General features: G+C 45.5%; 1 long non-coding RNA gene and 1 pseudogene across 2 annotated transcripts; both read right to left on the bottom strand.

Annotated features, from left to right (window-relative positions):
- Nucleotides 1-48674: 48674 nt before the first annotated feature.
- On the bottom strand, nt 48675-102183 carry LOC146817810 (uncharacterized). Of its 2 annotated transcripts, XR_014963023.1 has the most exons (3): nt 101729-102183; nt 52023-52135; nt 48675-48934 (listed from the first exon to the last, which is right to left on the bottom strand). It is a non-coding gene; the product is annotated as an uncharacterized LOC146817810 (long non-coding RNA). The 2 variants fall into 2 exon arrangements; XR_014963022.1 differs by lacking the exon at nt 101729-102183 and having other exon boundaries at nt 52023-52464.
- Nucleotides 102184-109047: 6864 nt separating this feature from the next.
- Nucleotides 109048-109202, bottom strand: LOC146817809 (5.8S ribosomal RNA; annotated as a pseudogene).
- Nucleotides 109203-144179: the final 34977 nt, after the last annotated feature.

Genomic DNA, 144179 nt, shown 5'->3' with positions numbered 1-144179 from the left:
TTGTTAGTATAAATGCCATTAGTTTTTCAAAATATAGTTTGTAATTTTGAGTGTCCTATTAATTTATTTATTTAAAAATTTAATTAGCTATTTAAAGTGTTGTAGCGGGCTGTTGAATTTGAAGGAGAATAGGTTGGGAAGTGAATTAAAATGTAATGGTAATTAGTTTTTAATTGTAAATTATTGTTTACTTGATTTTTAATTAATTTAATTGTTTATTTGTTATATTATATTTTGTAATTTAGTTCAATTTGCATTTATATATTAATTTTACTCCCAGTATTTCGTTTTAGTTGCTCATTGTTGGGATTGTAGGGATTTGGTTGAGACATAACAAAAAATGTAACAATTGAAATTTAATGGTAATTAATTGTTTAATGTAAATTATTGTACATTTGATTTTTAATTGATTTTTAGTTATGTTACTTATTCAATTATTGCAGTATTTTGTTTCAGTGTGTTAATTATATTTTACATTTTTATTTTATTCTTAGAAATAGTAAGGTATATTTTAGTAGCAGGTTGTTTTGTTTGTAGTGGAATAGGATGAGTAGTTCATTAAAATAAAATTAATTTCTATTTAATATTTAATGTTAACTTATTTTAATCTAAATTGAATATTTAATTTTTAAAATATTTGTGTCACTCCTATATACTTTGTTACTTTTTAGATTACTTTGCTGTCAATATCTTTGACCTGTTCCCGATGGAACAGCATAAGACTCATACCAGGACGAGCAGATTCCTGGGTAGAGAAGGCTGCTGTGGCCTATGCCTGGAGCCTCTTCCTTAATGACCAGGCCCGAGGCCTTTGTGCAGAGTTCACATAGATTCCAATGTGGTCTTATCTGAGCTCCATACCCCGTAGGCCCAGGAGGAGTGCTATACTCCTTCCCAGCCTGGCAGCATCCTATCCTGGGTAAGGATGGTGGCTCTGACTGGTGCTTGAAGCCCTGACCCTCAGGACTAGGCCTCAAGCATCTGTATGGGTTTCATGGAGATCCCACTGGGACACCAGGCCACAGAAAGCCACAGGGGCTTTGTCAACCTCTCACTGGGGCTTTCTTGAGCTGCTCTGCTGGCACAACATGAGTATTTTCCCCACTCTAGTGACACCCTTCCCTGGGTTCGGAGGCTGGTGCTGGCTAGTGCCTGGAGCGCTGGCCCCGATGGTTAGGCCCTAGGTAACTGTGTGGGTTTCATGATAGATCCCATTGTGTCCTTGTCAATGCTCAACACACTGGAGTGGTGGGAGATTCTTCCCAAGCCTGGCAGCGCTCTGCCCTGTCCAAGGAAATTGGCTCTGCCCAGGTCTGGAACCCTGGCCCAGAGAAACACGCCCCAAGCCTCTACACAGGTTTCGCTAAAATCTCAAGGGATGTTCTTTGAGATGGTCACCCCAGAGCAGCAGTTGCCTGGAGCCCATGGCTCTTGAGGACTCAGGGGAACCAGGCATCTAGTTAAGCTTCACAGACTTCTCATTGGTTCTATTCTCAGGCTTCTATGAGCTGGTTTGCCTGGCTTTGCACAAGACTCCCCCTGGGTTGGAAAGGTGTCTCTGATTGTGGTGCCTGTAGTGTGGGCTCAGGAAACAAGGCCCGACATCCATCTGGTTTCATCGTCCACTGACTTGGTCTTCTTTGAGCTGGTCTGCCTGCAACAGTACAAGTGTCCTCCCTGGTCTTGCGGCACCTCGGGTAGGGAAGGTGGCTCTGATCTATACCTGAAGCACTAGCTTTGAAGACCAGACCCCGAAAAATCGGTGTGCGCTTCACAGATGCCCCATTGTGGACTTGTTTGAGCTTTACATGCCAGAGGAGGACAATACTTCTCCCTCTTCTGGCAGCGCTCTACCCTGCGTAGGTAAGGTAACTCAGGGGAGTGCCTGAAGCTCCGATGTGAAGGATCCAGCATCTACGCGGACTTCATTGTGGTCTCACTGGAGCTTCTTTTATCTTGTTGGTCCATTGTAACCAGTGTCTGTAGCCTGGTGACCAGGCCCCAGGAATATGTATGGACATTGCAGCACTCTCACTGGGGCTTGCTTGAACTGATCAACCCATAGTAGCACACTACTCAGGTAGGGAAGATGGCTTTTGATAGACAAAGTCGGACTATCATGGGAGGGGCAGCTCATACCACCCATGTGAGCTTCTCTGAACTCTCACGGGGGCTTGTTCTATCAATCTGCTAGCTTTCCCCACCTGTGGCTGTCAGCCTTGATGGTCAGCATTTGGGAAGCATTCTTATTTAGAGGTGTTCAATCATAATTCCACAGATGGTAGCTTCACCCCGTGGACTCCTATGCCAAGCACATAAACCAAATGTCTTTGACTCCTCTCATTTTGAGAAAGATTATTATTGCAACAACACATCAACAGTAAGGTAAAACTGACTTGCTTAGAGTGACCTAAGCCCAGCTCACATTTAGAATTAGTGGTGAACAATCTGAAAAGTGGTTATTCTGCTTCACAATAATAGGAAAAGCCAACATCAAAGTATCAAAAAGCGAAGTTGGTATGAACACTTGGCCAGCACAAGCCTGTTATGTTATACCCTTTTCTGACACCTCCTGCTTGAAACTGAAATGTCATAAGGACCAAGAGGCCTTCTTTTCATGGTCGTTATTAATAATGAAAATTGAGATACAGGAGCTTTAGCCCTTATGAACTGTGTAGGGTGTATGTCCCCTCTCAGCTCCCCTTAGGACACCAGAATTATCGTTTGACATTTGTACAGTCCCAGTTATGCCCCCACATGCAACTATCCCTAGAGTGGGCCATGCCCAGTGGGCATTGAGTGCCAAGAGCCAGAAGTGAGAACTACTTAAGGCTCATCCTCGTCTAAAGAAGTCAGTGAAAAATGATGAGTAGTATACTTTACGAGCCTCTCACTTTTCCTAAACCCCACATTCCTTTTCACAGTGTCAAACTACATACAGTCAAGATCAACAGTCTATCTTTCTCCTCTCATTCTGCCAAGCCCATTCCCTTGGCTGTGGTTTCACTGGATAGCTGGCAGGAACATGGAAATCTCCTTCATCGATTCACTAGCGTTACTAAATAATAATCGGTTTGTGCCCCAGGTGAACAGGTACAAAGGTGAGTCTCCTGAAGAAATGGCAATTTTATATTATGTCTGTTAAGATAAAAGATTACTTGCTTCCCATTTCTGTGTTTGTTCAGACCTTGGATATTCCAGGATATGCATGCCAAACCTAGCTCAGGGGTGTCCCTAGAGCAGTGAAGCACGTGGGACTTTACAGGCAAACGCTATGGGAGTGCCTGGACTGTGCGGAGTGAAGATGTAAAATAGTGGTATTGTAGCAATAAAACAATACATAAACAGTAAAACAATAACCCTACCCCACTCCCACACCTTTAATACCAAAGACAGGTGCATCCCCATCAAACAAATACAGAACAAAAGAGCAAACATTAGGAATACACCTCAAGGGAAGTGACAACGCAGTGGCGAGAATGCCCAATGTAAGTCCTCAGAAAAAGCCCATTGATGAAAGCAGACCGCAGTCATATATGAACGTCACAAAATGTAGTAAACAAGAAATATACGGGGACAGTTGGAAATTTACAGCGGAGTGATTGACCCGAGTTGGGTGAGTTCCGGAGAAATGGCGGTTCAGGTTAGTGAAAGTGGGCTATCAGTCCTGTGGGTCTTGTAGAGTAGCAGACACAGTGGCAAGGGGCGTTCGGTCCAGAGTAGCATGCCTCAACAAGTGATAACTCCCAGCCTGTTGTTTACAGAATTAGGCCACCTCTGCAGGACTGTTAAAGATGTAATGTCAACCACTGGTCTCAAGTCAAAGATGTGGTGGATACAACATGTTGTACTAAAGTCCTTACTCATGAAGGGTGTTTTTAACATTTGTGAATTAGTGTCTAGCCACCAGTACAGCAAGGGTAAAGTCAGGGAACAAGGACAAAGTGGATCCCTGAAAGTGAAGCGGCCCACACTCTCAGGCCAGGTGGACAGCCATGTCCGTATCCCTAAAGTTGAGGTGCTGTGCTATTATCTAGCGTAGTGAGGCTCCTAAGGGAGCTCGCTGGAGTCTATAAAGTCAATGAGTTCGGTGAGCAACTTCTCTACAAAAATGTCTGGGCAACCCATATTGGTTGTCTCAGCTACCCCATGGCATGTAAATTGTTCCACCGGGATCTGGCTTCAAGATCTTTATTCTTCGCCATTGTGACTTTGAGCAAATGCTCCACGTTTTCCAGGCATCACACAATGCTGGAGGCACGATCCTCTATGTCTGAGATTCAGTGCTCTGCCCATGCAGTCGATTGGTGTGACAGTCTAGGCACTGTCCCATATGATGCAGATGGCTGCTGAGGGAGTCAAATCGAGTGTCAATAGCCTGAAACCCTGTGCACAACTTTGCTATTATAGCAGATGTGCCATCAGAGGGTATAGCAGCAGGATCAGTATGGTAAGGATCCTCCGTATTTCATAGGGAGTGTTGATGGCGTAGGCCTCTCTCTGGGTCAAATGTCAGCTTCTTTTGTTTCCGTGTCACCCCATTATTTGCAGTAGTTTGCAGTGGTCATAATGGTGAAGAGTTGTAACGTTGGCACTGGGTGGTGCAGTGAGGTAGCTATACCTCAGATAGGATGAAAGTATACCAGAGCGCAAAGAGATGGGCATGTATTGGAACAGGAGGCCAAGCCACGCAAGTTAGCAAGTAGTAGTCTCAGAGGTTACCTCCCTGCAGATGAAGCTGTCAGAATTGTGTGCCGCTGAGAGGTTAGTATTGCAGCCATCCACTGTTCAGGCAGAGTAGAGGGGAAAGAAGCGGCATATGCTGGTGTCAGGCCACAAATCAGGGTGTAGGAAAGCAAGTAAGGCTGTCTCAGCGTGGGTGGTAAAGGGTGCTGAGTGGAGCATGTGGTCGCCAGGCATGAGGCGGTAGACAAGAGGCAGCAGGCCAGTGTAACTCAGAGGCATATGAGTGGAGACCGCCCCAGTAAACCACCTCATGCTGTAGAGGTGTGGCCCTCGTTTCCTCCCAAATTTGCACTCAAGTGCGACAGTGGCCCGTGCCCAAGGCCAGATCACAGCAGTGGGGGGTAGCCAGAGGGAGGCCAGAATGGAGTGGTGACTAGGCCCACAAGGCCTACAAGTTGAGGAGGGTGCTGACTGTCCAATAAAGCACTACTAAATTGAGGAGAGAGGCCCCTGAGAGGGGATCGAAGGCAATAACCCAGCCGCTATACGTGGGCACTCACTGGCAGGAGCTCACATAGATAATTTTTGATGCATGGCAGGGCAGGATGGTGCAGCATGCCTCAGCAGTAGTTCTCCATCAGCCAAGACAAGATTGCTGTATATGGCCCGACATGGACTCACTAGTATTGGCAGAAAGGCAGCCCAAGGCACTGGAGCACCATGCCTGACAGGTCCACATCACGATCCTGCACTCAGGGTCTCCTGCGGCCCATGTTGCCATTGGACCTCCGAGGGCTGTGTCAAGCATAGTGCTGATGTGAAGGGCCCTCAGAGGTCCAAAAGTGAATCTCCACATGGGGAGGCTTCCCCCATGTAGCTGTAGTAGCGATGGAGCACATAAACGTCAGATAGCAGCAGAATCGCTGTGGAAGGGCAATATTCCCAAGAGCTTCAATGCCATGTGGCCATCTCGGCCGCTGGCTTGGGCACACCCCCAACAAGCATTGATTTTGACATCATCCTAAATATGCACTAATATACACTATTAAGAAAATAATTAACTTAGGCTTTTTAAAAACTAATATCAATTTCCTAATACCTATTTTAGCATGCAGAGAGTGTCTTCACTTTTCAAACTGATATATGATGTTTCTAAAGTTATTATCTAATCTACCATAATATGAACACACTGGGCCCGATTCACAGAACTAACTTAAGACAAAATCCTAAACTTACTACCATTTTGGTATTCACAGAAGGCACTTACTCATTTTGGTATTCACAGAAGGCACTTACTCATTTCGGTATTCACAGAAGTTAGGACTCCTAACTTTAGGACTCCTAAATGTCTTCTGTGAATACCGAAAGTCTTAAAATTAGGATTTTTCTCAATTTAGTAGTCCTAAGTCTAAACTTAGGACTACTAAATTGAGAAAAATCCTAATTTTAAGACTTTCGGTATTCACAGAAGGCATTTAGGAGTCCTAAAGTTAGGAGTCCTAACTATACTACTACTAAACTGAGAAAAATCCTAATTTTAAGGCTTTTGGTATTCACAGAAGGCATTTAGGAGTCCTAAAGTTAGGAGTCCTAAATTTAGGACTACTAAATTGAGAAAAATCCTAATTTTAAGACTTTCGGTATTCACAGAAGGCATTTAGGAGTCCTAAAGTTAGGAGTCCTAACTCTACTACTACTAAACTGAGAAAAATCCTAATTTTAAGACTTTCGGTATTCACAGAATGCATTTAGGAGTCCTAAAGTTAGGACTCCTAACTTCTGTGAATACCGAAATGAGTAAGTGCCTTCTGTGAATACCAAAATGAGTAAGTGCCTTCTGTGAATACCAAAATGGTAGTAAGTTTAGGATTTTGTCTTAAGTTAGTTCTGTGAATCGGGCCCAACATGTTTCCACTCATTATGTGTTTCAGTCAAACCATAAAGTTCAAATGTTACTTTTCTGATTATATTCTAATATTCATTCTTTAAAATGTTGTTACGTTTTCTAAACATAGTATTCTATCAACATTAATTGAACTCTGCTAGTCAGTTAATTATCCATGAACACTTGGAACATTTTTCAAGTGTTCATCAGTGTTCTGAAGCAGAAATTTTTTGGAAAACAAAATGACCTATGAAGATATCTGTTAAGTCAACATTATTACATTGTGGCCCCATGCCCCGACAAACAACAATGAAGTCATTAAATTCAACAGTGGAACACTTAGAGTGTGATTTAATTTCCCTTTAACTTCACTATAGTAATTAACTTTGCTTATTGGAGGAGATTTTATGGGTTTTTATATTGGATTGACATATCAAATATTAGTTCTTTCATATTTCACTAACACTTCATCCAATTTTCTCAGTTCACCTTGACTATTCTATAAACAAGGTTCTCCTTATGCTAGCCATTGACATTGTTTTGTTGTATCTATGAGAAGCTCCAGACACTTATTGTCAATGTAAATTCTTTATTCCTTTGTAATGACACATGTTCCTGATGCATGTGCAGTAGTCTCACATACATCTTTTCAATAACGAAAAGTAGTGAATAACTGAACTTTCTCCCTTGATCCGTCTCTCTTATATTCATGGTATTTGCTGTCAACATAAGTGCTGCAATGTGTTTATTTTCCTTAAATTTAATGTGCTTGGTTTGGATTCTCTATGAGTTTTATGTCATCTTCCCATACAGGAAGATTATTCAATTTTCAAATTCATCTTTCCTTCAGTTATGTTATGCCAATATTTGCATAAAAGTAATTCAGGAACACCTGTTCAGCCTTGTCCTGTTTTCATAATATGGGCAATTTTATCAGTAAGTGCAACTTCTGCTTACATGATTAAGTGAGCAATATGCAAGTCTGGAGCCTCTCTTACGTACAATAGGTTGTTCACTTTGTTTATTCCGATTGTTGTACAGAGGTTTGGTATTGCATAACCACCCTTAGATCTTATTGAATCCAACAGTCAATTGCATGTATAGGTTGATAGGTACAAATAACTCGGATATTTCTTTACTGTTTAGTCGAATTCCACTAGAGTTTTTGTCTCTCTACCTAACCTTTCTAATTTGTATGGTAGCTTGGGAATCAAGTATTGACAGAGTATTTAAGTCTATTGGGTGAAGTAGAGTGGTAGATTGTTTAACTTTACAGGTATTTTTTGTTAGTAACTACTTTACTTTGTTGTTTTTTGTGTGACTCAAGTGAGGATCTAAGTTCAATTCTAGGTATCTTTCTCTGTCGACTATGTGCATATTTTTGATATTTTACTTACCAAATTGCGATGATTGTCAGTTGTTAAATAGTTTTGTATATTTGGAAAGGCTAATAAAAGATCCATGTATCTATTTGAAATTTAGTTTTAGGCATGTTACGTTCAGAATGTTTAAAATGATCTTCAAATTATTGTTTTGTACCTTCCCACATGCTGCTGAGCACAGCTATGTAGTCTGCATAGGCCACAGCAATGGTTTTTCCTATAAGTCTCTAAAACCTAAATGAAAAAGACCTTGCCATTTTTAAGGTCACATGAACAGGGTCCATGGCAACCATAAATATTAGTGCGAATAGTGAGTTACCTTATTTAACCCCAGATTTCATTGTTATTTCTGGTAGTCTCTTATTGTTTTGTCTCTTGAAATACATTGTTGAATTTATATACAGGTCTTTTATTAGGTATCAAATACATGACAGGATTCTTTGCCTTTTGTGATTCAGCAAAATGTGGTAAAGACTGAGCAAATGCTATTGATGTGTTTATGAACACCACCACAAGAGTGTTCAGTTCTTTGATGTCACCTTTATGCATTTTGATTAAGTGTCAAATTCTTGAGACACACTCTCCCTTTCACGAAGTCTTCTGGATTGTGTTCATATTAAAGAAACATGACCCTTCAGCTCAAAAGTTTTCTTTAACAGCTCCATGAATTCCATACTTATTGCAGTTTATATCCAGTTATTTATGTTGTTAAGTTCATACATGGGTGAATTTTTAGTATTAGTATAGATCACTTTATTTTAATATATCAACTCATCTCAATTCCTACTATACAGATAAGAGTTTAGGCAACAGTGTGTCTTTTTTATATACATTGTACAAGTCTTTCATGCCAACATTGTCAGGGCTACCCTCTTTGCTTAACTGGACACTCTTAAAATCTGTTATTTCAAGACCAGTAACTTCTTTACACAGATATTCATGATCCGATTCTTCTGCAGTTTGAGCAATTGAGAAAGTTTTGGATCTTTCTTCTTTTTTTCACAAGGTTACCTTTGTAGTACCCATAAATATTATCAGCAAAGACCTAGGATATGGCTTCCTCTGCCCCATCTGTGATTATTCTGGCTAATTTTGTTAGCACTGCCGTGCATTTTTCTTTGGCATGTTGCTTTGATCTGATGCATTTTGATTTTCTTCTTTAACTGTGGTTGTAGACTTATTAACTCTTTCATTGGTGGTTTCTATTTGAGTATTGTTATATGGCCTTAAAATAATGTTGCTGTTAATTTTTGTGATATGTAGCACAATTCTTTTCCATTATGTCTATGTACTCTTCACTTTGTCTGAGATTTTTGGAGTATTTTTGTAACTCTCTCAGTAAGTCTTCCCAGTAACAAAGTCTAGGAATTTAGGCACACTTTTTCTTTTTCATAAAGTCTCTACACCTTTATTTCACCTATCATTTCAGTTTCATAATGAGAGTCATTTTCTTCTTCAGTAGATCTTTGGTACACATTGGAATTAAGTTTTCTCTCAGATCTCGTCCTTTTTCTTCAATTATTTGAAAATACATGTAATTAAGCGAAATGCAAGTCGGTCACTTTGTTAAATATTTTAGAGCCATATGCACCCTTACTTCAATTTTCTGTCATGAGGGTGCATTTAAATAAAATAAACACAAACAACAGCTGCTAGCATTCTGTTGTTCCTATGTATTTGTGGTACATGTTTATCTTGAATTTACCAGGATTTGTGTGTAATTCTGCAAAGTGGCAACGAGTAATTTTGGGAATTTCCAGTAACAAGCACAAACCAAGATTCCCAAAACGACTTGAATTACATCTGCGTAATTTGAATTTTGCTCAGGCCTAGCTTCTAAAATGGCACACAATTAGCAAATTTATATTTCTTTTGTTTTCATATAGCTTTACGAGTTCTATCAGCAGTGTTATTTCTTCTTAAAATGTTTTTTTCTCAGCAAGAGCCAAGAGTCTAGCATTCTTCTCTAGGATAAACATACGTAGCATTTTAAGAAACTCCAGGTTTTGTAGCAAATCTCCAGTCAAGGAAAATACACAGTAACTGTAGTTCTTGCTTCATCTTTCTGCCTTTGCTTTTGCACAGAGACATGCAATGTGGAATTCACACTACTTGTCACACTTTGAGTAATGTGTTTTCATGCAGAATTCTCAGTTTATTTGAGAGATGCTTATTAAGATCTACAAAAGTTCCAATTATGTCTTGCTTAGATTGCAATTTTATTTTTAATTGGGCTATTTACAGTAAAGCGATCCTTTTGACAAACGTAACCTTCATTTTTGTTTGAATCTTTTTATTGAGTTTTACAAATTTAATTTCCAGATAGTACAAAGTACACGACATTTATGTTTCAAGTGGTGATATCGTGAAGTCACAAAAATATTAAGCTTGATGTTCAACAAATTCGTAATACAAACTGTAAATTGAAGAACAAGTCTGCACCATTGCATGTTATGAGAGAGAAAAAAAGAAGCAGTGTTACAGAACAACAACCAATAAAATAACAGGAAGGAGGTGGGGGAGAGCATTTAGGGTGAAGTGCCTGATATGTCTTAAGGAGCGTGGATGATCAATGAGTTCTCAGTGTACCCAGGAGGCAGAGTCTCCCAGGTGAGTCAGCTATTGTCAACAGAGCTACCCGGAAGACAGCTGCAATGACCTCCAAGCATTCTGCAGGGGGATATTTCTACAAACATCTCGTATCACTCCTATGGAGGGCAGTGCCCTCTGCCCGAACCCAGGCTTGCATGGAACATTCCCAGGCAGTGACTGCAGGAGGAGTTGGTGACTTCCATCAATGGGTGATCAACCATTCAGCTAGGAGGATCCCCAAATCAATAAAGTGGGTAGTGGCTTTGTATTTCTTATCCCTATGGCACAGGTCAAGGCAGCACATCTCCCATGTGTGTGGTGTGGGTTGACCTGCACTGTTTGACAAGTATGTAGTCAAGCCTGGCCAATAACTGTGAAGGGACTGGCAATTCCAGAGCATATGAATAAGATCAGCATCAGCCAGGGCGCAGCGCGGACAAACAGCGTCTGTATGATCATAATAGCAGTTTATTTTGACAGGGGAGAGATAAGCTTTGTGAAGTATATAGAATTGGAAGAGGCGAAAGTGGACATTGTGTGGAATGAGAGACGAATATTCCAGTATGGCCGTCCACTCCTTGTCAGTATAAGGGTGGCCCAAATCCGTCCCCCAATGTTGGCGCAAAGGGGTAAGAGTCAGCAACGCAAGTGTGCACAAAGATTCACCCCCCATCCCCCATAACATGAAGATACTTAAGTGTGAGATGCATTGGGCATTCCTGGTGCATGTCACCCCAGTGCCCACCAAGCGCCCCAAGGAGAGAATTGTAATGCAAAAAGTGGCCAATAGAGACCGTCCTTCTCGATCAGAGACTCAAAGGGGATGAGAAACCATCCTGACAGAGGTCTCCCACAGTGTGTAGGCCCGCCTCATGCCAAGGAGCAAGTTCTGCAGAAGAAGTGACTCGACCATCCGGAGGAGTGCCCAGAAGCGATATATCTGGAGTGTACAGCTGAGTTTCCTTAGTGAGAAAGAGGCACTGTTTACAGCACCAATGCGCCACGCCCAGCACAATGGGACAAGGCAACTGTACCATAGAGCAGGGTGGGAAAAGTGTAATATGCAATGTGAGCTTTAATACGGAGAGATCATGGCAGTGTCAGCAGTCTGAAGGCCCGCCATCCACTGGGCAACCAATTGAAGTTGGGAGGTGATACACATTGGGTTACTAGTTGTCAGAGGTATGCACCCTGTCCAAGTAGGGACCACAGTCCTAGACAGGGTAAGTCAGATACACACCCTAAATTACCCTGTACTCAACCTCTGGTAGCTCGGCACAGAACAATCAGGCTTAACTTAAGAGGCAATGTGTAAAGTATTTGTGCAACACTTAATACAGTAAAACAGTGAAAACACCACACAAAAAGAACACACATATAAAAATAGAGCTAAATTTAATGAACAAAACAAGATAAAATGACAAAAATCTCATAAGTAGAACCAGAGTTGTGGATTTTTATAGAATATCTCGAAATATAGTGCTTAGAACCTAAAACACCAACCTGGGACATCTGGGCGCACTTGACCGTGATACATCCAAAAGTTCAGGCTGACAGGGATGGAGCACGGGTTGGATACAGGGACCCCCCTTGGCCCACTGCAAACAGTACCTTTGGATGGAAGATGCATCGTCGTCGAAGACCCACTACGAGGAACAAGGGAAGCGATGCACCATCGTCGATCTGGCAAGATGTAGGCAACACGTTGATTCCAATCAGTGGAGTTGGAGATGCATTGTTACCGAACTGTGCAGCCGGTGATGTGATGTCTTTATCCTCAGCAGCGAGACTGTAGCAGGGTTGTTGGAAGTCTTTGATGGCCCTGAGACTTCAGAACAGGAGGCAAGCCAGCAAGCCCTTGGATTCACTTTCGCTCTGGGGATGTAGAGATGGAAGCTCCAGTCCTTCTCACTCCCAGACAAGGAGGGCAGCAGAGCAGACACAGCAAAGCAGGAGTCCAGCAAAGTCAATCAGAGTCCAGCAGAGTGACAGTCCTTTCAGCAGCACAGCAGTCCAGAAGTGTACTGAGTTGGTGGTGACAGGGACCCAGGCTGTGCCTTTGAAGTGGGGGAGACTTCAGAGTGAGGCCTTTGGAGTGCACTAGGTCCCTGCCCTTCCTGCCAGACTCCAGAATCACTACAGCTCTTTGTGTGGGGACAGGCACAGACCTATTCAGTTGCAAGTGTCAGATCCTCCCTCCCATCCTGCCCAGGTGCAAGTGTCAGATCCTCCCTCCCATCCTGCCCAGGATGGCCCATCAGCCTGGTGATGGCCCATCAGGATGTGAATGGCCCTATCGGGCACAACTAAGCTCGCTTTGAGTGTGACTGTCTAGAGAGAAAGCATGAAGCCCAGCTGTCACCCATCCCAGATGTGTATTCGGAGACAGGAGGAGGCACAGAATGGTTAAAAAAAGAAAATGCCAACTTTCTAAATGTATAAAGAAACAAGAGACCTTGCTACCAATTTTGATACTGCTATTTATTTCAGCAGACTAAGGGTCCATACATCTAGTCTTTGGGATTGGCTTAATCATTTCACCATGATTTACACGTTTAGAAAACACTGTTTTGAAACATTCAAGTCTTATCTGAGACATTCAAAGGTACACAACTCAATAAAGAATGGAAGTGCAAATATACATTAAACAAACACTTGTGATTGTGAAAAAAGGAGAACAGTGAAACATAAATTCAATCTCCGGCAAAGTTGAGGGATTTTTATCAGGGCTGAAACACGTGTAATCTGTCATTAATAAAAGGGAGCTGATTCAGCAACATAAATCCCTTCTCTTTACTTTAATGTTGCCTATTTAAGTGATTTAATTGTACCTGAGGGCAGGAAAGCGATCTTCCTAACTGTGCGTTGCTTTTTCTTCAATGAGCCATTTGGAGTTAAGAATCAGACCTTAAAAAATGGACATCATTTTACGTGGTTAAAAATGTTAGCCCAGACTTGAGGCATTTGAGTGTGATGGATTTTAAAAGAATCGCTTACTTGTTTCGGGACTGCAAGTTAAGCAAGAAGTGAGTGAGCCTGCTTGTTCGGCTTGGGACTTAATGAAGCGTGAACTGCCGCCGACAACTTTCATGTTTATTTAGAAAGCTCATATCTGTGGGAGAAAAGGAGCCACAATGTTTCACGGCCCGTTCTATATGCTGAACAAGCACGTGTGGTTAAAGAGCAGCAAAGTGGGCCATGTAATGTTGTCACGGTCGCTGGTGACTCACGACCTCGTCAGGTGAGGTGACCAAATTATTGGGGCCCAGGCACTTAAATAAAGACAGGAGCCAGGTGGTCCGTTGTGTGGCTTGCGCTGTCGTATGCCTAACTAACTTCAAGTACGCGCGCCAAGCTTTAATAACTTAAGGGTCACATGACCCGACGGAGCGTGCCCGTTACGTCACGGGCCCGACACCACATTCCTCCCCAACAAACATCAAAACAACAATCAGTTCACAGTTATATTGCTCAGCCATCCATGGATAGTCTCTGACAGTCACTGGCATATCTTGAATAACTTTTATCAAATAAAATGGAACATTCTTACATGAAATAATCTCGCAGCTTGCAAGTGGGTTCAGGATTCCTGCGAAGTCAATACTGGGAGTCACCACGCCCCTCTGGGTCCCTCTCTTCTGCCTCCAACTGCAGATCACCTCGACTCTCCATGGGACTGCAGCGCTCTCCAGCTGCCGCACCTTCTCCGGATCTCTTTTCTGACGTTGGTGATGGGTCATGGACCTCATCCGGTCCCAACACTGTGGATGTCCCTGAACTCCGGTCCGCATCCACTTCCACCAGTCTCGGGGACCCTGGTGGGTCTTCCGGCATGTTGACTGGGTTCACCGGCGATGCCTGCTGGAATCTCTTGAAATACGACGCATTTCTTGTCACCATTTCTCTTCCTCTTCTCGCGATGACTCGGGTGCCCTTCACATTCACGATAGTCCATGGATTCTTCTCATAGGGTACCCTGAATTTACCATTGGTTACTCTGTTTCTGAGCAACACGAGATCACCCCTCACAAACCGCACTGGTTGAGCCCTCCGTTTTTGGCTGACCTGAGCATGTGCCTTTAGGCGTTGCGCCTCCACTTGAGCATTATCAGTCACTGCGGGATACCACTGCGGGTGATGGGGAATGGAGTCAGTGATTACTCGTCCCATGAGTAGATGTGCCGGGGCCACACCAGTGGTGGTGTGGGGTGTCTGGCGATAGCTGCGTAGGAAGGTGAAGATTGCTAACTCCACGGATTGTTGTTTTCCATGCACAAAACGTATCACTTTGTTCAACGTTCGCACGTCTGCTTCTCCATTAGCCTGTGGCCACATCGGTGTGATCCTCCGGTGTCGGATACCCAATGCAGCGAGATACGCAGCCAACTCCTACTCTTGGAAGGGGGGTCCGTTGTCGGTCTTCAACTCCTGGATAAGACCATGAGTCGCCATTATTTTCTCCAATTTTGGGATGACTTCAGCAGCATTTGGGGAAGTTATGATTTCGACCTCCGGGTACTTGGAGTGATCATCGATGGCTACAAACATGTGCCTCCCATCTGGAAGGCTGCCAAAGTCCAGACTGACACTCAACCAAGTTTTCTGTGGTTTAGGTCCGTAATGATCGGGGCTGGACGAGGAGCTTCCCTGGTTACTTGGCACCACTGGCAGGAGCGAACAGTGGCCTCCACAAGTTCATCCATGAAATGGAACCATACTTTGGTCCGTAGCCGTGACTTGGTCTTGACCATTCCTTGGTGTCCTATGTGGGCTAGTTGAATGACTCTGGCCGTCAGGGCTGATGGTATTACTAGTCGGTGTCCCTGCAGTAGACATCCAGTGGAGTCCTCTGTGAGCTCCTCTCTGATGTGGTATAAGCTGTCCATAATGCGCTGGGCTTCCACTCTTCTTTCGCCCGATGCCAGTTGCCATGTCTCAAGGCCATCTTCGCACGTTGTAGGCAGTCATCTTTGTTTGTCTTGTCTCGTAGATCTTCCATGGACAGGGAGATCGGGCATGACCGTGCTGTAACACACCTGACGTACTCCTCGGTATCAGCAGCCCTCCTTTTCCTGGTCGGTGGCCGGCCTGGGATGTCGTGACAGGTAGTCCGCCGGGTTTTTGGATCCTGGCTGGTACTCCACTCGGCAGTTGTAGTTTTGCAACTGCAGCATCCACTTTTCGATTCGAGGTGGTGGTTTGGTGGATGTCCCAGAGAAGAGAGCCACTAGGGGTTTGTGGTCGGTCACCACAACAAATGGCTTGCCATAAACATAGAGGCAAAAGTGACGGCACCCCCAGTATATCGCAATGGCCTCCTTCTCTATTTGGGAGTACCGCTGTTCACTGTCTGTGAGAGACGGCCTGGCGAAAGCTACTGGAACCCAGTCCTCTTCCGTGTGCCGCCGTTGTAATAAGATGGCTCCCAAAACTGTCGGACCAGAATCTACTGAGATTTGTGTCATCTTCCTGGGATCGAAGTACGCTAGGGTGGTCTCCTCCGAAAGAGCGTTCTTATTGTCCCTAAAAGCTGTAGCGTGGTTGGTGTCCAATTTCCAGGGGACGGAATTCTTTGTGAGTTCCCTCAGTGGTTGAGTGAGCGTCGTGAGATCTCGAATGAACCGCCCACAGTAGTTCACCATTCCGAGGAAGCTGCTGACCTTCGTGATGTTGGTGGGAGCGGCTGCATCCTTGATGTCTCAGACCTTGTCGGGATCAGGATTGACCCCTTCAGCAGAGAAGGTGTAGCCAAAGAACTGTATCTTTCCTTTGAGAAAGTACCTGAGTCAGACGGGCATTGTATTCTGAGATCGTCTTGGCGTGGACCATAATGTCGTCGCTGATGTTTATGACCCCGGGTATGTCCATGATCAACATATGAATCACATTTTGGAAGACTTCCGCCGAACTTGACACCCCGAAGCTTAGGCGTGTGTACCTTCGGAGAACCACATGAGTGGAGAAGGTTGTTATGTTATGGGAAGCTCCGTCCAGTACAAGCTGATGGTATCCAGATCCCAGGTCGAGTTTTGAGAACCAGCACGCTACCGCCATCTCTCCAATCAGATCGTCTATGGTGGGCGTGATGTGATGCTCTCTTTTAATAGCAGCATTCGGTAGCTGCATGTCCACACAGATTCTGACTGCTCCCGGTTGTTTAGGCTTTCTGTTAACAACAATTGGGGAGACCCACTGGGTGGGCCCGGACACCTTTTCAATAATGCCTGCCGCCTCTAGCTTCTTTAACTCTTCTTCCACTAGGGGGCATAGGTGAAAGGCCACACGCCGGTGGCGCTGGGCTACAGGCTGCACTGTAGGATCAATGTGGAGGTGTACTTTCTTTCCTTTGAACTTCCCAATCCCTTCAAATGTAGTTGCAAATTCCTCCAAGATGTGTTGGACGGATTCCTGATGTACGCCCAAGGCGAATGTCACTACTCCAAGGTCTTCTGCAGCTCGGCCACCTGGTAGCATGCCTTGACCATCCTCCGTGACGTATACATTGGTGGTGATGGAGCAGGCTCCGTGGGAGATGGGTGTCTTGAATCGGCCTCTGACCTTCAAAGGTGTGTCTTGGCTGTATGTAAACACCATGATCGTGGTGGGGTGTAGCATCGGGGCAGGATCCATGGTTTCATATAGGGCGGCGGCCATGATGTTTATCGTGGTGCCAGCGTCCACCACACCCATGACCTCATACGGGCCCACCTGGATGTGACATTGTGGCAGTTGTCGAGCTTTGCGAGTGGTAGTCACAATCATGTGCACTTTGTGTACAACCCTTTCTTCTTCATCATCGTCATCCATGTCACTAGGTTCTCCACCACCTTCTGCTACCATGTTGACCATCTGTCAGGGCTTTCTGTACTTTTACGACCTGCAGACTTTCTCAAAGTGATTAAACCGTCCACATCCGGATCATCGTTTGCCTTTTGCTGGGCATTCTGCCGCTTTGTGATGTGGTCCACCGCAGTATCTGCAGTGTTTCGCCTGTCCTGGAGACGCAGGTCCTGTTTCCTTCTTGGTCCACCGCGGCACTGGCTTCGTCGTCACGGTGTTCATGGGTTCCGTCTTGACCGGTGACTGTAGGGCTGCCTCCATGTGGGCCGCTCGTGCCTTTGACAGTTCCTTTGAGCGGCCAAGGGTCAATATGTCGGTTAGCGGTTTCCCGGACCCCTCTAGGATCCGTTCACGGAGCTTCGCTGATGCACAGCCTTGGATTATTTGCCCCCATATTTCTTCTGTTTCGTCTCAGAATCTGCACGTGGACGCCACATTTTTGAGCCTTGCGTGAAAGGTGTCAAGCGATTCTTCAGGTAGTTGGCGCGCCTGTCGAAATATGAACCATTCATAGTCCTGATTAGCCATGGGTTCAAAGTATCTGTTAAGGGCATTGATTAGTGTGTGGTGAGTCCTGGACGTAGCCTCAGCGAGGGTCTTCGTTATGTTATGAATGTCCTTACCCCCCAGGGGCAGTAGCATGGCTCTCTTTGGTCCTTGTGGACCTTGGTGGCCTCAAAGAATAACAGCAACTGTTCTACCCAGTCTTTCCACTTTGGCGCTAGTGCTGAAGGGGATCCCTCCACTATAAATGGCTCTATAGGTGGAATCGTGGACATGATTGCACACTTCCGTTCTGAGTTACCGTGACTTTTATGCTGCTGCGCAGCTTTACGGCTCCTCCGGATGTAGGTGTCACACACACTGTCTTCTCACAACTGCAAGACCTTCGGGGGGCCTGACCACAGGCCTGTGCACTGCTCTCCCTCTCACTGGCTGTCCACCCCCTTGATAATTGTGGGACCCAGTTAATATGAATGAGCCTTCCTTCACCAACGCCCCTCTAAAATGTGTCCAGTTGTATTTATGTTCCTTCACTTCTCGTTTTTTTTTTTGTACTGGAACGGGCCGCGCCACTTTCAGCAGGGCCACTGCAACAGGGCCAATCCTGTTGATGGAGCTGCCGATCGCAGCAATGTGTATTCACACCCGGTAGCGCTGAGAGCAGGAGCCCGGTGGTGCGGGAAATGCGCGCGCAACCGCCGATGTGGCCGAGCGCTGCTAAGATGCCTCGCACGTGGCAGGAGGTGCAGTGATCGGTGGATACGGCCAAGCGCCGATAAGGCAGGACCCACGTGGCAGGGTTTACAGGCAGCAGCGGAGCAGCGGCTCACCTCTATGTGCGCGGAGCGACGCACAGCACTCCCGCAGATGCTTCACACTGGGCACGAGCACCGTAGGGACAGCGAGACACCGTCGCGGCCGCCACTTGGTGCGGGGATGGGGCACGCCCACCCTCGTCGCCAGCTGTAATGTTGTCACGGTCGCTGGTGACTCGCGACCTCGTCAGGTGCGGTGACCAAATTATTGGGGCCCAGGCACTTAAATAAAGACAGGAGCCAGGTGGTCCGTTGCGTGGCTTGCGCTGTCGTACGCCTAACTAACTTCACGTACACGTGCCACGCTTTATTGACTTAAGGGTCACATGACCCGACGGAGCGTGCCCATTACATCATGGGTACGACACCACAGGCCAAAGCAACTTACTTTGTGTCGTGTTTGTTCGTGTTTAAAGCTGATCGCGGTTGCAGAGTTGAAAGGCTGTAACAAAGGAAACAGACGATCAGTTGTCTGTCTTAACGGTTGTGAGAACAGGAATAATCAGAGCTTGTTCGGACACTCACGTAGTTACTCCTCTGTGGTGGGCTCACGCTGACTTCTCATCCTTCTAGTCTGGTTTCCTGGTTGGTTGCACTTTTTTATTTGAGAAAACAGGATTTGTGTCGTTTGGTTGGTTAGGTGGTTTATGGGAAATGTAAATTTCACATTTCTTGATGTGAAGCTTGGTTCGATTCATTGGTGACACTTTGTAATTTACGATGGCTTCTCTTCATGCTTGTCTTTTACCATCTATTTTGAGATTATTCACAGAAGTGCTAGTTGGTTGCTTGGTTTAATTCTGACATTTCGTTAAAACCATTCTGAATACAGTTGAATTTTAAGATTAAGTAAGCCCCTTTTTACATCAATACATTTTCTACATTGCCACCATGCGGCGGTTGTTTTAATCCTGATAACACAGTCCATACAAAATCTTTTTCAGAGTGCTTGTTTTCAACAAAATGTGACACCATCGGTGCAGTTAATACTTGTTTTTTGATTAGAGAGAGAGGTTGTACAATCCTTTGGTTAATTTGTTGCTTTGTCTTCCCGATATACAGTTTGGGGCATGGGAACTGGATTGCATAGACTGTATTTTTAGTTTTGCAGTTAGTGAACTATTTATGAATCCATTTGATGGAATTATGCCTGAACTCATGGCCTTCAATGGCATTACTGCACACTGAACAGCTGCCACATTTGTGATGGCCCTCAATAGGTTGCATGTTCCATTGTGCCCTTAAATATTTCTTCTTTGTAGTTGGGGCAAGGTCTGTGTGGATAATTCTTTGACCAATGCTCCTGTTCTTTTTCATTGCTCACAGTGGTCATTCCATTGGGCATTCAAGCTGTGTGAGGAGATGCCAGTTTTTTAAAATCATCTGACGAAATGTATTAGTGTGTGGGCCAAACGTAGACACGCACACCAGCTTCTCTAAAGGTTTCTTTTCTTTTTTAGAGAGCAATTTCACTTGTGGTGTGTACCATGCCCTCTTGGTCGCATGTTTAAGCATCTTTCTGGGATACCCTCTATCCTTGAGTTGGTCACAAAGTATTTCAGCATATATCATAAAATCTTCCTTTCATGGACGGTTCCTATGGATCCGTAATAGTTGGCCGTAAGGAAGGTTATCTTTTAAGCTCCTTGGAAGGAAGCTTTGATAGTGAAGGATTGTGTTCCTGTCAATCATTTTTTGGTGTAAGGTAGTTGTAAATTTCTGGTCATATGGAAGGACTTCCACATCAAGAAAGGTTAAGCAAGTCTTGCTCTTGGTGATACTGAATTTGATGTATTGATGTCTCATATTAAGCCATTCATGGAAGAATAGGAGTTATTCCTCTGTACCATTCCAAAGGCACCAGACATCATCTATGTACCGGTACCATTGTAGGATATATTCACTGTATGGGTTGTGATTAATGATGAACTAGTTCTCGAATAGGGCCATGAACAGCACGGCCATTTCTGGGATGAAGGGACATCCCATCGCATTCCTTTGGTCTGCAGGAAGAATGTTTCCTCAAATTTAAAATATATATTTTTCAAGGCTATTCCAGCTAGATCCAATATGAACTCAGTCTGGACTCTGTGGGGCTTTTGGCATGTTTCCAAGAAGTACTCCATTGTTTCGAGTGCTTCCTCCTGTGGGATCTGGGTGTATAATGAGACTACATCAAATGAAACCATCCAATGGTGGCAAGGGTCAAATTATTGACCTTCAATTTGATTAATGAAGTCAGTTGCATCCCTTAAGAAAGATGATACTTGAAACATGAGCGGTTTCAGGAAGACATCTACATTCTTAGCAATAGGCTCCAGCACTGAGTCGCAGCCAGGGACAATCGGTCTTCCAGGGGGTTGCGTTAAACTTTTGTGAATTTGAGGGAGAAAGTAGATGACTGGGATCCTCGGATGCATTTTATTGAGGAACTCCAATTCCTTGGGACCTAAAGTTCCTTGTCCCAATACTCATTTGAGTTTGCTGTTGATTTGTCCTTCTATTTGCCGTGTAGGGTCTTCCTTGAGTGGTCGATACCACTCTGTCTTCAGTATTTGGCTTTTTGCTTCAGCCAAATACATTTCTTTGGACCATAAGACTAGGGCCCCACCCTTATCAGCTGGCTTTATGATTATTGAGTCATCTTTCTGCAGATATCTTATGGCTTCTTGTTGTTCCCTGGTGATGTTTCTTTTGGTGAACGGTTTACTTTTTTCCAATTGTGTAATGGAGGACAAGACTGCCTGTTTGAAGGCCAATATTTGTTTTGGAAAGCTGTATGCAGGTGGATTAAAATTAGACTTTTTTGTTAATCCAGAGGGTTCAATGTTGCCACGGTTCTCTTTTCCATAAAAGAACACTTTGAGCTGAATCTTGCGGAAAAATTCCAAGGCTTCTATTTTCAAATTGTCATAATCTGTACTTGTAGTTGGAACAAATTTGACACCTAATTCCAAAACTGACTCTTCCACCTTGGACAGATGTTTAGATGACATGTTCACTATTTAAGTTTTGTAAACGTTTCTGTGGGTCCTAATTTCCCATGGCTGCTGTTGTTGCTTGAACCTTACTCTGTTTCTTTGGTCACCTTTCTATAAAACAGAGTTTAGTCTTTTTGAAGGGCCTTCTCTTGTGTCCGGGTCACCTGACGAATCTGAGGATTCTGAAAATGTGAGGAATCTGTTCTTAGATCTACCTTGGTACTGGAATAATGCCCTACGTGAATCCACTTGTGTATAATAGTCGTCCTTGAGGTATGGATAGGGTGTCTGTTAAAAGATTTTGTATCTTTTTCGAACTTGGTGGTTTTAAAATTTATGATGTTGTGTTTGAAAGTCTGGATCTCTTTATCGATTTTCTCAAGCAATGCCTTTGCTTCTGTCACGTTATGATTGTTTTTGATTGCTTGAATCAAATTGTCGAGTGCTACAACTTATTTTTGACAGATTCTTTGGGCTGTTTCAATGGTGTGGACCATGAGGTCATGGCTGCATTTGGTGCTTATGAAACTAAAACCTTTTTTATATTCAGGATCTTCTGTGAAAATTAGCAGTACATTTTAATCTGAAGGCATCAAGGAATGGTGCCTGCTTTTAAGTGCTCCAAAAAAAAATGTCTGTGAAGTTTGGTCCTAATGTGTTTTTTGCTTAAGCGAATTAGCTGCTCAGATTCATTATGCTGCTTGGCTGTGGTGCTCAATGATATGGACGAGAAGGGAGAAGGGGTGAAAATTAAATTTTGGATATGGGTCTCTGTAAATGAAAGCGTATCTTTCCTAGACATTATTCAACAAGAGGGATGATGATCTTGCCTGTATGTATGAATCAAGTTACTTGAAGAAGCTTAATTAGTGCTACAACCCTCGCTGGATAACCTGTTCTAACTTGAGTGTCAAATGGGAGCTTACATCCATACAGGTGGCCAGGTAGGACGTATTAAAGTATAGAGAAACAAGAGACCTGGCTACCAATTTTAGATGCAGCTATTTATTTCAGCAGACTAAGGGCTTTCTAAACGTGGCATTTTCAGACTTGCAACTTAAAATCCAAGGGCCCGATTCACAGAACTAACTTAAGACTAAATCCTAAACTTACTACCATTTTCGTATTCACAGAAGGCACTTACTCATTTTGGTATTCACAGAAGACACTTACTCACTTCGGTATTCACAGAAGTTAGAAGTCCTAACTTTAGGACTCCTAAATGCCTTCTGTGAATACCGAAAGTCTTAAAATTAGGATTTTTCTCAGTTTAGGAGTCCTAAAGTTAGGACTCCTAACTTTACTACTACTAAACTGAGAAAAATCCTAATTTTAAGGCTTTCGGTATTCACAGAAGGCATTTAGGGGTCCTAAAGTTAGGACTCCTAACTTTACTACTACTAAATTGAGAAAAATCCTAACTTTAAGACTTTCGGTTTTCACAGAAGGCATTTAGGAGTCCTAAAGTTAGGAGTCCTAACTATACTACTACTAAACTGAGAAAAATCCTAATTTTAAGGCTTTCGGTATTCACAGAAGGCATTTAGGAGTCCTAAAGTTAGGAGTCCTAACTTTACTACTACTAAACTGAGAAAAATCCTAATTTTAAAACTTTCGGTATTCACAGAAGGCATTTAGGAGTCCTAAAGTTAGGAGTCCTAACTATACTACTACTAAACTGAGAAAAATCCTAATTTTAAGACTTTCGGTATTCACAGAAGGTATTTAGGAGTCCTAAAGTTAGGACTCCTAACTTCTGTGAATACCGAAATGAGTAAGTGCCTTCTGTGAATACCAAAATGAGTAAGTGCCTTCTGTGAATCCCAAAATGGTGGTAAGTTTAGGATTTTGTCTTAAGTTAGTTCTGTGAATCGGGCCCCTTCTTTACCATAAATTGTGCTTTTAAATTGTGAATCCAAAGACACCAAACTCGAAATATCTATCTTTTGCCAATTGGAAATGACACTTATAAACTGTAATAAGGTAATCCGAATGTTAACCCACAGGTGAGATAGGCCTTGGAGTAGTGAAAAATGAATTTTAGAGTTTTTCACTACCTTGACATGGAAAACTTAGAAGTACATGTCCAAATCTTTTGATACACTGCACCCTGCCCTTGGGGCTGTCCAGGGCCTACTTTAGGGGTAACTTATATGTGTTAAAAAGGAAGGGTTAGGCCTGACAAGAGGGTTAACTTGACAAGATGACATTGCAGTTTAAATATGCACACACAGGCTCTGCAATGGCAGGCCTGAGACATGTTTAAGGGGCTCCTGAAGTGGGTGGCACAATCAGTGCTGCAGGCCCACTAATAGCAATTAATTTACAGGCCCTGGGCTTATGTAGTGCACTTTACTAGGGAAATAAGTAAACTAAATATGCCAATTGTGGATAAGCCAATGTTATTATGTGTTAGGGAAAAAGCACATACACATTAGCCCTGGTCAGCAGTGATAAAATGCCTAACATCCTGAAGCCAGCAAAAAGGAAGTCAACAAAACAGGAGGTCAAAAGACAAAAAGTCCAGAAAAACCACGCCAAGGATGCCAGATAATAATGCTCAAAATTCAGCACAGCAAATATGCCTTCCATTGTTGGCAAGTATATTTTATAGAGCACTTCTCTGCAGCACGTGTTATGCCAGAGTAGCTCCCTCGTGAGTTTCATAAGGGAATAAAAGAAGGATTTTGGGACGTATAGAGTAATATCACCAAAATAATATAACAGGCAGGGGATCATCACCATTTTGATAAGCGCTATCAGCCCCACTACAGATAGCTGGAGTGATCACTAAAACCCCATTTGTGCCTGCAATGAGGATACTGCTCAGATCTGATTATTGTCAAACAAATCTGAAGGTTTACAATAGACCCCCAAGTTCAGGTAATGGAACATCACAGGCTGCCATGCCAGTTGGGTACCATTAAGAATGTAGGCCGCGTCAGGTGTTGCGCCGCTTAAGGAAAATATTTTAAAGTAAGAGTGCCTACAAGGGATTTTATTTAACAAACAATTTCATTATATTGCAACATCAATTATTAGAGTGCCCAAGTGATGGCATCAAAAACATCAATTATCAGCGTAAAATCAAAAGAATCAAAAATGAATTAATCTGAACAGTGTTCCTTTAGTTTAAATTTATAATCAAAGATAATATTAAAGAAAACAAACTCTATCTCATGTACAATGGTAACAGAAATCAACAATCACATGAAATAATTTGTCCTTGTCACCATTGTACTAAAACCCATTTCAAATATTAGTTCACATCAAAACTATCCTATACATAGGACATAGATTTCATGCGTACAAAATCTTCTTCTGTAGAAAAAATTGGGTTGATATGACCACATTTCGGTCTTTTTTGTTCTCCATCTATAAGACCATGTTCAGGACAGAAAATTCTTATGTAGAACAAAGACCCTTCTGTACGAAACATATTGACAAAAAAATGTTTTGTCAACTGAGGACTCAGAAAAAATTAGACAAACATCTGGTATATAGTGAAAAAGTTATAATAACAGAAAATATGGTGCTAGGACCCTATGATAACGAATCCATAGATTAAAAGAAAGAAGGATCAATATAGCTTGGTAATTATATAGAATTTAGGCTAGACCTTTACCTCCATTTAAGTGAATTAAAAAACGTTGAAATCTTACTAATGAGTAGATCAATCAAAAACACTTGTATGTCTTGTTGTATAAGCTGTAATGGGGCCTGTAATAATCCAGAGCAAAACATAATTAGCCTCTAATTTAATTTGAGAGCTTATGCTGTTAAAATATCAGCAATGTTATCATTCTATAGCCTATGATAACCTGTGTGGAATCTGAAATAAAAGCAAGAAATGAATCCACCTCAAACAGTTCTCAGTCAAGGGTAAGATAACAGCGTTTATTAGAAACCAACAATAGATTAGCGTGCAGCACGGGGGCACCCAGCAAAGTCACTGAGTGCCCAAAGATGTGATATTGGTGATAGCTTTTATAAGCCAAAACCACAAAGGATACGGCATCATCACATACGTAGCACAAATTAAGCATAGTTCATTTGACCAATTTGCAAGGGCCTAGATAGTTATATACCATTTAAGGTCCGAAAAGTACTGTTGCAGACTGCGTGACCTAGGTCTGCTTCTGGGACTTTCCACTGTAATGTAAGATAAAGGTCTGGTGCTTTTTCAGTTAATAGTTGCAACATAATAGAATGTCCCAGACATATTACAAAATGTGCTATGCTGAAATGTCTGTGTCTACATGAGCATCTTCTGTATTATTCTTGATCGAACCGTGTGTTACAAAAGCTGTGTCTCTGAAGCGAATGGTAAAGTACAGGCATTTTGTGCACTGCTCTCCATGTCAACTTAGCAGGGCCTAGAAGCTTACAGCATTTGGTATCATACAAAAAAGATGGCTTCTACATTGCCCCATCTGATACCAAATCACTATCTTCTAACCCCCCACCTCCCTGCCGGCCATTGATGAACAGTATTTCTATTGGTTTTTTTTTGCAAATATTATTATCAGTGCAGTCACTTTTTTCCCTGGGACTGGTGTCAATATGGCTCCTAACACTGATGGCCATGTTCTGTCCCTTCTTCTTGTACTGGGCATTGTTCCTTTCTTTCACTTTTTAGTTAATGTCTCTGATAAGACCAGATCAGATCTCTTCTATTGCATAAATCACGCAATCCAAAATGTCAAGTCAAATGTCTGCTATTTCTTGTGCTATTGTTTGATGTCCAAAAAAGTGGGGAACGAGATGTCTTGCAAGATCAGGTCTCTTAACACACTCAATAGCGGAGTATTTGGCACAGTTAGTTCCAGCACACTATTTAATTTTATTCCAGGACACAATAACCTAATACGAATTATTAGTTGATACTCTTCTACCCTCACTTGTATAGATCTAAGCCTTCCAGATCTTGTTGCTGGCATTTGTCGTAATTGGTGTGTACTTAGGTAGTTACATACCCTTAACCAAGTGTTCAATTCAGTTCTTTGATGTTCCAAAGCCTTGTTTTTGATATCTAACTAGCGGGTGATGCACCTCCTAGGGGTCTATTGGTACAGACACCAGTCAACCATTTAGAAGAAAACGTTGGTGCCTTGATGGTGTACTGTCAGAGGTTACTAGCACATGACAGTTGGCACTCCCTTGGAAAGTAGCTGGTACAGACGTCTTTGGAGTGATGATACCCAGAGGCCTGGGCTTGTTGTGCGCATTATGTTACTGCCTCTGGTGTCTTCTGTTTTCTGTTGGAGGCCTAGCCTGCCCGAGCAGGTGTCTGCCTCTATCTCCTGTTGTTCTTGTCTTGCGTGGTGGATCGAAGGTTGTACCTGCGAGGTGCCTCAGCTTATTCTCTGCTGTCTGGTCCGTCTGCTTTGGAGCTGTGGATCCAGGATGTCAGCCCTTGGCACTTCACTGCTGTTACTGTGCTGAGGATGATCTGGTGACGTCCCTTCCACCTTGGCTGGAAGCAGTGCCGTTGGGTGTGGGCTTTTACCCAGATCCAGTCACCAGGCTACAGGTCATGTGGCAGTGGAGTTGTTGCCTCTGGAAGAGCCTGCAGTACCCTATCTGGCGTGCTCCTCATAGTCAGCAGGGCTAGTGGTAGTGCACCTACCCCTGAAAGTTCAGTTGATGCACACATTTTTCCAATCTTATTCCAAAGCGATGCGATAAGTTCCTGTAGGAGGCATTTGGCAACCGTATGTGCATCACAGTTCTCCGTTAGGTATGCTTCGGTCCACTTACTGAACATGCACACAATTACCATCACATGTTTGTACTTGTGGGTGAGGGACATGTCTATGAAGTCCATCTGGAGGCTTTCAAATGGTCTTGGGGAGGTGGGAAATGACCATGTGCAGTTGGTGTGCCCTTTCCAGTATTGTATTGTGCGCAAACAGTGCATTGCCTGCAAAGTCTTTCTGCTATTTGGCGGAACTTGGAGTTGTACCAGCATTGGGAAAACAGTCTGATTCATGACATCTCGGCCAACATGTGAGAGATCGTGAAAAAAGGCATGTGATAGAAGGAAGCATTGCTGAGGGCAGGCATATCTTCCCATTGGGCCCTGTCCATAACCCCTCCTTTGTTTGCACACATCCTCCTTTGGCCCATTTCTCTTTTTCATCCTCCCCTACCTTCCTCTTAATATAAATTGGGTCAGAGTGTACTGAGTCACTGTTATATTTAGTATTCTTCTCGCTGCTTGTTATTTGTACCATTGCTAACTGGCAGCCTGTCAGTGCTATTGTCTTTTCTTCCCCATCAATAAATGTGTTGCCCTTTGATACATATTCCATTGATGATGTGTGCGCTGCACATTTTATTATAGCCACTGTCGTTGGTCTTAGTAATGCTTGGAGGAAGCCACTGATCAACTGTGCATGTTATATTTGTTGGCCTGTGGGTGTGAGGAATCCCCTCATGGAGAGAGAGGGAAAGAGACAACATTTTGATAAACACAGAAGGTCACTGTTAATGCCAGACCTAATTAGGGGCTGGGTTATGAAATAAAGTGCACCCACGTACTCTGATTAAGTGCAGATATACATCTGTGGTTATTTCACAAGACTTTACAGAAGCAGGACAGGAAATAGTACTCCTAGAAAATATTTGTGAACTGCATTTAATCATGAGCAAATATGCAGGTGTAGATCTACTCATGCGAAAATCTGAGTGTTTGCAAGCACACTTTTCCTCCATCCACTTTTAGCCAACCTTGGAAGAAGTATTATGTCTGCCATTTTCAGGAGTAAAAATCCAACCTGTCTCAGCATTCCTACCATTACCTCCATCCTCTGTATGTAGATCTGTGGAACGTGGCAGCATAAGGTAATAGTTAGTATTCAAACCCTACTATGGAAGGAGCCCTGGCATAATCAGAAATGCTCATTTAGAGATCTTATATAATGATATTGCTGCCATAATTTGTCGCCGCATTGCGTGGCATAAAAGGGACAAGTGTTTTTTGTCACAGGACACCTATTCACTAACACCCCTAAAGACTGCACCTGTACATTAAAAGACATAATAAATTTGTACACATTGTATCCTTGAAACATCATTATACGAAGCACAGTCATTCAATGCGCACTATCCTTCTGCATTGGCATATACTCATTACTAAAGAACAATAAATAAACATAATATCACTACTCTTTGTCCAATCCTTTGTAGCCCCTGGCGAATGCACTGCTTTCAAAAGCATTTTAGCGCATTCCCCTTACAGTATAAATTGTTATATATCCTGCAACTCTGAAGAACCTAGAAATGAAAAACATTAATATACATACACAACATTTCTTCTAGATGCATACATAACATAGTACGTCTCCTTGCTCCATTCAATTAGGCAAAACCCTTTAAGAGCGCAATATACCCAGTGCTATTCTATATGTGCTTGTGAGGATGGTGACGTTATATGTTAGGCTGCCGTCTGTGGAGTGAGAAATGGGGAAAACAAGCCAGCTACCTAACATGACCTAATTGTGTTATCCTGGGCATTTCATTTTCATCTCAGCAACTTACATCGTTCTTAATAATGGGAACCCAGGCCACCCAGATCATTCATCTTTTAGCTCAATAGCTAATATGTTCAAATGCACACTTCGAAAAACCAGCACTTGAAACAGGGACAATACCTATCAATGCACGGAAATAACCTGATCACTGGCAGGAGGGTCCTCTGTTCCCCCTGCTTTTTAATTAAGTAGCCTTTGCGCAATGTAATGGAATCTTTTGTCCTTTAAAATAGCAAATGTCTCCTGTTGTAAATCACTCTGGGAGATGGGGTGGGGGACCCGTGGATAGCATCACTCTGGCCCTCACAATGTCAATTGACAAGACACCAAACAGACATGTACAACACACATCTTTTCTATGACGTTCTTGCATCTGAAAATGTTGAACCAAAACTTATTAAAGAGCATATACACAAAATAACATTTCCCTTCATCAATCTTTAAATGAACCTTAAACAATAATAATTTCTAACAGTTATTCAATCCTATTTTGTTAATATACCCTTAAGAATTGGCATTTCCTTCCATTCTCCGCTGCGAAGAATACATATTTTTTTTGTATAACCAGTTCTGTTTATACCCACAGAAAACTGTTGTAGTGTGTGGTGTAGTCTTGGCGCAATGCCCAGAATCTGTGGCCAGCCCACGATCGTTATTTCAAAGCCAGTCCACAAGAGTTTTCTTTAACCCCTTAATGTATCATATAATCAAAGGCCGTGCTGGCCATTTCTCAGTAACTATTGCTTTATATTTTATTTTTTTTCTCACTCTTTCTACTCTACAAAATTATCAGGCGTTGCCTTCCATCTATTTGTCTCCCTTCCTGTCTCATTAGTTCTATGTACCCTCTTCTTTGTTCTACATGTAATTTCAGAAATACGTTGGTAAAGGACATGAGATCTGCTCTGGACCATGAGACATGTACAAATTCCACTTTATTCTCCTTTTCACCAGGTGGAGGGGGCACATTTCACAGGGGCATTATCAATGTGGTGCGTTGTGGGCACTTGGAAAGAAATCAGGGAACGTAAATTTGACAACATCGCAACTATATTATGGAGAGAGGGGGGCTGTTCCCTTATTCTGTGTTAGTCTTAGGGCCAAAGCTTTCTGCTTAGAAGCACAGTGGGCCTCAGGACCTTAGCCCATTAAGACGCGGTATTGTATTTTATTTTTCTGTGCATAATCTTAACAGCTTATTTTTCTTTCTGCAGAAATTGAAAGGTGCATAGGCTGCGTCCTGTCCCATAGTTACAAGAGAAGCAGTATTTTGAAACATCCTGTCAAAAGTTCTATTTGGTTAACTTCCCCATTTATGAGTTTGTGCACGAGAAATTTGCAAAAGGTCTGCTCATCATGGGACAGCTCGGTGGGTTGTGCCCCTGTGGTAGAGAATACCAGTGCATAAATATGTGTTTAGCACGCACAATGTATCCTCTCTAAAAACACATTTACTTTGCACTGGTAAGGGTAAACACACTTCAGCGCGCCTCCCACTTCCTCACAGAGGAGAAGCGTGCTCACTCATGTACATTAATCTAACTGAAGGGATGTCTATCAACCCCTTACTGATGATAGAGTGGGCCTGCCCAAAATTTGTTGTGCAAGCTCAGGGTCCAAGAGCTCTGTTGCTAGAGTATTACAAAACAAACCCTATAATTAAATAAAAGCACTTCAAATAAATGCACACAATACAATAACAGATCTTCAAATTAATGCATATAATGCAATACCAACACCAACACCCTCCTTGTTGTGAGTAGGTGGGCACCTATTCACATCTGGAGACCACCCTTGGTATCCATCAGGAGGCAGTGCACCAGAACCGGCTGATCTCCGGCAACTATTTCCCCTAAACTAGTCCCACACCGTAATCTTCCATTCCCTTTAGTTTCAACATCTGTCTCAAATATAACAATTTTTTTATGTCTTACGTTCCCTGACACGGGAACTGTAAGTCCGGTCTTCTAGCTGTCATGTCATGCCATTTGTATACAAACAATATGGAGTGAAGTCCTTGGCTTAGGGCCACATTGTACACCGTGGAGTCTTTCGGGGGGGCTGGCTGACTGCTATCTAATTTATATTTACCAAGTGAATTTCCCATTGTGAAAGGTCAGTGTGCAGTGTGTTGCGTGCAAGCGCTAAACAGGGACAGGGCAGACACACCGGACAGATGGGTGGGGGCCTCGCGCCGGACAATGGACAGACACCACCACAGTGGGTTAACGTACGTGATCATACTCTTCTCAGCCACTCTCCAGCTGATGTGATAGCAGAGGGAGCCATTCGTCAGGCAAACAGACAGATCAGTTACTTCAAGTTCACCCAAGCGGTTTTAAGTGAGAATGAGAAATAGTTCTGGGTGCTAAATACTGGCGTCCCATGAACGGAAGAAAAGGTGACAGAATAGTGTCGGAAGGAAGGTTAGTAATTCCGCCTCCTTGCAGTCTTCCGTTATCCCATAAGCTGGGATAACGGCTAGGCGGAATTGGAGTCTGTCAGGCAATCCACTAGATAGTGCAGGGTGGTGAACTCTACATGCAGTGCAGGCAAACATATGAAACAAAACACATCCCTGCGCGCAGCGCTGTCAAAGAGGCTGTGTACTAAGAGTATGTGTATTGCCCTTACTCTAATCCCAAAATAGTAACGGGGGGACTTTTATTACGTCAAGAGGTCTCAGGGACAGGACGCAGAGGGTCACTTGCCCTGTATATTATTATTGAACGATGGCGTACAGAACAATTGATATGGGGCAGTCAGACAGATTAGCAGCGTCAAATGTTAGTGGTGTTAGCGTCACAATACCCAAAGAAGAGATAACATCATACAGAGACTAGTAAAGCTCTGGAACCCTAACCAAACCTTGCCACTATATATAAGAGGCCTATGTAGTACACAAAAAAATGCAAGGAATTCCCATAGCAACAAACAAATCAGCAACCACGAATAAATCAACAACAACAAACAGGTCAACTACAACAAATAGGTCAACTGATACTCCACCCCCCTGTGCCTAGGAAATTCCCTAGGCACAGCTGGAGACCGCCTCAGGCGTCCAGTAGGAGGCAGCGCCCCACTGGGTACCCGGGTCCAGCGGCGCTGAGGTGAGGCAACTTGGCCCAGACCTGAGTACAGGGACCTGGAGAACTGGCGCCCTAAGAAACCGTTGCAACCAAAAGAGCGGCAGTCCAGGGACCGCCACTCCCACGATATCGTACCTGTACCAAACAGGATGCGCGCTGTCAGGGGTGCAAAACCGCCACCACCTGAACCTGGGGAGCCAGACCGCCACAACTCTAAAACGAGGGGCTAACTGCTACCACCCAAAACCTGGGGAGCATAACTGCTACAACTCTAAAACGAGGAGCTACCTGCTACCACCCAAACTGGAGTACATAACTCCCAAAGGAAACTTACCGGCGTCTGTTGAGTCTGGCAAAGCGTACCGACCTCTGTTCAAGTCCACGGGAAAAATCCGTGAATGTCCTGCCCCCCCCAACGGCCGGGGACTCTCTGCTAGCAAGACAGGGGGGTGCAGTAGGTCGCCCTCCTCGGCACGCCATCAGCCAGGTGCTGCCTGGCACCAGGGAGTCACTGCGTGCTGGGAACCTGCAGAAGGGCGCTGTCACCGGCCAGGTGGGGAGGGAATCCGGACCAGGAACTGAACGGTAGAGCAAAAATGCACATGTAAAAATTCAGGCAGAGAGCGGCAGCAATGTCAGAGATCAAGAGCTACGCACGGAACCAGAGGAGAAAGCCTGTCTGCATCCTCTAACGAGGGGCAGACACAATACAGGAACTCAGTCCACATCCGAATGATGACAGACCGCAAAGTAAATCACAAGAGCCACAAAAAGAACACAGAAGAAAGTGATAAGTACAGGCGTAATGATAGCCATTGAGGTGTCCCACAAGTCGGGGAAGCAGACCTTATATATGTCGCCCGGGCACAAGCATATTACCCTTGACATAGGAGAGAGAGAGAAAGAGAAAGGAAAAGGGAGCAGGAGCCAGAGGCAAAGCGAAGTCAACAGACGGGCAGACAGTCCCCCAGCGTTCCAAGGGAGGCGGAGGAGAGAGGAAGGCAAATGGAAATCGTCCTTCATCCACACGTCTCCGAACCCTGATGGAAGCTGGAGTCCAGGCCGCCAGTCCGTGAAATCGCCAGTGGTCTGGAAGCTGCATTCTCCACCAAATGTGGAATCTGAAATAAAAGCAAGAAATGAATCCACCTCAAACAGTTCTCAGTCAAGGGTAAGATAACAGCGTTTATTAGAAACCAACAATAGATTAGCGTGCAGCACGGGGGCACCCAGCAAAGTCACTGAGTGCCCAAAGATGTGACATTGGTGATAGCTTTTATAAGCCAAAACCACAAAGGATACGGCATCATCACATACGTAGCACAAATTAAGCATAGTTCATTTGACCAATTTGCAAGGGCCTAGATAGTTATATACCATTTAAGGTCCGAAAAGTACTGTTGCAGACTGCGTGACATAGGTCTGCTTCTGGGACTTTCCACTGTAATGTAAGATAAAGGTCTGGTGCTTTTTCAGTTAATAGTTGCAACATAATAGAATGTCCCAGACATATTACAAAATGTGCTATGCTGAAATGTCTGTGTCTACATGAGCATCTTCTGTATTATTCTTGATCGAACCGTGTGTTACAAAAGCTGTGTCTCTGAAGCGAATGGTAAAGTACAGGCATTTTGTGCACTGCTCTCCATGTCAACTTAGCAGGGCCTAGAAGCTTACAGCATTTGGTATCATACAAAAAAGATGGCTTCTACACCTGGAAATCTCATATTTATATTATCTGTTACTAGACACACAAAAGATAGTTGGTGGGGGAATGTAATTTCTCATTGTATGCCAAAGATCTAGGAAAATAATCACTGATGATAAAAATTCATACTCAATATACACGACTGACTAACTCTATGAAAATGCTTCTATATTATTCCAATGTAAGGCAGCCATTCTGTGGCGTGACTTTCCATATTGTTACTGACATACCTCATGTGTTGCCGAGAATACGGAGAAGTAGATCACAATGTTATATATGGCTACGTCATTGTGCTCGTATTTTTAATTGGAGATAATTCAAAGAACAATTCACATTTGAAAAAAGTGAGAAAACTAAATAAATTGAAATAAAAAGAATGTGACCTTACTTTCACTCGTCAGTTGCCGCAATTTTGAGTTAAAGCACTGTCTCCACGAAAAGCCAAAAAGCGGATGACTGTGGTTCAGACGGTTATTTTAAAATACTCAGCAGTGATACCTGTTTAACATGCAGGTCCCAAAAAGCCTTACTTTATACCGCCATCGATGATCATCATATGTGCAAGGCGTCTCATGCATACATAATTGCTGAGTGCCGACCAGAAGTAATATACTTTTTCACCTGGGGCCAGTTTAGAATGGAATCACTGTGGTCTAGGCCACAGCTCACACTCGGTGACACCGGCAGTTCGGAAACCCCGGAAAAACAACCCAACCGGACAGCAGTCGTCCAGTAGTGTATCCCATCGCCAATAAATAAATATATGGTGCATGCAGCAGTGGATAATTGCCGGATAAAGGGGTTGTGACGCTGAGCTCCAGTAGAGAGTGGCCATCATCTTGGCTGCTCAAGCCACCACAAGGTTATCCTTCGTATGGGTTTACCAGCAACATCATTAGCATCTGATCATTTTTTAAGTTTGGATCTGTTTGTCACATTATAATGAAGCTACAAATTGAGGACTTTCACTGAGATCAAAGTGTTCATTATTTTCAAGTCGCATGGTGAGTGAACATGGCAATATGCTGGTATTCATTTCATTGCTGTAAATTGTGCTGTTAGAGCTGCAAGTGGAGCTCATAACATTGGTGAGTAGGGGTAATGATATTCAGGAAAGACAGCGTCTCCTTTTGCTGCCTTATCAGGGTTCTTTCAATATGGGAACTATATCATCTGGAATTGATTTTATTAGTGTCACTGTTAGACCTGGCACCATTGGTGTGGGTCTCCCCTCCATTTTTGCCTTTGCCTCCTGTGTTTTTGCAGTGTGTTGGACTCCGTTTTGCTGGTCTAGATGCTTTGGGCACTTTGCCACTGCTGCCCAGTGCCATAGTGCAAGTGATCCCTTTGTAAATTATTGTTATGGATTAGTGATTCCATGATTGGAATATTTAATTTACTTGTCAGACCCTAGTATAGTGCACTGTGTGTGCCCAGGGCCTGTATAGCAAATGCTGCTAGTGGGCTGCAGCACTGATTGTGCCACCTACAGAAATAGCCTGCAAAATATGACTCTGGCCTCCCATTGCAGAGCCTATGTGCAGTCTGGACTGCCATGTCGATTTGGCAAGTGCACATACTTGCAAGTCCCTAAACCTTCCCTTTACTACATATTAGTCACCCCTAAGTTAGGCCCAAGGTACCCCTGTGGACAGGGTGCATTGTATGTGAAAGGTAAGACATGCCCGGATGTGTGTGGCATCTCCTGATAGTGAAATACTGCCAATTTCGTGTTTCACTATCGCAAGGTTACCTGTTCCCATAGGACAGAGTGGGGAGTTTGTTTACAACATCTTATAAACATAACTGGCCCTGGAAACAAGGTAGAAAATAAATTTTAGTATGCCTCAACTCAGAATGTTAAAATGCATCTTTTAGTGAAGGTGATTTTTACATTCTGTGTTTGAAAATACCACTTTTAGAAAGTAGGTGTTTTCTTGCCTAACCATCCAGTGTGCCTCTACTAGGATTGGGTATTGCATGCCCGGTTTTTGGATGACAGGGTCTGGAGAGGGGCAGCGGCTCCAGAAGTCTTATGAGTCAAGGCTCGGCTGAATAGATCGGGGCTGCATTTAGAGTGGGGGGAGATTTCCTTTCACCTGAATGGGCCTCGTCTGACTTCCACAATACTGTCTCCAATTCCTGCCAGGAAGCTGCACCAGTGAGGACAGAACTGGTTTTGGCTGGGTACAGACACTCTCTGCCTTCAGAGAACAAAGGATTTTTGTGTATAAAAAGAGGGGCCCAGACCCCAGACTTTAGGATCACTTCTGGGAATCAAGAGGAACCTTTGCCAAGTAGAAGAGCCGGAGAAGCTGAGGAGGAATACTGCCCCTGTGCTGTTCACTGTGTGGGGTTGGCCTGCAGTGGCAGCTTGTTGGCAAGGAAAGGAGAAAAGGACTTTGCTGTTTGCTTTGTCACCTGCTTGAAAGAAGATCTCCAAGGGCTTGAAACTGAGCTTGCCTCCTGTTCTGAAGTCTCAGGGACACAAAGACTTCACCATCAGCTCCCCTGAATTTCCTTGCTGGGAATTCTAACCTGCAAAGAGGTGCCTTCTACTGTTCTGGACCTCTAGAGACTGTTTTCTGCTGGGAGCTGGAAAATCGACGCAACTTCAAAGAAGCGAGACGCATCTGCACCTGTTTACGATGCATCGGCGAAGAAACCATCATAGCACCTGCCGCGGCTCGAGAAATCGCTGCATGCCGCATCGAGTGCACCGATCTCCGACATCTGAGATCATCGCACCGAGCTAGACACAAGGCCTGCTGTGCAGCTGCACGAGTTCACGCATCATCACCGGATCATCGCATTGAGGCACCAAGTCTGTCGCATCATTGGGGGACATAGTAAGAAATCGACGCATCACCTCCCCACGCAGAAAGAAATCAAAGCATCATCTCCTCTTTGGTAAGGAACCAACACATCACCTCCCCTGCGCTGCAGTAAGGAACCAACGCATCACCTCCCCCGAAGCAAGGAACAGACGCATCACCTTCCATGAGTGTAAGAAACCAACGCATCACCTTCCCTGCGGCCCGTTTTGTTTGTTTGCGTGACGCATCCCAGGTACTTTGTGAGAAAAGTGTTGCATCTGCAATTTTGCTTGAACTGAACTATTTCTACCATTTGAAAGTCATATGTTTATTACTGTATTGTGGATTTTTGTCGTTTGGTCTTGTTTTGGTTTAGATAAAGATTACTTATTTTTCTAAACTGGTGTCCATTTGTAGTGTTTTCACTGTATTACTGTATGTGTTCACAAATGCTTTACACACTGCCTCTGAAATAAGCCTGTCTGCTGCTCGTGCCAAGCTACCAAGGGGGTGAGCAGGGGTTATTTTAGGAGTGTATCCACCTTACCCTGACTAGAAGCAAGGGTCCCATTTGGACAAAGGTAGCTACCCCTGCCAACTAGAGACCCCCATTTCTAACAGTCACCATTTCAATCTATCATAGTCATCAGTATGATAGCTACCATGTGTGGCCTTTCTCTACTAGACTACATTTAGTCAAGACTTGTAGTCCAGGGATAGTTACCAATGGTGCTTGGAGGTATAGGACAAGGATGCTATGACTCAGAATAGGAGTAGAGTCATAGTTACATCTGCAGTTTGAACATGCAACATTCAATCCAGCAACAACAGCATTTGTAAAGTGCAGCACTGTCACCCCAAGGGGTATCTGGGCGCTGTGTTTCCATCGAAGAGCCAGGTCTTGAGTCTCTTTCTGAAGTCTGCCAGCAAGGGGGCTGTGAGGAGATGGACGGGAAGATCATTCCTGATCTTGGCAGCGATGTAGGAGATGGAGCGGGCATCGCTGCGATGGATGTGGGTGTTGTGCAAGGGTTGAGTGAAGAGGAGCAGAGGACATTGAAGAGCTTCACTTTGACACTCAGAGTAATGGCCAGAAATCACATTTCCCAACATTGATTTTGGGCCTTTATGTGAGTGGTTGTTTTAACTAAACAGTCATTATCCTCTGGTCAGAACCAGTCTGTTGCTAGGACCTGAGGCAAAAAGGCAAAATAACATGAGCAAGATACAGAAGATAAGTTCTCACTATCAGCATAGATGGTGGGGACTCCTGATGGAAGAGTTTTCCAGAGATCCTGCGGAAATGCTTTGGATAAGGAATGGCAACGGCATGGGTTATAGGGCTCAGGTCATCCAACAGTGTCTGGGCTAATATCACCCAGCTCCATCGTCTCTGCTTGGTCCAACGGGGGTGCAACTACCAGCCTGCTTGACTTTCATTCTGCTGGGTGGGAAGTCTCCAAAGGGGATCTTCCCTTAGAGAGTCTCACTCAGGTATACACTTGAGTTGGACAGCCCGAGGTGAGGGCAACAACTGGACCTTGCCATGGAATCCACCCCTAAATGGACCATGTATGTCTATTCAATCAGAGTATAGTGTTAGGTAGGCCATCATTGAGCAGCCTGAGAAGGTAGACTTCGGAAGTGACACCAGCCATGGCCCCTGGACAGGGTTGGAAGCTGCCACTGAACCGAGCCCTGGAGATCCCTTGGGCAGCCACTGGGGCACTCATACTCTCTGAGGAGAACAACCAGATGAAAACAGGTTCTGAGAACACTGATTTTATTAAGCCAGCATAAGGTAACTAGGTTTTATTGCCATTTGTGTATTCTGCGTGGCAGATGGGGACATCTAAAGAAACGTATCTGACCTACTGAAGACCTGGCTAGGAGAGAAGCTTCAAATGAGCTCTCATTGAGACTTCCAGAACAGTTTGCCATCAGGTCATACCACGCATTTCTTAGGGATTAAATCACTACCTTAAAATCAGGAAATCAGGACATATGGTTGCTTACACTGTGAGGAGGCAGGCTGGGTAAGTAGAGAAATTGCAAGCCAGTGATTGAAGGCTCTACCATGGAGGCGTTAAGGGCCAAGCCCCAGGATTAGATGGAGCTACATTGGAGGCCTGATAAGAGCTTTTTGCCCCAGATGTTTCCGTGAGCCCCAGCCGTACTTTTGTAAGGCTTCAATGGGTGCTGAAAGATGGAGCTCTTTGGCCTTCTTCCTCTGACTGGGGCTTGGTTGCTGCTTTCAACAATGCTAGAGCTATGGAACTCTATTGAGCCTACAGAACCCTGACCTGAGTACTTTGTAACAGAGGGGTCCTTGAATAGAGCCCCAGCGAGGGGAATGCGCCCCGGCCTGCTGGAGCTCAGACCATGACCAGTCAGAGCTCATCTATGACGGAGTTGTGGAATTATCCCTGGGTCTGCAGAACCCCATTTTAGACACTTTAAGACACAATGGCCATCAAAGGGAGCCCGGGGGACCGCACCACAGGCCTTCCAGAGCTCTGACTTAAACCCAGTACTTGCAGAGGATGGGAACCTTCTTTATACCTTAGGAATGTCTTCCTGGCACTTTGTGACATTGAGTGCCAGGACATGGAGCCACAGCAAACCTACCCTGGGCCTGCTAAACCTCAGAAACCCAGTCCGATCCCTCTGTTGTACGGGAATAGGGGAAACCTCCTAGGCCTGCAGAAGGGTATCTTGGGTAGGATGCTACGCCGATGGTCGCTGGATGGATGCCCCAGACCTTTCGAATTTAAGACTGGGTCATGTTAGAGCTTTCAACCCTGCAGGAGCGGGGGCTCGCTTATCCAGGGTATGGAAGGATGACTCTGTTGATGGGTGAGCTTGGCAATCTCCATTTTGCTTAAAGTCAGCCTTATCACACCGTTACTTGGAGAAGGGTCTGATTTGTGTGGCAATCCCTCTTTACCCCAGCAATACCTATCTGGGGAAAAGATGACTAGGTTTTCTTGCAGTCAGGGTACCTCGTGTGGCTGAGGGGGACTTCTTAGTGATAGGCACCTGACCTCGTATTACCCTGACTCTGACAACATTTAAAATGACTGTTTGTTAGAACTTTCAGGTTAGCCTAGAATTCTGAGTCCCACCATGAATTATGTGTGTGTCTACAAATCCTCACCAGTGACATTGGCAGGACATTGCCTCCTCACTAATTTAATTTGCTCATCTTGTCTGGCTCTTTGTTTTTTTCTCAGGGCCTAAAAGGATTTCGCTCAATGAACTCTTGCTCTGATTTTCTTGCATTGCTTCTGCATCTCTACAACTTACAGTTCCCTCAATAGTTACTGATTATTTTATAACAGGCACAGAACATGGGTTTTCTTTGCTCTAAACGAATAGCACTATTTATTCTGTGCAAACGCAACCAATGAAGATAATATGTAAGATTGTGTTTCTCCATCCTCATTTAGCTGTAGGACAGATAACGGCTTGTATGTGTTTTTAAATTATTACTCCCGCAGCAAACAGGTCTTGCTAGGCAGCAAATAGGGAGGAAAAATCACTTCTTCCAGTATGCTTTACTTGGTTACTGGGAGCAGTCCATGCACATGGCTTCCCTTCAGAATTGATGGAGGTGATCTGTTGACTAGATAAAATAATGCAATATAACAAGTAATCAAATAATTCTTGTTTAGACTCACATATTTCAGTAAATAAATATTTAGTCAGTGATGTAAAAAACATAATAATCCTCTGTGCAAAGACATTCTAGTAGCATGTCACAAGTGTCTAATCTTCTAGGGTGTTCTGAGTACACTTGAATCTGAGTGGCTACATTTTACAAAGGACCAGGAATCATGCAGCAGCAACAGCAGAGTACTGAAACCAACTAACATGTGTCATCAATAACTTATCAACTGTCGCCTGCATCAGCACACTCACAAAACGTGTCACTTATTTTCTGTGTCTCATTGCAAAACAGTACAACTTCTTATTGAACCCCATGGGGTTCCCTAATTACATTATATGTGAATACAAAATGGCCTAGAGATAAGTCAAACAATTTAGGGCTGTTCTGTCCCTAGTGACCGTCGAGAAGATTCCTTCTTTACCTGCAGCCAGCTACCCAAACTAGGCCCACTCTCAATTTTCCTATAAATATACCACCTGTGTCTTTTTGAGTGGTCCTCCTCTTAGCATCTAGCTGAGCTTTGATGCAGCGAAGTGGCAGTCATGTGGTCGTCCATAAAAATGGAAGTGGTTGTCAGTGCGTGGGGGTGCTCAAGTGATGTGTGCAGGGTCTCTGTAACATATGGTAGGCAGGGGATTTTCCCCGTGCCTTCTCCACAATCTCTGATCTACCTGCCTATGGCTTGGACTGTGAGTTAGGGGTCTGTTGGCTGTGCACTCAGAGGCTGCTATTCTGTTGTGGTTTTGATTGGCCACCTCACATGCCTTTCTATTTGGAGTAACTAGGCACTTCTCGTCTCTACTGCCTCTCAGAAACTTGCAGGATCCCCTGCACTGGGGAACATTGGAGTATCAAGTGGATTTTAGGGGGATAAGCTTATACTGCCTGAAACCTCACCAGACACCTCAATTCCAACATAATCCTGGTGGTCTTCGCGGGGCTTGTGAAACAGGAGTAGTAGGGCCTTTTCATTATCCGTGCTATCAACTGCCACCTCTGTGTGGACTGCAGGGGGTTAGAATGGTGAGACTTAACCAATTGTGATATTATCCATCTGGTCAGGTCTCCTGTCACACTGCTGCATAGATTCCCTGGTTTCCAATATGCACAATAAGCAGCAAGACTTTGACCCGATGGCCATCAACTGGAAGAGTTCTTCTACAAGTCTGCAATGTCTGGGAGAACTTTGTGCCAGAGGGGTAGAAGATCTACATGCATGTCATATGCCATTGGGACCAGGCATGTTTTGGTTGGAGGGGATCTGGTGTGTCTTGCAGAATTTGTCAATCCTAAAACATAAATAGCACAGCTGAATGTCAAAGTCTATACTATTGAGCTTTAGATTCACACTAGAATTTACCAACTCAACACAAGTATGCTCATCAGCTCTTCTATGTCTTTGTGCCATTAAGAAAGAATTAATTAACTTGGGGAGCTGAGCCTCAATGGCCATGTGGGATGTTGGATGTGAGTCTGAGCCCCAGTGGTTCCGGTGCATGATTATAAAAGAAATTGTGTAATAGAAGTCAGCAATTTAAGATCCATGAGTAATGGGTTGGGTGGTCATGTGGGTGTAAATTACTTGAAGTAGAGAATAGCTTAAAGGTGCATGTAGTGAGTAGCTTAAAAGTGCAATTTTGAATGGCCTTCTTGGTGTGATCTACAGTAGTAGCTACAGGGTTGCCACTGGTTTCGTCCTTGGCCTCTCTTCTATCCGTGTCCTCTGTGGCTCACCATTTTCACATCGCTCTACCTTCCCTCTAGCAGCATGGGAAGTGGCAGCTTAGACCAAGAGTGGCTGAGGTAGTGGCTGCATGCTGCTGTGGCCAGGCAGTTAGCGATGCACCTCTACATGCTATAAGAGGTCACAGGAGGTTCTAATGGCCTTTACACTTTTACTAGAGTCCAACTCCACCTGAAATGAGCATTGAGGAGCAGCGGTGGGCGAGCAGCATTAGCTTTCTAAGGAAGAAGATGGTAAGTATGAGGTAAGGAGTGTAAATGAGAGTATGAGTGTAATTGGGAGGACTGTGAGTGAGAGTGGTGAGTGGTTATGATGTGTAAGAGGACTGGGAATGACCGAGAGCATGAGTGTAAGGATGGTAGGTGTTGGAGTGAGTGGAAGTAATTTGAGAGGTGTGAATGATTGTGAGGTGATAGTACAAGGAGGGAGAGTGAGAGGAGTATCCTCTCAGTGACTGATGTGAGCCTAAGTATGAGGATGGTATCTGTTGTAATCATACATGTATGTCTGGGGGAGGTTGAGGAGAGTAAGGGGGAGTGGGTTACGGTGCCTGAAAATTGGGTTACTGGTTGACGAGGTGAAACCCTGCTCCAGCAGCAGTCACAATTTCTGTCAGGATGAAGTCAAAAGCAGCCCCAAATTCACCTGAGCTTAACCCTCAGGTGCTTGGCACGAAAGCAGTGAGGCTTAACTTAGAGGCAATGTGCAAAGTATTTATTCAGAACTTTAAACAGTATTAAAGTGAAAACACCACACAAAAAATCCCATACCAATTCACAAAAATAGAGTCAAATTTTATAAATTATTTTAGGTCAAAACGACAAACATCCAATCAGCAGAACCGGGGATATGCAATTTTAAAGATTTAAGTGTAATCAGTGCTTAGAGGCCCAAAACTCCAAATTTGTTTTGCTGGTCGCACAGGATCGGGACAAAGTCACAAGCTCTGGCCGACCACGATGGACCATGGGCCAAATTCAGGTACCCAGTTTGGCCTACTGAGCAAAGAACATTAAATTATGGTTTCCGGAGCGTTGCGAGATCCCACGTCGAGGATGCATCAGGTGGCAACAATTCCAGGAAAGCTATGTTACAAATCTGGGAATGTGTCAAAAACCATGGGTGAGTGGGAACACCCCGCAACACACAACACCCAGGCACGCCTCCCGATGCAGTATGAGGTCAAACAGCGACCTGCTCTGTGTTGCCTTGCACCATATCTATGAGTCCATGAAAAGCCGCGCAGGGTGACTTTACGTGGTCTAGTAGATACTGGGTCTGAACTGTGCACCGCCGGTACATCATAAAAAGTGATATTGCGGAAGCACACTGGGCTTGTAAATAAGTCCCACTGTTCTTTTACCCTTGTACCATAAAACTAAATTGTGGTTCCCGTCATGCAAATACAGCATACTTAATGAATGCGTGGCTAATGATACATATAAATTTAGACCTGCGCTAGTTTTGAATATTGACACAGCACAACATAGCCGCATTGTGCCATTCTTAGTAAATCTTTTTATTTTATTTTATTTTTTATTAAATTATGACAAACATACAGATGTTACCGATTGACAATATCGACTGGTTGCTCACATCATGGTACAGTATACATGAGTCAGCGAAGCAATTACATTAAATTAGTCACATCTCTGTCCATATTTCTACGTATTTCCAACTCCACCACTGGGGATACATAGGACTCCCCGGTAAGCATTCCATTTGGCCCATTTCCTGTCCCATTTTTTAGGACACCCCCGGGTTATGAAGACTTCTTTCTCCGCAATCATGCATCTGTCAAGTTCCGTTGCCCATTGGGATGCGGAAGGCGGTGCTGTCCCCCCACCCCCTTGCCAATTCCCTTTTCACCAGCGTGTATCCCAAAGTCACCAGCTGTTGTTCGATTTCAGTAAGGTCAGTGGCCTCCCAGATATTTAATAGGCCCATTCGCGGTGTCAGTCCCACCGTCTTCCCCAGTGCAGTTTGCATGTGGTTTGTGGCTGCCTCTCAGAAGTGATTGACCGTCGGGCACTCCCAGAGAGTGTGGTAGAAGGCGGCCCACTGCCCTCAGCCCTTCAAGCAGAGGTCGTCCTGTTGTGTGCCTATCTTAGCCAAGGTTATCCCTGTCCTATACGACCGATGTAAAATCCTAAGCTGTATTAGTCTGAATCTAAGTGTGATGGCCGCTTCCCTAGGTGACATTAGAGCTGACCGTCAATCCTCCTCATCAATCGACATTCTTAGCAAATCTTGACTTATGCACTAGCTTCACAGAACCACTGTGGTTCTGTTAGAAATGGGGGGTCTCTAGTTGGCAGAGGTAGGTACCTTTGTCCAAATAGGGACCCTTGTTTCTAGTCATGGTAAGGGGGATACACTTTTAAAATAACCCCTGCTCACCTCTTGGTAGCTTGACACAAGCAGACAGGCTTATCTCAGAGGCAGTGTGCCAAGCATTTGTGAACACATACAGTAAAACAGTAAAAGCACTACAAATGGACAGCACACCTGGTTAGAAAAATAAGTAATCTTTATCTAAACCAAACAAGACCAAACAACAAAAATCCACAATACAGTAACAAAAATATGAATTTCAAATGGTAGAAATAGTTCAGTTCAAAGTACATTTCGGATGCAACACTTTTTACACAAAGTACCTTGGATGCGTCATGCACACAAACAAAAAGGGTCGCAGGGAAGGTGATGCATCGGTTCCTTACACTCAGGGAAGGTGATGCATCGGTTCCTTGCTCCGGGGGAGGTGATGTGTTGGTTCCTTCCTTCTGCGCAGGGGAGGTGATGCGTCGGTTCCTTACCAGAGAGGAGGTGATGTGTTGGTTTCTTACTGCGTCTCCCAACAATGCAACAGACTTGGCGCCTCGATGCAATGTGAAGATCCGGGACGATACGTGGATTCTTGCAGCCACACAGCAGGGCGTGCATCGGAATCGGTGTGGTGATCTCGGACTTCAGAGACCGGTGCACTCAATGTGGCGTGCGGCAATTTCTATAGCCGCGGGAAGGCGCTGCATCGGTTTCTTCGGCGATGCGTCGGGAACAGGCACGGATGCGTCACGCTTCCTGTTGCTGCGTTGCTTTTCCAGCTCCCAACAGCCAGAACAACCTTCAGAGGCCCAGGCCAGCTACAGGCACCTCTTGGCAGGTCAGAACTCCTAGCAAGGAAATTCAGGGGAGCTGGGGGTGAAGTATTTTGTCCCTGAGACTTTAGAACAGGAGGCAAACTCTTCTTCAAGCCCTTGGAGATCTTCGTCAAGCAGGGGACACAGCAAACAGAAAAGTCCTTTTTGCTTTTTGGCAGAAAGTAGCCATTGCAGGCCAACCCCAGATAGCAAACAGCACAGGAGCAGTATTCCTCCTCAGTTTTTCCAGCTCTTCTCCTTGGCAAAGGTTCCTCTTGATTTGCCAGAAGTGATCTAAGGTTCTGGGCCCCAATATTTATATAGCAGCATCCTTTGTTCTGGGGTGACAGAGAAGCTCTTGCGCAGCCAAAACCTGTTCTGTCCTCTCTGGTGCTGCTTTCTGGCAGGGGGTGGAGACCGCATTGTATAAGACAGAGCCTATTCAGGTGCAAGGGAAATCTCTTCCCACCACTCTAAATGCAGACCAGGCCTATTCAGGTGCTAGTGAGAACTGCCCCCCCCCCGCCCTGAATGCAGCCCAGGTCTATTTAGCCCAGCCCTGACTCATTCAGGGAAGAGAAGACACACATCAACACCCCACCCGCGGTGGCCGTCTGAGAGAATGCACCTCCCCAGCCCCTGACACTCCAAAGCCAGACAGTCAATACCCAAACCAGCAGAGGCACACAGGATGGCTCAGCAAAAAAATACCTACTTTCTAAAAGTAGTATTTTCAAACCCAGAATGTAAAAATCACCCTCACTAAAAGATATATCTTAACATTCTGAGTTCAGGCATATCAAACTTTATATTCCCATCTTGTTCGCATGGGCAGTCATTCCCATAAGATGTTATGAGTAAACTACCCATTCTATCCTATGGGGACAGATAGCCTTACAATAGTGAAAAACGAAATTGCCTGTATTTTACTATTAGGACATGCTACACACATTTGGGCCTGGCCTACCTTTCACATTCACTGCACCCTGCCCACAGGGGTACCTTGGGCCTACCTTAGGGGTGACTAACATGTAAGAAAAGGGAAGGTTAGGGCCTGGCAAGTGGGTGCACTTGCCGGGTCGACATGTCAGTACCAAACTGTGCACAGCAGATCTGAGTTACATTTACAGGCTGCTTATGTGAATGGCACAATCAAACAACAAAAACAGGTCAGAAACAGAAGCACCAAAAAGCAAAAAGTCTAGAGATAAACCAGCTGGACAAGTCAGGTCTAACAGGTACAATAACAACAGTAGTTAGTGCTTTACAAATGCAAAAAAAGACATAAACCCATGAACTTAGTGATCAAGTGAGCGCTGTATTAACAGAAGCAATTTCATTATAAATAAGTATATATATGTAATACAGTGTTTGTCATCAATTTTATTTATTTACTACTTACCAGCAATAATTTCCTCCTGATATATATTCTACGGGAAGTATTTATTTAATTTGTCACATTCACTAATGCGCCCCTTCTTCAACTTGTTCACGCAGTCATGATTTGCAACTGTATGTTTAGTGTTTTTTTAGTTTAGACCATTAATATTTATTCTGAGAAGAAAAGCTCTAAACAGGATGCTTCTGTATAACTGTGCAAAATAAAATAAAACACGTGAGCTTTAGTAGCCCCAGGCGTAAAGCTGGTGTCATGCAGCTGTAGTTTTACTGTCTCCTACACAGTATTATGAAGCAATTCGCCTCCTATGGGGTTTATGCTCACCATGAAAGGTGTACTTCATCCTACCACCTGGCGGCTATTTCTTGGCAGTTTTTGCAGAGTGGTTCTATCATTTATGTACGGATTAAAGCACCCCAGTTATATTGGCAATAATTTAGGAGATTGGCGACCATAAAGAGAACCACGGCAGGAGGCAGAGTTGTTCAGTCAAAGAATTTCAAGGTGACTTTCAATGGCTTTTATTTGCCTAACGAAGAAGTGTTTTATTTCCCGACACATGGTCGCCCTCACATCATCAGCCCCTTTCCAAAGATTGTAGTGGTCTCCTTTTGTGGGCAGGTTCCTCAGAAGCAGATTAGCAACATTAAGAAATATACTAAAAGGCTGTCTGTAATTATTGACAAGTAAACACTGGCATTGGATTTTAGATACAGTTTAACTTGAAACATTTATACTTATGAAGTGCTGCATGCTGTGATAGGCTGCTTCAAGGCATCCCAAGTCAAAAAGGAAGATCATCCTGGACTCATTCTGAAGTCATCCGATGACTTCAGCCAGGCTATTCCTGTAATTATCTGAGGAAGTCATCCGAAGCCATCCTGAAGTCTGCCTACAGGGCAGAATATTTAAATGAGATGACTCTTAGAGTCATCACAAAAACTACTCTAGGATGGTGTCCTGATTACTTCAATTAAAAATGCGTGATGAACCTCGACTACTCCAGGAATACTAATTGACAACTTCAGAATGTGTGTTAATTACACCTGGATGATTTCAGGACAACTTCAGGATGAGTCTGAATTACATCAGGATGTATTCAGGACAACGTCAGGATGAGTCTTAATTACAACGGGATGATTCCTGGACAACTTCAGGATGAGTCTGAATTACACCAGGATGATTCAGGGTGTCTGTGTATTACTTGAGTATTATATTTAGATAACTTAAGAATGATTGTGAACTACTCTACTCCATATTTTTTATAACAACTTGAGAATGCCCATGGTTACTCCATTATTATTTTCTATCATTTTCCAAATTATTATGGAATACTTTTGAATGTTTTAATGACAACTGTGATGAATCTCAATGATTCCATGAAAAGGGTTGGATAGTTGCAGATTATTTCCAAGTGACTAAATATTAAGTTAGGGTTGGATCACCTTGAGGGTTCTCTGACGGGAGTACCTTCTCCGATTGAAACTTTGCCCATCCAGGGTCCATCAGGAAGAATTTACAAAAACGAACCTGTAAGTAATAACTTTGAGAAGCACCACCCCCTTTTAAAACTGGCAATTGTGTTTGGGTGTAACAAATGTTCATTCTTTCCCCAATACAGCCATTTCAAAATTAACCAGTAATCAGACCTACCTATGCTTTTTTCTGGCATATAATTTTGTGTATCTTCACAGTAAAAGGTGGACAGTGATATGAACAGGTGTGAAAAGTAGAAGCCAGCAAAATGTCATATAATTTGTGTTTAAAAGCTGCATTGCATCTTGTGAAGTTCACCCATACCAATAGGGTCATGAATTTGAGGTACACTTTATTGTACTATTTTTTTTTCAACTTAGTGACCTGCTGATTGGAATAAAATGGACTTGAATGACATATTGACATTTAATTTTATTTTTTAAAAAAACACATACTTCACCCCACAGGAACCCAGGATACCAGACAAGACAATATTAAAGATATACAAAAATAAAAGTAGTCAGTGAAAACAAGCAATATTGTTGTAAGTTTTCAGATTCTGCATTTTCTTTAGTTCTCCTCCGATAGCATTTTTATGGCAAGTTTTTTCTTCATAGATCTGTTGTTTGGAGATTGCCAGCTGTTGGGCCTTTTACACAGGTTTCGTAAACTCTAAAAATGTATAACAAACGCATAGATTAGTACCTTGCTTCTCTTAGACTGGCCTACCTTAAAAAAATATATAATAAAAAGTAAAAAAATAAATAAATCAACAAATGTATTTACAGCCATCGTGATATGGTGTTATAGGTATATGGGTTCATAAGTGAACTATAGGTGCAAAAAGAAGCACATGCACAATTAAGTCATTTATATGTAACAAAAGAAAATATCTCCCTCTGAACTAGAAGAGTTATGGGCCAGAATTTAGCAGTTGCTAGACAAGCATTGGCAAAGCCAGTCGGTCTCTCCTATGCAAGAGCTATTGACTTTACCAATATGTTTTAGCAATGTTGTACACCAGAGTGGCTGCTGTTCAGCATGGCTAAAAGTTAGTCACGGTGAGTGGATGGGAATGGAGTGTCGTAAAGTGCAGTAGAGTAGAGTGGAGTGTTATGGAGAGGCGTACAGTATAGTTAAGTGTCATGGAGAGGAGTGAAGTAGGGTACAGTGTTGTGGAGTGTCGTAGAGTGGAAGGGCGTAGAGTTGAGCACACTGTCAGAGCTGAGTGGTGTGTCGCAGAGTGGAGTGGCATAGAGGGTCGTAGGGTGATGTAGAGCAGAGTGGATCGGCGTAGAGTGTATTGGACAGAGTGGAGTAGAGTGGCGTACAGCAGGCTAGATTGTCAGAGTGGAGTAGATGGTCATAGACACAGAGTAGAGTGCTGTCGAGTGGCATAGAGTGTAGCGTGTCAGTGGAGCAGAGTTTAATGAGGTAGAGCATCATAGAGTGGAGTGTAAGAGAGTAGCATAGAGTGAAGTGGCGTAAAATACAGTGGTGCAGAGTAGACTGGCGTAGAGTGCATTGATTTTGAGTTAAGTTGTGTAGAGTGCATTGGTGTCAAGTGCATTGGAGTAGAGTAGTGTAGAGAGCAGTGGCATAGAGTAGAGCGGTGCAGAGTAGATTGCAGTGGCGTAGAGTGCAATGGCATAGAGTGGAGTGACTCAGAGTTGAGTGGCGTAGATTGAAGTGGCATAAAGTTGTGTGGTGCAGAGCAGTGCAATGGCGTAGAGTGCAGTCATGCAGAATCAAGTGTCAGAGTACAGGGTCATCGAGTGCAAGATCTTTGAGTGGTGCAGAGAGCAGTGACAGGGTACAGTGGTGCAGAGTAGAATAGGGTGGCATAGAGTAGAATGTTGAGTGGCGTCACACAGGCCGCCGAGCTGCAGGGGCCCCCTCAGCACAGTACTCAGACCTGAGAGCTCTGGATAAAATCTGGAGCGGGGGGGACCTCCAAGTGCCTTGTAGCCCCCCTTAACTTTTGTTACGCCACTGGTAGAGTATAGTGGCGTAAAGTGCAATGGTGCAGTGTTGCAAAAACGTTGGTGCAGATGCAGTGGTGTAAGGAGCACTGACTGAGTAAAGTGATGTAGAATGCAGTGGCAAAGAGTGCAGTGGTTTAGAGTACAGTGACATAGCGTAGACTGCAGTGAAGTAGAGTGCAGTATGGTGGCGCACAATGCAGTGGTGTAGAGTGCAGTCATGCAGAGTGCAGTGACATAAAGTGCAGTGGTGCAACGTAGTTGGCATAGGTACTGTGGATTAGGGTGCATTGATTTTGAGTAAAGTGGTGTAGAGTGAATTGGCGTAGAGTGCAGTAGTTTAGAGTAGAGTGGCGCAGCATAGAGTGCAGTGGCAGAGTACAGTGGGTAGAGTGAATTGGTTTTGAGTAAAGTGGAATGGAGTGGCGAAGAGTGGAATGGAGTGGCGAAGAGTGGAATAGTGTGGCGAAGAGTGGAATAGAGTGGCGAAGAGTGGAATAGAGTGGCGAAGAGTGGAATAGAGTGGCGAAGAGTGGAATAGAGTGGCGTAGATAGCAGTGGCAGAGTAGATTGTTTCAGAGTAGAGTGAAGTGGTGTAGATTAGTGTGGATTGGAGTAGAGTGCAGTCGAGTAGCATTAAGTAGATTGGACGAGAGTGGACGAGAGTGCAGTGTTGGTTGCAGAGCATACTGTCATTTAGTGCAGTGGTGTATAGTGGAGTGGCGTGCATTGGCACAGAGAGCAGTGGCGTACAGTACAGTTGTGCAGAGTCGAATAGAGTGCAGTGACGCAGAGTAGAATAGAGTGGCGTAGAGTGATTTGGTGCAGAGTAGATTGGCGTAGAGTGCATTGGTTTAAAGTAAAGTGGTTTAGAGTGCATTGGCATAGAGTGCAGTGGTATAGAGCGCAGAGTTGCCGAGTCGGGTGGCATACAGTGAAGTAATGTGTGGAGTGCAGTGGCAAAATGTGCAGTGCTGCGTAGTAGAGTGCATTGGCATAGAGTAGGAAGGAGAAGTGCAGAGAAGAGTGCAGTGATGCAGTGTGGAGTGGAGTAGCATAGTGTGAAGTAGTGTAGAGTAGAGTGCAGTGCCATGGAGTGGTGCAGAGTAGAGTGGTGCGGGGTAACATGGAGTATGCATTGTATGGTAGCATACTGCTATTACAGACAACACATTTTCAATTGAAATGACCATTACATTTGCACTCACATACAGTTTTACTGATAAAAGTATACAGCGCACAAACAATGTGTGGAAATATCACCCAATGTGTTGATTTGATCGTCAGCCCAGTTCATTTACAGACATTCAAATGTTCTTGTATTAAAATAATTAAAACATCACACTGCCTTCCTCAAACAAACCCGAGTTGGCTAAAGCCAGGATGATGGTCACAAAAATCCTGGCACTTTGAAGTTGGAGAGAAAAAAATAAACACTAAGCTCCCATGGAAGACACAGCCTGGCATTTGACCTCTGTAGACTACACAGCAAATGTGACAAGATGAGAAAAAGATTTAAGGGCCTGTTAACAGAAAGCGAGTTTGTAGAAGAATACAGTAAACAAGGTTTGGGCAACGGGCGGGACGAACTTGAGAGTGAGAGAGTGAAAGAATGAATGAGAATACAAAACGGCAATGATGGAATCCTTTTCCAATGTGATTTGCCGGCGGGAGGGGGGGGAGGGGGAGGGAAGAGGGGGTAACATATGCCAAGCGGTTTTAAGGCTCAAAACAAACATTCCACATATATTACTATTTTTATGCAAACAGTACAATACCTTTCACCTGAATGATTGTTACTAGTTGATCCTTGTGCAATGCTCTCCAAGACTTGGGCATTTGGTACTTAGGAGTGCCCATCAGAATACTTCAGCCGGTGCTGCAGATCAGTCTACATGTAACACATAGTATTATCATACACGTCATTATGTATACATACTGTAAAATAATAAAAGCAGTGGTTGTGGATGGCGATTTGACATATATACAGAGCATGTGAACAAAATCAGATGGTTAGCACCAAAAATACATATTAGCAATAATCATTCCATTAATCAGTTTCCTTTTTCAGGAATCATTGTTTCTCAAACATAAACTATGAGTATTACAGGAATGCTATCAGAGTCTAAGAGAACAAATATGATAAGAGTGGAAAATAAGGCAAGTCACTTATATACTATAAACGAGCCACTATATATTTTAGAGAATAATGCATTTGTATCCTTGAATACGTCAAAAAGAGTGCTCTATACAAATGATAAACAACCAACTAATTTCCATATATGCCTCCTAACTGTGCTACCACTCAGTAAAGTTTTTAAAGACATCACATTGGTGAACGCAAACCTACTTTTGAGCTATGCAAGTGAGAGGTGGAAAACAAAGTGTCAGAGAATTAAGTGTAGAAGTTTATGTGGCCTGGTTTTCAATGATAAGTCTCACTTACCTTTTAAGTAGTCATTCTCACCTTGTAAGTTTCTCACTTTTGCTTGTATTAATACATTTCTTGTGCTCTCAGTCCCAGTCCAGTTTACTGCAAGTCTGGCCGCAGGCTCCAATCTTCTTCATTCACCCCTTGATGCTCCTCTGGTATTGCTGAGTATATGTATCACTGGAGTTTTCTGCATCTTGGAGCGCAGTATTCCTGTATAACCAACCCCCTCCCTTGTGGTTGACCCCACTCATGCTTCCAAACACCCCAGCAGGCCTCTGTGCATACCCTCCTTACCAGGTTCAGGTCAGAGTAGCCCATCCAATCCAAGATTCTGCTTTCCATTCTATATTTGTAGTCCTGTTTATCCCATAACGGAATCTGAACTACAAGTTTTTCAATGCAAAAAAATAATAATATACAAGAATATTACAAAGGATGCTATACTCCTACATGGATATGGGAATCTTGAACTCTAAACCACCATGAATCACTGCTGAGAAGCAGCGGCCGAAGGCTCTGTGCAGGTAGAGGCTTCAGAGAAATGGGCACAGCTGTCAGAGGGCATACAGATAGTATTTGCTTCTAAAAGCGATATTGAGATGGCCACATCATGGATGCTGTTCTGCATGGCTAAACTCTAGTGGTTGGCGTAGAGTAGAGAGGCGTAGAGTGGAGGGGGATAGGGTAGAGTACTAGAGAGTGGCTCATGGTGGAGCTGGAAAAAGTGGTGAGTGCAGTAGCATGGACTGGCATAGCGTGGATTGCCATGGCGTAGACTGGGAAAGAGTATAGTAGAGTGGCATTATGTGGAGTGGCGTGGAGAGTCATTAAGTGGTGTGGAGCAGAATAGCATGGCATAGAGTGGGGAGGAGTAGAGAGGTGTGGAAGAGAGTCAGACAGTGGAGTTGCATAGAGTAGAGTGGCTTACAGTGAGTGCTGTTGAGTGGACAGGTACTGTGTTGTGTAAAGTAGAGTGACGTATAATAGAGTGGCATAGAATGTAGTGGCGTGCAGTGGATTGGAGTAATCTAGAGTGGAATAGCATAAATTGCAGCAGAGTGGAGCGGGACAGAGTGGAGTGGCATAGTGCCGCAGATTGGAGTGGGATAGAGTGGCATAGTGTGGCACAGAGTAGAGTGATGTGGCATAGAGTAGAGTGGCACCTGGTAGAGTTTTGTGACGAAAAGGGTAGCAGAGTGGTGCGGCATAGAGTGCTGTAGAGTGGCATTATGTGCAGTGTCACATAGTAGAGTGGCAGTGTGGAGTGGCATATGGTAGAATGGCATAGAGTGCTATAGAGTGACATAAAGTAGAGTGACATTGAGTAGCATGGCATGGAGTGGCATTGTGTGGAACGGCATAGAGTGGCATTGTGTGGAGTGGCATAGAGTAGAGAGGCGTAGAGTAGAGTGGCACCGGGTAGAGTGGTGTGACAAAAATGGTAGCCGAGTGGTACGGCACAGAATTCTGTAGAATGGCATTATGTGCAGTGGCACATAGTAGAGTGGGGTGGAGTAGAGTGGCAGTGTGGAGTGGCATACGGTAGAATGGCGCAGAGTAGAGTGCTATAGAGTGACGTAAAGTAGAGTGGCTTTGAGTAGCATGGCATAGAGTAGCATTGTGCGGAGTGGTGTAGAGTAAAGTGTAGTGGGGTGGAGTAGAGCAGCACTGAGTAGAATTGTGTGGTATGGAGTGACGTGGAGGGGTGTAGAGTGGAGTAGAGTAGTGCTTTAAAGTAATATTGGAAAGACGAAAGGCTGAGTTCACCACACAAGAATTCAGACTGCTCCTAAATCTGTAGCGCTGAACCCACGAGTTATCCCCGCTGTACAGGTTTAATTTTATATAATGTTAGAAATTGTGTGTTTGGGGACTCAACGGGTTAATGAGCCTGCTGCAAATAACCTCGTGTAAAATGCAGGTAAGGGTTTCAGGCCCAGTATACATGACTCAGACTTTAAATCATGCAATAATGGTAGTCATTTATGTGACCATGCTTGCGGTGGTAGGAGGAATAAAGAACTTAAAGAAAGTGTAAGGATAGTGTGCAAAAATAATAGCTACCTAGAATTCTAGTAGAGTAATGTATATTAGTAAGTTTTACGATTATTGCTAGGGTTGCCATCTGGCCAGTCTTGTACCGCATATCCGGTAGTATAACCCTGCGGTACAAAAGTTAGGAAAATCATGTAATGTCCGTATTTTTCCCTTACCAGTACATACATTAAACATTAAATTATGTGAAGAAGAAAACAATTTTAAATGTGTTCTACAACATCATTAATAACACCAAAACTACAATTAAAGTCAAGAAAGGCTGTGAAAACAATTAATGCAAGCGAGTTCATATAAAGTTCTACTCAAGAATCATAGCAGACTCTTAAAACATGACGAGATCGCCTGTATTTTTCTGTGGGAAAGGTGACAACCCTGATAATTGATATTCATCGACTATACAATGTCCTAGCTAGGGACTAAAAGTAAGTTGTGCAATATACGGAAAGAAACATACCGGAGCCATTTAAAGTCAGATCTGCCTATTAATTCTCTGTAGAACTAAAGTCCTGTGTCGCAAAAATCACAAAGTGGACAAACGTAACTCCAAAGGCATTACAGACCCAAATTTGCTTTGCAACAGAATTATGATTTTTTATCTCTGTTACCTGGTGCCAGCAAGCTGATCTTTGGCTACGGATTAAATCTTCCAATGCCTAGCTGAAACTCTCGAAGGTGGCAGAATTAAAAGACAGCGCTGGGAATCGCCATAGTGCTCGATATAAGAGACCTCGACAAAGATCTCTTTCACAAGTGTCCTGCGGGTGCAGGCAGTGACGTAATTTCTGGCGCCACAGGATGTGCGTAGGCAAGGTGTTGAAGCACAATGTATTTCACTAACTAAACTAATTCTTATGTCGTGAGTCAGCCGCTGCAGCTAAACCAAGCAACAAGCATTTGCTGGAAAAGTTCTGTTTTTTTCATGTCTACCTCTAAACTTTTCCTTAATGTGAAAAACATGCTCAAAACTCAAGTTGGTAAAGAGATTTTAGTACCCTTACACATTATTTACAGCCTGCGCATGTTCACGTTTCCCTGTAGCAGAACACCATGAAAAGAGGTTAATTGTTTTAAGGCGTCACCTGCAACGCTGCCTTCCATATTCATGCAGCACAGCAGGCATCAAAGATGTTGCATCCAGCTAGATGCATTCTAGTGTTTCACTGCTGATGTAAGACACTGTACACCCACCCACCACAGGCGTCACCAGTCAGGTGACCCTGTTAATAAAAGGGGCCGGGCGCACGTGCCCTGGGCCAGTAATCCACTACTCCAACCATGTGTCTGCGTCACTCCTTATGCCTGGCATGAGGGCCTAGGGCCCGACGTCACAATGGCGACGAGGCGGGTACCCTACCCCGCGTGTGCAGCCCCGATCTGCGCACCGACGAAAGAAAAACAAGGAGGGAGAGAGGACTGCCCCCAGTGAGGACACCCCCTCCGCAAGAAGGCGCGACGCGCCGAGAAGCCGGCAGGGCGAGGCAGAGCCCGCAGCGTGTCCTGTGGTGACCGGGAGCCCACCCCGCACCTACAGAGCCAGCAACGCCGGAGAGAGCGGCGATCATCGCAGCGGAGCCCACCCGAATCTGCCGTGAAGCTGTGACCCTGCAAACGGAGGTCGGGTGCCCACCCCAACCCCGTCGAGCCTGCCGCCGTGCCCGGTGGGGAATAGCGGACCGATCGGTGCCCACCCGCATCGGCCGCGACGGAGGGCCCCAAATGTAAGAGGACGTCGGGTGCCCACCCCGAGTTTGCCGCAGTGACCCCCGCGCGGGAAACGCCGTGACGACTGAGGGAACCAAGCGGAGCCCACCCGCGTTAGAGGACGCCCAACCGGGCAGAAGGTGAGCCCTGGAGGCCGAGCAGCCCGGGGGCAGCACGAACACACCCCCACCCCGCGCGGTGTGCGCGGAGCGTGGCGAAGGCGAAGAAAGGAAGCTGCCGGGTCAGAGCGCTGCGAGCGCGATGTTAAATGCAGCTGAAATGGCGCCAAATTCGGGTGCAGCCCCGGCGTCTATGTCCCCGCAGTATTGAGCGCGAAGTAACCGCTCATCCAACACTGAAGGCAGCGGGAAGAAAGTGAACCAGCGGGTGCCTACCCCGCATACAGTCTAAAATGCTGACGCCCCCTCCCCGCCAGGCGAGGACTGCGAAGAGCTGCCGCGGAAGTAAAGAATAGCCGCCGTCAGCCGCACCTCATTGCCAGGACGAGCGTCAAAGCGGAGCCCACCCGCAGTGAGGCAAGGACTGTAGGAGTCGGCAGAGACCCAAGACAGCAAGAGAGGAGTCGCACACCACACGTGGCAGGCCGCCACGGCAATGGACACTCCTACAGCACAGTGACACGTGACCCGACGTCACAGCGCACAGCAAGCAAGGAGCCTTTCACACAGAGTGAACAGTCCGGACAAGCACACTGGAAACCCAGAAGGAGCAGCCGCCGAGACGGCGCAAGCGCGAAACTTCATGAGGAAAGAGAAGAGGGATCCTGCAAAATCCCTGAGGAGAGAAGAGCATGGCACAATGCCATTCCGCAAAGGAGGAAAGAACAGTGGCATGACGCCGCAGGGCAGACGACCAACACAGGGGTGCACGATGGAACAGAGAAGAGCGACAGGACCAAGGACTCGCATCAGCACGCAGAAAGGTGTTCATCCACACAAGCCAGCCACCGGGGTGCAGAGACGTCACTGGAGACAGCTCCGCGGGAGGACCTGCCGTAAGCCGCTAGCAAGCGCAATCTGCGTCCTGGCCCCACGCTTCGCAGTTCGACCGTCCTCTCACCTGTCACCGACTGCTTGGTATCGATAGCACCACACCTCGCAATGCACCTGCCTGAAGTCAAAGGAGAGGTGCCACGAAGTCCATCAAGTCCTTCTCACTCCCTAAGGTCACCCCGACGGAAAATCACCGCCTGTCTGCCCACTGAAGACAACTAGCATCCTGTTACCACCTCCCAGGTGCATCATCAACAAGGAGCATCGCACCACCCGTGTGAATCCACACACGCCCCGAACACCCGGAGCGCAACGAGGCGGATCACCCAGGAACAGTCTGTGCACCCCAGTCAACCTACAGCCTGCCGAAGTCGAGCACACCCGACCATTGTAAGAACCGCCCTTGTGGACTACACCAGACCTGGCCGTGGCCCTGTTGGGAGTTCTGCAGCGACCCCCAAGTGTGGCCTACGCAACGGCCCGCACAGCCCACGCGGTCACGTGGCAGTCCAGGGGACAAGGGCCTCCACGGAGTTCCCGTGCGAAGGGAGTCTGAGTAGAAGAGATGTGTCGGCTGCAGCTCCACGTCAGGTGAAGGACACACGAAGGTCACGGCTGAAGACTGGTCACCCACAAGATCACCAGAGGAAGGTGCAGAACCCTAGTCCAGACTGCGAGGATGCCCAGACAACGACACCACCCTCGGAGGCTACATGAGCGACTTGGCTGTGAATCCGTCGGCAGTTCCTCAGCGACGCCTTTGCGCGGCTCACACGAAGCCCCGCACGGTCCACACGGTCCCATGACAGCCAGCGAGCAAAGCCACCCCAGAGGCTCCAGTGGCAGAGGAGTCCAGGCGAGGGAGGCAAGTCGAGCGTCGATCAACAGTCAGGAGTAAGGAGGTCACCGAGCACGTAATCCCCACAGGAAAGCCTCACTCACAGAGATCATCGCTGACACCAAAGTGGATCTCACCACAGCTCCAGATGCATCAACACTGAACTTGTAGATATAGACTTCGACACCGTGAGACCAGGCCGGTCTAAAGAGTACCACCAAAGCGACTGAAGGCATCCCGACCGTGCGGTCTGAGGCTCAAGCGCTGACTGGCTGACGGCCTGTATAGACTCACTTGGGGCTTTTGTGTTACTTCTGTGTTTTATTACAGGTTGGACTCTTGTTTGGTTTTTCATTAAAGTTTGGGAGGGATGTTGCATCCAGCTAGATGCATTCTAGTGTTTCACTGCTGATGTAAGACACTGTACACCCACCCACCACAGGCGTCACCAGTCAGGTGACCCTGTTAATAAAAGGGGCCGGGCGCACGTGCCCTGGGCCAGTAATCCACTACTCCAACCATGTGTCTGCGTCACTCCTTATGCCTGGCATGAGGGCCTAGGGCCCAACGTCACAAAAGGGGTGCAAAGCGCCTGGGGACCCAGAGGACATAAAGCTTGGAACCAGGATCACGTGCATTCCTCTGACCTTCACAACATTGTGAAAAGGGGAAAAGTTATTTATTGAAAACAAAACTTTAAAGCGTTCTCGTCCATCAGCTTTCAGCAGCTGACACAATTTTAATGTTGCGCGAAAGGTTTAAGGGGACCGATTTTTTTGTTGTTTCCTTGCATAGGGTTAATGCAAATAATTCCCGTCTAGAAGCAATGTAAATGATTCTCACCGTCTCATTTGTGTGACAAAAACGCTGATTAACTCTGGTCTTTCTTGAATTTCTTATGTCTGTTTGCCCTACAGTTCTGTGACAGTGTATTTAATGGGCAGTTCTTGAATCAATCAATCAATCAGTGACACTTATAAAGCGCGCTACATACCCGTAGGGTCTCAAGGCGCTGGGGGGGGGGGGGTGCAGCTACTGCTCGAACAGCCAGGTCTTCAGCTTCTTCCTGAAGGAGAGGTGGTCTTGGGTCAGGCGCAGGTCGGTCGGGAGGGAGTTCCAGGTCTTGGCGGCCAGGTAGGAGAAGGACCTTCCTCCTGTAGTCGCTCTTCGGATGCGGGGGACGGCGGCGAGGGCGTGGTTGGCTGATCGGAGGTGGCGTTTGGGAGCGTAGAAGTTGACTCGGCTGTTGAGGTAGCTCGGGCCTTGGTCGTGTAGGGCTTTGTGTGCGTGGGTGAGGAGGCGGAAGGGAACAGATGTTTCGGTGGAGAGCCCTGACATCTCAAGCATCGCTATGGGATATGTGATGTAGCCTTACTGGCGTCCAGGGTCAGTGCCAGCATTTAATCTTGCATCTATGTCTGTGGCATTGCCCAGTTTTTAGTTTTGAAAATCTTAACACTGAAAGCCAGGGTAAGGATCTGAGGGCTGCAAAGCCTTACCCTGCAGCTTAATTCAGTCTATCCTGCTGCATTATTGCATACTACATTTCAACTTCATCCCAGTTGTCCTGCCTTCAGTGCTTCATTTGCATCATTAATATTAATTGTCGATCATTTTAATGATTGGATCTTTGTTTTTATTTATTTTAATTATTTACAAATATTTACAAGTATAAAAAAAGCCTGTAAAAATATTAACTGTGATTTACCTAAAACACAGTTAAATGATACTTATAGTGCCTGTGAAGTAATATCTACTCATTTTCAAATTATCATCAAAACATCACAAACAAACTCATCTTGTGAAGTAATTGAATACTCATTTTCAAGTCATCCAGAAATCATCAGGAAGAATCACATCTTGTGAAGTCATCAGGTACTCATTTTCAAGTCATCTTCAAATTGTCAGGGCAAGTTTCTAAACTTTGCTGATGACTTCAAGAGCTTGATGATGTCGGATGACAAGAAAATGACTTCTAGAGTAGTTGGATGATAATCCAATGACTCTGGGATGACTTCTAAAGTCATCCTGTTTGACCTGGGATACCAAACATGAAACATTATGATGTGCATAAACATAGAAAATCCATACATGTTGGGGTGGGGAGTAGTTACTGCCTATCAGTGTGTCTTCCCACAAAGAAGAAGCTGCACGATGTTCCAAGTTTCCAAGAAATACTTTATTTAAAGTATCAGTGGGAATCACGGGAGTGCATCCCTCCTCAGCGAAGATCAGACTGCATCTGACAGTAGAAGCATTCTGAACTCGATAAGGAGAAACTACTGCGCGAGCTAACACATTCAATACTAAACATGTTATGATCAGCTTGTGCGAATAGAGGAACAAACAACACAATAATGTATGTCGCATGTAACCATGGGCATAGAGGAAACACTACAAATAAAAACGGCATAAGCGCCATTACACTATCCAAGATGGCTGCATAGCCCGCTCGTTCGCATCGGCGGGGAATTCCCAGACGTTTTACCCGACAAATGGAGGATACGTTAGCAGCTAAAGGGAGTATTTCACCACACAAAACCTTCCAACATCCGATGTTTGCCTGAATGTGCACCCAAACCTCAAAAAACGGAACAGCTCCACGATGCAGATCAGGCAAACATGATGGCCGACGGAAAGCAATTGACTTCTTTTGCCACTCAAATTGATTGTTCACATCATATTTGTAACAAGCACCTAATATTTGGACTACTGGCACCAACCTTTGATAGGGTCTGAATGGGCGCAATGAATTGAACAAAGTTTGAAGTGCACTAGTAATCAAAGGTCAGGCATACGATACAAAGACAAGATGGCTGATAATCTGTGGTCACTTTATTTGCAGAGTTCTTACTTTTGCTGCTCACTACATTTCTATTCCCTTCTCAAGTCACCAATAGTGCCTTAAAAACTTTTTCAACTCTCTTGGATGCCTTGACTACCTGAGACTGAAGGATCTCTCGGCAACTCTTGCAGCAGCTTTTTATTGAGGAAGGGCCAATTGCAGCACCTCCTTCTTGATGATGTATCTTTGTACCACCCTTTGATCTTTTTCCAAAAGGTCACCTGAGCTGACTACTGGCATAAACTTACACCTTTTGCGCAAGCTTTTCCGCTACCCTGATCCTGACTCTGCTGCTATTTAAATCCTTAAAGGAAATGGCAGATACAAAGGACAAGAAGATGCACGAGTCTGAGAAACTGAAAACAGGCCAGCAAAGGCCCAGATCTACTCCTCCACTGCCAAAATCACCCCTTAAAACCAAATCTGACTAATCGGCCAAATTGGATCCTATCTCCCAGAGACTTACGGCCTTGCATTGCCTGGCCCAGAACACTTTTGGCTTGTAATCCCCATTCGTAGAGCCTGTTTAGAATTGCTTCTTTGAAAACTCTGCTGCTATTTCATTTTAATCATTGCGCTGTGTCCTTTTGTCCTATACTTGTTTTTAAATTGCCCACTTGAAACTTTGCTGCAATCTTTAATAATTGTCGCGTTGTGTGTTTCTTTTATGTGAAAAATTGAGCTCACTCACACACACGCTTCTCTGCACTTGATAAAACGAAGCTTATTTCTTTTTTAAACTCACTGCTGTGCTTCCAACAGAGCTCACCTCTCCCCTCGTTTGTCTTCCTGCTGAGAGGCTATTGGCTGTCACGATTACTTGACAGCCAATCGGCGCGCAGGGGGGGGCGATGCTAAGGCTGCCACCGGCTATTTTATGCCGGCTGCAACGCGGGAGCACAGCGGACGCGCTGGCGGCGCACCAAAGGCAAGCCCGTCTGCGCCCGTCCGCGTCCGTCCAGGACCTGAGACCTGCCATCATGCTCAGGAAACTGACTATACTGTCAGTGAGTTGATAGCATTTCATGCAGCCTCTATTAAACTTAATCTTAATCCCTTTGCATACTCTTGTGTAAAAGAGCTCGGAATTTTGGCTACCTTCCCCGAAATTGGTAGTGTGCATGCCACTGGTCCATCTTTGACCCAACATAGCTTTGGACATAATACACGTAAGCTCTCTGTTGCATACTTGAACACTCGTTCATTGGTCAAACATCAGATGGATATTTTTTTGTTGCTCAAATTTTAGCAGCCTGATCTTCTCTTGCTCACTGAAACCTGGTTATCCCTAATATTCTTGCGGCACTACCCTCCGACTACCATATCATCCAGGCCAGCCGCCCCCAGGGGAAAGTGGGTGGAGGAGTAGCGGCTATAATATGCCACAATTACAACTATACGGCCTGGATGTCACTAAATCTACCGTCGGTGGACAATCTAGTGATAAAATTCGATTTTGAACCAGATGTTGCCCCCTTGGTATGTGTTCTGCTCTATAGACCTCCCTTCAGGATGCCTCTCTTTCCCCATTCCTTGGGTGAACAGATAGCCCACCTGGTGACCAATTATGGGAAGGTTTTGCTGATTGGGGACTTCAGATACTGGGCCAATGACATCCTTGGTGGTCCCCATTCGGCTGAACTGAGCGAGCTTTAAATCTTACCCAACAGGTATCCACGGCCACACATACTAGGGGACATATCCTTGACCAGGTTTGGACCACTAATATCACCATGTCTCCTGTTTCAGTTCTACCTTGCACATGGTCTGATCACCATATGCTTACATTTTCTATTCAAGATAATTTTGCAAATAAAACCCCCAGCCATACTGGTTGCCTCCACCGGTGTTGGAATAAGATTGAGAAACCTTTATTCTTTGACTCACTTGCCAACTCGGTCCCCTGGGTAATCTTTTAATTAACAAGGCGGATATACAGTTAACTAGTTGGTTGCTAGCCGCTAGCAACAAGCTTGTTCCTCTTAGGAGCATCCATGTCCCTCGCCGCCATGAGGCCCAGAAATGGTTTTTAATTGAACTGAAACAACACAAATTAGCTTTAAGACAACTGCAAAGGAAATGGCGAAGTAACTACAAACCTGAAGATAAATTGCCGTACTTGAACTCTCTGAAAATCTATAAGAAATCCGTGTCAACTGCTAAAGTGGCGCGTTTTTCATCCAAAATCCTATCGGCAACTAATCGTTCGAAGGAGATTTTTCATATTGTCAATGAGTTATCTAATCCCGATAGAATACTTCTCAAACTATCTCCTTCACAATCATTTTGTAATGCTCTGAACCTCTTCTTCATTGATAAAATTAATAAAATTAAGTCCAGCATCCCAGTCTGCCAAAATTTGGATTTCAGTTCTCATTCCATCTTAAACCTTCGTTCTTTCACACATTTTCCTCCTATAAGTGAACATATTTTTATTAATCTTCTTTCAAAAGTCAAATCGGGCTCTCCCAATGACTGTTGCCCTCCCCACATTTTGAAGGACATCTTCACCATCTTTCCTAGTCCTGCTCTTAACCTCTTAAATGAGTCCTTGTCCCAAGGAACTGTTCCTGCTACCTTTAAAGAGGCAATTGTTGTCCCCCTTTTAAAAAAGGTTGGATCAGATCCACTCATCCTGAACAACTACCGCCCTTCTTCCCTATCTAGCTAAGATTTTGGAAACCTATGTTACAGGGTGTCTTACTGAATTTTTGGAGGAATCCAAATTTTTGGACTCCCATCAAGCTGGCTTTCGTCCAGCACATTCCACTGAGGCGGTAATTCTCACAGTTTTACACCCTACGTGGCGAGGTCGATAGTGGCTCCTCGCAGGCTCTCGTCCTGCTTGATCTCTCCGCTGCCTTTGACACGGTCGACCATTCTCTTTTGGTCGACCATGTGAGGGATGCAGGAATTGAGGGCCTGGCCTTAGCTGGATTAGTTCCGTTTTGGAAAATCGCTCCCAGGCAGTCTGCACTGCCCAATTTACCGCTCCTAGAGTCAAAATCTCCTGCAGAGTCCCTCAGGGCTCATCTCTTTCTCCCTTGCTGTTCAATCTCTATCTTCTCCCTCTTGTCCGAGCTCTGAAGGAGTGTAAAGTCTGCACTTTTAACTATGCAGATGATTTTCAGCTTATTTTCACCACAAGTAACTCCTCAGAGTCGGTTCATGCTTTTCAATCGACCATGCTGTTCATCAGTCAATGGATGAACAAGAACGATTTAAAACTTAACCCGGACAAGACGGAGCTGGTTTTAACAGGTGGCATTCTTAAAAATCCATGGGGACCTCATTTCTGGCCTACAGAGCTGGGCCAGCCCCCTGTTCCTTCTAGTTCGACGAAAAGCCTAGGAGTGATCATCAGTCAGGATCTTACCCTGAAGCCTCAAATTAGCTCAGTGATCTCCGTCTGTTTTTTTCAACTGCGTAGAATAAAAAAGATTTGCAGATACCTTACTCATGATGCCCGGATTCAGGTGATTCTCGCTCTGGTCATGTCCCACGTGGATTATACCAACTCATTATATTTTGGCATCCCCCTCTATCTTTCTAGACAGATTGTTCAAAATCAGGCTGCTCGTCTGATTGTTCATCATCCTAGGCATCATCATATCACTCCCTTTCTGAAGCAATTACATTGGCTCCCGGTTGTTCAGCGATGCGCATTTAAGACTGGATGTCTTATTTTTAAATCACTCTATGGAAAGAGCTCTAAATTTGTTGATAATATGATTAACAAATATGCTCCTACACGAAATCTTCGTTCGGCTCACAAAAATGTATTACTCATGCCTCATTTTAGATTAAAGCGCACTGGTGGTGCCAGGTTTTCTACCTTGGCCCCCATATTCTGGAACTCTCTTCCCCTTGATATTCGCTCCTTGACCAATCTCCTCGGTTTCAGGAGTCTTTTAAAAACTTGGCTCTTCAGACAGGCTTTCTAAACCTTTTTTTATGATCTGGATTTCAACCAAAACAGCGCCATGAAACCTCTCCGGTGTACGTGCGCTCTATAAATTCCTTTTAACATAACATAACATAACTTAAACAAATATGGACCTTAAGTAATCAGATATAGAACATTTAAGTAGAATTCAAATATCTAGTTGGAAGGATTACTGAGGCATTATCTGCCTGAAGAATGAGAAAGTGAAACCAAGTAAGCTCACGGATAATCGATGCTCGAAAAGTACATCTATTTCTTCGAACATTCCACACAGTTGGAAAACCGTAATAGTAGCGGGCAACCTGAGATTTTCTGGCTACCTGAAGGTGTGGATGATGCTGCTAACTCCTCTGCAGAGGTTCTGGAATCATGGATACTTTTCGCAATGAACTTATCCTTTAACAAAGATATTGAATTGCGAGAGCCCATATGATTCCTATGGGAAAACCCTCCCCAGAATCGACTTTACTTAAGAACTTCCTAGAACCATGAATTTTAAAACTCTGAGATACCAACACATGGAGGAAATGCTTAAATACATAAAGAAATACCAGTTCATCACCTGGGAAGGAGCCAAGATTGGGATTGCCCAGGACTATGCTAAAGAGACAGTCGCATGAAGGAAGGGCTTCCTCACACTCAGGCATGAGTTTGGGTCACCTTTCTATTCCACACTTTATATCAGCCGATCACAATTAAAGATCATATGCAACGATAAACCTCGACTCTTCAATGACCCGGAAGATCTCTGCAGATTCTTTGCAGGAATCAAACATACTAATATGGACCAGTAACTTCTATTTCTTGATGACTGTTAGCTATTTGATGACTTTACTGGGTCATGGGTGGATGCTTCACATGCCCAGTCCTCTTGAGATGTGTCTTATCACTGACACCACTCCATTGCTCTGACCTTTGGTTACCTCTTCTTTTTCTTTTGTTGGATATTAAATATTGTATGCAACAATGCCATAGTATTACTTTTTATTCTGGGCACTTTATCAGCTTTGATGTGGTAGCAAAACAAATGGTAGTTTATTTTTGCTTAATACCGATGTCTGTTAGGGTAACAGTCACTGATGAGAACTTATTTGTGGGTTATTCTGAATGTTAATTGAATAGTCATCACCATTTACCAATGCTCTCTGAAGATATCTCCAGAAAGGCCCTCTTGTGCCACTCCCGATCTCTAGATTCTCATAGTTGTGTAGGTTACTGAGCTTATTAGGGTGGGTGGGTTGGGGTGGAAGAGGACTTATTTATTGTTGTCTAGTTTGTGCTGCAGATGGTTAAATAATTTATTTCTATCCCTCTTTCCTTCTATTCTCTCCTCGGCATGTGTTGGTATTTTTTTATGCAAATGTACAGGCACTTTGATTATTCTCCCTTACACTCGCAGGTCAGTTCATACTGTTGGTCCAACCCTGAGATTAATACAAGTGGGATGAAATTACGCTTGTTGATTCACTTGATGGTTCCAATACAATGCATAATGGATCTTATTCATTGAAAACATGACTAATAACAGCCCTCAATTAATCAAAATACATTCACTAAATACAAAGGCGAATAATCACCCTGTCAAAAAGAAAAAGATAATTGACTATTGCCACAGATTGGAAGAGGATATTATTATTCTTCAAGAGACAAGGGTTGACCCAAATTAAACAATAATGTTTAAATACCCAGGGATCAATGACTGCTTCATCTCACTGGCATATCATAAGAAAAATGAGGTCATCACATTAAAATCTAAAAAATCTGACATACTGCTTCCCTGCAAACCCAAGACAAATTAGGCAGATGGGTCATCGTACGTGCCAAAGAAAGAAAACAGTGAGTTCTTCTTGATTAACGTTTATGCTCTGAATAATGATGATCCAAATATCTGGTCATACCTGAATAAGACTATATCTGACCTTCCTCCACACTTGAGTGTTATAATGGGTGGGGATTTCAATCTATCCATAGAGAGGACTCTTGACTGCCTATCTAATGTGAAACGTAGAACGAATAGATGGCATGTTCAGCTCCTTAACTTAATTTGAAAGAAGTATGGAGGATTCACAATCCAACAGGCAGTGAATACACCTTCTAGTCACAACTATGTGATTATTATTCTAGATTCGACTACCTAGGTGCCGATTCCGATCCTGTAAAACCCGGGTACAGAGCGTTTTCTCTGTACAACTCATACCCGGGAATTCCACCGTACAAACCAGCAAGTACGATTCGTACTGAAATACCATTTCCGTACGAATCGTAAAAAACACCGTACGGCTAAAAAATACATAAAATTCTGATCCTGGACAGCATGTACGCGACGTCCGTACGGAGTCAGGCAGCGTTTTACGGACCAGCAAGTACGATTCGTACCTACAGCACTCCGCACGGCTATATTTTTACGGGAGCCAAAAAGTGCCGGAAAAGCTAAGTACGCTGCGATGCATGAGGAAAAGGGGGCCCGCTACGCGACTTACACGCCATCACCCACATCGTACGTGTCATCATGTACCCCCCACCCGCGTATGTACGGACCTTACATACGCAAGGATTGGGGTACGCCTGGGGTACGGTGCGGACATACGCGGGTGGGGGTACGCTTGGGGTACGGTGCGGACATACACGGGTGGGGGGCACGCCTGGGGTACGGTGCGGACATACGCGGGTGGGGGTACGGTCCGTACATACGCGGGTGGGGGGTACGGTCCATACATATGCGGGTGGGGGGTACGGTGCGTACATATGCAGGTGGGTGTACGGTCCGTACATACGCGGGTGGGGGGTACAGTCCAAACATACATGGGTGGGGGGTACGGTCCGTACATACAGGGGGTGGGGGGTACAGTCCGTACATACGGGGGTTGAGGGGTACGGTCCGTACATACAGGGGGGTGGGGGGTACGGTGCGGACGTACGCGGGAAGGTGGGAGGCTGGGGGGGCCATACGACTCGTACCCTGGGCACAAGTGTACTCGGGGTAGGGGTCGTACAAAGTTCGCTCCGTACGGGGCCTTTTCCATGCGCTTGTGTTTTCGGACGGGCGGTACAGATCGTACTTGCGCGCTCGGACTTCAGTTTTACGAGTTGTAAGTAAAACTGTCCGGGGACGTCTCGTAGACTTTTCCCGAGGCGATTCGTATGTATTTTTCACGTACGAATCGTACTTTGCCGTTTGTACAGGACTTGTACGATTCGTATGTAAAAAAAATACGGATACGAGTCGTACGGGAAAAAAAAATCCAGGATCGGAATCGACCCCCTAATGATGCAAAATTGTTTCCTCCAACAGGCCACAACTCCCACAATGGAACCTATTCCTAGAACTTAACCTTGCTGATTTTACACCGACGGTCAGACAATTAAGAATTAACAATTTTATTGTAGACAGTGAAGATATGAAGCACAGCATACCGAATGACATAATGCACTATATAAGACAAAAAAACACAATAAACAGATCACCTGAACTCTTCTGGGACACCTTTAATTCAAACTTTAGGGAGAACATGATCAATTTTATAACTACAAAAAATAAAAAGGATAACCAAAGCTTGGAAGAGTTAGAGACCAATATTTAGAACCTCAAAGCCAAACTTAACCACTCTAAAGGCTCCTCTGGTCTTCCGGAACTGAAATTTCTTAAATATGAATGCAATAAAATCCTGAGAACGAGAGTACATAAGTGGGTATTCACAAGGAAAGCGGGTGAGATGATCAAGAAAAACAGGGCAAGCCGGTACCTACCTAACTATTTGAAATTTGGCAATAATAAGTTGACTATGCCATCCATAACGAATGATTTCAGACTTAACGTAATTTCCTCCTGTGACATTTTAAAGGAATTTCAGAGCTTGTAAAAAAAGCTATAAATGGCAGATCATGCAATCTCTGTGGGGGGACTGTGAAGACTTTGTAGCCAATCTCCAGCTTCCATCCCTAAGGGAAAAGGTGTGACACCAACTTAACAAACCTATCTCACAGGAGGAAATACTCATTGCTATTAAGGGATTAAAGGAAGGGAAAGCACCAGGACCCAATGGTTCCACTTGTAGATTCCATAAGACATTTGCAGAATCCATAATAAGGTCCATACACAACATCTTTCAACACTTTTCCAACACAGGTACAATTAGGAGCTCTGCATCTAATGCCACAATAGTGGTGATCCCAAAAGAGGAGAAAGATTTACTAGATGTGAAGAATTATTGTAAAATTCCACTTAGAAATGTCAACTGCAAAATATATGCTAAGGTGCTTGCAACTAGATTGGAGAAAGTCCTTTGTCAACTAATTCACTCATCACAATCCGGCTCCCTTAAAGGTAGATCAACGAGTGACAATATCAGAATATTGTGTCATGCAATGGAAAAGGCTAAGCTAATTAATTCTCCAGTTGTCACCCTGGCTTTGGATGCAGAGAAGACCTTTGATAAGGTATCCTGGCTTTTTCTGAGAGCCACCCTGCAGAAATTTGGATTGGGAGAAAACTTCATTAAGATGGTGTTTGCACTATATTCTAATCCAAAAGCAATGGCCAGAGTTAATGACTGCTTATCTCATTCCTTCCTTCTCATTGAATCAGGGTGCTAGATAGGCTTGTCCAGAGTTCCCACTCTTATTTGTATTGGCTATTGGACCCCTCCTGCATGACCTTCATATAAACAACAGCATTCCTTTCTCCTCCAGAACACAAAAGGTGTCAGCGTACGCTGATGGTCTTTATTGAGATTTAGCGATTGATCCATTCTCCTGCATACTAAAATTGATTGATGCCTATATGAACGTTTCTGGTTATCTCTCAATAAAGAGAAAACTGAGATATTTCCTCTACACGTACACTTCTTGCCCTCCTCTGTCCAAAATTTGGGACTTAAATAGCAAAGCAAATATTTAAAATTTCAAGGAATACAGTTTGGACAGGATTTGGCAGACACCTTAACACTGAGTAAACACAATCGCTGCCCTTAAGGAACTCCTTAAACAATGCTCTCCAAAATTCATTACTGGGTGTGGTAGATGAGATACAATTTAAAATGATGGCAACCCCATCATTACTTTTCCAATAGGTATTCTCTCCCTCAAATTCCATCCCAGTTTTCAGAAAAATATAGAGAATCTGTTAATGGATTTCCTCTGGAAACAGAAGAAACCCAGAAGTTCCCTACTCAAACTGAGACTTGCCAAAACCGAAGGTGGTATTACATTTCTGTACTATCGCAAGTACTATTTTCCTTCCCTCAACAGACAAGGCTCTTGATGGTTTAAATACCCAGATACATCCTCACCCATTTAGTTACCAATGGAAAGGGCTATATTATTGCAACTTTTTCTCTACACTTTACTCAAAACAAATAATATTGACCGGCTTAATTTGAAACCCTCTATAGTTATTTTATATGACACAATTGATACACTATGCTTTGTAGACAAAAACTCAGACAGCCATTCCCAAAGTCCGATATGGCATCTTTATGGTTCAACAGCCATTTACACCTACAGAATCAAGATTCTAAGGGCCTGATTCCGATGCGGTTAGGAAATCATTCTGACCGAATCGATTTGGGAATGGTTTCCGACTGACTCGGTTCGGGAGATTCCGACCAACCGAGAACAATGCATCCGGATGCTTCCAGATAAAATTTGGTTGGACTCCCATTGACTTTCATGGGATCCTATGTTCCGACCGAATGCATAGGCTCCCATTGAAGAAAGGGGTGGCTGGGAACTATCGGGCACCCTGTGGTGGGCACCCTCTTGTGCCTGCCACACTGTGCATGGCTGGTAAGGGGGGACCCATTGGTACCCCCATGGGCTCTATTGGGAAGGCTCTGAGTGCAGGGGGGTCCTCTGACAGGCCCCCAAAGTCTGATTATGACTGCCGATTTGAGTCAGGCAGCACGATTCTGAAAGGCTGTCTGAATCCAGAATTGTAATCGGGTGTTCAGAAACACGGTCCTTAGGGATGTACGATTCTGCTCCGTACTGCTCAGTCATTCCAAATGCCGTCGGGTTTGGATTGGGATATTCCTAACTTGCAGCACACGTGGTCGGTCGGAAACCTTTCCAATTTGGTCGGAAAGACACGTTCCCGATCTGATTCGGATGGAAAAAATGCCGTTAGGAGGCCTTCTTAACCGCATCAGAATTGGGTCCTATATACAATTATTGGGCCACAAAAGAGACTACAATGATTAAGGACCTAGATCACCAAGCTAATCCTGTTTCTTTTCCATTCCTGTAAACTAAATATAATCTCACAAAAGAAGATGTCTACACCTTTTTGAAACTCAAAGTGGCAATTAGAAACTTTAGTGCTACACTTCCCACTGATTTACCACTTCTTTTTGGCAACTCCACCAAATTAGGGCATACTTCATCCAAAGTATATAACTTTTTGGCCAAACGTTGTCTTAGATTGATGAAGAAAACAATACATTGTTGGAGCCTGATCAACAGTTCCCAATATAAAGCGGATATTGCAACAAAGGCCTGGCCAGATATCTGGAAATCAACCTTTAAAGGGAAGATTACACCTGCTCTGTTCCAATTGAGGTTGTGGATGTTACATAACATATACTGGACGCCTGAGAAGCTCCATATATTGGGCCTTACTAGCACAAATCAATGCTGGAACTGTAACCATGCACTTGGGGACATTGATCATATGTTCTTTGATTGCATCCATATAAGACTGCTATGGCAACGGATACAGGAAACAGTACACACTATCATGGACTTTCACTTAAATGTTGATTCCGTCACTGTCACCTTAGGGCTTTATGCATCTCTTTAACCCCTTGTATGCCCATGACGAGCTGGACTCGTCATGGAGCACAGTCGCGTGCGGGCACCAGAGGGATTCCCTTTCTGCCAAAATAGCCTCGGGAGCAGGGAAAGAGCTTCCCCAGCTCCCGAGGCCCCCCCGCCCCCCTTTCACTGTAATGATGATCGTCGCGCACGTCGCGCCGACGTCATTACAGTGAAAGTGAAACTGAAATGAGCCAAGAGGCTCATTTCAGTTTCACTTTCTACGTGCTCAGGGGGCTATCTCAGCCCCCTGAGCACGTAGAAAGACAGGAGGGGTATCGTTGGAAAGGGGAGAATCTCCCCTTTCCAATGGTTCCCCAGTGGATCCCTGCTTGGGGATCGCCACAGGAGGGCGATCCCCAAGCAGGGATCCACCCACTAGACACCAGGGAGGGGGGAGCGGCCCCTTGGGCAAGGGCCTTTGCTCTCCCCATGTAAATTTGGCACAATTTAGTCTTTTTGCCCCCCTGGGGGGCAGATGTGAGCATTAGACCCCCAATCTGCCCCCCCGGGGGGGCAAAAAGCCCACTAGACCCCAGGGAATTTTTTCATCCATAAAAATAGAGGTGGGGGCTGCCCTAAATGGGCAGGCCCATGCCCCCACCCCCCAATTACTACAGTCTTTATGCCCCCCCCGGGGGGCAGATGGGGCATTGACCCCTAATCTGCCCCTTCGGGGGGGCAGAAAGCCCACTAACTACCGGGGATTCGTTTTTACTTTTTTTTAGGGTGGGGGCTGCCCAAAACAGGCAGGCCCATGCCCCCACCCCACCCCCCCATTATCACAGTCTTTCTGCCCCCCCCGGGGGGCAGATGGGGCATTGGCCCCTAATCTGCCCCTTCGGGGGGGCAGAAAGCCCACTATACACCAGGGATTTGTTTTCTGTTTTTTTTCTAGAGTGGGGGCAGCCCGAAACGGGCACGCCAATGCCTCCACCCTCCCGCCACCATTACAGCCTTTCTGCCCCCCCTGGGGGGCAGATGGGGCATTGGCCCCCAATCTGCCCCCCCCCCCGGGGGGCAAAAAGACCACTAGACACCAGGGAATTAAAAAAAAAAAAAAAATAGGGGTGGGGGCTGCCCAAAACGGGCAGGCCATGCCCCCACCCCACCCCCCAATTATCACACTCTTTCTGCCCCCCCGGGGGGCAGATGGGGCATTGGCCCCTAATCTTCCCCTTCGGGGGGGGCAGAAAGCCCACTAAACACCAGGGTTTTCTTTTGCGCAATTGTTTCTAGGGTGTGGGCTGCCCGAAACGGGCACGCCAATGCCCCCACTCCGCCCCCACAAAAATGACAGTCTTTCTGCCCCCCAGGAGGCAGATGGGAGCTGTAGCCCCCAATCTGGCCCCCCATGGGGGCGCAAAATGCCCACTAGAAACCATGGATTTTTTTGTTTTATTAGTGTAGGGGTAGGGTCTCCCCAAAATGGGAATGACAATACCCCACCCCACCCCCAGAGAAATTCCAGTCTTTCTGCCCCCCCCCGGGAGGGCAGATGGTGGCAGTGGCCCCTGATCTGCCCCCTGGGGGGGCAGAAAGTCCAGTAGGCGCCACCGAGTATGCAGGTTTTTTTATGCGTGGGGCTGGGGGCTGCCCAAAATGGTCATTCCAATGCCCCCACCCCCACGAAAAATAGCCACAGTCTTTCTGCCCCTTTAGGGCCATATCAGGATGAAACCCCCTTCCCCGATTCCCCCCTAGGGCGGCAGAAAGCCCACTGGGCTCCGATTTTTTTTTTAGCAATGTGCATGCCTGTGGATTTTGGGCCCTAGCGCAGTTGGCACGTAGGCAAACCTGTACATTCTTTAAAATTAGACACCGAGGGGAATCCTGGATGGGGTGACTTCACTGGCTCTCACCAGGTTCTGTTACCCAGAATCCATTGCAAACCTAAAATTGTGTTCAGAATAACACATTTTCCTCACATTTCTTTGTCGGAAAGTTCTGGAATCTGCGTGGGTCCACAAAATTCCACCCACCCTCCGTTCCCCAAAGTCTTCAGAGCAAAATGGTACCTCACTTGCGTGGGTAGGCCTAGTGCCCGCGTCAGGCAAGGGCCCAAAACCTATTGAGGAGACATCAAAATTACCTATCACAAAACAACCTGGTTTTGAAAAGGGGGTCCTATGAGTTTTTGGCCCCGGGCTTGGCGGCCACCTAGGGAAACCTACCAAACCCACACATTTCTGAAAACTAGACACCCGGGGGATTTCAGGGAGGTATGGCTTGTGTGGATCCCCCAACGTTTCCTTACCCAGAATGCCCTGCAAACCTCAAATTTAGCTGAAAAAATCACCTTTTTCACACATTTTTGTGTGGGAAAGTTGTGGCATCACTGGGCTGACACAAATTTCCTACCACCCAGCGTTCCCCCGGGTCTCCCGATAAAAACGGTGCCTCACTCGTGTGGGAGGCCCAAGTACCCGCGACAGGCAAGGGCCCACAACGTATTGAGGCGACATGAAAATTGCCTACCTCAAAACGACCTCGTTTTGCAAGGGGGGTCACCTGGGTTTTTGGCCCGGTGCTCGGCGGCCACCTAGGGGAACCTACCAAACCCACACATTTCTGAAAACTAGACACCTGGGGGATTCCAGGGAGGTATGGCTTGCATGGATCCCCCAACGTTTCCTTACCCAGAATGCCCTGCAAACCTCAAATGTAGCTGAAAAAATCACCTTTTTCACACATTTTTGTGTGGGAAAGTTGTGGCATCACCGGGCTGACACAAATTTCCTACCACCCAGCGTTCCCCCGGGTCTTCCGATAAAAACGGTGCCTCACTCGTGTGGGAGGCCCAAGTACCCGCGACAGGCAAGGCCCCAAATCGTATTGAGGCGACATGAAAATTGCCTACCTCAAAATGACCTGGTTTTGCAAGGGGGGTCACCTGGGTTTTTGACCCGGTGCTCGGCGGCCACCTAGGGTAACCTACCAAACCCGCACATTTCTGAAAACTAGACACCCGGGGGATTCCAGGGAGGTATGGTTTGCGTGGATTCCCCAACGTTTCCTTACCCAGAATGCCCTGCAAACCCCAAATTTAGCTGAAAAATCACCTTTTTCACACATTTTTGTGTGGGAAAGTTGAGGCATCACCGGGCTGACTCAAATTTCCTACCACCCAGCGTTCCCCCGGGTCTCCCGATAAAAACGGTGCCTCACTCGTGTGGGAGGCCCAAGTACCCACGACAGGCAAGGCCCCAAAATGTATTGAGGCGACATGAAAATTGCCTACCTCAAAACGACCTGGTTTTGCAAGGGGGGTCACCTGGGTTTTTGGCCCGGTGCTCGGCGGCCACCTAGGGGAACCTACCAAACCCACACATTTCTGAAAACTAGACACCCGGGGAATTCCAGGGAGGTATGGCTTGCGTGGATCCCCCAACGTTTCCTTACGCAGAATGCCCTGCAAACCTCAAATTTTGCTGAAAAAATCACCCTTTTCCCACATTTTTGTGTGGGAAAGTTGAGGCATCACCGGGCTGACACAAATTTCCTACCACCCAGCGTTCCCCCGGGTCTCCCGATAAAAACGGTGCCTCACTCGTGTGGGAGGCCCAAGTACCCGCGACAGGCAAGGCCCCAAAACGTATTGAGGCGACATGAAAATTGCCTCCCTCAAAACGACCTGATTTTGCAAGGGGGGTCACCTGGGTTTTTGGCCCCGTGCTCGGCGGCCACCTAAGGGAACCTACCAAACCCACAAATTTCTGAAAACTAGACACCCGGAGGATTCCAGGGAGGTATGGCTTGCGTGGATCCCCCAACGTTTCCTTACCCAGAATGCCCTGCAAACCTCAAATTTAGCTGAAAAAATCACCTTTTTCACACATTTTTGTGTCGGAAAGTTGAGGCATCACCGGGCTGACACAAATTTCCTACCACCCAGCGTTCCCCCGGGTCTCCCGATAAAAACGGTGCCTCACTCGTGTGGGAGGCCCAAGTACCGGCGACAGGCAAGGGCCCAAAACGTATTGAGGCGACATCAAAATTGCCTACCTCAAAACGACCTGGTTTTGCAAGGGGGGTCACCTGGGTTTTTTGGCCGGTGCTCGGCGGCCACCTAGGGGAACCTACCAAACCCACACATTTCTGAAAACTATACACCCGGGGGAATCCAGGGAGGTATGGCTTGCATGGATCCCCCAACGTTTCCTTACCCAGAATGCCCTGCAATCCTCAAATTTAGCTGAAAAAAAATCACCTTTTTCACACATTTTTGTGTGGGAAAGTTGTGGCATCACTGGGCTGACACAAATTTCCTACCACCCAGCGTTCCCCCGGGTCTCCCGATAAAAACGGTGCCTCACTCGTGTGGGAGGCCCAAGTACCCGCGACAGGCAAGGCCCCAAAACGTATTGAGGCGACATGAAAATTGCCTACCTCAAAACGACCTGGTTTTGCAAGGGGGGTCACCTTGGTTTTTGGCCTGGTGCTCGGCGGCCACCTAGGGGAACCTTCCAAAACCACACATTTCTGAAAACTAGACACCCGGGGGATTCCAGGGAGGTATGGCTTGCGTGGATCCCCCAACGTTTCCTTACCCAGAATGCCCTGCACACCTCAAATTTAGCTGAAAAATTCACCTTTTTCACTCATTTTTGTGTGGGAAAGTTGTGTCATCAGCGGGCTGACACAAATTTCCTACCACCCAGCGTTCCCCCGGGTCTCCCGATAAAAATGGTGCCTCACTCGTGTGGGAGGCCCAAGTACCCGCGACAGGCAAGGCCCCAAAACGTATTGAGGCGACATGAAAATTGCCTAGTTTGGTAGGTTCCCCTAGGTGGCCGCCGAGCACGAGTGAGGCACCGTTTTTATCGGGAGACCCGGGGGAACGCTGGGTGGTAGGAAATTTGTGCCAGCCCGGTGATGCCTCAACTTTCCCACACAAAAATGTGTGAAAAGGGTGATTTTTTCAGCTAAATTTGAGGTTTGCAGGGAATTCTGGGTAAGGAAACGTTGGGGGATCCATGCAAGCCATACCTCCCTGGAATCCCCCGGGTGTCTAGTTTTCAGAAATGTGTGGGTTTGGTAGGTTCCCCTAGGTGGCCGCCGAGCACAGGGCCAAAAACCCAGGTAACCCCCCTTGCAAAACCAGGTCGTTTTAAGGTAGGCAATTTTCATGTCGCCTCAATACGTTTTGGGGCCTTGCCTGTCGCGGGTACTTGGGCCTCCCACTCGAGTGAGGCACCGTTTTTATCGGGAGACCCGGGGGAACACTGGGTGGTAGGAAATTTGTGTCAGCCCAGTGATGCCTCAACTTTCCGACACAAAAATGTGTGAAAAAGGTGATTTTTTCAGCTAAATTTGAGGTTTGCAGGGCATTCTGGGTAAGGAAACGTTGGGGGATCCACGCAAGCCATACTTCCTGGAATCCCCCGGGTGTCTAGTTTTCAGAAATGTGTGGGTTTGGTAGGTTCCCCTAGGTGGCCGCCGAGCACCGGGCCAAAAACCCAGGTGACCCCCCTTGCAAAACCAGGTCGTTTTGAGGTAGGCAATTTTCATGTCGCCTCAATACGTTTTGAGCCCTTGCCTGTCACGGGTACTTGGGCCTCCCACACAAGTGAGGCACCATTTTTACCGGGAGACCCGGGGGGACGCTGGGTGATTGGAAATTTGAGTGAGCCCGGTGATGCCACAACTTTCCCACTCAAAAATGTGTGAAAAATGTGATTTTTTCAGCTAAAATTGAGGTTTGCAGGGGATTCTGGGTAAGGAAACGTTGGGAGATCCACGCAAGCCATACCTCCCTGGAAGCCCCCGGGTGTCTAGTTTTCAGAAATATATGGGTTTGGTAGGTTTCCCTAGATGGCCGCCGAGCACCGGGCCAAAAACCCAAGAGACCCGCCTTGCAAAACCAGGTGGTTTTGAGATAGGCAATTTTGATGTCGCCTCACTGCGTTTTGGGCCCTTGCCTGTCGCGGGTACTTGGGCCTCCCACACAAGTGAGGCATCATTTTTACCGGGAGACCCAGGAGGGCGCTGGGTGGTGGGAAATTTGAGTGAGCCCGGTGATGCCACAACTTTGCCACACAAAAATGTGTGAAAAATGTGATTTTTTCTGCTACAATTGAGGTTTGCAGGGGATTCTGGGTAAGGAAACTTTGGGGGATTCACGCAAGCCATGCCTCCCTGGAAGCACACGGGTGTCTAGTTTTCAAAAATGTATAGGTTTGCTAGGTTTCCCAAGGTGTCCGCAGAGCTAGGGTTCAAAAACTACAGCTAGACATTTTGCCAAAAAAGGGTAATTTTTCACTGCGAAATTGAGGTGTGACCACGTTGTGTTTTGAGCTGTTTCCTGTTGCGGGCACTAGGCCGATCCACACAAGTGAGGTACTGTTTTTCTCGTAAGACTTGGGGGAACGCGGGGTGGGTGGAAATTTGTGGATCCACGCAGATTCCAGAACTTTCCACCACAGAAATGTGGGGAAAATGTGTTTTTTTTGTCAATTTTATAGGTTTGCAAGGGATTCTGGGTAACAGACCCTGGTAGGAGGCAGTCAAGTCACCCCATCCTGGATTCCCCTGGGTGTCTAGTTTTCAAAAATGTATAGGTTTGCTAGGTTTCCCAAGGTGCCCGCATAGCTAGGGTTCAAAAACTACAGCTAGACATTTTGCCAAAAAAGGGTCATTTTTCACTGCGAAATTGAGGTGTGACCACGTTGCGTTTTGCACCGTTTCCTGTCACGGGCACTAGGCCGACCCACACAAGTGAGGTACTGTTTTTCTCGTAAGACTTTGGGGGACGCGGGGTGGGTGGAAATTTGTGGATCCACGCAGATTCCGGAACTTTCCACCACAGAAATGTGGGGAAAATGTGTTTTTTTTGTCAATTTTTTAGGTTTGCAAGGGATTCTGGGTAACAGACCCTGGTGGGAGGCAGTCAAGTCACCCCATCCTGGATTCCCCTGGGTGTCTAGTTTTCAAAAATGTATAGGTTTACTAGTTTTCCCAAGGTGCCCGCAGAGCTAGGGTTCAAAAACTAGAGCTAGGCACTTTGCCAAAAAAGGGAAAATTTTCACTGCGATATTGAGTTGTGACCACGTTGCGTTTTGCGCCGTTTCCTGTCGCGGGCACTATGCCTACCCACACAAGTGAGGTACCATTTTTATCGGGAGACTTAGGGTAATTCAGATTTGTGAAGGAACTGTTATTATCTATTGACTTTCGATGTATTTCTGCCTTCCAAATGAAAGATATTGTGTAAAAAAGAAGTCATTCTAAAAAATGACTGATAATTCTCATGCTAGTATGAGTATTCCCAATTTCAGAAATGTGCAAATATCTACTGTTTCTAAACTCTATATATTTTGTTCCCATTTCAGAAATACATAGGTGTCTTTCATACCGCTTTTTCCATGTACACATTTTTACAGAATAATTACTATATACCCGATACATAAAAAAAAACCATTGCAAGTTGCTGCTCAGTTTTTGGCTCTGGTTTCATCGGGTTCTTGGTGAACCTACAAGTCCTATATATCCCCACAACCAGTAATGTCCAGCGGATGTGATGGTATATTTCTTTCAAAGAGCTGTCATAATTAGAAGAAGGTACAGGTGAAAACGTTGACACAAAAGGCTGTTTTTTTCAACTAATTTTCAATTTATCCTATATTTAACTGTTAGTTTCTATAAAAAAACCTTGATAGATCTACACAAATGACACCTTGCTGAATTCAGAATTTTGTCTTCTTCTCGAAAATGTATAGCTTTCCAGGATCCATTATTGCTTTTGTACCCATTTCTGCCATTAGCTGGAAGGAGGTCAAAAGCACAAAAAATAGCAAAATTAGGCTATGTCCCAGAAAAATGCCAAAACTGTGTAAAAAATGTTGGGTTTCTGACAAAAGTCTGGTATCCCCGAAAAGCTGGGAAAATGGTGATTTCAACCCCACAAACCCTTTTTTGATAACATTTGCAGGGAAAAACCCAGATGCTTTCATTTGCAGCCCGTTTTTCCATTTTTTCCGAAAAAAAACAAAATGTTGCTGTATTTTGGCTCATTTCTGTGACCCCTCTAGGAGAATCCACAAACCCTGAGTACCTTTAGAATCCCCATGATGTTGGAAGAAAAGGACGCAAATTTGGCATGGATACCTTATGTGGTCAAAAAGTTACAGGGGCCTCAGCGCGCACTACCCCAAATAGCCAAAAAAGGGCGTGGCACAGGAGGGGAAAAGGCCTGGCAGCGAAGGGGTTAAGCAAAAGATATTGCCCCAACAGACTGTTTGCTGGTGGACCAGATGCTTGCTATAAGCACAAAATTGATTCTTTCCGATTGAAAGAGTTCTCCTAAAATATTATATCAAATATGGTGGGAATGGTTATGCTTTGTCAGAATTGTTACCAATGAGTGTTTTGAAAAGTCACATACTATTTCTGTTCCTTGTGGGACGCTCTTGATACCTATCTTTAGAAAAAACAAATCCCCCTGATTGTTTTTTGTGCACCCACCTTTCCCCCCTTTCATCTCTACCAGTGTATATAATCTGTATACTGAAAATCAGCCTTTCTCCTCTTACCTCTACATACATGCCAGCATTTGTCATAATTGTCTTCGTTATCTGCCATTCCCTTCTTTTCTTCGTTCCTCCTTCTCTCTATACTTTCTCTGACATCGTCCCCTCATCAACTCTTTCTTTTATTTCCCCTTTCAATCTTTTTTCTGTACAGTTGTTTGGTATGTTTGGCACACAACTGCATTTATTGTATTTATTTCTCTGGATCATAACCATGTCATGACTAATTGTGATATAATATTCCTATTTGTTTTTACTTGGGTCTTATTCATGTCATGACCAGCAATCTACGATATTTTGTTCTACTTTTTTATATTTTCCCACGTCCTTTATTTTAGCCTAAGAAGAGCATGATATTTCTGCAACATGTTGTATACTCATAACCCTTTAATCTCACAGATTTTACAATATCATCGTTGGATACCATGTTGTTTTGTAGTTCTTCGAAAAATAATAAAACCTTCTTGTAAAAAAAAAATCCATACATGGATGGTTCAAGTGCTAAATGTATGTCGACACGAGGAAGGGGCTCCTCAAAAATATAAATACAAAATCGAGGTTCATTATTTGTCTGCCAGTCAAGGAAGGTGAAAATGAATGTTATGTGATAGTGAAAGCAAGTCTAGCTTCCTGTGCGATGCAATGTACGCACTTCTGCTCAACCAGTGAATGGAGCACTGGGTTAGTCACATACAATTTGCGTTCATTTTGTTTTAGAAAGCATTGTGCATTGCGTTCTAGTTATTCCAGATCCTTACAATGTTGTCCCTTCTTCAAGGGCTTAAATCCAACATTTTAAGGGCGACAAAGTAACTCAAAAATAACCATCTGTTCTAGCCCTTCAAATTTAATCCCATTTTTAGCCACTCCAAGTGCCCTGAAGGCATAGATTCTGGATATTTTACCTGGGAGTCCTTTTCATCTGTTTCACTTCCTAACTTCAGGCAGCTAGTTAAATCCACGTTATTTTCTTACTTATGCTTGCTTTTATTATGCTTTATGTGGCAGTCTTTCTTGAACTGTGTGATTAACTTTCCATCTGCCTGGGGGAACAACAGTGATATGATGACGATAGTTGATACTTTATGTAAATTTTTAGAATTGACTAGTATTTGTTTTGTGGGGCATTTTTCTTTTACTTCTATCCAATAGGAATCACTTTCACCCTTGTAGTATGTGATGTGCTCCACTTGCATGTACTTTTAGCTAGGAGGCTTCTCCTGATTAATCAATCAATCAGTGTTCTTATAAAGTGCAACTACTCACCCGTAAGGGTCTCAAGGTGCTGGGTGGGGGCGGGGGGGTGGCTCTTTGGTTTAGTCAAAGGGCCAGTTCTTGAGGTCCTTCCTGAATTGCGGCAGCGATGGTGATTGCCTGAGGTGCGGCGGCAGGTAGTTCCAGGTCTTTGCAGCGAGGTAGGAGAAGGATCTTCCTCTAGCCGTGGTCTTTCGGATCCTTGGAATGGTGGCAGAGCAGAGATGTCTTGTAGGAGTGTAGATGGAGAGGCGATGGTTGAGGTATGTAGGTCCGGCATTGTGGAGGGCTGTGTAGCGCCTTGGCTTCATTTCAACTAACCGCAAACATTGTTTTCCTGAGGTTAGAGTTTTCATTGTCTCATTATATGAGATTAAGGAGACAGGTCTATGATGGGTGTTAATTTCTGATTCTTGGAAAAAAATATTATCTTTGTAATGTTTTGTTGGAACCTGTATTCGCACATCACTAAGAGCAGCTGCTTAGGGTTACTGATGAAGGACTTGCCACTGCCTGTGATAGTCTGTGAACCCCTTAGGAAATAATTTTCAATTAAATTACATTATTTAAAATAGTTTAAAATATAAATAAATAACATTTACTGTTAGAAATGTTTTAAAAAGAAAGCATATTTATTCTTTTGAATACATAAATCAATGTAACATTATTATTATTTTTTTATAACCTTATTTAAGATTTCAGTTGCAGTCAAACAATCATTACATAGCAGGTGTTTCTGATACGCAGTTTATGTTACGATTCATATCATATTACATTATCATGGTGTAGAGCACAGTGATCATAAGTGGTACCTTCACCGCGAGTGTGACAGGGCCTGTATAGTGTCTGGGTGCCTTGGATTAGGTGCCTGTGCTGCTACATGTACCCGCTATCCCCATACATGGTCATGCCAGCCCATCAGCCCTCTGCTGAGCTCTGATCTTGATAATGTTGCCCCTCCAGCACAGTCTCAGCAGCTGACTGTCGTGTGAGGTAATCTTGGTATGGTCCCCAGTAATTTTTGGGCCTGCATCGAGAAGGGAGTAGTGCATTGTAGTTATCAGATTGTATAGAGCAACAAGCTAAGTCTGAGCGCCACTTGGCTATTTTAGGAATAGGCCCCCGCATCCAACGCATAGCGATTCAACGCTTTGCTAATAATAGACTGATGGCCGCCAGTTTATGGGTCGCTTTTGGTATAGCCTTATCATAACCCAGCAACGCTATCAGGAGAGTCTCCGGGAACTGGATCTCCAACATTTCTGATATTATGTGTAACACTTCCCTCCAGAATGTGTGAATACCGGGCAGTCCCACGCCAAGTGAGTTAATCCTGCTTCCTCAGCCCCACAGCGCGGGCACATATAATCATCCCTTAGTCCGTATTTGTGCAAGTGGACCACGGTGCAATAGAATTTATGAAAGTGTTTGTAATGCACAAGCCTGTGCTTCCCATTTTGTGAGATCGACTTCGTGTTGGCATAGCAATGCGCCCACTGCTCCTCTGTGATGTCAATCCCGAGCTTCTTTTGCCACTTCTCCTGTGCTCTACACACAGCCTGCGTGTCATGCCTCTTAGTGAGTGCGCATAATGTCGTAAAACCACACCTTGGTGTGCTGGCTTGAAGAAGATATGTGAGTGAACTCATTTCGGGAGGTTTAGAAAGGCGGTCACCTAGTGTATCCTTAAACGCCTGTCGCACCCTATAGTATTGGTATGCTTCTAGAGTGGATGTCTGGGGGCGTGTCCTGTTGCCTGTGCCCACGTTTTAACTATGCCATCTGTGAAAAAATCCCCCATCAATGCTATCTTAAGTTTTTGAAGCGTTTGTGTGACAGCATTGTCCTACCTGAACGGAGGCTAGTCGCACCACTCTATCGGCATCTTAGGGTAGTATATCAGTGTGAGTCGTTGTGACATTGCCACTTTATGTAATTGCGCCCTGGTACATCCAGACGGGTCTATTGCTCCAGTCCTACCCCGGGGTCCATCCAACAGCCTGGCCGCCAACGCAACAGGGCTGACTTTGGAGCTTTCTATGAAGAGCTGTGGGAGGCCATAGGGCCCGTGTATCCAACAGTGGTCATGTATTAGCTGAGTGGCCCTATAGTACCATCCGATTACCAGGTGCATTCAGACCTCCTTCAGAATATGTTCTGTTCAAAACCTCCCATTTAACCCAATGTTGCTTCACCACTCACGCTAGCCATAGCAACAGAGCGCAGGGTGCCAAAGAATGACTTGGGTAACAGAATAGGAATGTTCATGAATAGGAAGAGAAACCGGGGGGAGTATGACCATTTTCATTAACGCAATGCGACCTATAAGGGACAGTGGGAGCCTGATCCATTTCTCTATGGATTCTGTGCTGTACAGCCATAAATCTCCCGTATTACCACCTCCGGGTCCGTGTGGACCAGGATACTCAGGTAGCATATAGGCTCCGTGGTCCATTCAATGGGGTAGTCGGTGACTGAGGGGATGGTTGTGGGTGTCAATGGGAACATTGTTGACTTATGCCAGTTAATGTGCTAACCTGAGTGTTGGCTGAATTTCTCCACCTTACGTAGCATTGGCTGCAGGTTAATGTCCGGATTGCGAACATAAAGTAGAGCTGCGATAACTAGGTTATATTGTGAGGATCTTATTCCCCTGTGGGCATGATATTCCCTCATAGCACATGCGAGGGCATACCGCAGCGAAGACAGTGGGCATCCCTGCCTGGTGCCTCTTGTGATTGCTATTGGTTGAGTGAACATCCTATTGACTCTCACTTGTGCAATTGGGTTAGTATACAGGACTTCGTCTAACTTCAGGAACACCTCACCCACTCCCACTCTCCTGAACACGGCATATAAAAAACGCAACTCTATAGAATCAAAAGTCTTTACGATGTCTATGAAGAGGGCTGCAGCATTGATTTGCAGGTCAATGTGTTTAATTGCGTCAAAGAGGGTCCTCAAATTACAGGAGATGTGGCGGCCCGGAACAAACTCTGATTGCTCCTAACCCACCAGATTGGGCAACAGAGGAGCCAGCCTCTTGTCCAGGATTTTAACAAACAGCTTGGCATCTGTATTTAACAGTGAGAGTGGTCTGTAGGACGAGTATTGGTTTGGTTGTTTCCCTGGTTTCAATAAGGTAATCAATGTGGCTTCGCGCATAGTAGGTGGCATTATACCATCCTGCACCATTTCTTCAAGAAAGTTCAGTAAGGGCGGTATTAGGTGGTCTTGAAATGCTTTGTAAAAGGCCACTGTCAGTCCATCTGACCCTGGAGCTTTATCATTGGGCATATCTTTGAGGGCAGATATAATTTCAGTTGGGCGCAGTGGGGCCATGAGTCTTTCCCTGTCAGCATTACTCAGCCACTGCATTGCAATGTACTCAAGGTATTCATGATCTGATTCACTCGTGGTGGGGTTTCGCGTGGCGTACAATTGGGTGCAATATGTGCGAAAAGCCTCCACTATCTCAGGCGTGTCCTCTATCACCTCCCTATTTTCGTAACATATGTGGAAAACATTATTAGCACTTCTAGGGGGCGGCGGCAGGGCGGCTAGTGCGGCACTCGGCCTATCCCCTTCTGCATAAACCCTGGCAGTGGCATATTTATCTTGGTGTTTTATCGCAGAGCTAGCAAGCTCGTCGAAGTCGGCTATGCACGCCCTAATTTGGGATAGAATTTTCGAATCAGCGCTGTCCTGAAATTGCCTCACCAAATTTTTAAAATCCTTTTCTGCCTTGTCACGTTGGGTGCAAATTGATCAGAGAACCCCTGAGTGTTTGGAAATGGTTATGCCACGTATTTAAACTTTGAACGTCTCCCAAATTGTGCTCATCTTGGGAACACTCCCGATGTTGGTGACAAGGAACTCGTCTATAGCCTTCTCAAGATCGCCCTTGAAGACTGAATCTCATAGAGAGTATTGTGGAAACCGCCATGTGTTTGCCCCACGAGGCACTTTGCTAAGTGTCAACTTCAGCAGGATGGGCGAGTGGTCCGAGTAGGTATGTGGCATATGTACGCAATCCACTATGGAGGGTAACAGTGCGCACGAGACAAGCCAAGAATCTATCCTGGTGTGTGTATCATGCACCGAGGAGTAGTGTGTGTATCCCCTGCCAGAGGCGATAGGTGTCGCCAGACATCGGTGAGGCTTTCAGCCTCTGCTATGTCAGCAATGGCAGTTGTGGCTCTGGATGGTCGCCTGGGTGGGTCAATTGATCTGTCCAGGTCGGGGTTCTGTAAGCAGTTGAAGTCGCCACCCCAGAACTGAGGTGTATGAGAGTGTCCTGCAAGCTTGTTATTTAAAAAGTGATAGAATTGTGGGTCGTCATGATTAGGCCCATATAGTCCAACCAAAATTGCATTGAAACTACCTTTGCGGCATCTGGCTATGACATATCTGCTGCCAGGGTCCACTTCGACCCGATTTATCTGCAGACCTGAGCCCCTGGGCACCCATATCAATACTCCCCTTGCATGCAAGGTAAAACCAGATGCCACGCATACCCCCCATCATGCGTCTCTGAGTTAAACGCCCGGTGTGTGGGGCCAGGTGGGACTCTTGTAGTATGGCCACATCCACATGCTGCCTATACAGATAGGCCACTACGTTATGAATCTTTCTGTAGTCATTGAGGCCCCGCACATTCCAGGAAATAAAATGTAGTTGGGTGTTAGCGCTCTTGTGGTTATCTATAGTTGTATCCACCCGTTACCATGAAGTTGAGTGTGAACCACCCATGCCACGATGTCCAAGTTGCATACCCATGTGATGAATGCCTCCCTCTGATTGTTGACCGCAAAACCAAACAACCCCCCCACCCATGCCACGTCCTGAAACATTTAACATGGCTATGTTGATACATCATTACCCCTTACCCTAAAACTTAACAGAGAAAACATATAACAACAAAGAGAAAAAAAGAAAATTACTATAAGAACCCCTAATGTGGAGTACACGTGGTGGCGTTGGCAGGCCGCCTCCTAAACTCTTCCTTCCATTGCCTACGCCTGAAATAAAGGATTTGTCATCCAAGCCATCCATTTCGTGGCCCGCTTGCTATTGTGCGCCAGCCTTCTTTATGCGGAGCCATTGTCAATAATGAAAGATTGAGGTGCCTGATTGCCCCGGAGGCCCACTGAGCCCCAAAACACTTGTCCTTGACTAATCTCTAGCGCCCGCAACTGAGGGGCGCCGCTCCACTGTCCCCCAGCGGAGCCGCTACTGCAACTATGCGCTGTAGACATCATCTTCATTAGACCTCAGCGATATGATTAGTCTTCTTGGTCACTGTGCGCAATTTCGCCACTCTCGGCCTGCTCCTGTGAAGCGTTGCCAGCTCCAGCCTTACCTAGTTTTTTGAGGTCCTATTGCAGAAGCTTGGGCTCATTGTAGATCTTGGTTTTCCCATCGCAGGTAACCTTAAGTCTGGCTGGATAGAGCATAGCATAATCTATCTTGAGCTCCCTTAATGTGCGCTTCATGGGCACGAATTGCTTATGTGCCTCTTGGACCTGTGGTGTAAAGTCGGGAAACAGCGCTATCTCCGAGCCCTTGTACTTGAGCACGTGCAGTTCTCTGGCCTTACGTGAGGCAGCATCTCTGTCCCTATAGTTGAGTAAGCACACTATTAGGGACCATGGAGGGGCCCCCGGAAGCGGCCTTGGGGCCAGAGATCGGTGAGGGCACCTCTCGACGATTATCGGAGAGAATGTTTTGCGCCCAAGAAGTGACACTAGCAGTTGCTCGGTAAACAGTTCCATATTGCCAGTCACCATCGATTCCAGTAGGCCCAAAATGTGCACATTGTTGCGCCGTGAGCGTTCCTCTAAGTCCCCGGCCATGTCACGCAATACCGGCATTTGTTTCCCCATCTGTTTTTGTGCAACCGCTGACTCAACTTGCGCGTCTTTGGTTTCTGACATTCTGCGCTCTACCATGTCTAGCCTTTCAGCATGCTTGTCTACTCGATCAGACGTGCGATCCATCCTGTAGGAAAGTGAGTCAAGCTTACCGTCGATTGTAGCTAGCCTTTTCTGCATGGCTGATAGTATGTGGCTTATGTCTTCCTCCTTGTCCGAGCCTGCTGCCCCCTGTACAGTTTGCTCGGTATCATCTGCTTCCTCTCTGTCCTTTGCAGATTTGCGATGTTCCAATTGTATTTTGGTTTGTGACCTATCGCCCTTCCCCATCCTGCTTATGTTACTGCAGTCGGGTAATCCAGGAATTTGTACCCCTCATGTCGGAATAGATGACCACTGGATGATTACAGGACTTGTGGTTAGGGCAGAGCAGTCAGATGTCACGATGTGTCCAGCAGTACCTGCTGCCCGCAAACACGCTGCCCAGACTCTTCACCAGCGTCCCGCACTCCCCGCTGGTCTCAGGATGGCCTTGCGGGACCGTGGCACAGCTCACGCCGCTCACCGGCCTAACCGCCACTTCACTTTCAGGCGGGGAGCCTATAACCATCAGGGGACTGGCTGTTAGCCAAAGCACGCCAGGCCCGCCTCCTCGTAGGCCTCAATGCGATCCGCTGCAGGCACAGTGCACAGTGGGGGCTGATCAGTCCGATCGCAACATTCACAACTCAGCACTTAGCAACGTGGCCACAGGAGGAAGTGCTACCTTCCCCCTGGGCGGCACCAGCAGAGGCGCCTGGCAGGCCACTGTCGCAGCACTGCATCACCGCCGCAGGCCCCAGCATATGTGACACCCAGCGAGTGCACTGCCCTGCATGCAGCAGCCGCCTCAGGCAACGAACCTCACGCCTCAACACCCGAAGAGCTGGACGGAGTAGGTTGTTCTGCGCTGGGGCTGTGAGGGCCGAATCCGCAGCCGTGGCACCTTCGCTACAACCTGCTTCTCACCGCCATGCTATTAGGCTAATGTCCGCAGTGCAATCTTTCTCCGAGCGGCGCGCCTCAAATCGTCGAGTGAGCGTCCCTACGGGCTTCAGGTTTAATTCTGCTCCTTCTACATGCATTTTTCACAAAGTTTGAGGCTGGGATGTAGGCAATATCTGTAGGATTTTTAAGGAGGCAGTCGAAGCTCACTTACTTTGCGGCCATATTGGAGTCAGGCAGGCCACGCCCCCATGTAACATTATTATTATTATTAAAATATAGTTAATGTACTTTAATTAATTTCATACAACACTTGTAAAAATATTAGTACATAATAAATATTTGTTTACTTTATCTGGCAATTTATATCATAATTTGCATTTCTGAAAATTATTTGTATTTAATGATTACAAATGAATTAAAGATTTAAATTAAAGATAAGTTAAAAGTTTATTTTGTTCTACATTTCTAATAAATATATAAAATGAATTTATAATAGAATTGAAAAGAAACTTTTTTTAACAATTTTTTTAGTACATGAACATTTTACTTTTTTTTTTAAAAAAAATGTATAGAATTTTATATAGCACAAACTAGACCCGAGACATCAGGTATCAGAGCGCTTTAAATGAGCACCAGTTTCGTTACAGAAGGATATATTCATTTTTTTTTTTGTTAGGCACGGGTTGGTTAAGTGATTTGCCCAGAATCAAAGGATGTTGAGCGTCGTTGCCGAGACTGGAACTCGGTTCCCCTGCTTCGAAGTTGACCGCTCTAGCCATAAGGCTACATCCTCTCCCCTACTCTTTTCCCTTAACTTTATCGTAAGGAGACTACACAGTTTGTGTGAAGTTCTCTCTATGGTAAAGCTTAGAGAACATTACAAAAGTATTAATCTTCATGATAAATAAATACAAATATTTCTAAGTTAAAAACTCATGTAAAATACTTTTATATATTTAATTTAGATGCAGAACATAATGAAAAAAATGTGACAGCACAATTGACTTAATTTTGCATTAAATCTTCAATAAATATAATTAGACAAATTTAAATAAAAGACTTTTTCTGAAGTTTAGGTCAAAAAATAAATTCCCACCCAAAGTAAAAACATAAATTTTGCATTGTCCATTAACAATATTAAAAGCAATGTATATACTTATTTAAAAGTAGTTTAAATATATTTTGATAACATCAATGTTATATTCATTTATAAATTCAAAAGTGGCTGTTAAAATATTACATAATTAAATAATAAAGATATTTTAGTTTTTGATTTTTTAACATTACATTAAATTTATTTATATTTTTAACTATTTGAAACTGTTTAATTTAGTTTAACATTATTGCCTATGGGTTTTTATTTGAAGTCCCTTACTCCATTATTTTTATTGGGAGTGTGGTACATTACCATGGGTGACGCTGGACATACTCATAAATTTGGCTCCACCTCATGTAAGTCTACACTTTTGAATAACTTTACACTCTGATTTTATCAATAGCTAAAATTAGTAAAGTTTCTCAAAAGTGAAAGAATAAATTACATATGTAAATCACTCACAAGTATTGGTTACCTGTGGGACCACTGGTGGAATGTCTTGCTACTTACCGGTAATCTTCATTACCCCGATTAGGGTCCTCCCCGTCCCAGTCCTTACAACGTGAGGCAGTCCTGCCTCCACCCAGCCAATCACAACGCCAGTATTCAAAAGCTTATATAAGCCCCTCCCACCTACCGTCATGCCTGTTATAAACAAGACTCTGACACAAACACAGCGGGAGGGCAGGAGGGTAGAGGACTGGGACGGGGAGGACCCTAATCGGGTTAATGAAGATTACTGGTAAGTAACAAGACATTACCCCCTCATGGGTCCTCCCTGTCCCAGTCCTTACAACATGAGGCACTCACAAGCAGAGAACCAACAAAAAATGCAGGACACCAGGGATCCACGCAAAGCACAAATCTGTAAAGATCAACGAACAGCAGCATTGAAGACGCCAACAGAAAAACAGCCAGCAGAGGCCTGTAAAACATCAAGCCGATAATGTAGCACAAATACGTGATGGGACAGCCAGGTGGATTGGTGGATCCTGGACAGAAATCCCCACGCCCCAGCCCAGGAAGGAGAGACAGAACGTGTCGAACGACCCAGCACCAGAGACAGAGGAGGCAGATCCAAAGGACTGAAAAGGCAGGCAGACCGCCAAACGCACCCACCGACCAACCGTAGAATCGGAAACCCAAATCCCCCGAGCCACACCCCCACAAGTGAAAAAAAGGCCAGGAGAAAACCGAAAACTCCAGGCAACGATGGAGGGAAAAACCTTAGAGTCCAGCAAACAACCAAGGAAGGGGGAACAAGGAACCCCCCAGCAGGCAAATCAGGAAGAATCACCTCCAGCTGCCACAGGAAACAGGAAGAAACCACAGGCAGAAAGGCCGGAACAAGCCACAAAACAACCCGATCCTGCAGGAACTTCCAATAGGGAAAAGAAACGAGCAAAGCACCCAACACACCCAAAAGACGAGCGACAAAAGCAGACCCCCCCAAAACAGTAGACAAAACCCAAGAAGGCATGAGCACAGGAGAGACTGGCCGACAAAGCCAAAACGCTCCCAAAAAACCGACTCACCAAAGGGGCAAAAACCACCTAGGAGGCCCCAGGACCCGGACAAGCACAAACCGCCGCCCACTGAGCAGACAAAGCGGAAGGGGCAAGCCCCCGTAAAAAAACACATCCCTGAGAAAATCCAACACAGAAGCAAGATCCCCCAGCACAGGAACTACCCAATGGGGAGAACACCAAGAGAAAAAAGAACCCCAATGACGACCACAGCACACAAGGGTCGAAGGCCGACGCGACAACCGGATGCCACGAGCCACCACAGAGGAACAGCCCAAAGACGCCAACGACAGCCGCACAAGAGCCAAGCCGTCAGAAGCAAGCGACAAAGACAGGGCAAAAACCAACTGCGGACCCAAAAGCGGAGCCGGAATCAAGGGAGTACAGCCAAACCCGACCCCGCCAGCAGCAGCAGGAGCGGAAACCAAAGACAGCAAGGTCAACGATACAGACACCTACACACCCCCCCACACATCTGCCGACTATTCGGGAGGAGAAAATAGGAGGGAAGGCACACTGAAAGCCTGAAGGCCAAGGAAATGTGCAGGGGCCATGCAAATCCACACCAAATCGAACCGAACAAAGAAAATGCGCCGCAAAAGCGAGCACCAGATGGCACAAAACAGAGGACAGGAGAAAACGGCCCAAGCTGCGTCTACAAATGAAAACGCAGACATTCCCGAACAGAAACGCAAAGTCAACAGAGGGGACACCACCCTGAGTGAGACGTGGGAGCCTGTGCCACCAGAGGCACAAGACATACCAATGAGCCATAGCGTCATGGGAACATAACACGGAAGCCAGCAGGAACAGAGACATGCAACTGGTCCCCCCAAGAAGCCCCAAGCAACAATGAGCCACCGGAATGCCAGCATGAAGCAAAAGACCCGTCGGCCACCGAGGACCCCAACGTGGCCCCCAACCCCAAGGACAGGCGTCCGAGGACAACAAGAGGAGAGAAGGGAGCTGAAAATAGGCATGGCGGTAGGTGGGAGCGGCTCATGTAAGCTTTTGAAGACTGCCGTTGTGATTGACTGGGTGGAGGCAGGACTGCCTCACGTTGTAAGGACTGGGAGGACCCATGAGGGGGTAATGCCTCCCACCCATGACACAATATACAGCCCTCTTAGCTTTGAATATTCCACATTGAACTGTTAGCTGGCAGACCTCAGTCTGGTAATAATGTTTGCATAATTGACCTGTTCTTGTGCAGTTATTCCAAAAATTCACCTATTTGAGTATTAAAACGGTCGTGGCTTTTCAAATCTACGCTCGTGTCGAGCCTATACTATGTAGTGAACCCTGCTTATGACAGTAGAGTGAGTTAGCGTGAGTCTTTTCAGGCTCTGCTTGGGAAGGAGCAGAGAGAGGGCTGGCCGGAGCGCCAGGTTCGCCCTGGTTGTCTAAGCACACTGATCTGCCTCGGCGGGTATTCTGTCCCAAATAGGTCCAGTAATAAGGTGTGGAGAGAATGTCAACACGTCTGTCAGCTCGTAGTGCCCCCTCCTTCACGAAGTCTGCAATGAAGAAAAACTGCGCAAAGTAAAGCAGGTGAACTGGCCCCGAAGACGAGAGAGATCAATCATTGTGTAAAAATGGTAGTTAGGCGGCAGCTGAAGCCTCGCGGGGCTTTGTTAGAGGCAGATAACCTCAGCCGGAATAGGCCCAGGTGGATGAAACCGTTGCAATTAATCCACGCGAGCCTCCAAGGCACCGGGGGAAAAGTGAAGGCATTCAATGGATTTTCCTTTCAAACGGCGGACGGCAATGAAGACGTGTATAGATTGCTTGAGAGATACCTGCGCTCCGGTTTCTACGAGTGGGCCCGACCTTGTACGAGAACGACCCTCCCCTGATGCACTGTTTTTTTCTCTCCTTGATCCCGACTGAACCTGAAGCAGACGTATTTTAACATGTGAGGAAATAGGAATGTGAGCTTTAAATTGCACAAGGTTTGGTAATGTGGAGACGTGCGGCTGTTCGTGATGCAGAGACACATTGAAGCCGGGAAGGTGCACTAGCCGGCGTCCATTTATCAACTTTAATAGACCTGCCCTGAATGAGTCAAATTAGGAGTCTCTATCAAGTGTGTGTCTTCTCAGGGATGCTAATGCCAGGATTGAACTGTTGATTTATTGCATTATGTGTGTTGCAAGATATATTATTTCCACTGCAGCACAGAACTGTGGATTTTTACAAAACAATGTAATGGGTGCCCTCCAACAAGGTGCAGTTTGCATATGCCACATTGAGGTGGGCGTACCACTGAAAGCACGACGCAGGCTCGAGCCAGAGGCCTGGCTGTGGCTCAGCTCGAGGTCACCTTGGAACCTTGAGTCTAAAAAGAGCCAAACATTTATGGGCGGTGATCTGGCCCAGTGGCTGCAGCTGCTGAACATGTGTTATGGGGAAAAAGTTTCAAGTGCTGGCTTTGACTCAGCATCATGTGAATACCAGGCAGGGCACAAGTCCTATAAAAAGAAGTGGAGGGGGGGTGGACTGACAATATGCAAATGACCTTATGACTTCATGAAAAACAGAGCTCGCACGTTTCCTACGTCCAGTCCAAGTTTTTACTCTGTATTCTGGAACTTGTAGTCCTGCTTATCCCATTAGAAAATGCACAAATAAAGACATCGTATACAAAGTAAAAACCTGGACTGAGGGAACTACTCATGCAAGACTCTGGGAAAGCTGGGGGCTCTGCATTACTAAAGGAAGCTGCCCCGCGGCTAAATCGAATACCCACACTAGATAGCAAAGAGTCGCTGTGAATGCTGCGCGATTAACTCAGTCCTTCGCCGATTTGTGTCTTAAAGTCACAGGACGGCAAATGAACGCCTTTTCATATTACTGCAATTAGGGCAATGCCGCTTACACGAACGGTTTCCTTTTTCATCCACGCCCCGTGGGACCTCTGGGGCATATCATCAAGGCCATTCGATAATTTTCGCTCAGCGCTCTTAGCGCGAGGATAATTATCGCCGGCCATCTCTGAATTTTATCGCGGAAATAGCGTGCTATCAGCAACGCTTATCTCCAAAGTGATAAAATTCAGAGCGCAAACTGCCAATTGTGCGATTATCGCTGGAATTACAGAGATAATCGCACAAGGTTTGGCGAAAGCTTGCTGATAGGGCAAGGCATACTTAGCCATGATATCCACCTTACTTGGGATATCATGGCTAAGTCAGTTTTGAAGCAGGTGTAAGGAAAGTAGCGATAACAGAGGTTATCGCTACTTTGCTTGTCGCTCTGCAGGTTAGCGTGCCCATTGATAATTGGAGAAATGTCGCTTAGCGACATTTCTCCAGTTATGTCAGGGCAGGAACGCTCACTTTGCATCTCATTAGAGATGCAAAGATGGGCATTGGGGGAAAGGGCGATAATGCAAGGATTCACGCGATAGCGTGACCTTATTGATTAGGTGATAAAATTATCGCCGCTTTCCGTCCGAAAACGGACGCTAAAGCGGCGATCATTTTATCTCCGGGGCTTGATGATATGCCCCCAAGTTCTTGGCAGGGGGGACGGCGTCCACCATGTGAAAAGAGTGGGGGACGCTGGTGTACCTGCGTGTACCCCCGATTCGAGCCATGATCCCAGGCAATTCTTGTGCTGAAAAACAGGCGTGTGATGTACTCTCTGTCTGTTGTGTAGTGCTCTCCTGTCCCTGGGTAAGGTTTGTGCTATGTAAAGTTGCCAAAAATAAAATGTAGAATATGCCTGACACCCGCTTTCTAATCTCACCAATCAAGAATTAATGACAAACCATTAACAATTGATGTCAGGGATGTTCATCATGTGGCTGAACTGCACATTGTGAAACTTAAAAAACTGTGATCAATCCCAGCATCCCCGCGTGAACAAATTGTGTAGTGCTTAGCAAACCCATTTTTTTGTTGACCCTCCATTTTAGTTTTCACCCAAGATTGCCTCTTGTGAGACCTTTTGTTATCTTGCAGAAGGCTTAAAGGCCACCCGTTGTTTAACAATAGTTAGCTTTATTGTCGCTCTCGTTTAATTCCCATCGCTCAGCTTCTGTAGGCTTCCTTCCTCTCTGTATGTATGCCCCTTCCCTGAGCGTGGATGTATTAGTTGTGTCCTTTCATTGCACATTTTTTCAAGTGCTACGTTTTTTGTTTTTGTTTAAGCATTCTACCAGAGTGTGAGTTTTTCATCTGTCTCCCTCATGTACTTCTACCTCCCTTAGTCCCACCTGCCAATCGACCCTCCATTGTCTGTCTGCTTGTACCCAGCTCCTACCTCCCACCCTCTGTTGTCTGTCTGCTTGACCCAGCCCCTCTGCACCACCTTCCTTTGTCTGTCTGCTTTCCCCCAGCATCTCCTGACCACCCTCCATTGTGCTTCTGGTTGCACACAGTCCCTCTCTCCCACCTTTCCTTGTCCATCTGCTTGCCCCAGCCCAGCTCATACCTCCCACTCTCCATTGTCTGTCTGCTTCCCCAGCCGTTCCTACATGCAGTCTTGCTCATGTGCTCCCCACCCATTTCCTTGCCCACCACCCTCTGTATTGTCTACGTCCGTCCCTCCTTGTTTCCACACTTCTTCCCTTCCTCACTCCCTCTGGGTTGCATTTCTCCCTCCATGTTGCCTCCCTCCTTCTCCCCTGAGAGCAATAGAAAAGAGCACTAGGGTGCGTCCAGCTCTGTTTGCATTATAGCATTTTTTTAAATTACTTTTAGCCATGTTACAGATATGTTGCTGTACAACATGGCTAAAAAACGTTGACGAAGCCAATAGCTCTCATAGGCAAGACCTACTGGCTTCGCCAATGCTTGTTGTTCATTATCACATATGAGAGCACTTTCAAACAAGTGAGTTCAGGATATATGCTGTTCAAAAATCGTCTCTTCTGTTTGATTTATAAACTACAAATTTGCTATGTGTAAAATAAAAATCGAACCCACAAAAATGGTAGACCTGACCCAAATCTTGCCTCCTAGATCACTAACAGCATTGTCATCGGGGCAGGAATGTTTCTCAGTTCATTTTCAAAAACTCTCCCTTTTAAATAAATAGTTCTCTGGTTCGGCCCTCCCTGGTATTTGTTGGCTCGCCCACCTCTATTATGACAACTAAGCAAAAAACCCTACTGGCTGAAGGTGCCCTTCATGACATGGAACCAGTTGACAGCTCTGCCATTCGTAAAAAGAGCTCTTTGAAGTGACCATTTTCCTTTTGTTTCATACAAAGAAACGTTATCTTGGTGGCGGGCTTGCAGATACATACATAATGACATCCAAAAACAAACAATGACGAGCTGTATTCATCAGAGGCTCATAAGTGCTTGTTTAATGATGTGGCTCACTCTGTGTGTGTCTTGGGATGTGTAATAAAAGTAGTGTAACGAAAGAGCATCTAAACTTTATTCCTCTCTCTTCTCTTTTTTGCAAAGCCAGCATGCCACTGTCGGATTAATATTCACTGCCCCGCACCGTCCAGTGTATTTATTATCGCTTTGTGTTTGTTTTGCCGGACGAGCGCATGGGCTGGCTGTTGATTTAAGTTGTAATAATGGCTGTCTCTGAGCACAAGGCAGCAAATGAATCCTGAAAGTAGCGATAAACGTTAAGTCTACATGCAGCGCTAGGCACCGCGCACTTTACAGCGCACTGAGGTCGTTTATTTTATTGATATATGCACTTAAAACCAGTGCTGGGTTCCTTAACCTGGCACAGGCTAATTGGAACCTGCTATAACTCTCTCAAGATGGAGGGAGCGCATTAAAGTATGCAGATTTCATGTTTACGACAAATTTTGAAGAGGTCGTTCCGCTAAATTTACAGCTGGACTCCTATCTAATTGGTTTATTGACAAATGTGTGAAAGTTCTCCTCTGCCAACTGTCAGCAATGCATGAACCATAGTTCGGAGCTGCTTTGGCTTCTGTATCGTTCTGGGACTTGTATTTGTTTCCTGCTGCCTGAGCATATTCATAAAGGGATTTCGGGTGACCACTGAGGAACAGACCTGCGTTTAATGAGGGGAGTATTTTACAGTGCTACATAAAAAAATAAAAGTATTCTCATCAATATGAAACAAAGTTTAAATGTAAAGTTAATGAACTTTGTAGAAGAGACGTGTCCTTTTGTGTAAGTTTTGTCATTGAGCCCTCAATGCTCAGAACACGCTCCCCAATAGAAAACGAGTGAAGAGCTTTTGGAACTTAGATTACTTCCGGTATCAAAGTGATTAGAACTTCATGTTTTAGGGTCACTGAGACTAAGGGCCAGGTGTACAATGCTTTTTTACGTTTGCAAACTGCCCGATTCGCAGAATTGGGCCGTTTGCGAACACATAAAGGCATTTTTAAAAGTAGAATGGCCCAATTGCGATTCGGTAACCTGTTTGAATCAGCAATATGGGTTTACGTTCGGTATTAGAAAGGGGCCTGTTTAGGGTGTTCTTTCCTAATAACGAATCGCAGTGACATGTATGAATGTTTTTCAACCGAAATGCAGTTGCAAAACATTTGCAATTTACCACCAACTTCACGTTGGTGGTAATCTATTCGCAAATGGGAAGGGGCTCCCAAGGGACTCCTTCCCCTTTGTGAATATTTGTAAAAACATTTTTTGAGTGCTGGCAGTGCTCCAATGGACTACTGCATACTCTTTAAAAACAAGCATTTGCAATGCAATTGGTCTCGCCCTTGGGGCCTCATAAGTATTTAACCATGCAGCACATTGTCTGCAGCTGGGGGCCAGTGGTGGTTCTACTGGGATGTAAGTAAGTAAGAAATGCAAATAAAAATGTTATTCCAAGAGCAACATAAAAGAAACGTATGCACTCTGTAGCCTCGTTTCTTTATCAGAAGAGCTATTACTTTTGTAAGCTATATTTAAACTATTATTTTTATAAGTTATTAAAAAGAATGATATTGCTGCAGAGGGTACGCTGTGATAATAGTTGCAGCTCAGACTTGAAATGTGTTCTCGTTATCTGTAGTGAGTACTGCTAATAACATGGGGTCTGACAGAATGTCATGTGGTCTTGCTTACAGATAGGTTTGTTTTGAGCCTGACTGTGTGTGAGCTGGACCTCCTGAGGGAGACGATGTGTGTTGTACATTATGTTTGTTTTAACTGTTCGTGTTCACTCCCCACCGGCAAGCAGATTTTTGAAATGCAGCCCACATATTACATGTCTCTTGCAGCTCCAGGTGCACTACTTACATGGAAGAGGCAGGGTTCGAGTACGTTTCACAGGGTGTATAAGCATTTGGTGCAGAAGACATGCTTGTGCCTTAACACAAAGCGCATAGAAATGCCACATTCATTTTTTTTTTTTTTTAACAACATTTTATTGGCATTTTGTCATGTAACATTCAAGACAGTAATGGGTAATTCCACAGTGCATACAGTGAATAACATATATATCACTGAATAATGCCACGTTCATGTTTCATGTACAGTTCATGAACAATTATCCTGCTGTAGAAGATACCTGGCTCTGATTGGCTGGGGCATTTGATTAATGATCACTTTCAGGCTAATGAGTGGCAGTCTGATAATGAGATCATCTTCTCTTTGTGTGATAGGCTCAGGCCTTGCATGGTACCCTTCAAGGAACTGCATGAGCTGGAATCAGCTAATGGCCTGCATTACTGCATACCACAAACACCAACTGTAAGAAACAACTGGGAGCAGGAGGGGCTACAATGGCTCATGCGCTTTGCAGCACTCCACTCGACCTAAAAAAAGTAACTTGGCCACTCCCACCAAAAACACACTGACCTATGCCCAGCAACTTGTGCAGTGATGACGTGGCATAATATCCAGAGCTGCCAACGTAGGCACTGTGCAACCAGGTTTGAGTCTAGGCGTTTGTTCTCCCCATGCCTAGTAAAAAAAATGAAATATATGATAAGAAAATAAAACAATGGTGAAATGGATGACAAATGTAGAATGTGGCACAGTACCTGACATGGGAGCTGTTGGTGAGCTGCGCAGAGCTCGTAGGGTGTGACTCCTGAAATGTAGGGGGTTAGTTGTGGCAGCGTCAGCGGGCTCGCACATGGGGCAACGTTGAAAGTAGGAAAGATATTAGTTTTGCTGCTGTGCAGCGCACGGATGTCATGCATAATTGTTTTTAAAAAGGCACGCATGTCGATCATATGTGTGAAGAGCTATTCAGAATGTAAAATGAGCATTGTGTGAGGGGAGGCAAGGGGAGATCAAGGGACTGCAAGGGGCCTATGAGCAGTGTTGTGGGAGGAGTGACAAGGAGGCACGAGGAGATTAATGGACGGCAAGTGGACTGAAGAGCACAAGTAAACAGAACACCTAATACGCAGAGGCAGACCTACCAAACAATAAAAGAGTGTTACCGAAGAATAACTAACATAAAGAGTAAAAACACATGTAACAGGGGCATTCCTCATGGGAGGATACAAAATTCCAAAAAGAGGGACTACTATGTGTATTCACCAATAAAAAGCCAGCATTTCTAAAAGACAGTAAAGGAAGCCAATGAAAAAGATGGGCATTTTTGGAAGCCCATATCCTAGATACAGCATGTCTCTTTGAGACAGTGCATACAATGCATGCACTGCCTAGGCAAGACCTAAAAAGTTAAAGAAAAGAAGAAGCGGGCCAGGAGCACTGTGAAACCAATGGAAAGCCGTTTCCAGAGCCACAAATAAATATGCGATCACCTAGGAGGTAGCGCCTCATAATGCCCTGTGAGCTGGCATTGGCTCAAATTTCTGTTGCATTTAGTGGCCTCAGGATGGCAGGGGCACCACCAATGGTTTCAAAGAGAGTTGAGGGGAACTACAAGACTCATTGCAACCCTCCCCCATGTTTCAAAAGTGACCCTAAGTTTCCAGGATGATGTAAATGATGACCCTCCCGGCTTGTCAGCCTACGTTTAAGCAATGACAAGGCTGGAACTTTTTTTCTGCCACCTGGCTGACCTCTAATGGTCAGTCCTAGGGCTACATGTTTTGTGGCCTAAAGGGAACAAAGAAAGATACTGACACATGCAATGTTGTTTCATGATGTATTATTTGAAAGATATATTGCTGAGAGCAGGGCTTTCAGTGAGATAAAAAAAGTGTGGGGTGGGGCCGTAAAAGGGAGTGCCCTATACAGTTAAAGGCTTGGCTTAAATTCAAATCCCCATAGAGTGCAACCCTAGCCACACTTTTGCATAGAATCGCACTGCCTTTAGACATAACTCATTTGTGGGCGTTATCAACACCTCGATGTCACTTAGATCAAAGTATGCACTACACACAAGCAATTCACTGCAAGAAAAAAATACAGAAAGACATGCTGGAAAAAGGTAACACTCACAGGGGATGCAAAATTAAGTAAAGCATGTGAAAAATAGACAAGAAGAATTACCTTAAGTTTTGTTATATTTATTGTTTGGAAAATCGATGTGTTTTTGTAAAATTAAGAACATGACTGTAGGACCCAAAAAGGACCTCTTACAATGTCTGTTTACAATTACTGCTTGCTCTGAGACCTGGCGGGACTCCCTTAATGCCCTGGCTGACACTAATGTTTCATAAACGTGCAAAGCTTTATTCATTTTAATGATTGTGATGAAATACCTTATTGATGTATGTGAGGGAAAGATGGTTTAGTCAACATGTGATTCTGGTCTTCAAATTTGGTAACCTTGATAAAGCCTGTAGGCTTGCTTTACTTAGAACGACATTCTCCTTCCTATATGATAATGTGCTCTATGGTGTGGGGCGACCTGACTCTAAAGGGTCAAACGCAATGTCATACAAGGTATTTCCACCAGTCTTATATATATATTTGTAAATTACTGCGTAATATTTAGTAGTGTGTAATCAATGTACTCCCTTTTCTAAAGAACAACCACAGCCTGGACAATCATTTATTGAATACTAATATTACATGCCAGTAAAAGGTGATTAATAGTCCACACATCCTCCACTGAGTAGGCCTTGCACTGCTCTGCTTCCTTACCCTAATAGAGTCAATGAGGTGCTTGGTTCCCAGTGATAAGGTATTGTGAACCTTTTATCTCTGCTGGCCTCACATCCTGCACAAGTAATAGCCAGGTTTCTTTTAAGTGTAGAAAAAGAAAAAGAGAACATCCATAAATGTAAATGTTTTCGCCAGTGTAAAACTAGCTCTTCTGAACTGGAAAATTGGTTGGCACTCGTAAAAGAACAATTTGGGTCTATAAGCAAACCTTAGACTCTCAAATAGCTCTGTGAGTTGGGTACCCGTACACAAACAGTTCTGAAATAGTGCAGTCGGAGATTCAGACGACTAGTTTCTGCAATGCTGCCCTTCTCAAATGTGTAAGTGAAAAACAAGACCAGTCATTCGAGTTTTCCATGTTACTGTTTGTTGTTTCAGTTGGACTTTTAAACGGTTCAGAGTGCATTACTATCATATGGCTCGCATATTCCATTTACATTTGTCAGCATTTTGCATTTCTAGACCTCATGTTTCTCATCGCAACGCGTTAAGCCGCTGTACCTCACTCGGGCATGGGTGTGGCTGCCTATTACCGGAGAGCAAAACAAGTCCCAAAAATAACAACCTAAAAATAAGGGACTTACCCCTGTACACTCAATGTTCCAGAGAAGACTGGTCAAGGGGGTGGCCCAACCCGGCCTCGTCCGGTCTAAGACAGGCCAGTCTTGGCCGGGCCCTCCCCGCACTGCGAGACTGCTGGAGTGAATTTATGGCATTTCTGATCCTCTCGCGTGACCTAACCCCTCCTCACTGGGCCAGCAGGGGTCCGTAATCAAGTGCGTAGTGCTTAGTCCAGGGCCCGTAGGCAAAGTGAGAATACTTGATCTCCCGCGCTGCAAGACTGCCGGAATTAATTTATAGCGTTCCTGCTCCTCTATCGTGACGCAGCCCCTCCTCACAGGGCCGGCATGGGTCTGTAATCCGGCAGGGGTCCGTAATAAAGTGCGTAATGCTAAGCCCAGGGCCCGTAGGCAAAGTGCAGAATACTCAATCTCCCGGGCTGTGGGACTGCCGGACTTAATTTATGGCGTTCCTGCTCCTCTAGCGTGACGTAGCACCTCCTCACAGGGCCGGCAGGGGTCCGTAATAAAGTGTGTAGTGCTCAGTCCAGGGCCTGTAGGCAAAGTGCAGAATACTCGATCTACATGATGTCACATTATGAGAATTCCATTTGGGGAATAATTCCAACGCAAAAGCATATAAACAATGCAATCAGCACAAACAGTATTTTCTGAACATGAACAGCAGTTCTATTTAATTAGAGAGGCTATATATATTGAGACCAATTATAACACTAGACGATACATTTCACAATAGTTAAGGACTTAAATAGCAACCAAAGTAACAATTATAATCGGGTGATCACTGCACAAAAGAATAACGGTGTGGACGTTTCGCTTCTTTAGAAATGAAAGTTTTTTTGGAACCTTTCGTACACGACGACAATATCCAGACACATTTGCCAATCTATTCGCTAAAAGCGACGTGCCACAGTAAAAAATACCAAAATGGAAGCTGTATAAAATTAAACAGGCGGACGTCTGAATGTCAAAACATTACTTAATTTGAGCCGGTGACGGACAACGACACTAATTTTTGAGACCGGCACTTCTTTGTCGTGATCAAACATTTCCTGAGAGCAAGGCTGAGACAAACTCGCAAACGGGAAAGGGGGGAAACTAATGGAAAACATGCAAAACAAGTCTAGTTACTAGGATGAGGCATCTCCCCGCCGGTCCCGCGTCGCATCACGTCTCCGAGTCCTCGCATGGCAAGTGGCAAATCATAAGACTGGATGCGAGCGGTCAGGAACATTCTTCTCATACATGAGTTTGAGCTATTGTTATTGTAAATAACAATGCCTTTTATTTTTGTTTTGGATTTTAAAACATGAATAAAAGACATTGCCGTTTACAATGCCAATAGCTTAAACTCGCGTAAATCCGAGACCTATTGCATTGTAAACGCTTGTTTAGGCATGCTGAAGTGGATGCCTGCTTGTGCCCCGGGGGGACCGCAAAGTGCATTCTGCTAGAGAAGCACTCTAGTAGGTCCCTGCTTTTGCCCCAGGGGCACTATAGTGCACGCAATGGACACAAAGATAAACCCCTTTAAGGGGGCTTGTTTTGAAGCGACGAGCGGTGGCGTAACATGTAAAGCTGCCGACGTTGGAGTTGGAGAGCAGAGTTCGATCCTTGGCTTGGGCTGTATATTGATAAATCATTGAAAGAAGGTCCGCGGCGTGGGCTGTATTAATCCTAAATAACTAAATAATTAAACAGAGATCTCAGATAAAACAAGCTTTGTGGGGAGAGACAAATAAAACAAGCATTGGCAGAGACACATAAAACAAGCATTGGCAGAGACACATAAAACAAGCATTGGCAGAGACAAATAAAACAAGCCTTGGCATAGACACATAAAACAAGCATTGGCAGAGACAAATAAAACAAGCATTGGCAGAGACAAATAAAACAAGCATTGGCAGAGACAAATAAAACAAGCATTGGTAATGCAATAGTATGGGTGTGTGAGAAGGCACTGGAAGAAAGTAGTCTGTGCAGTAAAGGGGCCAATAGCCGTGGAAGGACACAAATGAAGAAATGTCAATCATAAGGAGGGACTAACAAGCCTACAACCAATCGGAAGGCACCATCTAGGACACCAGCCAATGAAAATGATGGGTGGAGAGTGGGTGGAGCTTATATACACTATAGTGTATACTGCATGTCTCAACGAGACAGCGCAAGCGCTGCCTAGGCGAGACCTAATGAAAAGAAAACATTTCCTTTTTCTTTCTGAAACACATCTCATTTTCCTTTAAGGAAAATGGGCTGCATTGAAAAAAAAATTGCTTTATTGAAAAGCAATCACAGACATGTTGGTCTGCTAATCTCTGCAGGCTACCGTCCCTGTGATTTTTGCGATTATCAATGAATCACAAACCGAGCCCTACCTCATTAATATTCATGAGGTAGGTCTATATGAGACTCACTGGGATTTGCAAAATGTGTAATACATACATTTGTACATGGGTGTTTGCAAATAGCAAATAGCGAATCGCAAAAATACGCTATTTAGTAATCGCAAACGATTATCTACATACATCTGGTCCTACATGTGTCGTATGTGGTCAGATTAATAGCTGCAGAGCTTGCTTGTTGAAATCCTGGTACAAGGATGACATTGTTAATGGAGACATGGGGATATCCATCAATACCCAGGCCCAGATTTACTAATCTTTCACACAGCGCAGCAAGGCAACTTGCTCCACTGCTTTGCTTTAAGGGTAGAGAGCTGAGCCGTGTCATATTTACAAAGATATAGTGCTGTTCAGCTTTCTCCATGCACTGCCGCACTTTTGGCTGCCTAGTGCCAACGCAGGGTCCCTTGGGCCCTGGTGCCGGGGTGCCTGCGTTGTGAGCAGGATTATTTTGTGCAGGAAGGGACACTTTCCTACACATAAACAATGCTCAGAGACTTATTCATTGTATGTGTGCAGCTTCTCATTACATCCCTCTGTGTGCATCAGTCCTGATGGACTTGTAAAATCCTCTCCAAACTTCTACTGACTGTGCTCTCAATTACCCTACTCATGCCATCTTTTTTGTCCCACTTGCTCTTACTGTACACCTCATCTCTCCCATTTATGACTGACGTCCTCCTTACCCATGTCTATGTCGGTATTTTTTGTCATGAAGTTCTACCTCAGCTTCTAGTGATACGCAGGTCCTAGTACAGCAGTAATGTGACAGCAGCTGAGCGCCCACTTCATGAATGTTCCACTGCAACAGGCACTCTCACTATCAGACATTGGCATTACAACTGCCAAGGCACTCTGATTCATTTCAACCGACCTCAGTTTTATAACAATAGTAAACATTCCTATTCTTAAAGTATAAAGAGAGATTTATTAAAATCATAAAGGGAATGCATGCATTTAAATATATATGAATACAACATTGGAGAATGAAAAAATAAAAAGCTCGATCAATTAAAAAATTAATAAGTAAATAAGGGGTGAGGGAGAGAAGGATTGAAATACACATGAAACCACACTGCATAATGTCCGATTGCAAGTATCTAGAAAAACTTATATAACTATGTAATCAACCAATAACAACAGAATAAGGAAAAACATTACCGATATCCATTACTCTTCTTCTTTTCCACTTACAGTGCATCTTCTGAACCACATTGTTATCCTCTATGGAATGTACATTAATGCCTATTGAGAATTACACCCTCTATAAAGACCGTTCAGTAAATAAATAAATAAATAAATAAATAAATAAATAAATAAATAAATACATATATACATACATAAATAAATATTTAGGGGCCTATTATGATGGCTGGCAGATTGCCACCGTCCAGCCGGCGGTGGCGATCCGCCCGCCATCACAACTACATTTACCCCCCGCCATATTACCATGGCGGGGGGTACCTTGGCGGATGGAAAGTCCGTCCATCCGCCACTTTTCCGCCGGTTGGCAATACGCACGATTGCTGGCCGGGCGGAAAAGGCCACAATATGGTGGCGGTGCCTTGCGGTGACTCCGCCATGGAAAGGCATACAGTAAATCACTGGTTGGCTGCACTTGGGGGATACCTATTGTACCCCCCTTCGTTGCCACGCACAGGGTGGCAGGCACCGCGCGGTGCCTGTCACGTTGTGCATGGTAATGCACAACATGGCACTTTAACATTGTGGCGGGTACTGCTCACAGCACCGCCCGCTGCAATGTTAAAGATGCTGGATGCAACCGCCAGGGTGGCGGTCGCATCCTAATTGGCCTCGAGGGACCGCTGCACCTTTGGTGATCGGTCATATTCTCAGATACTGTGGCGGGTGAACTTTGTCCGCCCGCCATCGTAATGGGGCCCTTAGTGTGATCCTGGGAGCTGGAGTTTTGGAACAACTCAGATCATGGAAAGTAAACCTTGGGTTCTCAGGTCATAAAATGTCTATGCTCAGTAGTAAATCTATAGAAAATATATCAGTTTCCTGATCGGAGAAATCAGCAGAAAGCATCAACAAAAAAGTGCTACTTTCTTATCGAGCAATGTCACAGTAATAAAAAAGTAATGGTAATACAGAAACATTTGTGAGGATAGCCATTGCAGCAATAAGCAAATGGGACTGCAACAAAGATACCTTTGGGCAAAATGAAATCATATACTGCTGTCTGAGAAAATGTTTTTGTAACAGCATGGACTGGTCTATGAAAATATCACGGTGCAGATGAACATTTTGTTTAACTCGAAGCCCATCACATAGCAGAAAGATTTAACAACTTCAAGGTCTACTGCTCTAGCCGTAAGGCCACATCCTCTCCACTCAGTCTTTTTCCTAAGTCCCCATGTCTTTTCAAAGACCAATATCTATTAATGTATTTAAAGTAAGTGTAAAGATATGACACAACTGGGATATTGAGAAATGCCTGGAAGTGTTTTGGGTGGAACAAAATGAATCTGCTTTACAGATGGATAGTACTTAAGGATGAGGCCAGAAGCTTCCCTGTTGCAATTTAGCTTTGATACTCCATGCGTCCATGATTCATTAGGAAGACAAAGCATTGAACGTGTTCACACACCAGTCGTAGACTATGCACATCAACGGTTTGGCCTTAGGCATGTAACCTCTATTAGACTGGCACCAGAGCTTTCACACAGGCCGCTGAACCTAAAGCATTTCCAATAAAGTCTTTCACTTATGATGAGACATCCCAGGAAGAAATCTTGCCGTGGTTGTTCCACTGAGCTGCTCTCCCCAAAGAACCTATGCAGGGATGTAATCACAGATATCCCCAGAAAGCTTGAGATTAGATGGAAGACCCTTATTAAGGTTCCACTATTATTAACTAGCACTGTTGGGGATGGCTTCCTGAGAGACCAGCAGTCTAGAAGGAGACTGACGGGGTAGCCCATCTAGATATGTCACATAAAGTAACATTTAGGATTAGCAATTTTCTCCTCATGTTCCTCAAACAGTAAGTGATGGTTAAAACAGATGATAATACATGTACTCACAAAAGGGTTTGGAGGGGAGGAACATTCTTACTGTGGAGCGGCTGCTTAGGCATAAAATATAAAACTGTACATACTCCGGCAGAGCATGTGAGGAGCAGCCGTAGAGCAGTGGTTTGTAAACTGTGGCCCATGGAACCCTGGGAGTCCGCAAAACCTCATCTAGGGGGCCACAACTGTCAAAGACATCAAATAAAAGTAGCTAATTAATAAAGTATATATATTTATATATGCATAAAAAAGAAAAATGAAAATTGTAACATGCGCTATGAATGTGTAGGAATTTGAAACTGGAGGCTATAAATTAAGCTGGTATCCTTAGATAAATGTTTGGGAGCAGCACAAGTACGGCAAACAGAATCTAATATGGATGTTTGGTGGCCTCAACTGATGCACTGGTATGCAAAACAAAAAGGAGCAAACAAGACAAATTGATATGCTAGAGTCTAGCATATCACTGTCTTTTAGCAGTAAAATCAAAAACTTCCAATAATGGTATATATTCGTTTTGTTTGTAAATTAATAGGGCCCGATTCACAGAACTAACTTAAGACAAAATCCTAAACTTACTACCATTTTGGTATTCACAGAAGGCACTTACTAATTTTGGTATTCACAGAAGGCACTTACTCATTTCGGTATTCACAGAAGTTAGGAGTCCTAACTTTAGGACTCCTAAATGCCTTCTGTGAATACCGAAAGTCTTAAAATTAGGATTTTTCTCAGTTTAGTAGTAGTATAGTTAGGACTCCTAACTTTAGGACTCCTAAATGCCTTCTGTGAATACCGAAAGTCTTAAAATTAGGATTTTTCTCAATTTAGTAGTCCTAAGTCTAAATTTAGGACTACTAAATTGAGAAAAATCCTAATTTTAAGACTTTCGGTATTCACAGAAGGCATTTAGGAGTCCTAAAGTTAGGAGTCCTAACTATACTACTACTACTAAACTGAGAAAAATCCTAATTTTAAGGCTTTCGGTATTCACAGAAGGCATTTAGGAGTCCTAAAGTTAGGACTCCTAACTTCTGTGAATACCGAAATGAGTAAGTGCCTTCTGTGAATACCAAAATGAGTAAGTGCCTTCTGTGAATAACAAAATGGTAGTAAGTTTAGGATTTTGTCTTAAGTTAGTTCTGTGAATCGGGCCCATAGAGTATTTTATCATTGGTGTATTTGTTTGTTGTACACATGTTTCTGTATTTTATTTTGTATTGTTTTGAGGTTCAAATTATCAAAATTGCATAAACTGGGGTCCCCAGCTTCCAGTAGTGATCCAGTGGTGGTCCATAGAAGTCAAAAGGTTCTAATGAAATATGCTTGGGGTGGTACGTGTATTAAATGTGGTCCAGACATAGTATCTCAAGGGGACCAATGTCAAGGTAGGGGAAATGGAGAAATAATGTCAGACATGCAGTTGTAACATGCTGACTACTGTGAGACTCTTCCTTAAGTGTCAGTAATCTTATAATGTCTACTTAGTCCCAGGCAAAATACGGAAATAGGAAGGGACTGGCACTGGAGCAAGTAATTCTAATTGGAAATGAGAATTCTCAGCTTTTTTTCCGGGACATCCAGCAGCTTGTCCCTAAAAAGTTTCCCTCAAGGAGAGAATGTGCTTGGTAAAGTGCTCTACATGTGTCCTTTAATAAGGTTACATTGAAACAGTTAAAAATATTGACAGGCAGAATTAATGACTTCCATACATGGGGCCAATAGAGGCTGAGCTTAAAATGTTTCTTTCTAGCTGAGAGATTTTCTTGCTCGGACTCTTTACCTTTTTGCCAAAGAACTGAAGAAAGCATTCCTGGATAGGCATCCCTCTGTGACAGCCCCAACTTAGCCCTGGGAGAGCACAGGGTGATTGACATTCAAACGACTATCAGACAGGCGTAGCCCCAGGAGGAACCAAGAGCTGCAAGGTGAGTTCAAAGTGTCGATGATCAATGTGTCCTGCAATTCAATACTAACTCTCTCAGGTTGCTGAGTTCTTCATCAGTGTACCAGCCAAGTGATCAACCGCCAAGTGTCACAGGCAACTTGTGCAATGCTCTCACACCTGTTGGTGCAGAGCAGGAGGAAGTAAGCACCAACCATCCACCACCCACGCAGTGAGACAGCCAGCAACCTGTCATGCACCCACAATTTAAGAAAGTGTTACCAGGTGTTTGGCCCAGCAGCCCCACCCCACTGCCACAGCAGGCAGGCAGGCAAGCGAGAGACTCCCACGGCAGCAGAGGCAGGAAGCTCCACCACCAGCCCTCCCGGACAAGGCCACATAAGTCTTTAACCCCCAACTCGCCCACACAGGACCAGTCCACCAGGTACCTTATGATGAGGGAAGGTTGCCCCACCAATACATCAGCCATCTGCCACCCACTATGGCCAGTGGGAGCCAGGGCTGTATCCCTGCACTTCAAGAGTCCCCAGTTTAGGCAGCAGTCCGAGCCATGCCAGCGTCCTGGTAGGAGGCACCAAGGGGAGAAGAGCCAGGTTCCCCCATACCATCAAAGCAACTCACCCGCTTCTGGTACATGCATGGAAGCTCAGGTGGCCCGGAGTAGCATCTCCCCCGTCCCTAAGTACAGCTTACACTGGCTTTGAGGGTTTATGGGATCGCCACCGAGAGGAGCCAGGGTTCCCCCAAGGCCCTAGCTCCTTTTCATCCAGGCTCCACTGCCACCCAAAAGAGGCCAATCCTCAGTCACTCAAATCCATGTGGCTGATATTGGGCTTGAGAGGGCCAAGGTAGCAGGTATTTAAGGGGCCCAGCCTTGGGAGGCACTGCAATTCAGTTACACCCAGGGTACATGCTGGATGAACATGGATGTCCTCTTGGGAGGGCTGTCTAAGGTATCGTCCTCATCCCAGAGGGTCTGGGGCATCACCCACCCCTGGTCCTTCACATGTTAGTTCAGTCCTCCCAAGTAGAGGAGCCAGCCCCATGTCTGGTCCTCACCTAAGCACCCAGCAAACATGGGCAGCTCTACCAGCCAGGGTGCACAAGGAAATGGCCAGGCCCTGTGCATTGGGTTCCGTCTTGCAGGTGCCAGAGGTTTAAGGCTGTCACTGACAATCACTCAGGCCGCATTAATGATGCTTCCATAGGGTCACCTATGGAAACCTTGTTACGACTTTTACTTCCTCTAGAAAGTCAAGTTGGATCATCTTCTCAGCGCTCCACCAGAGCAATTGCCAAGCCCGGCAGGGCCAATACAAGGACCTCACTAAACCATCTAATTAGTTGTAGAAACGGGCAGTGTGTACAAAGAGCAGGGACTTAATCAGCGCAAGCTTATGACCCGCACTTCCTGGGAATTCCTTGTTCATGGGAAAAAATTGTAATCCTCAATTCCTATCATGAACGGGGTTCATATGGTTACCCTTAGGAGTCTGCAAAGGGTAGACACATGCTGATCTATCACGTGTAGCACATGTGCAGTCCATGACATTTAAGGGCATCACAAACCTGTTACTGCTCGATCTCTTGTGGCTGAACACCTTGTGTTCCTCCATGAAGTTGAACACCATCCACTGGGGGACACGTAACTAGTTAGCATGGAGGAGACTCATTTGTCATTGGAATTAACCAGACAAATGGCTCCACCAACTAAGAATGGCCATGCGCAATCACCCACAGAAATGAGAAAAAGCTATCAATCTGTCAATCCTTTCCGTGTCCGGGTCGGGGGAGGTTTTCTGTGTTGATTCAAATTAAGCCGGAGGCTCCACTCCTGATTGTGCCGTTCTGTAAAATTCCTTTAAGTTTCAGCTTTGCAACCATACTCCCCCCGGAACCCAAAGACTTTTTTTCCCAGAAGATGCTCAGCAGGTCATTAGAATAACGTCTCTGGATCTCTAGTAGGCATTGTTTATGGGCGGAACTACGACGGTTTCTGATCATCTTCAAATCTCTGACTTTGATTCTTAATTAATGAAAACATTCTTGGCAAATGCTTTCACTTTGGTTCATCTTGCGGCAGTCCAAGAATTTCACCTCTAGCGGCCTGGTATGAATGCATAGACCATCCCTCTTAATCATGGCCTCAGTTCCGAAAAACAACTGAATAGAACCAACATCCTATTCCTTTATTTCTAGGTGACGTGTCCAGGACACTCGCCTTCTTTGAAAACTCTAATGTTTTCAAAGTAAACGCTTCAGCCCGCAGGACATTCAGTCAAGAGCATCAAGGGGAGAATGAGAGGCAGAGGCTGGGACAGGCAGTAGCTTGCCTCCCAGGTGACCACCACCTCAATCCCAAGATCCAGCTACGAGCTTTTTAACTGCAGCAACTTTAATATGCACTATTGGAGCTGGAATTACCACAGCTGCTGGCACCAGATTTGCCCTCCTATGGATCCTTGTTAAACGATTTAAAGTGTATTGATTCCAATTGCAGGGCCTGGAAGGAGTCCTGTATTGTTCTTTTTCGTCACTAGCTGACTGAGTTGACAGTGGGTGATCTGCGCACCTGCTGCCTTCCTTGGATGTGTTAGTTATTTCTCAGGCTCTCTTTCCCGGAATAGAACCCTGATTCCCCATTATCCATGGTCACCATGGTACATACAGAAAGCACCATCGAAAGTTGAAAGGGCAGACATCTATATGTATCATCACTGTCACGGGGACGTGTGATCAGCTCAAGGTTATCTCAAGTCACCAAAGTGGCCAGGCGAGCCCGAATTGGTCTTGGTACGAGGAGGAGCCACATGACCATCCTGGACCGACCTTCACACCCCTTGGGAGCCTGCTTTGAGAGCCCCTGCTTGCTTGCAGGGGGCTGAGGGACCGGGCAGTCACACAGGCACTGGCAGGCCCAGCCTGCTCCGTGACAACAAAAGGTAGAGGCCAGCCAAGGTGCATTCTGAGCAAGACACTGGGTGCTGTGTACCAGCTTAGGCAGCCGGGGGCCACCCCACAGAATGGTCATTCCAAACTGCTACAGAAAAGCACTGAGTGGCAAAGAGCAACAGATAGGCACACGGGACCCAGACTACCAGGTATCATCTGGGACTAGCTCCACCTGCCCCATCCACTCTGGTCAGACAACTTTATAAGTTGCCAAGCTGCTTTGCCTTTGCTCTTTTAAGTGGCCTGCACAAAAGTCAGACTCTCGAGTCAGACAAACCAGGCAGGATGGAAGCTCTTTGCTCGAAACAACAGTTAAGGCTGGCTAAGCTGTCCATCCCAAAGTGGGCGAATAATGCCAAATTAATCAGGGTGCAGTGCTGGCTAAACCAGCCCTAAGCAGGCCACCCTGCATGGAGGATGTCAGCTTTACGCTCCTGCCTCTTCTCTGGGAATAAAAGGCTCAGAGGAAAGTGCCATCGGACAGGGTTTGAATGCAACCACAGACTCAGGCCCCTGGAACTCCAATGTGGGCCTGCCCTGGTCATCACAGCACCTGGGGAAGAAAGACCTAAGTACAACGTGGGTCCTTCATACCTTGCCCCAATGATCCAGAGGTGGGCAACCACCCTTCCGTTCTTGTAATCCATGCACACCAAGTGAAAGGGGCCGATTAGAGCAAATGCATTTGACCTCATGGAGCCTTGACTTGGCTTGGAGAGTCACCTGAACCTTCAACAGGACTTCCAGATCTTTACTGCCATCATGATCACAGTACAGAGCTGGCTAAACTACCCCAAACAGGCCACCCTGCATAGGGATGTCAGCTTTGTATGTCTTCCTGATCTCCAGGAAGCAAGGCTCAGAGGAAAGGCCCATCAGACTTAGTAGGAAGGCAGCCGCAGACCGAGGCAGCTTCTAGGTGAGAATCACCCGGACACAAGGGGGTTCCAAGTACACTGTCCCTACTAATCTGGAGCAAGGCTATCCCCTTTCCCTGTAATCCATGCACAAGGAGTGACAGAGAGGACCACCGGAAAAAATCGCCCATCCTCCTTGAGCCCTGGTTGGGACCAAAGAGCCATATGAGCCCTCAGTGGGACTTCCAGAGCATCCTGGGCATCTGGGCACCCCATAGGAATGCTTGGCATGCAACCAGATGCCTGGACTCGAAGCATGGCCATCTGGTCACACTGTGACTTCTGAAAAAAGATCCTGCTCACCCTTGGAGGGGACAGGGACTTTCAGCCCTGGGAGCCTGAGCTAGGAATTAGGCAAGGGCTATTGGGGGGACCTCAAGGAGGTCGGTACCAGGGCCCGGTGACAGTTTCTGTACCCAGACAAGCAAGTTAGACCTCTACAGATCTGCAACACAGCGGGCGGAGAAGGGAGTCCAGGGCCATGAGCTTCCACCCATGGGCCAGCTGGACCTCAGACTCAGGGTCTGGTCAGAGTTTCTGAGCCCAATCAATCAGAGTACAGTGCTGGCTTTGCATCCCTGCCTGCTCTCCAGGAAGCAGGGCTGGGAGGAAAGGCCCATAGGACAGAGGTGGAAGACCATCAGATACTCATGTCCTGGGACCCCAGGTCAGGCCAGCCCAGGCCCTCGCAGCTGCTGGGGAGAAAGACCGGAGGACAATGGGGTCCCTCATTCCTTGTCTTTAATAATCCAGAGGAAAGCTGCCTGTCTTTCTTGTAATCTATGTGCACCTAGTGAAAGGTGGGGCATCATAGCAAACACACCCATTCTCCTGGAGCCCTGGGTGGGCTTGGAGAGTCAATTGAGCTATTATCAGGACTTCCAGATCAGCCCAGCCATCACAATCACAGTACGTTGCTGGCTAAACTACTTTCCTCCCCCTCAAAGGCTTTGAGAAAAGGCCCAACAGACAGGACTGAAAGGCAGCTGCAGACCCAGGCTCCTGGGGACCTCCAAGGCCCCCACCCCCGGCTGTGGCAGCACCCAGCTGAGAATGACAGAAAAACAAGGGGGTCATAGGGAGCCTTTCCCTACCAAGCCAGAGGAAGATTACCCCCTTTTCTTGTAATCCGTGCATGTCACGTGAAAGGGGGGCTGTCAGAGAAAATGCACCTGACAGCATGGAGCCCTGTCTGGGCTTGAAGACTCAAGTGAGCCCTCATTGGGACTTCCAGGGCAGCCCGGCCATCTGAGCATGCCATAGGAACTCAATACGCACGCCTAGATATTCGGAGTGACCAGATACCGGCATTTGAAGAAGAGGCATCTGGTCGCACCGTGACTTCTGAAAAAAGATTCCACTCACCTTTGAAGGGGACAGGGACTCTGAGGCCCAGTTTCTCGGAACCCAAGCTGTGAATCAGGCAAGGGGCTATTGGGGGGCCTCATGCAGCTTTGACCCAGGTCCCAGTGACAGCTTCTGAACCCAGACAAGCAAGAGAGATCTTCTTAGGACTTTGAGACCCCTTCCTGGGTGACAAGGCGGGCCGGTGAAAGGAGCCCAGGACCAGGGGCTACCACCCTGAGGCCCACCGGTGCTCTGACCCGGGGCCATGAACCCAGACAAGTGGTGGAAAACTCTCCAGGCCTGCTGGACCCTGTCCTTAGCCCTTTGTGAAACTGCGAGCTGGAGAAGGGAGCCCATGGCCTGGGACTTCCACCCCAGGGTCTGCCGGGGCTTTGATCTGGAGCCTGGTCAGCGCTCCTTATCCCAGGCAAGCAGGGGAGCCCTCCACAGGCCTGCCGGGCTTCGTCCCGGGCACTTTGAGACACAGCGTGCCAGAGAAGGGAGCCTACGGCCTGGGGCTTCTACTCAAGGGCACACTGGGATTCGGACCCATGGCCCGATCAGAGCTTCTGAACTCAGAGAAGCAGGGGAGGCTTCCCCGGGCCTGCGCAATCCTGATCCAGGCACTTTGCGCCACAGTGGGCCAAAGAAGGGAGTCAAGGTGTTATACGGTTCTTACAAATTTAGTAAGACTGTTTATTTAGAGCAATACAATTTCATAATACACAGTCTTCTCATATAATAAGTAAATGATGGTCTGCTTGGCTAGCTCACTGTACTGCATCTAAACTCCTAAACCCACAGGTTTATAGACATTTTCAGTAACCTAGAACATGACTCTCAGATTCCCAAGGAAATCATGGAAACAGATCTAACACTTTCATTTGTTACTTTTGCATGCCAAAAGTGTCACAAAATAAGATAGTGTTGCATTTTTCAAACTCTTTTTGAAAAGCTCTAATCTTTGTAAATAAAACACGAAATGCAATTATCAAAATGATGAGACACATCATTGTAATAAGCATTATTATAATGGTGAAAAACACAAACAATTCAGCCATGTTAATTGTTCATAATGTTACTGAGGTTACTCCTATTTATTACTAATGTCTCTATGCTACAGAGAGCATATAAGGAGTACCCATCTGCCAGGCCTATTGGAATGGCCAAACCCCATACCATGGTACTGTATGTCAGAAAGACAACCTTAGTTCATTTTAAAAATGCCCCCAGTCACTAGTGTGCAAGCCTGCACACTTGTTCTCGCAAGATCAGGGACAGCTGAACAGTATCTCAGTCACAGCACACCATCAGCGTGCGATTATGATTCCGGCAGGAAGTGCAGCTCTCACCGACTTCAGCATTGACGGCATTTTTATAATAAAATGGCAAGCTTATCACATTATGCCAGAGGTGCAGAACGTTTAATTAGACTGAAGCAGCAAAGTCATCTCCTACAAGCACAAAAAAAGCCAATATAGCGTGTTCTGAGTTTCGCGACCCTGGAGCTAAATTTACAGACTACTAGTCGACAATTGCAATGAAGAATAAATGGGTGTAGAGCACATTCTCACAATAGGGGAAACATGTGCAAACCACCACTGGAAAATGATGCTAAGTTAAAAATGAAAAGCTAAAATCGAGACTTAATATAGGCTACATAACACAGGCCCTGTGGCTTCCAAGCAAGGGCCCACCAGAGGTCTGATCAGGCACCCGGTCAGTGCTTCCTATGACGGGCAAGCAGGGAATACCTCCGGAGGTCTGTGGGACCCCGCCCTGGAAACTCGGTGGCCCAGAGAAGGAAACCCAGACCCTGGGGCTTCCACCCCAGGGTGCACCAGAGCTCTGACCCAGGGCCCGGTCAGCCCTTCTTATCCCAGGCTATCAGGGGAGGCCTCCTCAGGCCTGCAGGACCCAGTCCTGGGCACTTTGCAACATGGCAAATTGGAAAAGGGAGCACAGGGCCACAGACTTGTAATCCAGAGCCCGCCGGAGCCCTGAACCCGTGCTAGGTCAGCGCTTCAGCTTGGGATGCATCACCAGGCCTGCGGGATCCCATCCCGGACACTTTGCAATGGGGCAAGTTGGAAAAGATAGCCCAGGGCAGGGGGATTTTCAACCCAGGGTCTGCGGGTCCTAGTCAGAGCTTTTGAACCCAGCCAAGTAGGGGTGTCCTCCGCAGGCCTGCTGGTCCTGATAGGTGGCACTCTGAGGCATGGCAAGCGAGGGAACGCAGCCCAGGGTCAGGGTTTTCCGTCCCATGGCCCTCCCAGGCCCCGTCAGAGCTTTCAAATCTGGACAAGCAGGGGAGACCTCCATGGGCCTGCAGGACCCTGCTTTAGGCACTTTGTGACAAGGTGGGCTGGAGAAGGGAGCCCAGGGCTATGGTCTTCCACCCTGAAAAAGCTGGGTCTCTTACCCAGGACTCAGTCAGAGCTTCTTATAATGGGCAAGCAAGGGGAGGCCTCTCTGGGGCGATGGGTCCCTGCTCCGGGCACCAGGTGACAGGGTAGGTCATGTCCAGAGCCCAAGGCTTCCACCGCCAAGGCCTGCTGGGGCTCTGACCCAGGGCCTGATTAGAGCTTCCTATTCCAGGCGAGCACGGGAGGCCTACCAGGACCTGTAGGTCCCACATGCAGGCACTTTGCAACACAGCACACAAAAACCATGTCCCGGGTCCTCTCCCTGGGCCTGCCTGAGCACAACCCAGTCTTGTAATCCATGCACACTGACTGACAGAGTGGGACATTCGAGAGAATGTATCTGGCATCCTGGAGCCCTGATTGGTATTCAAGCTTCATATGAGCCCTCAGGCAGACTTTCAGGGCAGCTTTGAAATCTAAACACTGAGTGGTGTAAAGGGAATGATGTGTTTTGTTTATTTACTGCTCCACCAGATGTGAGGTGCTCTTGGTGAAAGTCTGAGGTACGGTCAACTTATTTCAAAAGGCAGCGTGTGGTGAGCGCTTTGTCTGCCTCAGACAAGCCTGATTTCATATGTTGCATATGTTGCCCATCACCCCTGCCACCCCCAGCCATAGGGGACCTGTTGCCCATCACCCCTGCCACCCCCACTCATAGGGCATATGTTGCCCATCACCCCTGCCACCACCAGCCATAGGCGACCTGTGGCCTATCTCCCCTGCCACCCCCACCCATAGGACTTATGTTGCCCATCACCCCTGCCACCCCCAGCCATAGGGGACCAGTTGCCTATCACCCTGCCACCCCCACCCATAGGGCTTATGTTGCCCATCACCCTGCCAACCCCAGCCATAGGGGACCTGTTGCCCATCACCCCTGCCACCCCCACTCATAGGGCATATGTTGCCCATCACCCCTGCCACCCCCAGCCATACGGGACCTGTTGCCCACCACCCCTGCCACCCCCAGCCATAGGGAACCTGTTGCCCATCACCCCTGCCACCCCCAGCCATAGGGGACCTGTTGCCCATCACCCCTGCCACCCCCACCCATGGGGCTTATGTTGCCCATCACCCCTGCCACCCCCAGCCATAGGGGACCTGTTGCCATTCACCCCTGCCACCCCCACCCATAGGGCTTATGTTGCCCATCACCCCTGCCACACCCAGCCATAGGGGACATGTTGCCCATCACCCCTGCCACCCCCACTCATAGGACTTATGTTGCCCATCACCCCTGCTAACCCCAGCCATAGGGAACCTGTTGCCTATCACCCCTGCCACCCCCAACCATAGGGGACCTGTTGCCCATCACTCCTGCCACCCCGACTCATAGGATGGGTGATGCACCACACATCCATCATACTCCAACATTAGGTATGTCAGCAAAATACATCCCCCCTAACATCATGACAACAGTGTGTAGTCTGTGACAAATGCCCACAACAGTGATTATGACTTCGAACATACAATGTAACTAACAGCACATGTGTGACCAACAAATGAGTGTGCCCTACACAAGGCAAGCATCACTATAGCACTGTGTCAATGTAAAAGGAACACCCCCTCACCGTGTAGAACAAAAGTTAAGTGTGGGGTTCCAAACTGCAGCAGATGTTGAGCATTGTGGTGATGGGGTCTAAACTCCCCCTCATCACAGTGACCAAAAGGTAAGTGTCATCATGGTCAAAGCTGCAAATAACAAACAGCAGGAATGATCCCTGCTCCCAACACATTAAACACTTCTGGGGCGAAGTAGTGGTTGTGTCCCATACCCACAGAGATGTGGTGAGGCTAACAGTGCTGTGAAAACCTAACATACTCTCGGCCATGTGCAGACAAGCACCACCCATGGGGGCTGACAATGCATACAGTGTACAATGACACAAGAGCAGAAGTGACCATCACAAAGCATACACACATCTTGAAAATAGACACACTAATCAAAACAATCTGTGTAGACTGTAGGTGTCAGCTCACAAGCTCCCATTCCATGCCAGCAATGGCACCTAACAACCAGGATGAATGTGCACAATGATGTGATATGACTCACAGGGACAGCAGGGAAAATCACAGAAACAGCATCCAGACAAAGGCCCACAACAGCAATACCAATGCACTGATGCAGATGCACAAACACAAACAGACAACCTCACACTGCACATCTGACACAAAATGTGTGTGTCTGTGTCTCAGTATCCCCAGGCAACTACACAACACATGAGGGGGGCTGAACCACAGTGACACAGATGTGGACACAGTGCCATACAACAGTAAACCATCATTGGGACCCCCTTAGTGGGCAATCAGGCATTGTGAGATGAGAGGGAGCACAACAGACACATGTGACACAAGCTGGAATGAACACAAACTAACACAGCAAGAGACTGACACACAACAGCACTACCCCCAGGGACCAGACATTGGGGTGACACAAGCATGCATGACACCTCCACTGTGATGACAAAGGTAGATGTTGTACAAACTGTGAAACGGGAGCTAGTGGCCCATCCATGCAAACATTTACATCAGTCCACCCTCAACACCACACACCCTGAACTGCAACAATGTGCATCTGTGAAGCCCACATGGACAGGTGACACTGCACATGCACCCATGACAAACACAGGAATGTTGGGAGGAACTAAAGAGCACAGACTCATCACACAAGGACAGTTTACAACCCTGGTGAATGACAGACATACTGCACAGTATGCAGTACATGGACATGACGTCAAAGCTCACGTAACCTTCAGAATACCTGCCACAGTCACAGGACAATGCAGAAGCCAAGGAGAACCACAAGGCACATATGCTGACACCTGGAAACATTGCAGCCCTGAACCCGACAAGTGGGAGCAGTCATACACACATACACATGTCTCAATCACTGAAAGGTACCACCTAGGGACAACTACATGATATTGCGAATAAACAAGTGCCTTGGGGAACCCTGACTGTGTTCCATCTGTGTCTGACAACATCATCACCACTCAGAACTGACAAATCCCAATGATGAAACACCAATTAACAGTAGTGTGTCATGCAACCACACATCTGTTAGCCCATGGCAAAGTAGTGGGATGAACACAGTACCACTCAGCAAGCATCAACAAGAGGAACATATCAAGGAAACACTGCCTGTGTATGAAAAGGGATGTGGACACACACACATGCTCATACAACACACACCATGGGCCCAGGCTATGTCACGGGACAACACACTTACTTGAGGGGACCCAACTCCTGTGGAAGCCCAGCTGTGCCAAACATATTCACAGCACGTCTCACTCATGTCAGCAGAACACTTGGTCAATCAGTCATCAGTTACCACACAATGAAGGCTCTGGTCACAACAGCCTGAGTACGGGAGTCTCCCCTAAGTCATCTGCACATACTCAAAACATATGTACAGCAAGTTGCACAGAGACCCAGTTGCTCCTATACCAATGGTGCCCACACCTGTAGGTCCAATGGTGATGCGCACAGAGTCTGTGAAATTGACAAATTGGACAATGAGAAGCACATCATATGTGCATGGGTGGAAGCCAGAGATATGACCATGCAAATGAAATGTTCACAGAGATGTCCACAAATAGTTGATCATGACACACCCAGGTAGCTGCAAAGGATGACATGGATACCCACCAGAATAGGATACATATCTCATGGACCACATGAAGTACCTCACATCAACACATTCAACATTGGAAACCAAGCATTACAGGTGCAAGGGCATGTTAAACATCATCAACATAATGTACAGCTAAATCAAGTTCACAGGGATAAAGAAAAAAGCTTGATTCAGCATATTAAAAGTTAAACGTCCGTTCAAACAAAAGGCCAATGGCCAGTCCATTTCCAAATGCCAAGGAGTGAACTAGAGTGACAACTGTCACACGTTGCTTGCCTGCACTGCTAAGGACAGGGGACATCCTCTCGGAGGGGCATACATGGGGGTAGGACAGGCACCGCAGGGACAGGATCAGGGTGCAGCAGGAGGCAGTGAAAAGGTGGTGGATGCAGGCAAGACGCTTGCAACTGCAGTGGAGCTGACTGAAGTGGTGGGTGCAGTCACAACTGTGGGGCACAAGTCAGATGGGGTGGGTGCCGGCACAACTCCAGTGGGCAGGTCAGATGGAGTGGATTGGGTCCCCACTGCAGTGCCCAAGTCAGACGGGGTGGTCGTGGACTCCATTGCAGTACCAAAATCCATGTGAGCGGAATGGGGTGCAGGTGAGGTCGGCAGGACAGAGGGGGGACACGATCCCCACATCAGTGGCACTAACCGTCTGACCAGGTGTGGAGGAGCAAGTGGTGGGGGGGAGGACATCAGCATTTTGGGGATGGTGTATCCGTGGGTGGGGGAACCCGGGGCAGGGAGTGGCGGGAGAACCTCTGGAGTGGTGGCCAGGGGGATGGAGGACGGAATCTTTGCCTTGGAGCTACGTGGTGGTGGTGGGGTCTTGCTCTTCTTGCTCCGGGGGGACTTGCGGGTGGGGGTCTCAGTCTGACTGCTCCTGGGGGAGGGTGTCCGGGTGTGAGGGGCACTCCCCTCTGTTTGTGGGGACTTCTTCTTCCCCTTGTAATCAGGATCTGCTGGGTCGGTGGGGAAGAGGCCAAGGTCACAGAGGAAGAGCTTCTGTGGAGATGGGGTTGCAGGTGAGGCAAGGGAAGGGGGCTGGGAGGGAGAGGTTTTGGAGGACTGCGGAGTGGTTGTGGATGACTGTGTGTGTGTCTGCAAACCAGCCCCTGTGAGTGTGGTATCAGTCCCCTGCGCTTACTTGTGTGCACATCTAGCCCTTGGTTTGGGTGTTTGTGTGCTGTCCGTGTCTCTGGCTTTGTGAGAATGTGCAGGTGTGTGTGTGCTTGGGACAAGTAGGCTGCTAGGAATCGTGGGTGGTGCAGAGATAGGAGGGGTGCGGGACTGTTGGAGGAGGGACACTGCTGCCGTCAGGGAGGAGGCCATGGATTGATTGGTCCTCTGTAGGTCAGACATGCCCAAGGAAATGCCCTCTATGAACGACACCAGTTGCGTCAACAGACTTGTGTATGCATTGAGGACCTTCAGCATCGACGTCTGCCCTACATGGATCTGTCTAAGTAAGTCCACAGACTCCTCACTCAGGGCAGCAGGGGACACAGGGGCAGGGGGTGCGGTGCCTGGCACAAAGGAGACATGCTCCCGAACACGGGAGTCTACAGGGACCTCTGGGATGGGAGCCGATGGCAGGGTGGTGATGGTGGTGGTAGGGATGGTGGCGGGGACAGCCTCACTAGCTGGGGTTTGGTGGCTGCTGACACCCGCCTCCACAAGGGAGTCATCCTCAGAGCTGCTGTGGCCCACAGCTGGGGGGGATGGTGCTGACGACTCCTCTGTGTGGCTCCACTCACCCTCTGTGCCACTGGCACCCCCCGACTCGTCTCCTTCTGTCCCTGTCAGGCTCTGTGGCTCATCCTGGTCCATGGAGCTGTCCCCTCCTGTAGCCGTGGATATATCTGGATAGGAATAAGAAGTAAGAGAACAACATCAGTCACCTGCACTGACTGCACACACCACAGTGAGTACATTACATCACAGGGCAAGCCCTGGCATCATCAGCTGAACACAGCTCAAAGTGCCAACACTGTTTAGAATAAGCCAATTGTCATTCTCAACATCAACCATGGCACACATATCCCTCCTTGACTTGCACACATGTCTGTTGCATGTTGGATGCTATTACCCCAATGGCCCGACATGCACCACCCACACATTAGTTGTACATGCAAGTGAACATGTAGGAGTATGTCACTATACACACAGCACATCTCTTGCTACTGACTCAGTACAGGTGTCCGGATGAAGGGATGGACAGAGACTCATTTCACATGCTTGTGATGCATGCCAGCAACACACACTATGATGTTCTCATGTCCTGATGGGCAATGCCACAATGGGGTGCATGGTGCACACTTGAACACAATGCAGGATCACTCATAGCAAGTTAAATGCCATGACACTGGCATGCCTGGAAAGTCAGTCAACGCTGTCTCCTGTCACAGGGGCAGGGCAACAAGACAACAACAGTATTCAGTGTCTCCTAATCATAGCTCATAGGTAAAGCTAACTCTACAGATGACCGGTGCACTTGCCCATCCCCTGCAAACAACATATCCAGGACCCAGAATACCCCACATCATGCAAATCAGACATATGAGTCTCTGCAAACACAACTCCCTGTACATTAACACATCACAGTCTACCATGCATGTAACCCAGCTGCCTGAAGGACACAGTTGCATACACCATTGTGTGCTGTCAGATGATCACACACCTATATGTCACACAGGTCTTGTCTCTCACAGTCACATCTCAGATGTCCTGCTGACCCTCTGAATCATGGACACCCCAGTTGTACGTAACAACAAGCCACACCATAATGACACAGAGGCAGACACCTGAAGGCACATGTCACTAAGCACACCCTGTAATTTGATACACAGCAGTGGGATTACAGAGTGTTTCTAAATGCCCTTGAGGAGGCATGACTGCCCAGGTCTACATGAAACAGCGTTTGGCCCTGGACAGTAGTCAGGTGGCTAAGCAAGTGTGACATACTTGATATACATACTCCTGAGGCCCCAAAATTGGAGTCCCCTGTTGATGGGTTTGTTTGGAATACCCCAGCCACATGCGGAGAGCCACACCAGCAATTGGAACACAACTCAAGGGCACACACAGATCACATGTCAGATCTCAGGCATTGGACAAACAATTGAACCACCCATGAAACACACAACAGAGTCCCGGGAACAGATGCTGTCTGGTAGCTGAAGCATAGCTGACTGCAGGGACACAGTGCCCTAGTGACACAAGCAACAGACTGTAGGGGCCACACCTGTGGAACAGATGAGGAGGGTGCATCACACAATTGAGGGACCTGAGTATTGGACTACAAGACCTACGTAATGTGGAAGTGTGACCAGGCCAAAAGACTGCAATTAGCATGTCAGACATAGTACACAGATTAGGCGTGGACTTACCCCCTTCCTGCTGCTGTCTGGCCTTCAGCTGCCTATCTAGGTCCAGGAAGACCACTGCCAGGATCCAGAGCATTTGGGGTGTCAGGGTCCAGTGTCCGCCCCTCCTGCGTGGAGGTTACAGCTTCAGCTGGACTCTAGCTATCCTCCGGGTCCAGCCCCGAGGGTCCTGCCACCTCTTCTGGCACTTGCTGATCCGGCGCTTGTAGACCCCCACCGAATGAACTGCCCGGGCGATGGTCAGCCATATCTCCTGCTTCTGGTGGGCATCAACCTGTGAGGATGACAAAGTTAAAAGTACATTAACACACATGCCCCATATTTGTGCTGCACACATTTGGAGATACATGTCATCATCACAAAGGAAAATGAGTTACACAGGTAGTGCAACCATGGGGAAGTACAAATCACCTGCATGTCTGACATGTTAACAATGCCTGGGTAGTTTACGCTTGCACTAATGCACTTTAGCAGCAGGACACCTGTTCATTACATGTACCTACACACTTTGGGTGATGAAAGTAGTCAGTGAGAATGCTTGCCACTGGTGTACACACTGCTAGTACTGCTAGTCAGACAACATGCATAATTAGGAAGGTAGTGGACTGCACACTCACCTGCTCCCCTGTTTTCCCATAGAGCTTGCTGTACTTTGGAAGGAGCCCGTCCAGCAGGGCCTGGTTCTCCTCCTCACTGAAGGCTAGGTGCCTCTCCAGAGTACGTGCCATAGCAGGAGCCAGAGGATGCAGAGACAGCAGCAGTGGTAGCAGAGATGTGGTCCAGTAGCATGTAGTGCAGGCAAGTGAGCTCCCTGGGGGACAGCCAGCCTTATATTTGTGTTGCAGGGACAGAATCTGTGCCATGTGTCCCAAGTGATAGGCCCAACACGGTTGCATTCTATGAATCTGGCCAATCCATGGAAATGTACGACTCATACACGCCTTCCGCATCGTTCAAATCTTCACCTTCATGAAACACTTGAAATTGCAACATTGTTGTAGGCATTCAACTGAATTTCCAGCGCACAACTCATACAAGTTTTGAATCCGCATGGGTCTCCATGACATTCCAGAGCCAATGGGTGCGCCCGGCTCGGTCAACTGACTGTACAACACGTATTTTGAAAAATACACACACACCCGTCTCCATACGATTCAATAGCCAAGGCGTGCGCCTGTCTCGGACCATGCCTGCCCGACGCGTATGCATTGTCACCCACGTCGGACCTCATTGCAGTCAATGACAAAGCATACGCACGGCTCGGTCATGAACAGTGCAATGCGTACGCATTGTCACCCGCGTCGGAGCTCATTGCAGTCAATGGCAAAGCGTACGCACGGCTCGGTCATGAACCGCGCAATGCATATGCATTGTCACCTGCGTCGGACCTCATTGCAGTCAATGGCAAAGCGTACGCACGGCTCGGTCATGAACCGTGCAATGCGTACGCATTGTCACCCGCGTCAGACCTCATTGGTGTGACTATTCGACGGATTCAACACACAATTACTTGCCAAGGACACCTGTGCACTCCTACCACACAGCATTGGCCACACAGTGTCCCATGGCATGTAAGGCTGCATTCCCTGGGTGTTTGGGGGGCCACATTTGGTTTGTTGGGTGGCACTTTTGTGCAGCCACTCCCAGGCTGTGCACGTGTACATGGGGGCAGAATCCTTTGTGTGTCGTGCACATTACCACTGTGATGTGCAAATGTACAGTAATGGGCATGAGTCACAGACACAGTTTCATGTTGGATATGTTTGGGCCATGTCACATACACCCTGAGTCCTGGGGATGATGGCATGTACGTCACAGTGAGACCTGTAGCCACAATACTGATGTGGACCCACAGTCTCTGTGCATGTTGTGTCTCAGATGTGTCTGATCAAATGTGCCCAATGGGTGACAGTCTCCACATCCATGTGGTATATGCATCAACCTTGATGGTGTGTTTGTGTCTAAGAGACGTACATGTAGGGCCTGCAGGGACAACTGTGGCCACTACCTGTGGGACTCACACTTGCCTTGTGGTGTGTACGTGATATGCTATGTCCATGCCAGTGTCGATGTGGCAATACAGGGACCCTGGGTTTCTGCATGGCAAACATCTGTGATGCCTGGGAGACATCAGGCCTCACTTGTCACTGTGGTGTGTGTTTGTAACGTCACAGCAGTACATAGGTCGGGTGACACAGCCAGATGATTGGCCATTGCACTACATGGGACTCATGTGGACATGTGGAATTGAGATGTGAGGTGATGGTCATGTCGGTGACATATGTGTCCATGCCCAATTGCCTCCACCTCAGTACATTGTGTAATGTCATGATCTATCATGTGATATTGAGCCTGGTCATGGCCACATGGGTGGATGAACCGACAATCTTCCTTTGTTCATCTCTGTTCTGCAGGGCACCAGCTGTCCATTGACCGTTCCCAGACCTTGCAACCATGCAGGAACGGGACTGCATCTGACGGTACCGCTTCATCAGGCCACTGATTGAGGAGTTGGCGGAGCAGTTGCCGCCACACCTGCTACCTGGTCGGACATACCCTACAGCACTGACCCCAGAGGTGAAGGTGATGGCAGCCCTGCACTTCTTTGCTACTGGTACCTTCCAGTTCGCTGTGGCTTCTGCTAGTGGTATGTCACAAACTATGTTTAATTGTGTGCTACGCGATATCTTGGAGGGGATGTTGCATTTCCTAGACCTGTACATCAAGTTCCCGAGCCCAGCTGAACTCCCTGAAATAAAGGATGCCTTTTATACACTGGGGAGGATGCCGAACGTCATCGGATCTATCGATGGGACACATGTAGCCCTGATACCTCCACAGGCACATGAGCAGGCATACCGTAACAGGAAACAATTCCACTCAATCAATGCTCTGGTGGTATGTCTTGCAGACATGTCTATCACACATGTGTGTGCACGGTTCCCTGGTTCTGCGCACAATGCCTACATAATGAGGAGTAGTCGCATTGAAACCCTGATGTCACATATGCCAGCTCAGCATGCCTGGCTTGTCGGTGTGTACTGACTGTTTATCATTGTGTGTGTTTGTCAATGTTGTATTCCGCACTCCTACAAAACTCAGCTACTTGTTCATTTTTGTGTGTGTAGGTGACTCCGGATACCCCAACATGCCGTGGTTGCTGACACCCCTCAGGAACCCTGTGACACCAGCCGAGATACGCTTCAATGAGGCACATGGTCGGAGCAGGAGGGTGATTGAGCAGACATTCGGCCTCCTGAAAAGCCGCTTTCGCTGCCTGGACAAGACCAGAGGGACCCTCTCATATGAACCTGCAAAGGTGTGAAAAATAATCTTTGTATGGTGCATGCTACACAACATGGCAATGCGGAAGAAGGTGCCTCTCATCCAGGACGACGATAACGATGACCAACCTCCGGCACCTGTGGAGGATCCCGGCCTGGGCCAAGGTGCCAGTGATGATGAGGATGAGGGTGACGTCCACTCCCACCTCATCAACAACTTCTTCACCTGAATGTGAGTTCCCAGGGTTGTTATGTCAATGTATGGAGTTAGCCTGGAATGTGTTGTGGCTGCTCTGTTGCTGTTTGAGTGTGTCGGTGTGCCACTTGACTGGAAGCGTGCAGTGATGTGTCCATTCAGGTGGTGTGTACTCCACAATAGGGTAGTACTGCTAACTTGTTTTTGTGTATGTTTATTGTGATATGTTTGGTGCATGGGTATTGCATTTCTCTCCTGTTTTGCTGTGCTTTTGACTGTGTCTTGTGTCTGTCCTTCACAGGGTAATTTGCCTGTTGTTTGTTCAACACTGACCCCCAACACACAGAATCCGACACCAGTGTGGCAGTAGTCAATTGACATCAAGTGATGTGCCACACACCCCTGGACTACAATTCTCAGACACTCTGTGACCGTGTGTCCACCGTAACGTACAATTGCCTTGCAACTATTGTGGAATAAACATGTTGCTGATGTGTAATTAACCTGTGCTATGCTTTGTTAGGTGCGTTGTCTGTCTTCAAACATCTGAGTGACATTTGCTTACCTCACCTGTGGTCTTGTTACCACTGACTGTGGATAGGTGTTGTGGTTGTGCATACCTATGTGTTTCAGGTCACCATCATTGTGTGTGATGAGTAACATGGCCATGGTGAGTATGTGTTGTGTTGCCATTGTGATGTGTCTCCCTCACATGTGTCACATCACCATGACTCACCTAACGTTGGTCACATTGTTGCAGTATTTGGCATGCACTGTGTTGAGTAGCAGATCGACATCTCCATGACACATGACAATTTGGAATCACAACAGAGGCAAGTATGGTGTACTGGTGAGTTTATTTTCGAACATGTGTGAGGAAAGTGCACAGGATGGTGAGTGCTGTACATTGGTTTTGGAATCCAAAGTACACATTAGAGTTGGAAGTGCTGGTAGATGAAATGTCCAGAGTAAAGTCCACAGTCATCTGCTACATTGGCCCAACATGAACCCTCCATTTCATGTGGGCGAGTTGTGTGCGATGGAACAAGGTGAACAGGTTGCGCACAAAGAACATTGTCCAGAATAGGTTTAGAGGCCCTGGGGGATGTGCTGGGACATCTGTCTCTCGCAAGTCCCAGAGTTCCCCTCCCTCCCTGTGGCGCTGGCAGATGGTGTTGCAACAGATGTTGTGGCCACACAGGGAGGTGTGGACAGGTTTGTGTTTATCTGGCGGAGGCATTGGAGTATGTCCCGATGCACCGCAGTAAGGGCGTCCCACTTGGCCTCCATGCGGGCATGGTGGGCAGCCTGCTCCTGTTGCTTGTCCTTGAGGATCCCCACTAACTGGCTGAATCCTCCGGTGCTATCCTTGTACGCATCTATGATGCGTGCCAGTTGGGGGTCATCATGCAGTCCAGACCCCTCTGCAAGGCGCGCCCTCTGCCTCCCACTCCTCCCAGCACCCCTATCCACACGGGCAGGACCAGAGGCGGGACGGACAGGTGACACTGGGACCCCTTGGGTGGTGTTGCTGGTAGTGTTTGCTGTAGCTTCTGGGGGGGTCCTGTGTCCCTGTGCTGTGGGTGTTCAGTGGCCTTGGTCTGTCCCTGTTGGCAGGGGTGCCCTGTCGGTTTCCAGATGCTGGAGGTGTGGGTACAGGGGGTGCAGATGTTGATGCTGCTGGTGCTGCATGATGACTCACACCGGAGGGGCCAGGTTGGTCGTCATCATCCGAAGAGGACAGAGACAGAGTCAAACCAGAGAGCTCAGTGTCCACCAGAGTCTGGGCCTGGGAATCCTCTTCATTTGGTGCTCGGTCCCCAGCACCACCTGTGTTTGGAACAGAGACACGATGTGAGTTATGTTTCTACATGCATTGATAGTTCACAAACATGACATTTTCTACTGTACGAACAGATGCCTGCCTGTACACAGCTTTTCCCAGCTTGTCACAGACAGAGTTTGATATTGTTGTTGCCCATGTCCCAGCATGGCCTTGTGCTCCCCACAACAGAGCCCAGTGTCAGACATCCTGTCAGTCCCTTCCCACTCCCTGTGGGGCGAGTATGGTTCAGTTTGAACTTGCTGGGCCATGTGGGTGGGTGTGGATTGTCTGTGACTGCGACTCCCATCATACTCTTGGCTACTCCCCCTTCCCAGTATGCCCATACTTCCTCCCTCTTGACTCTGTTTCCCTGTGAGGGGGTGTGACAGCAATGGCAAGATGGCTGACTGTGAAGTCCTGGTGTTTGTTGTAGCCCATTTCCCAGCAGGGCCTTGTGCTCCCCACAACAGAGCCCAGTGTCAGACATCTTGTCAGTCCCTTACCACTCCCTGTGAGGCCAGCATGGTTCAATGTATGCTTGCTGGGCCATGTGGGTGGGTGTGGATTGTCTGTGACCGCGACTCCCATCATACTCTTGGCTACACCCTCCTTCCCAGCATGCCCATACTTCCTCCCTCTTGACTCTGCTTCCCTGTGAGGGGGTGTGACAGCAATGGCAAGATGGCTGACTGTGAAGTCCTGGTGTTTGTTGTAGCCCATTTCCCAGCATGGCCTTGTGCTCCCCACAATAGAGCCCAGTGTCAGACATCTTGTCAGTCCCTTCCCACTCCCTGTGAGGCTAGCATGGTTCAGTGTATGCTTGCTGGGCCATGTGGGTGGGTGTGGATTGTCTGTGGCTACGACTCCCATCATACTCTTGGCTACACCCCCTTCCCAGCATGCCCATACTTCCTCCCTCTTGACTATGCTTCCTTGTGAGAGGGTGTGACAGCAATGGCAAGATGGCTGACTGTGAAGTCCTGGTGTTTGTTGTAGCCCATTTCCCAGCAGGGCCTTGTGCTCCCCACAACAGAGCCCAGTGTCAGACATCCTGTCAGTCCCTTCCCACAGCCTGTGGGGTGAGTATGGTTCAGTTGGAACTGACTGGGCCATGTGGGTGGGTGTAGATTGTCTGTGACTGACTGCGACTCCCATCATACTCTTGGCTACACCCCCCTTCCCAGCATGCCCATACTTCCTCCCTCTTGACTCTGCTTCCCTGTGAGGGGGTGTGGCAGCAATGGCAAGATGGCTGACTGTGAAATCCTGGTGTTTGTTTGGCTACAAGTCCAAAGATAGCCCCTGTGCTTCACACAGCTGCACCCAGTACGGGGTGTCTTATGATGATGTTTCACAGAGGTGTGAGTCAATCCATTCTACCCGGTGAGTTGTGTGGAGGTTGTGTTGAGGGGGGGTGTCTCCAAATGATGGTAAGTATGGTGAGAGCTGTCAGTCCTCCTTCCCACCCAGCCAAACATCCCACCATGAAACGTGCTTCCATTGTAGGACGTGCAAGTTGTCTTTCAGGAAGTCAGTCAGTGGTGTCCTGCTTCTGATTTGCGCGCATGCCCTAGCAGGGCCTTGTGCTCCCCACAGCAGGACCCAGTGTCAGCCATCTTGTCAGTCATTTTCAACTCCCTGTGATGTGGGCATGTTTCAGGGAGGCCAATTTTGAGGGGGAGCATTATCTGTGACTATAAACCCCATCATGCTTTTGGATACACTCACTTCACCTGCATCCCCACAATTCCTTCCTGTCAGTCAGCTGCACTGTGAGGTAGTGTGTTTGTGGTGGCAAACTGTCTGGCAGTGTCTATTTAGCATTGTACCACTGCCTTGCTCTATTTGTTTGTAGGTTGGTGCATGTCATGACACAGTTCCAAGTCAATATGAGATGGCAGGTATTGTGTTTGTCTGACTGGCATACACATCTTGGGTTGATTATCTATTGGCTAGTGTAGCTTTGCTTGCGGTGCATGGTTTTACTGTCCCCTTGACACACAATCTTGGGTATGTTGTTTGTGTACTCACCAGGCTCTGGTATGTCTGTTAGACCATGGACGCTCTCTTGTGGTAGGATGTCCCGCACCTTCTCCTCCCAGGTCCTGAAGTATACTGGTTTGGCAGGAGGGCCACCGCCGGTGCACTGACTCAGGGCGTGAGCTTTTTCAATGAGTTTCTTGACCCTCCTGCGCACGTCATACCACCTGTTCTGGATATCATCCTTTGTGCGCCTTGCTGGTGCTTGTGCATTCCCCTTGTCCACAATACTCGCCCACATCTTGGTTTTCTGTGACATGGGGGTCCTTTGGACCAATGTACCAAACAAATGTGGCTCTACTCTGATGATCTCGTCTACCAGCACTTCTAACTCACTATCTGTGAACTTTGGATTCTTCTTTGGGGGCATGGTGATGGGTGGTGGTGGTGAGTGATGTGTGTGTGAGGGTGCAAGTGAGGGTGGGTTGGTGTTGGTTTTGCTGGCTGTATGTGTGTGTGATGTTGGATGAGGTGCTGATGGTGTGTGAGTTGTGTGATGGGTGAGTTGTGAGTGTGTCTGTGGTTGCTGTGTAATGGTGTTTGCTGCTGGCTCTGTCTCCTATTTGCAAGGGATGATGGTAGTGATTGTAGTCCTTTATATATTTGGAGTTGTGGGTGTGTCTTTGTCCCAGGTTTTTTTTATTTGGTATTTATTGGCTTTGTCATTGCTTGTTTGGTCCTTTTTTTGTCTTTTTTCCTTTGGGTTTTGTAGGCCTGAAGGAGACGTTCATCTGATGGATACGGATGCTGATGTTGTCTCGTGCGGGCTTCTCTGCCTCGTTCACACTGCCTATCTTCTGTGTTTCATACGCGTCGGTCGTGAAGGTCTCTATTGCTTGTGGGCCCGGTTTTCTGTGCGTGACGGTCGTGCGGCTTGGTCTCCGTGCGAGTCGGTCTGAGTTTCCACACATTGCATCGTACTGCGCGGATTGGACATCGCGGGTACGGGTCGGTCGGGTTCACTCTGGGTTTGTGTCAGTCGGTGAAATTCGCGCCGGTTTTCCGGCCAGATCACTATTTTCCCTAAGGCTTGGTCGTACGGCTTGTATTCTGTACATGTTGGTTGTAATTCACACGCGTTGCATCGTACAGCACGGGTCGTACGTGCTGGTCCGTGTCGGTCGGAATCCGGTCCGGGCCGTGTCGGTCAGTATGTTTTGCGGCCGGAATCGGCATCGGCCCCAGTGTGTGAGTATCTGCATGTACAAGTGACTGGCTGTATGAGTGGCTGTATGAGTGAGTGGGTGTGTGAGTGGCTCTAGGGAGGAGTGAGTGGTGAATAGGTATGCAAGTGATTGTGTGGGTGTGTGAGTGGGTATATGAGAAGTTGTATAGGGGTGTGAGTCAGTGTGTCTGCGGTTCTGTAGATGATGTCATCAGTAATATCATTGAGATGTTATCAGTGATGTCACTGACCATGTCATCAGAGATGTAATATGTGAGATCATAAGTAGTACATTATGGGGGCATAAGTTATAGTTGGCTCAGGTAACTATAACGGCTGAATTGTACTGGTTTTGTATGAGTGAAATCTGAGCCTAACTATAATGTCCCTGTAACGTTTGGTTTCTTCAGTGTATTTCTAAGGTCTAATGAACCAGCCCCCCCTCCTGCCCTGTATGGTCTGGTGTACTGACATTTAGCTTGATGTTCCTGCCCACTCCTCTTGCCCTCATTGCCCAATTCTATGCCCCAGCATTGCCCTCTTGCTTAGCCTCTTTGCATAGTTTGCTGCCCAAACTCTCCTTCCCCCTGCCCTCCAATGGCTGTGTGCATGCCCCTGCTCCCTCCTTTTTGCCCACCATATTCCATGGACCTGCCACCCTCCTATCTACTCTAAGGGGCCTATTAGGATGGCGGTCAGAAAATCTCCTCAACCGCCATGGTAGCGGGAAAAGACCGCCCACATGGACCATGGCATTACCGCTGGTCCTATTACGATGCTCTGCAGTCGAAATCCGACCGCGGCGGTTGGATTCTGACGATTAACATTGCGGCAGTTGCTGCTGACAGCCGCACCGCCGCGGTGTGAAAAGGAGCATGTCACTGGACTGCGTGGCAGGCACTGTACAGTGCCTGCCACCTGGTACAGGGACATGTAGGGGGGTACCATGGGTACCCCCAGTGCACCCCCTCCCCAACACATTGGGGGCTCGCAATGGGCCCCTAGAGACATTCCATGGCGGTTCCACCACCGCGGAAAGGTTGGCTACCGCCGGCATCATAATAATGCCCGCAGAACCTGGCCCTGCACCGGCATCATTGTAGCGGTCCAGTTCCACCCGCTAGGCATGCATGCGGACTGGTACCGGCGGAAAAGTGGCGGGCGGAGATTCTCACCGGTGCGGTCGTCACTGCCATGCTAATGTGACGCCCATCCACCCACCATCCTAATAGACCCCTATGTGTTCTGTTGAGCTGCCACTTTCCCTCCCACCTGCCTAACATGGTCAGATGGCTGCAGCCTGTCCCTGCCACCTCCACCCTGCCTCTCCAATTTCCATGTCCCTATTCCATCCCACCTGTCCTCCATTTTGCTGCGACTCTTTTCTGCCTTCCATGCTCTGTTGTTCTGCAACTGCTCCTCCTGCCTGCCCTGCATTGTCTATTGTGAAGCCCCTTCCCCTGCCCTCTTTTGTCTGTGTCCAGTCCCTACCCCTCCCTTCTGTCGTCCATGGTCCTTTGTGCATGCCCCTGTCCCTTCCCTCTTGCCCACCATGGCTGTTGTGCTGCCACTAACTCTCCTGCTTGCCATGCATGGTCTTCGGTGCTGCCACAGCCCTTCCCACCTGCCCTGTGTGGTCAGCTTGCTGCCCCTTCCAACTCCCACCTTCCCTCTGTTGTCTGTGTGTCTGCCATTATAGACTCTGTTTCCCTCCATGATGTGTTGTGCTTCTAGTGCCCATCCTGCCTGCCCTCCATGGTCCTCTAGCTTCTCCTGCCCCCTTCCCATCTGCCCTCCTTTTTCCATGTGCAGACCCCTATCCCTCTATCCTGCCTTGTCTGGTCTGTTGTTGTGCCCCTGCCACCTCCCTCCTGTCCTTCATGGTCCGTTAAGCTGCAACTGTCCCTCCTGGCTGTCCGGTAAGGTCAGCTTTCTGCCCTTGCCTCTTTCCCCTCTGTTCTCTGTTGTCTATGTGCATTGAACTGTCCCCTCTCTATTGCTTTCCAAGGTCCATTGTGCTGCACTGCCGTCCCGCTTGCCCTGTGTGGTGTATTGTGCTGCTGCAACCCCTGACACCTGCCCTGTCTTATCTGAGTCCATGTCCCTACCCCATTCCTCCTGCCTTTCATGATCCAATGTACCTTACTTGCTAACATTTTGAACTTGATAAGAGGAAGACTTTGAAAAAAATAAACTTGGGAAATGTATTTTTTCTGTTGACTTGACTTTGAAAAAGAGGAGATTTTAGGTAGGGCACGGATAAAATAAAGCCCTTTTGAGCTTAAAAACTCCTGATGTTTTTAAACCCAAAAGGGCTTTATTTTCTGCTGCATGAATGAATCATGTCTGTTGGCATGTATGGCTGTACTGCCACTGCCTCTTCCTTCCGCCCTGAAGGGTCTTTTATACTGCCAGATCCTCTCTTGCCTGTACTGCATGGTTGGTTTGGTGCACAGACAGAATATCAAGTTTTAAATATCGACATACACAAATATCGCGTTGGAAATATTGTGACACAGGAATATCGACAGCAAGAATATCGTGGTCAAGAATATCAACTTTAAGGTAAGAAATATCGTTTTTGAAAATAACAAAGTCAGTAATATCGTCTGCAAAAAGATTGTTGTTTAAAATATTGATGTTTAAATTAGTGTTATGTATTTTAGTATGTAGTTTGAAAGTATGTGATCTTTTTTTTGTATAAGTATTGCTTTTGTTTTTTAATATATGTGCTAAATTTTTAGAAACGATTATTTTTATGTTAATTCAATTTTGGCATTTAGTTCTGTAGCGGGTTGTGGGTTTATAGGGGAATAGGGTAGAAAGTAATTTATTTATAATAAATTAATTAGATTGTATTACTTATTAGTATTTATTTAATTTAAATTTTATAGTGTCAATTTTGGGAATTAATTTATTAATAATTAATTTTTAATTGGTGGTTCATCTTTACTAATTAGTTAATTGGTAATTGTGTTAATTGTGTTTTTTAAGGGGCTGGTTGTGGGTTAGTAGGGGAATAGGGTGCGAAGTAATTTAATTATAATACATTAATTATGTTTTATTACTTATTAGTATTTATTTAATTTCGATTTTATAGTGTCAATTGTGGGAATTAATTTATTATTAATTATTTATTAAGTATTTAATTTGTATTAATTAATTAATTGGTAATTATGTTAACTGGTATTTTTTTTTAGGAGCGGGTTGTGGGATTATAGGGTAATAGGGTGGGAAGAAATGTAATTATAATAAATTATTTAATATTTTTTAGATATATTTATTTAATTTAGATTTTATAGTATTAATGTTAGGAAACAATTTATTATTAATTAATTATTAATTAGTCGCTAAGTGTAATTAATTAATTGATAACTATGTTAATTGTTTCATTTTTGTAGGAGTGGGTTGTGGCTCATAGGGGAATAGGGTGGGAAGTAATTTAATTTTAATACATTTAATAATTTTTATATATTAATATTTATTTAATTCATAATTTATAGTGTTAACTGTGGGAATTAATGTATTAATTATTTATCAGTTGTTTGTTAATTAATATTAATTATTTATCTAATTGGTAATTAATATGTAAATTGTGTAATTATTTAGGAATGGGTGGTGGGGTTTATGGGGGAATAGGATGGAAATTAATTTATTTAAAATTCATTAATAATTAATTGTTAAATAATGGCAATTAATTAATTAAAAATTAAATATGGCAATTGGGTAATTAATTTGTGATGTGAGTTGTGGGGTTTATAGTAGTAAAGGGTGGGAAGTAAATTAATTTAAGTTGTTAATTGATAATAATTTAATGATGTAAAACTAGTTATGGAAATTGTGTAATGATTTTTAGGTGTGTGTTGTAGTATTTATTGGGGTAGAGGGTGGAAAGTATGTTAGGTTTTATTAATTATTAATTAGTTGCTCGTTATTAATCATTCATTAATTGATACATATTATGTAATTGTTTACTTTTATTTTGTGTGTGGATTGTGGTTTTATAAGGGTAATGTTTGGTGAGTACATACATTTTTAAAGGTGGTATAGGGTAGAAAATAAAAAAATGATTATAATTAATTTCTATAAAATATAGTTATTCATTCGAAAATTATTTAATTTTTTATAAAATAATGTTTGCAGGTAACTGTTTAGATTTTTTACCATTATAATATGATTCTATCTTTTGTAATTTTTATTATTTTTATATGTTTTCTTTTTTTTGTTTTTAACTTTTTTGGTATTGTAGTTGATATTTTGTTTGTTTTTCATTTTGTATTTACTTCAGTGGGAAAATTAATTTTTACCCCTCTGCTATCCAACATTTGACCTATTGTTGCACTCACTGGAGTGGGAATAGTAATTTGTACCCCTCCGCTATCCAACCATTTCCCTACTGTTGCACTCACTGGAGTGGGAATAGTAATTTGTACCCGTCCGCTATCCTACACTTTCCCAACTGTTGCACTCACTGGTGGGGTAATAGTAGTTTTTACCCCTCCACCATCCAACATTTTCCCTACTGTTGCACTCACTGGTGTGGGAATAGTAATTGTTACCCCTCCGCTATCCAACACTTTCCCTACTGTTGCACTCAGCGGAGTGGGAATAGTAGATTTTTTCCCTCCGCCATCCAACTCTTTCCCTGCTGTTACACTTACTGGAGTGAGAATAGTAATTTTTACCCCTCCGCTATCCAACATTTTCACTACTGTTGCACTCACTGGAATGGGAATAATAAATGTTTTCCCTCCGCTATCCAACACCTTCCCTACTGTTGCATTCACTGGAGTGGGAATAGTAATGTTTAGAACTCCGCTATCCAACACTTTTCCTACTGTTGCACTCACTGGAGTGGGAATAGTAATTTGTACCCCTCTGCTATCCAACACTTTCCCTAATGTTGCAGTACTTGGAATGGGAATAGTACATTTTACCCCTACGCTATCCAACACTTTCCCTACTGTTGCACTCACTGGAGTGGGAGTAGTAATTTGTTCCCCTCCGCTATCCAACACTTTCCCTACTGTTCGACTCGCTGGAGTGGTTAATAGTAATATTTACCCCTCCACCATCCAACATTTTCCCAACTGTTGCATTCACTTGAGTGGGAATAATAATTTTTACCCCCCGCTATCCACCACTTTCCCTACTGTTGTACTCACTGGAGTGGGAATAGTAATTTTTACCTCTCTGCTATCCAAACACTTTCTCTACTGTTGCACTCAATGGAGTGCAATGGAGTGCAAAATGTAAGTTTAAAAGTTATTAAATATTTTTATGTTTTAATATATATTATATTTTTTCTATTAGATTTTAATGTATAGGTGTATATATATATATATTCACTGAAAAAACCATGGGTTTCACACACGTTATAGTTAGGAATTAGCATTTAAAAAACCTTAGAAATTCAGTGAAAAAACCATAGGTTTCACACACGTTATAGTTAGGAATTAGCATTTAAAAAACCTTAGAAATTCAGTGAAAAAACCATAGGTTTCACACATGTTATAGTTAGCTGGACATTTTACTCGTAAAAAACCAATGAAATTGCCCCGTTATAGTTAGTTCAGCTAACTATAACTCGCGCGCCCGCAATGCACTGCTGATGACGTCACATATTACATCACTCATGACATGGTCAGTGACATCACTCATGACATCACTGATGACATCTCAAAAGACATCACTGATGACATCACTGATGACATCATCCAGTGAATGTGTGTTATTCTGAAAATTAAATATGTTTGTATTCTCGGTGACTGCCTACACTCCAGCAAGGGCAACCAGCATGTTTTATATATGTATATCTCAAGGTCGATGGAAGAATAAATGGGTATATAAGTGTCTAAATGGATGATTTGTTTTTGAAAAATTGATTGTGTAACTGACTGATTAAGTGTATCATAGTGAATACATGGCTTAGTGAGTAATGTTTAAATATGTAAATATCTGTATCAGTCTCTCACTTTGTGTATAAGTGGCTGCATGGGTTGGTGAGTAGCTACATGGGTGTCTATATAGGTTATTAGTTGGTTTTTTGAGTATCAGTCTGAGTGTCTGCATGGTTCGGTGGGGGTATTACGTAGTGCATAGGTGCATGAATGAGTGACTCACTGTTTGTATGTGTTGAACACAGTATGTGTGCAGGACTGTATGGGTGGATGAGTGTGTGTATGGGTGTGTTAGTGAGTGAATGACTGTCTCAATAGTGTCTTTATGAGTAACTACATAGGTTTTAAACTAGTATATGTGACTATTGGTGTATATATGTGAGTATATGTGAGAGTGAGAGATTGAAAGAGTTCCTGTATGAATAAGTATGTGTTTCTATAAGTGATTGTTTAAAAGACTAAGTATGTGTAAGTTTCCGTAGAAGTAAGTGTGGTGGTGTGTGTATAACTGTATATGCAAGTAAATGTATGTTTGATTCTTTATTAGCATGAGTGACTATGTGTGTGAGTAACTCTATGGATGAGTGGCATTGTGTAACAGGATGTATAGGTGTATGAGTACATATGATGAGTGAGTACATGTATGAGTGACTGTATTGGACTGTTGGTGAATGAGTGGATGTGTATGTGGATCTTAGAATTACTGAAGAGGTTGTTGTAACTGGTATTGGTATGTCCATTGTTTTGAAAATGTTAGTCTCTATTTTTGAATGTGTGTATCAAAGGTTATATTAGGGTGAGAGGAGGTCTGCCACTCTATCACAAGGATGATGTCATCAGTGATGTCATCAGTGATGTAATTTGAGATGTCATCAGTGATGTCATGAGTGATGTCACTGACCATGTCATGAGTGATGTAATATGTGACGTCATCAGCAGTGCATTGCGGGCGCGCGAGTTATAGTTAGCTGAACTAACTATAACGGGGCAATTTCATTGGTTTTTTACGAGTAAAATGTCCAGCTAACTATAACATGTGTGAAACCTATGGTTTTTTCACTGAATTTCTAAGGTTTTTTAAATGCTAATTCCTAACTATAACGTGTGTGAAACCTATGGTTTTTTCACTGAATTTCTAAGGTTTTTTAAATGCTAATTCCTAACTATAATGTGTGTGAAACCCATGGTTTTTTCAGTGAATTTGCAAGGTTTTTTAAATGCTAATTTTTTTTTTATTCTTCTATTTTTTCTAACATATTTTTAATTTAATTTTCTTACCTTTTATAAAGACTATGCTTAAATTTTTAAAATTCTTTAATATGTTTTTTTAAATATATTTTTTAAAATAAACATGTAAAATTTATTTGCAGTTCTTTTTTTTTTTTTTTTATTTTTTTTAGTACGCGTACCGTAAGCTCACGGTATGCGTACGGTTTACTCAACGTCAGTAATCTATCTACGCTGCTTGCGTATAGTTACGCACTTTGCGTAGCCGCGCGTACTGCGCGTGGGACGCGTGCGCGCTTACGCCACACGCGCACGTTACGCGGAAGTGTCGGGTAGTGACTGTTATGCGCATGCGCGCAAGCGCGTGTCTTTTTTACGCGCATGCGCACTTTTTGCCGTAAGCGTACCGTAAGCGTACCGTAAGCGTACGGTAGGTCATGTGATCATGAAACACAACTTTTGATTGGTTGAAACTACTTTCAGTTCTAGAACTCTCCTACACCACACCCATTCCCCTCATTTCTGCTTGTGATCCCTTGGGAGAAGGAGCTGGTTTGTCTTTGGGATACGATGGCAGAACAGCAGAGCCCTTCTGAGAGTGAGGCTAGCACCAGCAGCACTGTCTTGAGGCAGAGAGCGAGGAAACAAAAGCCCTCTTATGTTTGGGATTATTTTACTTTTCCTGAAGGCCAGCAAAAGGTGAATGCACCCTTAGTTACTTGCAGGCTGTGTCAGCGTGTACTTTCTAGAGGTAATCCTGACAGGAAGTATTCCTTTGGGAATCACACCATGAAGAGACACCTCCAGGATGTACACAGAAGGACACATGGTCATCTTTTTGGAGGTAACTCTTCAGAAAGACGAGCCAGTACATCCACAGCAGCTCAGCCTGGACCATCATCTGCAGGGCTGACTCCTTCTTCTGCAGGTCAGGTGAGCCCTTCATCTGTGGGGGGAGAATCTCCTTTTGCTGGCCCTCTGGAAATGAACCCTCGATTTCGGAAGGTTGATATTCATTGCACATTTTGTAAAGATCTAATTTGCCATAGGGAGACCAGTGTTTCCCTAGTGAACAACAAAATAGATCAGCACATTTGTCGCTTTGAATAATTTTCCCATGCTTCCTTTCCTCTGTCCCTGCATGAACACAACGGTTCTTTTAAGAGCCAACCTTATCTTTCATCTTTTTTTTACATATGTTTTTAAAAACTTTTTTTTATTTTTTTTTACCGTACGCGTACGGTGCGCGTACTTTTTTTTTTTTTTTTTTTAAAAACACTAAAAATCATTTATCACATTACATTGTCCTTGAGAGACTACAATTATTATTATTGACTTACCATACTCACTGAAAAAATATTTATTCATTTGTTTTTTTAAAAAATAGTTTTAAAAATGTTTGTAGTTTTCGAAATTTTTCTATATCTATCTGGAAAAAAAGAAAAAAGTATTAATATTTTTAAAACATTTTATAATACAGTACACATGTTTACATTTTTTTCCAAAAAATATTTTTGCCTTATTTTTGCTGTTTTCAGAATATATTGCATTTCACTATAAATTGTGAAAGCAATTGCATTCATCATTTTACAGCGGGCAAAAAAAAATACCAATCACAAAGATTGTATTAAAAAAGCCCTGATTCTTTTTTTACTTAAACTTAACATTATAGAAATTTCTTTGCCAATTTGAAAGCACACTTACTGCTCTTTTTTTTTTCGGGGCAAGTGAAAATCACTTTTACAGACTGACACATTATGAAACCACCATGTGTAACTACAACAAAAACAATTTCCATTTCTATTATTCATTTCTTAAGTTACCACATACATCCCCTCTCAAACTGTAAACTCACCTTTAAAATTAGTTAGTTGTGAAAGAAATGTGACACTCAAACAGCAGATTATCAGAGCCAGGATCTCTGTTGTGTTCACCTCTCTCCTCTCAGCAGAACCAGATAATGGCAAACTTTCCCTCTTTTTTTCCACACATATACTTGTAAGTTTCAAATCTCAGTGCTTCCCCCTTTTTTTCAAATGTAATCACACATTTCTATTGGTTGAAAACCAACCCTTTTCCAAAAGTACCCTTCCCCCAACTTGACTTCTGCCTAGTACCCTTCCCCCAACTTGACTTCTGCCTGCTACCATAGCAACAGCTCATGGAACACTGCTGTGTTGAGTTAGGTCAGAAGTTCGCCAAACAATGTTTCAATTCCACAGAGCAAGAGTGCTTGACTTTTCAAACCTAACAGCAAATCCATAGTACTGTTCTTTGGTTACACATTTTTTTTTACCAATACAAAACATGCTTCTATTAATTTACACATACAGCCTAGTTTTTATTCTAGAATGGTATGAAACAGCCAATCAGTTCTTTTTGTTTTGAAAAAAATATGTATGCCTCCATTTCCAAACTGTCTTTCTTTTCATATTGCCATTCTACTGAAAGACACCTCCTGAGTGCATCCAGTTCTCCTTTGAAGATGTTCACAGTGTGGATTGTAGGGCACAGCTATGTCTTCTGGAGTGAAAAGTTTGCAGAGAAAACAGGTATGGTGAGAGACCTTGCTTTGCCAAATGTAGACATTAAATGGATTGGTCAGAGAGGGTTAAAGTGGCACCAATTGATGCCATTGGTGAAATCCTTCATTCAAATCCAACACCCTGACCTCATAACAGTGCACTGTGGTGGCAATGACCTAGGCACTTTGACTGGGGTAGGTCTGGAAATGCTTATGAAGGACACCTTTGCACAACTGTTTACACTTTTCCCTAAAACTGCCTTTGTGTTTTCCAACATATGCCAAAGGCAAAAATGGAACTGGTCCAATCATTTCTGTCCACAGATTGACAAAGCAAGAAAGCACGTCAACAAATCTGTTTCTGCTTTCCTCCGTGACTATGGTATGGGTGCCATTTACCACAACAACTTGCGTTATGACATGCAAGACATTTATAGAGGAGATGGTGTGCACTTCAATGATGAAGGGAACAGAGTCTTCCTCTTGAACCTTAGACTCTGCATCGGTACTTACTTGTAGGTACCACTAAAAAAATGACTTCAGAAACACAACAGCTCTTTTTAGAGCTCCCTAATTTCCAAACTCTTAAATCTGCTTTTCATTTATTTATTTTTATTTTTTTTACCGTACGCTTACCGTAAGCTTACCGTACGCGTACCCCGTGATTTTTTTTAAAATCAATAAATGTTTTTTTTGTACTTTTCTGTCCTTCTTTGACCCCCTTACAAATGTTAGGGGGTCTGTAACTCTCCTCCTTGCCCCCTTTTCAAGATATCACTCTTTTTTTTCTGAGTGAAACACACGAAATGGCGGTCGCCGCTTCCTGGTTTCGGCCGATTCGAATGTTTACTAAGATCTAAGAGCCAATCAGAATCGCGCTCGCGCACGCCACCGTACGCTTACCGTAAGCGTACGGTAAGCGTACCGTAAGCGGGCTCAGATATATATATTGATTTAAAGGCTATTTTCTCAGAATCTACTGAACAGATTTACACCAAACCTACAAAAGGCACTTCCTTGACCTAGGGACTACCTCTCTGCCAAATGTTGAGTAATTCTGTTCAGCCGTTCGGGCTGTAGCTCGTTCTAAAGGTCCTATGGAAAAATGCATGGGAAAAACGCGTTTTGGGACCCCCCTTTTATCTCAGCCCCCGCTTGACGGATCCCCCCGAGACTTTCAGGGTAGGAGCGGAGCGTAGCGCCCCACCTATTTTGAGAAATTCGCGAGGATTCGTCGACCGGCGCCAAAGTTATTCAAAATAGAATGTTGAGGTTTTCCTATGGAAACGTGGTCCTAACTATAACTACCTACTGGCGACCGCCAGTAGGTAATATATATATATTCCCTTCATCATTGAAGAGTACACCATCTCCTCTATAAATGTCTTGCATGTCATAACGCAAGTTGTTGTGGTAAATGGCACCCATACCATAGTCACGGAGGAAAGCAGAAACAGATTTGTTGACGTGCTTTCTTGCTTTGTCAATCTGTGGACAGAAATGATTGGACCAGTTCCATTTTTGCCTTTGGCATATGTTGGAAAACACAAAGGCAGTTTTAGGGAAAAGTGTAAACAGTTGTGCAAAGGTGTCCTTCATAAGCATTTCCAGACCTACCCCAGTCAAAGTGCCTAGGTCATTGCCACCACAGTGCACTATTATGAGGTCAGGGTGTTGGATTTGAATGAAGGATTTCACCAATGGCATCAATTGGTGCCACTTTAACCCTCTCTGACCAATCCATTTAATGTCTACATTTGGCAAAGCAAGGTCTCTCACCATACCTGTTTTCTCTGCAAACTTTTCACTCCAGAAGACATAGCTGTGCCCTACAATCCACACTGTGAACATCTTCAAAGGAGAACTGGATGCACTCAGGAGGTGTCTTTCAGTAGAATGGCAATATGAAAAGAAAGACAGTTTGGAAATGGAGGCATACATATTTTTTTCAAAACAAAAAGAACTGATTGGCTGTTTCATACCATTCTAGAATAAAAACTAGGCTGTATGTGTAAATTAATAGAAGCATGTTTTGTATTGGTAAAAAAAAATGTGTAACCAAAGAACAGTACTATGGATTTGCTGTTAGGTTTGAAAAGTCAAGCACTCTTGCTCTGTGGAATTGAAACATTGTTTGGCGAACTTCTGACCTAACTCAACACAGCAGTGTTCCATGAGCTGTTGCTATGGTAGCAGGCAGAAGTCAAGTTGGGGGAAGGGTACTTTTGGAAAAGGGTTGGTTTTCAACCAATAGAAATGTGTGATTACATTTGAAAAAAAGG

The sequence above is a fragment of the Triturus cristatus genome, chromosome 6 (assembly GCF_964204655.1).
Source record: "Triturus cristatus chromosome 6, aTriCri1.1, whole genome shotgun sequence".
NCBI lineage: Eukaryota > Metazoa > Chordata > Amphibia > Caudata > Salamandridae > Triturus > Triturus cristatus.
The sequence above is the reverse complement of the archived record's forward strand: the minus strand, read 5'-3'. Positions and strand labels throughout refer to the sequence as shown.